We start from the raw sequence: 144,179 nt of genomic DNA on the forward strand, positions 1-144,179 counted from the left end.
TTTGAACCCCCATTCCACACTTCACTTTTGCCTCCCCCCCTTTCTTCATCCACATCTCATCCCAACCCATAGCTCTCATCTCTTAATATTTTCACTCCCATCTCTCAACTCTGCAACCAGCCCCCTGCCACACAGCTCTTTCACCCCTGCACCAAGACATCCCCTACCATCCACAGCTCTCACCTCTGCACACCCCCTCCCTGTCCACAGCTTGTACATCTGCACCCAGTCCTGTTTTAGCGCATCACACTTGTTTTTTTCCTGTTATTTTTATTTTAAGAGCCACCTTTTGATACTTCATTCATGTCACTGCACAGGCGCACCATGCGCCCTCTCCTGGACGTACTAGGCATTATAGTAAATAAGGAAATACACTGCACTGGCAGCGTATTTCTTTAGTAAATGACAAACTGGCTTTTACTCCTGGCTTTGCTCCATGAGTCATGGAGCAAAGGCTTGGTAAATCAGCCCCCATGTGTTGCACTGCTGTACAGTGGCATGTGGTGTAATCCAGTGCAGTGCAAAAAAATGCACACATGTTGCATTTTTCTGCACTCTGATGCCCCGTACACACCATCACTTTATGTGATGAAAAAAAATGACGTTTTTAAAAACGTCACTTTAATTGACCGTGTGTGGGGGAAAACGTCGTTTTATGTCTTGTAAAAAACGACAGAAAAAAATTGAAGCATGCTTCAATTTTATGTGTCGTTTTTCAAAAGTGCACTTTTTACTTCACAGAAATTGACCGTGTGTAGCAAAAAACGTCGTTTTCTAAGACGTTTTTTCATCCACGCATGCCCAGAAGCAAGCTTCAATGGTAAAACGTGGTGGAACGTAACCTCACTTTGCAAGATCATTGTGAGAAAACGATGGTGTGTATGCAACTTCGTCTTAGAAAATTGAAGTTTCAAAAACGTCATTTTTTACTTCACAGAAAGTGTCGTTTTTTTTCATCACATAAAGTGATGGTGTGTACGGGGCATAATGCACTGCACATCACTCCTAGCATCACTCTAGCAATGACTTGAGTTTATCCAGCACTGAAAATTGCAGGTCACTGCACATAGTGTGAACAAGCCCTGAATCTGACCCTAAGAAAATGCAGACCAGAAAAATTATTTCAACACTGCTCTTTTATTTGAAAACCTGTCCTGATCATCAAGCCCCCCCAAAAAGGCAGGTGCTGGCTTCCTAAACCTCACTTTCTTCCTTCCCTCCATTGAAGATTCTTTTAAACCTTGATAATCCAAGCTTACAAATTCTAAAGTTCTCAGCAGAGCTCTAACAGTAGCGTACCCTGAGGTCAGTCAATTCCTCTCTGTATAATCTCATGCCCTCTAAAGTCTATGAACAGTGTAAGACAGCAGAATTTTGCTGCAAGCGATGAAATTCAGATTAAGATAAACAGGTAAACTTTCTGATTTTCACTAAAGACAGTGGTATTGGGGTAATAATACTAATTCAATGATTGATTTGACACGTTGCTTGGAGTTGCTTTTCAATGACCATTGTGCAGGAAGATACAGTTTTACGGCATACTGAACTGTAATAAATCAAAAACTCTTTCTCAGATTTCCTCAACTGGCTGCTTTCCCAAATTCTCCAGCATTAAAGTAGGTAAAGCTCAGCCCCATACCTAGCTATGGATAGTTTAATAAGCTTCTGGTCCCCTGCTTCCAATTACAGTAGACAACCTACAAAATTGTTCAGTAGCAGCAAAGGGGTGAGTAGCTATTACACACTGGTAGTTTCATGCTTTGGTTATTGGTAGGATCTGAAGGCAATCAAGAAATCTGTTGAGTTATTTCCCAAGTAAGGCTTCTTGCACAGAGCCGTACAGGGGCCATATCATGTGCAGATCCTGTGTATTCATTCTCCTGAGGCTTTCAGCAGCCATGTACAACTGCCCATTGAGATGGATTAGAAGATGTGGCTGTATGGGGTTATGCCCTGGGGCGGCAGTGAGGAGGTGTTGTATTGCCCCCCCCCCACCACCTGTTTTAACCTCTTAATTACCAGACAATCACACCACGACCATGCACGTTGTGTGCAGTTGCAGTGCGGTTGCCGCACAGCCCCATTCACTTAAATGCACAACAAAGGGCTTTTAAGAAGTTAGGTTAACTAGCAAGCCCCCGAGGTCAATAGTGGGTAGAGTAGCATACAGAGGTTAGTAGTAGATAGGGCAGTATACAGAAATCGGTAAGATGTATTGCAGTGTACAGCGGTCAGTGTAGTAGGGTTGTCCCGATACCTTTTCTTTAGGACCGAGTACAAGTACCGATACTTTTATTCATGTACTCGCCGATACCGAATACCGATACTTTTTTAAAATGTCATGTGACAGTTTTCAAACCACAATACAGACTAAGGATATTTTCTTTAGAATTATGAAGAACTCTAACTCAAGACATTATAAAAGAATAAAAATGAGTAAAAATTAATAAAAATGTTTTATTTGCTTGTCACGCAGTAGTAAAAAACTCAAAGAATTTTCATAGAACATGTTGATAAATACAAAAAAAGTATTCGGCCAGGCATCGGGAGCATTTGCGCGAGTACAAGTACTCCCGCAAATACTCGGTATCGGTCCCGATACCACAGTACAGAGGGGGTCAGGAGGGCCTGCTACAGGAGGGTCAGAAGAGCCCAGTGCAGGCGTGTCTGGAGGGCATGGTACAGAGGGTCCAAATGGCACAGAACATGTGGGGTCAGAAGGGCACTGTACTGTGAGATTAGGAGGGCTGGGGGTCTGGAGGCCATAGAACTGCAGGGTCAGGAGGGCACAGTATTGGGTGGGTTAGGAGGGCAATGTATTTTAGGGGGGTCAGGTGGGCACGGTACAGGGGGTTAAGAGGGCACAACCTTGGGGGTCAGGAGGGCATACTACAAGTGGTTCTGAAGGGCATGTATTGGGGGGTCAGGAGGGCACAATACAGGGGATGTTGGGCACATTATAGAACTGGGGGTCAGTAGGGCTAGGGATCTGGGGGGCACAGTATTGTTAGTTAGGAAGGCACAGCATGGGGGGATCAGGAGGCCATGGTACTGGGGGTCAGGAGGGTCTATAAGTGATTTCCTGATGCAGAGAAGCGCAGGGAAGCTGATGTGGCAAATCTACCTGTTCTAATGCACTGATCCCCACCATCCCTCCTCTCTCGTCACATGGTGTCACCCATGAATGACCTGGAGAGGAAGGGCTGGAGGGGATTAGCACACTACACACAGGAGGACAAGAGTCTAAACATGCCTGAGTGCTGTCAAAGCTAACAGAGAACCTTAGGTGGCAGAACAATTCCCTGCCTGCAGCCACACATGCAAGAGGCGTACTGCAGGGCAGGGAATGCCTCCGCTACCTTTTACTGCTTCCCACCTTGAGAACTCAGGCGATAAGACACCTAAACCCATCGCTTCTGTGCTCTGCTATGCTGTTTGGAGAGGGAAGGGAGAAGCACTTAAGGGTCTGCAGAGCAGGGGCTTGAGAGCAATCTACCTGTCACCTCCCAGTGGTAAAAAGGTAGATCGTGATCGACAGGTTGCCGACTTCCAATATACTCTATATTGTACATTACATACCTGTTACCAAAGTGTTCATTCTCTCAACAGTCGCTGGTTGCTCAGAAGTCCTTGACTGGTTTAATGAAGTTCTTCTTTCAGGTAGGCTCAGACATGGTGTTAGCTCTCTGTCTATTGTACACAAAATCATATGTAATGCAAGAGTTTCATATTTTTTTTTTAATTAGTGTGCTGAGGTTTATAAATGTCTGTAGACTCTTGCTTGTGGCACAGCAATCAAAGCATGTTGTATGGGTACAAGTAGGGCGGGGCCACCATCAGGGGGGTACAGGCAGTACACCTGTAAGGGGCCCGGAGGTCCCCAGGGGCCCGGATCGCAACCCCCCTTTTTTTTATTTATGTTTTATAAAAAGAAAAATATATATATATATATTTTTTATTATTATTAAAGGGCCCAGAGGTCCCCAGGGCCCCGGATGACAATCCCCCTTTTTTTTTATAAAAAAATATATATATATATTTTTTTATGTCCCCAGGGCCCCATGTGGCAACCCCCATTTTTTTTTTTTTTTTATAAATGTTTATTTTTTATTTTATTTTTTATTAAAGGGCCCAGAGGTCCCCAGGGGCCCTGGATGGCAACCCCCCTTTTTTTATTAAAAAAATACATTTTTTTTATAAAAAGAAATTATAAAAAATAATATTTTTTTTTATATATGTTTTTATTTCTTTTTTTTTCTTTTTATTTCTTTTTTCTTTTTTTTATATATATGTTTTTTTTTTTTTATTAAAGGGCCCAGAGGTCCCCAGGGGCCCGGAGGTCCCCAGGGCCCCGGATGGCAACCCCTCTTTTTTTTTTATGAATTTTTTTTATATATATATTTTTTATTTATTTTTTATTAAAGGGGCCCAGAGGTTTATTTTTATTTATTTTTTTATTAAAGGGCCCAGAGGTCCCCATGTTCCCGGATGGCAACCACCCTTTTTTTGTAATTTACTTTTCTAAAAAAAATTTTTATATATATATATATATATATATATATATATAGATGCGCGTGCCTGGTGGAAGCGATGTGTCAGGGCTGGGCTCAGCCCTTCCTTCTCTGTGCTGGCAGCTCAGCTGTTAGCTAATTGCCAGCTTCCATCTCTCCACAGTGATCCACCTGTTGATGATCCGCTCGTCAGCTCTGCCTGCTTAACCACTTAAGCCCTGGACCTTTAGGCAGCTAAATGCCCAGGCCAGGTTTTGCGATTCGGCACTGTGTCGCTTTAACAGACAATTGCGCAGTCGTGCGATGTGGCTCCCATACACAATTGACGTCCTTTTTTCCCCACAAATAGAGCTTTCTTTTGGTGGTATTTGATCACCTCTGCGGTTTTTATTTTTTGCGCTATAAACAAAAATAGAGCGACAATTTTGAAAAAATATTTTTTTACTATAATAAATATCCCCCAAAAACATATATAAAAATGTTTTTTTTCCTCAGTTTAGGCCGATACGTATTCTTCTACCTATTTTTGGTAAAAAAAATCACAATAAGCGTTTATCGATTGGTTTGCACAAAATGTATAGCGTTTACAAAATAGTTGTATTATATATTTATTTTTTACTACTAATGGCGTCGATCAGCGATTTTTTTTGTGACTGCGACATTATGGCGGACACTTCGGACAATTTTGACACATTTTTGGGACCATTGTCATTTTCACAGCAAAAAATGCATTTAAATTGCATTGTTTATTGTGAAAATGACAATTGCAGTTTGGGAGTTAACCACAGGGGGCGCTGAAGGAGTTATGTTTCACCTAGTGTGTGTTTACAACTGTAGGGGGGTGTGGCTGTAGGTCTGACGTCATCGATCGAGTCTCCCTATAAAAGGGATCACTCGATCGATGCAGCCGCCACAGTGAAGCACGGGGAAGCCGTGTTTACATACGGCTCTCCCCGTTCTTCAGCTCCGGGGAGCGATCGCGAGGGGGCGGCTAGAAACGAATAGCCGCGCCCTGGTCCCGGATCGCTCTCCGCGGGTTACCGACCACCGCATATACCGGGGGGGTCCCGATCGGACCCCCGACCCGCGGAAAGGCGGGGACGTACATGTACGCCCATATGCCTGTGCCATTCTGTGGACGTACATGCAGCGGGCGTTAACCGGTTAAGGACTTCCAGTTCATTTGCTCTTTGCCTGTGTTAACATCACAAGAGACTTTCTCCTGCGTTCCAGTTGAAGACCTGCTTGACTGACGTCCCCTCTGGCTACAGATCCTGCTTGCTGTACTACTACCTTTATCTCTGGCTCTTGGACTTTGGCTTGGCCGACTACCCGATCTGGTTACTGAACTCTGGCTATGTTTTGACTATGCTTACTCTGTTAACCTTTTTATTATTATTATTATTATTAAACAAGTGTGATTTAACTGTACTTCTGTCTCGATCTGATTCATGGTTTCTGACACGATGTCCACAGGGCACCCGCGATTGCCCAGTAACTGAGCAGGACCGTGGATCTGTGTGTGTAAACACATAGATCCACGTCCTGTCAGAGGAGAAGAGACCGATGGTGTGTTCCTTGTACAGAGGAACACCAATCGGTCTCCTCCCCTTGTGAGTCCCCTACAGTTAGAATCACTCCCTAGGTAACATATTTAACCCCTTGATCGCCCCCTAGTGTTAACCCCTTCCCTGCCAGTCACATTTACTGTATACAGTAATCAATGCATTTTTATAGCACGGATCGCTGTATAAATGTGAATGGTCCCAAAGATGTGTCAAAAGTGTCCAATATGTCATTGTTATTCATTTAGATATTTGTCACACAATATGACTATGTATTGATTGTATTGTGATTGTATTCATTTGGGTACAGTGTTGCATGACCACGCAATTGTTGAAAAATGGCTTGGGCAGGAAGGGGTGAAAGAGCCCTGTTATGAGGTGGTTAAAATGTTACTAAACCCACAACAGTAAAATCAGTCTGTATATGCTGTAAAGCATGCTTGTTATACTCACTTTGGAACCTAAGGGGTTAATTCTCTGCATTGTGTAAAAAGATTGTTTGATCCTGTATGCACAGATCCTCCCCTTCTTTCATTGCCCTCAAAACATGTCCAGATAAAACAGAGTAAATGGAGTCAGGCTGCACATGCTTGGTATGTATTGCTAGAGAGTTTTTTTTCTTGGGAGGGTGCATGTGATCAGCAAAGGGCCAATCAGCACTGTCCAGACAGAGGGCCAGGGGTTCGGCATTCTGATAGGAGTTTTCATACTGCACTAACTGTCCTTCTACAATCTTTAACCAGGCACTGATAGAAGTCATAAGGCTGCTATATACTGCTGATGAGAAAAGGTATTTAACAGTTTATATTTACTAAAATTATTGCATTTCCATGTTCTGTGCAATGTGGGAGACCAGACAGAGCAGGAATAAGCAATTAGCGGACCTCCAGCTGTTGCAGAACTACAAGTCCCATGAGGCCTAGCAAGACTCTGACAGCGACAAGCATGACACCCAAAGGCAGAGGCATGATGGGACTTTTGCAAAAGCTGGAGATATGCTAATTGCAAATCCCTGAGAAAGAATAAATGCAGGGTCATGGGTTTAGTAACACTTTAATACTGAAGTGCTATAATAATATATTTTCTGGAATTTTAGGTGTGGTCATTTCTATAGATGACTCTATAGATGACTGGTACTATTTATACAGTCCATGCAAAAAAGTGCTTTGTGCTTCATATAATATTAATATTTTTATAGTATAATATCGTTTGGTAAAAAGTTTATTTTAGATAAAAAGTCGGGTACTCACAATTGATAAGTAACAATCAAGCGTTTTGTATTAGATATCTCGAGAGTGTTTGCGTCTGGATGCTATCCCGCTCCAGATGACGTCACCAGACGAAACCGGTCGAGCGGGATAGCATCCAGACGCAAACACTCTCGAGATATCTAATACAAAACGCTTGATTGTTACTTATCAATTGTGAGTACCCGACTTTTTATCTAAAATAAACGATATTATACTATGTGAGCACTCTCTCTCCTTTGAGCTACACATCAAACTGAAGGGGTCCAAACAAGTGGATATTTGCCAGAGAGCGACACAGGGCTAACACTGTGAAGGTCTCTTACCCCTTGTGGGTGCCTGGATCTGGTGAGTGAGGGACCCACCAGAGCATGTGAAGAGGGAGCACTGAGTGAACACTGTCATCTGCATAATATTATATGAAGCACGAAGCACTTTTTTGCATGGACTGTATATATAGTACCAGTTGATATTCACAGCACAGAGCACTTTAATTTATTTATTTTTGTATTTGTACGGACTTTTTACAATGCTTACTTTGTGCACTATGGTCACTTTGTTTATGGTCTAGTAATGGTTTGATTTACATACCATAATAAGTCATATGAGCACTGAACTATAGGTTCATACTGGTTTAAACACCACATATTTACATATATTCCTTATTTTCAAATATTTTTATTTATTGGTTTATACATAAAATAAGAGGCGCCAACACCTACTACTTCACCCCCATTCACTCTTTACATTCCATTTCGGTGGAATCTTACGTAGGGGCAGCCACTTAAAGCGGGAGTTCACCCATTTAAAAAAAAAAAAAAATCTCCCCTTAGCTTCCTGCTCGTTCGGTCTAGGGGAATCGGCTATTTATATTAAAATATGTGCAGTACTTACCCGTTTTCGAGCTGCATCTTCTTCCGTCGCTTCCGGGTATGGGTCTTCGGGAGCGGGCGTTCCTTCTTGATTGACATTCTTCCGAGAGGCTTCCGACGGTCGCATCCATCGCGTCACTCGTAGCCGAAAGAAGCCGAACGTCGGTGCGGCTCTATACTGCGCCTGCGCACCGACATTCGGCTTCTTTCGGAAAATCGTGACGCGATGGATGCGACCGTCGGAAGCCTCTCGGAAACCTGTCAATCAAGAAGGAACGCCCATTCCCGAAGCCCATACCCGGAAGCGACGGAGAGGATGCGTCTCGTAAACGGGTAAGTACTGCACATATTTTAATATAAATAGCCGATTCCCCTAGTAATAACGAGCAGGAATCTAAGGGGGAAAAGTGCCCTCTAAGGGTGAACCCCCGCTTTAATAATTAATTTTCTTTCATTAGTATCACTGTAGCACTTGAAAATATTAGGTCCGTGGCGCGGGTTCTACTTACCCCCCTCTTTTACATCTAAAACTACTATCCAACCTTTTCTTCAGCTTTAGGAATTAATCAGTATTAATGGTGCAACTGATATACTGTATATTAAAGAGCAACACATAGATGTATTGCTATCATTAATCCCTAAAGCGACACTAGCAAACGCAGTAGATGAAAGAAACGAAATGTATTCATCTAGATGTGATATACACATTCAATATTCTAGTGGAAAACAGTTACCAAGTAAGGCAAAAGGCAGAGGAATTGTTTTACAATGTGTTCATTTTGAAATAGTAAATTGATACTTTTGAGGAACTGCGCTAGATTGGTGTTATAGGTTTACCCTCAGGCTGAGATTACTGAGAACAGATTTGCAGGAATCATCATACAATATGTTCCACTTTACAATAGTTTCCTCTCTGCATCTATGAATCAGTGCTCTCACAATGCATTTTATGGGGTTTGTAAAAATGTATATGAACCGGAGAGAAGCGATTGGATGCAATTAGCTCTGATGTGTTTGCATCTAATGCTTTTAGACACATCATCATTTTTCACATGGAATGTGAGAAGCTTTTTACAGCCACCAGTGTGCTTCTGTAAATCAAAATAAAGTTAACAATCATTTAAATGATCTGTATAATGGAGGTTGCTTGCCTGCGATTCTGACATGTAAAAACGAGCAACCACCTGGAAATTGTGCTGAAGCTACGCTCCCACTCGCTGCGTAATTATTCATCAAGACAGGACTACAGGTAATAACTTCCAAAGGTTCAGACTTGAAAAAGGAAGATATTATGGAGCTTGACAGAGAACTGAACAGATGATGCATGGAGGTGAGGGGCCAGGACTTGGGGTTACCTGTGGCTAAGGATAACAAGCCATAGAAGGTCATGCAACTATTACTATATTCATCCAATTACCTAGAAAACCACAGAAACAAAATCGATGCATACTAGCTTGTTATGTCTTTGTCAAACGGGGTTTGTTTTTTATTTTATTTTTATGTTCGGGTTTACAACCCCTTTAACCACTTGCTTACTGGGCACATATACCCCCCTCCTGCCCAGGTGAAATTTCAACTTCCGGCACTGCTTTGCTTTAACAAACAAGATTGGCGTCCTTTTTTTCCCACAAACAGAGCAATCTTTTGGTGGCATTTGATCACCTCTGCGGTTTTTATTTTTTGCGCTATAAACATAAATAGAGCGACAATTTTGAAAAAATTACAATATTTTTTACTTTTTGCTATAATAAATATCCCCCAAAAATATATAAAAAAAACATTATTTGTCCTCAGTTTAGGCCGATACGTATTCTTCTACCTATTTTAGGTAAAAAAAATCGCAATAAGCGTTTATCGGTTGGTTTACGCAAAATTTATAGCGTTTACAAAATAGGGGATAGTTTTATTGCATTTTTATATATTTTCTTTTTTTACTACTAATGGCGGCGATCAGCGATTTTTTTCATGACTGCGACATTATGGCGGACACTTCGGACAATTTTGACACATTTTTGAGACCATTGTCATTTTCACAGCAAAAAATGCATTTAAAATGCATTGTTTACTGTGAAAATGACAATTGCAGTTTGGGAGTTAACCACAAGGGGGCGCTGATGGGGTTATGTGTGACCTCATGTGTGTTTACATTTGTAGGGGGGTGTGGCTGTAGGTGTGATGTCATCGATTGTGTCCCCCTATAAAAGGGATCACACAGGCGATGCCGCCGCCACAGTGAAGAACGGGGAAGCTGTGTTTACACACAGCTGTGATCGGCGATCGGGACCGCTGGTCCCGCGGTCCCGGTCACGGAGCTTCGGACCGCCCGCGACCCACGGCTGGGTACTAGCACAGGACGTACCTGTACGTGCATGTGCCCAGCCGTGCTATTCTGCCGACGTAAATGTGAAGGAGGCGGTCCTTAAGTGGTTAAGCTAGTGCATTGTTGGATCACTTACCTATTCCTTTGATTTCCCTTCTAAATGTTTTTTTTCTTTGTATGAATTTCTCTCTTAGGCCGCGTACACACGATCAGTCCATCCGATGAGAACGGTCCTAAGGACCGTTGTCATCGGTTAACCAATGAAGCTGACTGATGGTCTGATGTGCCTATAACCGAATAAATAATAAATAAATAAATAACCGATCGTGTCAGAGCGCGTTCAATGCTTCCAAGCATGCGTCGACTTGATTCTGAGCATGCGCGGGTTTTTAACCAATGCTTTTGCATTCTAACGATCTAGTGTGGCGTTTGTATCTCATTTGGGGTATATGACCTGATGTCACGGTTGGAGTAAAATAAATCTGATGTCTTCCCCGGTGGCATACCTCCCAACCGTCCCGGATTCTGCGGGAATTTCCCGCAAATTGAAATATGTCCCGCGATCATAGCTAAATTCCCGCAGCCCAGTGCCAGAACAAGCGATATCCTAAGTTCTCCCACGAGGTGCGGCAGTGTTCCGCATTTGGGCTGCGCGGTTCCCTGACACATACCAGTTGCAGCCACCCTAACTGATCACTGGTTGCTAGGGCCGCCCCACTTGGCGTCTAACAACCAGTGACGTCACACACACACACACACAGAGACTCCCAGAGTGAGGCCGGGTCTAGAGCGAGGCCGTGTCATCAGCGTTACCCTGGCTCCACCCACCTTTTCCACTTCTCCGGCTCCGGATGATGACAGCGGCATCTGCACTCTGGCCACCTCTCTCCTCTCCTCTCACCTCTCTTGGAGGCGGTACACTGCAGCATGGACTGGACAGAGCACAGCAGCAGGTCAGTATCACCCCCCCCTCAAAAACTACAATTCAGCTCCTCCCCCGCTCAAAAATTCAACCCCCCCGCCTCAACAACTTCAATTGCCCCCCCCCCCCCGCTCAACAACTTTGAGTTTCTGTTGAGTGGACCTCTTTTCCAAACATACAAGCCTATGTTGACCCACCCTTAATAGGTGGCGGTTGACAGTGCTCAACGCTCTTTGGAAAGGGCACATCATATTTTTTTTGGTGGTGGTCGACTGGTCGCACAAGGTGGAGGAAGTTGGTGACACGACATTCAAACTTTCACTATTGTATCACGTTTGTGACTCTTGGACTCACTTGTTTATATCATTTGTTTACTGTTTATTTCATCTAGTTGCCAGAATGTGTATTTTCCTGGCTGAGATATTTCTGGGCACAAGATGGAGCTGATCACAGGAAATAAACATATCACACAAATTACAGGGAATATTTGTGAGAATGGCTGTGAGAATGCTTAAAACATTCACACAGCAAAGTGTTTATTAATAGGCTCCTTAGTGTATCCATGACATATAGAAAATACCTGACTAGGGCTGGCAGGCTCCACCTCTAAATATGACTTCTAGGTGTACAGATCCTTAAAGTGATATGAAAGCAATGAAGCCCTGTACACACGGGCCAGAATCTCGTCAGGAAAAAAACGTAATTTTTCCTGACGAGATTCTTGGCAAAAATCTCTTGCCGCCCGAGTGTACAGACACTCCATTCAAAAGAACCGCGGTTCTTTTGAATGGCAAGAATGCACTGACGTCATCGCGTACGACGAGCATGCGCTCGTCACATTCAATGCCATCGCCGCCATCTTGCTGCACCCTACCTATGCCTAGGAAGCTACCACGCATGCGTTGAAGTCATTTTGAGCATGCGCGGGTTTCCACGGCGACAGGTAAGTATACACACTCTCGGGTTTCTAGGCAGGAAAACACTGCCGAGAATCACAACGAGAAAATAAAGAGCAGGTTCTCTATTTTTCTCGTCGAGATTTTAGGCAGTTTTCTTGACGAGAAACCTGAAAGCCTCGTACACACTCACGGTTTACTCTGCAAGAAAGCTCTGCCAGCAGTTTTCTTGCTGGTTCTTGCCGAGTAAACCGAGCACGTGTACGAGGCTTTATTGTTTTAATCTGTATCCAGACTAAAGTTCTTCTTCACGGGTTGTTTGAGGGAAATGGATATGCATTTTTTATGGCTCCTTTTATTGTCTTTTTGATTGTTATTGTATCTTCATGGTTCCCTCCTTCCCATGTGAATATGTGGTTTTCTTCAGTGTTTGATGGCCTTTAGAGTGGGACCACCCTGTTCTCTATCTCTGTATTAAGATTAAAACCTATAGGAATATCAGGGACAATTGTCACTACATATCCTGCTGCCTGTTGCAGTATTTGAGACTGCTTCACAACGACCATGAATATTATGGGATTTTGTGGGACTAAATGAGAAAAAAGGTCACTGTTCCGTTTGTTCCCATCTGGGGAAGAATGGTGGAGGCTTAGATGAAGAGAAGAAGCAAAGATTTCAGTGTAGGAAATTAAAGATTGATTCCTTCATTAAGAATGTAAAAATTGTTTTTAGAGATGCACATTAAAGCGGGGGTTCACCCTAAAATACAACTTTCTACCATGCCATTCAGCATACTAGCGTGAGCTACAGTATGCCTTTATTTTTATTTTTTTGCGCTGTACTCACAGTTTAATCGATTAGTTTTGTTTCAGACTCCCCGCGGGCAGTAGGCGTTCCTATGAAGAGGGGAACATGATTGACGGCCGGCTATGGCGCGTCACGCTTCCCGAAAATAGCCGGAGTAGGACTCGGCTCTTCACGGTGCTATACGGCGCCTGCGCACAGACTAGGAGCTGACTGCGCAGGCGCCGTGAAGAGCCAAGTCCTATTTCGGGTATTTTCGGGAAGCGTGACGCGCCATAGCCGGCCGTCAATAATGTTCCCCACTTCATAGGAACGCCTACTCCCCGCGGGGAGTCTGAAACTTAACTAACGGATTAAACTGTGAGTACAGCTAAAAATAAATAAATAAAGGCATACTGTAGCTCACGCTAGTATGCTGGATGGCATGGTAGACAAAAAATATATTTTTTTTTAGGGTGAACCCCCGCTTTAAGGAGGATGATGCATGATTAAGCATGGAAGAGGATCAAGTGACAAGGGTTTACTTTTAGGACAAGTGACTGTGATAATTACAGCCCTTGTGGTCCACTGTTAACATCCTGTCTCATTTTTAGAGTGTTATGCTGCGTACACACGACCGTTTTTCGGGTTCTAAAATATTACGTTTTTTTTAATGTCATTAAAAACGATCGTGTGTGGGCTCCAGAGCATTTTTCACGATCTAAAAAATGGGCATTAAAAATTTCGAACATGCTCTATTTTTTCACGACGTTTTTAACATTGTCGTTTTTAAGGTTGTAAAAAATGGTCGTGTGTAGGCTTTAACGACGTGAAAAAAACGTGCATGCTCAGAAGCAAGTTATGAGACGGGAGCGCTCGTTCTGGTAAAACTAGCGTTCGTAATGGAGTAAGCACATTCATCACGCTGTAACAGACTGAAAAGCGCGAATCGTCTTTTACTAACACGGAATCAGCTAAAGCAGCCCAAAGGGTGGCGCCATCCGCATTGGAACTTCCCCTTTATAGTGCCGTTGTACGTGTTGTACGTCACCGCGCTTTGCTAGAGCATTTTTTTTCACGATTGTGTGTTGGCAAGGCCGTTTTAATGATCGGGTTGAAAAAAACGTTGTTTTTTCTGGACCCTTGTTTTTTACAACCCGAAAAACGGTCGCGGGTACGCAGCATAACAGTCCATTTACTACAGCATAACATATGCAGTATCATTACCATAGTATTGAGCCACAGGATTTGCAAATTAATGAACTTATTATTTATATGCAAATCACAAAAGCTAATTGATGTGCTTGTGTGTCTGAGCGTGGCAGGGGGTGGGGCAGTACCACCTTAGGGGGGTACCAGTCTGGTGCTGGAGAAGATGTAGTGAAAAAGTTCATAAGAGTATACAGGCCAGGTGTATAGAAGTGTTACAGGTGAGCTGTATTCAAGTGAACTATGGATTAGGAGTTCAAGTGTGTAGGTGATCTGTAGAGAGTGTGCAGGTAAGATGGCTGCAGGTGTGCTGTAGGGGGGATGCAAGCAAGCTGGGTGCATGTGAACTGTGGACAAGGAGTTCAAGAGTGCAGGTGAGCTGTGAGCAAGGGGTTCAGGAGTGCAGCTGAGCTGTGGACAAGGAGTACAGAAGTGCAGGTGAGCTGTGAACAAGGGGTTAAGGGCTGCAGGTGAGCTGTAGATATGGTGTTCAGGGCTGCATGTGAGCTGTGGACAAAGAGGTTCAGGAGTGCAGGTAAACTGTGGACAAAGGTACAGCAGTGCAGGTGAGCTGTGGACAAGGGCTACAGAAGTGCGGGTAAGCTATGAATAAGAGCTACAGGAATGCGGGTGAGCTGTGGACAAGGGCTACAGGAGTGCAGGTGAGCTTTAGACAAAGGGTACAGGAGTGCAGGCAGGGGTCAAGTCCTGGAGAAAAAAAAAATTATACGCTCATATGCATAATTACTAAACCGCAAGATCTTTCTAAATCCTGTGATAACTCGCGGCAGACCTCCGCAATGTCTCCTGGGAACAATGACAAAAGCTCCCAGGAGACATTGCGGCATTGAGGAAGTGACGGAATACCCGCACACTACCTGATGAATCCATATAAAGGAAGCGGTCAGTAACATAAAGGATTACTAATGCCGCGTACACACCATCCCTTTATGTGATGGAAAAAAACAACATTTTCTGTGAAGTAAAAAAAACGACGTTGCCTACACACCATCGTTTTTTCACAATGCTCTAGCAAAGCGAGGTTACGTTCAGCACTTTTTTCCATTGAAGCTCGCTTCATAACTAGCTTCTGGGCATGCGCGGGTTTAAAAACGTCGTTTTTTGCTACACACGGTCAATTTTTGTGAAACAAAAAACGACGTTTTGAAAAACGACACATAAAATTGAAGTATGCTTCAATTTTTTTTAATGTTTTTTCACAAGACATAAAACGATGTTTTCCCCCACACACGGTCATTTAAATTGACGTTTTTAAAAATGTTGTTTTTTTTCATCACATAAAGTGATGGTGTGTACGCGGCATTAGGTTCGCCTGCCCCTGACAGTGACTCGAGCTGGGCATCGCCGCTTAGTGAAGGATCGGCTCGGGCAGCTCGACTGCTGGAGGCTGCTCTAGTCCTGCAAAGGGAACTGAGTTCCTGCTGTGAAAAAAGTGCAGGAACTCCGTTCCCACGCGTTCCCGCAGGACTTGAGCCCTGAGTGCAGGTGAAATGTGAACAAGGAGTACAGGAGTGCAGATGAGCTGTGAACAAGGGGTACAGTAGTGCAGATGAGCTGTGAACAAGGGGTACAGTAGTGCAGCTCAGCTGTGGACAAGGGGTACAGTAGTGCAGGTAAGCTGTGGACAAGGGGTACAGTAGTGCAGGTAAGCTGTGGACAAGGGGTACAGGAAGGCAGGTGAGCTGTGGACAAGGGGTACAAGAGTGCAAGTGAGCTGTGTATAAGGGGTACAGGAGTGCAGGTGAGCTGTAGACAGGAGGTTCAGGAGTGCAGGTGACCTGTGGACAAGGGGTACAGGAGTGCGGGTGAGCTGTGGATAAGAGCTGCAGGAGTACGGGTGAGCTGTAGACAAGAGGTACAGGATTGTGGGTGAGCTGTGGACAAGGGGTACAGGAGTTCAGGTGAGCTGTAGACAACGGGTACAGGAGTGCAGGTGAGCTGTGGATAAGGGGTACAGGAGTGCAAGTAAGCTGTGGAAAAGTGGAACAGGGGTGCAGGTAAGCTGTGGACAAGGAGTGCAGCTGAGCTGTGGACAAGGGGTACAGGAGTGCAGCTGAGCTATGGACAAGGGGTACAGGAGTGCAGGTGAGCTGTAGACAAGGGGTACAGGAGTGCAGGTGAGCTGTAGACAAGGGGTACAAAAATGCAGGGAGTACAGGTGAGGTGTGGACAAGGAGTGCAGGTGGACTGTGGTTCACGGTAAGGATGAGCTCCAGCGTGTTCGCATAGAACACGTGCAGAGCCCGCCAGGAAGTCTGCACGGCGCTGTGCTAATCACAGCCAGGGAGACATTTCCCGATGCTCGGCTGCAGAGATCGGGAAATGTCTCCCTGGCTGTGATTAGCGCAGCGCCGTGCAGACTTCCTGGCGGGCTCTGCACGTGTTCTATGCGAACACGCTGGAGCTCATCCTTAGTCCAGGGATGCAGGTGCAGGCATTGTAATCCTGGACAGGAACTTGAAATAAAATAACAAGGTTTATTTAATAATAAAACAAATGATAATAGCTAGAAAATATATACAGACTGTCTGTGTTTACACAGTATTGCTGGAAAGACTTGGTGACGGTCCAGATGCACTTATAAATGTGAGTGAGCATTACTACCAATGTTTATTTATACATTTATACTTTTATAATAAAAAGCTCAATATATTGCGCAATGATCGGTTCTTTGCTTTTTATGAGAGCTTGAGAAAATACTAATAAGGAAATCCATGAGATGAATATTGGCATATCGGTTGAACAAACGGCAGATTGGTTTCTAGGTGTGGAGTGATTAACCCTAAGATAAATTAAAGGGGTTTATACAACCTAGATCTGGTGAGTGCCCAGGGCCATCTTAATAGCATCATAGGCCCCTGGGCAAAGTAATGCTCTGGGGCCCCTACAATGATGACAGTGCATGTAAACAGACATTAAGTAGGTAGGAGGCAGACTGCCTCCCCTTGGCATCTATCACTCTCAGTGCCATCATTGGGGCCCCAAATTTCAGGGCAGCGTGGGCTCAAGGACCAACTGCTTTGGGGAAAGTGCAGGGCCCCCCCATACAGCTGGGTCCCCTGGGCAGTGCCCATGTGTGCCCTCTGATTAAGACAGCCCTGTGAGTGCCCACTTCAGAAGTTGGTGGTGGTAGCCATACCTCCCAACTGTCCCTGATTTCGAGGGACTGAACCTGATTTGGAGCAATGTACTGTCCCTCATTCTCCTCATTTGTCCCTCATTTTGGTCTGATCTATATAGATGTATATAAAATGTACTTTTTATCTATCAAAAAGTGTTACCCAGTGCTAAACCTTTCATCTGATTTCTAAATTGCTGCATTTGTAAATTCTAAAAGCCAATATAAAGAAATAGTAGTGGTAAAAAAAAGCACTTGTGGGTTTAACCAATCTTATTTTTTTGTACAATTCTCCTTTAAGGGGGCGTGGCAAGGGGTGTGTCCTATGCCTACGTGTCCTTCATTCTCATCTCAGAAAGTTGGGAGGTATGGTGGTAGCACAAATTGCTGGAATAGCAGCAACTTTTTTTTTGAGTCACACACAGTGGCGTCACTAGGGTTGGTGTCACCCGGTGCGGTAAAACATGGTGTCACCCCCCCTCTGTGTAGGCTGCCCAGCACCAAGCAGGCAGCACACGGGGCGCACCCCAAACCAGCCCCTGTAAATGATAGTATAGGGCAGTATAGTGGCAGGTTAGGGTAGTATAGAGTGGTATAGTGGCAGGTTGGTGTAGTGGGGTGGTATAGGACAGGTTAAGGTGGTATAGGGCATGTTGGGGTGATATAGGGTAGTTTGGGGTGGTATAGGGCAAGTTAGGGTTGCATAGGGCAGGTTGGGGTGGTATAGGGCAAGTTAGGGTGGTACAGGGCAGGTTGGGGTGGTATAGTGCAAGTTAGGGGGGCATAGGGCAAGTTGGGATGGCATGGAAAAGCTTGGGCTGGTACAGGGCAAGTTAGGGTGGCATTGGGCAGGTTGGGGTGGTATAGGGCAAGTTATGGTGGCATAGGGCAGATTGGGGTGGTACAGGGCAAGTTAGGGTGGCACAGGGCAAGTTGGCATGGGAAATGGGAAAGTGGCATGGGAAAGTTTGGGGTGGTACAGGGCAGGCTGGGGTGGTACAGGGCAGACTGTGGTGGCACAGGGCAGGCTGGGGTGGTACAGGGCTGTTTGGGGTGGTACAGGGCAGGCTGGGGTGGTACAGGGCAGGCTGGGGTGGCTGGCACAGAGCAGGCTGGGGTGTTACAGGGCAGGCTGGGATTGCACAGGGCAGGCTGGGCATGTCAGCTAAAAAAAAAAAAAAACGGAATGGTGTCACCCCTCTAGCGGGTGTCACCTGGTGCGGACTGCACCCCCCTAGCAACGCCTCTGCTCACACATATGAGGACTGTACCAAATACCTTTGAAGAGGTTCACCGGGACTTTGTTATGAGCACATTCTAATGATTTACACGTGTTAGCACTTATGGGACTTTGTTATGAGTACATCCTACTGATTTTTATATGATCGTTTTATATATTCTTTTATAATTTTTTTTTTATTTTTTCCTTTAGTATATACTTTTTACTGCATTTTTTTTTTAGGTGAGTTACTCCCTAGGGTACATGTTAATGCGCATAGGGAGACTGTTGTTTGTTTAAAGTTTGGTTCACAATAAATATTATTATTTACACAGTAGCACTACACTAATAATATATTGCAGGGCTGGCGCAGTTACCATCCCCCCCCCCCTCTTTTCACTTTTTGAACACCCCCTAGCATTGGCGGTGCACACTGTACTGCATCAGAACCATAATAATCAATAACTAATTAGAGGGATAAAGGTTTTTATTTGCGCCAGTGACACACTATTTTTTTTATGTACGGGGCATCATTATACGTGGTCAGTCAGTGTTAGGCAGGAGCTTACAATGGCACTGCTCTCTTCTCGAGTACGGTGAAGAAAAAAAATCTGTTCGTTCTTTACAAGCCAAACCACAAGGGGCGCTGCACTGCTGAAGATCATGCGCTAGGCTTTGTTGTTTCCCAGGGAAAGGTATCGTTGTCCTTTCAGTGGCGGCGGTCCAAGGGAGAGGGATTGTTGGCCTGCTAGTCATGTGATGCGAGGAGTTTCCGGTGTGGTGTGGAGAGAGCCGGAAGTAGTAGGTGAGTGTGATGTTTATGTGCAATGTGTGTTATGTGATGTAGGCGCTCAATGGTAGTATGCCGGTCGCCTGCCTGGCTGGGTAATGGTGTGCTCTGTACTCAGTGGGTAACAGCAGGGAGTTCCAGGCTTTGTCCAGGAGGTTGCTCCTGAGGAAGTGCATTATACCCCTCATCTTCACTCTGTGTCAGCCATAGGCGCCCCCCTTATTGTGTACATACAAGGAATACGAGTATGTTCACCAGTCACACATGGCTGTGTGCCCATCGTACAGGCACCGCAGAGTTGACAATCTATGGTGTACAGCACTATCTGGGCTCATCTACCAAACATGGCTTCCAGGAACACTTCTTGTCTCCCTTCGTTGGATTCAACTGTGATAACTTCTCCAGAGCCTGTTCCTTTCTTTGTGTATACAGAATAGGGCCACTTATCCATATTCATTACAGCTGTGATAATACCATCAGCACTACCCATAACAGTCCTGAGAAGCGGCTCCATCCATATGGACACAATTTACAAGATTAAAGCGTTTGTTATTCACAAAAACACAGATTCTGTTCCTTTAAAGCATGTTATACAGCACAGCCATTGTGCTGTGTTGTTTGGCACCCTGTAACACCTGGCTGATCCTACCTGGCTATATCCTCCCCTCTGCAAACAGACCACGATAATCATGGCTGCTGAGCTCCTGACATTGTGGTCTGATTGTGTGCCTTCATCACCCGCAGCCTGCTCTTCTGTGTCTTTCTCCTCTGTCCTCCCCATCTTTGCATGTGACAGTGCCGCCCCATCCCCCTCCTGCCGCAGGAATATACAATATATCTACATACTATATGTGCTGTCTCCTCATACAGTGCCCCACTGTCTGTGTTTCATAAAAAAAAGTATCTCCCGGCGATCACGCAATGTCTCCTCTCCTCCTGACTACAGCGGGTAAACCTCAGCCCGCCTGCTGCTTCTGCAAGACGGGCAGAGAGGAAACACAGCTGATTACACGAGCACCGGGAGCCGCCGTGAAATACGGTTAAGGAGGATTTTTTTAATGAAACACAGAGACAGTGGGGCACTGTATTAGGAGACAGAACAGATTATGTATGTCATGGACCTTGAGATATTAAAGTGTTTCTACTTGACATATGTTACACAGGAGAGGGACATTCAATGCAAGGCTTTTGAAATGCTAAGTGGAACCAGCTTGCGAAATACCTTTTATTGAGAGGAAGGATCTCGTCACAATGTAAACTACTGAAAGTGGTTTAACAGCCACTTTAAATTGGTATTAAACCCAAAACCAAAAATATATTTCCGCGTACCAGTCAGATTTTTTTTTTTTTAATGCTTTTTACACTCTGTTTTCACCTGGTAATCTGACCAGTAACACACCTCCTGTATTAGAGTGCCTACACTCTGGATGAATGTGCACAGGGGGGGCAGCAGCATTGGCAGTCTGGGGGGGGGTAAATGTATTAGCAGAGTTAAATGCACTAACAAATTGAAGCCAAACTCCAGCTCACACTTTTTAAGCAGTTACAGTACATGTTTTGTTCCATTTGAGATAAAAGTTTCACATGAATAAAAGCTGATCATTGTAAGCACACCTGTCGGTGTTAAGTTGGCCATTGATGGATCCGAATGTACCTCCTTCTATGGCCGTTCCTGCAAGAGAGAAGTCAATAGTCAATTTAATGAACAGCTTCTCTTTAAAAAAAAAAAGGCATAATGTGCTAGTACGCATCACATACTAGCCCAGTCACCGCTGAGGGGGCTGTCCTACTCCGTGAGTGGCCAGAGCTGCAATGATGTCACTCCCACTCATGCGTGCAAGAGCCCTCTGTTCCGGCAAGAAGCTCTGAAGTTCCGGCATGATACGCCTGACCTTCAGAGCACATGCACCACTGACCTTAGCAGCTGCAATCCGATTCCCATCCAAATTGATAGGCTGGCACTGAGATATGTGAACTGAAATGGGGTGTCATTAACGTTGTATTGACGCTCCCAGCAGTTTGCATATGGCAGTGTGAACTGCCTTGTGAGTCAGGTGCGATGCTGGAGCCCGCAGTGTATTTGCAGCGTTCCCGCATCGCACCTATGTGAACTGAGCCTGACAAGTTAATTTACAGTGCTGTATTTACAAATATACTATTATTGTTATTTATTTTTTAGAGCCGTTGTGTCTCTATCGCTGTCGCCATGGCTGAATACTCTAATGTAAAATCCACCAAGCTGGTGCTGAAGGGAATGAAGGATAAGAAGTAAGACATTGTGCCAATTCAATTTGTAATTGCTTAAAGCGGAGTTCCGGCCACAATTGCACTTTTTAAATATAAATATCCCTGTAATACACAAGCTTAAAGTAGAGTTACACCCATAACTATAACATTACATCAGTAGTTTTAAAAAAATGTCATTAGTCCTTTATGAAAATTTTTTTTTTTTTTTAGATGCCTTCAAAGTGTTGTTGCTTGGCAGAATAGTTAATCTTCCCACTTCCTGCACCCAGGTGCTTAATGCTTCCTAACCTACACCGCACAGACTCCTGGGAATGTAGTGGGTGTAACTTTCCAGGAGTCTGTGCACTCCCCAGTCTCAAAGAATCATGTGACTTGGACAGCACAGGTGCTGAAACCTGATCTGACACTGCTTGTACAGCACTGAGCATGTGTGAGATCTGCAAGGCTGAAATCCAGGAAGTCATACAGTCTGGCTTCATGATGCCCACACTTAAGATGGCCCCAGTCAATTTCTATTTTATAAAGTGTCTAAATGCTGTAACAACCTAACAAAACAAACCTTAGTTTACAGACTAACTTTACTAGAATACATTAAGCTTGTGTATTACAGGGGTATTTATATTTAAAAAGTGAAATTGTGGCCGGAACTCCGCTTTAATGTATTTAGACACTTTATAAAATAGAAATTGACTGGGGCCATCTTAAGTGTGGGCATCATGAAGCCAGACTGTATGACTTCCTGGATTTCAGCCTTGCAGATCTCGCACATGCTCAGTGCTGCACAAGCAGTGTCAGATCAGGTTTCAGCACCTGTGCTGTCCAAGTCACATGATTCTTTGAGACTGGGGAGTGCACAGACTCCTGGAAAGTTACACCCACTACATTCCCAGGAGTCTGTGCGGTGAAGCTTAAGCACCTAGGTGCAGGAAGTGGGAAGATTAACTATTCTGCCTAGCAACAACACTTTGAAGGCATCTACAAAAATTTTTTTTTCGTAAAGGACCAATGACATTTTTTTAAAACTACTGATGTAATGTTATATTTATGGGTGGAACTCCACTTTAATATCTATCCAGATTCTATAGAGATGTAATGTAAACCACTACACCGCATCATGATTATTTATTTTAGTTGATACAAATTGTTTAGAATGGTTTCCTTAGGAAGTTGGATAAAAATATTAGACCATCTGCTTTGCTGTTCCACCCTTCTTTTCTCTTCCCTCTTTTCTGAAGAAACAATGACTGAAGATGATTTGTTCCCTCATGCTCCCACTGGGGCAGAGATCTTATCTCTATCTCCAGATCATATTTATGGTACTCTCAAGGGCTGTATTTTCTGTGTTATACTGGAACACCAAATTAGTTTATTTTAAGCCTAGTACACACAATCCGAAAATTGTATAAAAAATCGATCATTCATAGCTTTTGAGAGCAGATCAGGACAAGTCATGCAAAATTATCCGATGGGACAAGCACAAACATTTTTCTTGTACGATTTACATTTAATCAGTGCAGTGTTAATCGAAAAATACATTATAACACATTACATAACTTCCAAAGAATTTTTGTAACTTTAGTAACCTCATCATTTTCGATATAAGAAAAGGATGCAAAAAAAAAAAAGACGATCATTCATCCAATAGGAATTTCCGCAGGTTATTTCTCCTATTAAAGCTCTATTATAATTGTACAAAATCATGATGTACTGAACAAATAAATGAACGTTTCTATGCTGCATTTGACCAGCTGACATTGGCAGAAAACTGGTGGAGAAGTGATTTAGAAATCAGTTATTTACTGTATATTTTTCATGTAATGTCAGTTTTTCCTTGAGGAAAAAGAAATGTTGGTGGCCAAGTCACTAAAGGTATAACCTATAAGGAATGTTTACAACTTTATTTTTTCTTAAATGTTGAATAGGTAAGGGGAGAATTAAAACCTCTGTCTTTTTTTTTTTTTGCTGCCTGAGTCCTGTTGTAGAGATTTCCCTGTACTTTCTGTCTTGGAGATTTAACAGGAAGTCGGAGGAAGTCTCGAAGTGAAGGGAATCCCATAGGGATGCACTGGTATCGGTATCGGCGCCGATACTAGCCATTTTCGCTTGTATCGTTAGACGTGAATATGCTCCGATTACGGAAACTGATACCGGAAATGACGTCGATTGGAAAATGACCGCCTCGTCCTCCCCTCCAGACAGTGCCACCTCCTCCTCCCAGTGGCATCGCAAGGTGCAGGCCTGCCCAGCCTAACAGCCCACAAGCTCTGTCTCCTCGCTGCACACCTCCTTCCTCCAGCTCTGACTTCCATCCACACAGAGCACCTGATTCGGGCTCTCTCTCTGCAGTCTCAGTCTCTCACTCCCTGTACCATGTCTGCAGTCTCAGTCTCTCACTCCCTGTACCATGTCTGCAGTCTCAGTCTCTCCCTGTACCATGTCTGCAGTCTCAGTCTCTCCCTGTACCATGTCTGCAGTCTCAGTCTCTCCCTGTACCATGTCTGCAGTCTGTCTCTCTCTCCCTGTACCATGTCTGCAGTCTGTCTCTCTCTCCCTGTACCATGTGAGCAGTCTCTGTCTCTCTCTCCCTGTACCATGTCTGCCGTCTCAGTCTCTCTCTCCCTGTACCATGTCTGCCGTCTCAGTCTCTCTCTCCCTGTACCATGTCTGCCGTCTCGGTCTCTCTCTCCCTGTACCATGTCTGCCGTCTCGGTCTCTCTCTCCCTGTACCATGTCTGCCGTCTCAGTCTCTCTCTCCCTGTACCATGCCTGCTGTCTTCCTGTACCATGCCTGCAGTCTCTGGCTGTCTCCCTGTACCATGCCTGCAGTAACTTCTGCCTGTTGCCTCCTCCTTCCCTCTACCAGCTGTCACCTCTGCCCCCATGTCTACCAATAACTCTCCTATCCCCATCCTCTTCCCCCCAGCAATCGCAGCCTTTTCCATCCCAATGCTCCCACCCCACAATCCCTATTTCACGCCACTCTCAACTACCTTGCCTTCATTTACCCCTCCACCACCCTGCCGTCACCCAACTCCCGAACAACCACCCCCTGCCACCTCCCAAACCACCCCTCTTCCTAGGCGATGGGTATCGGTATCGGCGAGTACCTGCAAAAAAGTATCGGTACTTGTACTCGGTGTTAAAAAAATGGCATCGGTGCATCTTCAGAATCCCTGTTCAGGCAGTCCCCGAGTTACAGACATCTGACTTGCATACTACTCATACTTACAAACAGAAGGAGACAACAGGGCTGGAGTTGCACTTGTACCCGTTCCAGCTGGCATACAAATTCATCTTCTGAACAAACCTACAGACTCTATCTTGTTTGTAACCTGGGGACTGCCTGTATTGGTTATCACCAGAACAGGTTTCTCCATTGTAAGATATACCTTCACCTTTTTGTTCTTGTAACATTTCTAATGTTCTTGATTTATAATTTTGGCTAGCCAACACGTGCTTGGATAACTCATAGATTCCTCCATCGATGCTAAACAGCACATGGGTGGAGCAATCCTTCCTGCTGGCTATTGTATTTAAAGAGGATGTCCGCTGAACAAAAAAAATATTAAAAGTCAGCAGCTACAAATACTGCAGCTGCTGACTTTTAATATCGGCACACTTACCTGTCTTGGAGTCCAGCGCCGTCCGCAGCAGAGGACGAGCAATCGCTTGTCACTCTGCTGCCCCCCCCCCCCCCCCCCCCGGCCATCCTCAGTGAGGGAACCAGGAAGTGAAGCACTCCGGCTTCACTGCCTGGTTTCCTAGGGCGCATGCGCAAGTTAAGCTGCGCCTGCTGATTGGCTCCAGCTGTGCTCTGGGAGCCGAGTGTTCCCAGAGCACAACAGGGGGAGGACGGGAGGTGACGTCCTGCCCGCAGTCTGCCCGTAGACTGTGGCCGGAAGTGGGTGCAAATACCTGTCTTTAGACAGGTATCTGCACCCTCCTCCCCCCTGAAAGGTGTCAAATGTGACACCGGAGGGGGGGAGGCTTCCGATCAGCGGGAGTTCCACTTTCGGTTGGCGCTCCGCTTTAATGTAGTCCTCTGTTCAGACAACAATTTGCTACCCAGCTCCTTGGATTTTTTCATTTGAAGTTTATCAATCCAGTTGGTGCTGACAGAGGCTGGATCTTCCTAGCTAGGACACTGTCAGACAGCAATAAAAACCTATGAATTAAGTGGAAAGGGATGTAGAGTGTAATAACATATGGGGAATAATTTACTAAAACTGGAGAGTTCGAAATCTGGCGCAGCTCTGTATGGAAATCAATCAGCATCTACTTTTTTTTCTTCAAAGTTTAACTGAACAAGCTGAAGTTAAAAGCTGATTGGCTATCATGCACAGCTGTGCTAGATTTTGCACTCTCCAGTTTTAGTAAGGCCCCTTTCACAGGGGGCAGCGAAGGTGCGGTGGCGGTATAGCGCCGCTAAAAATTGCGGCGATATACCGTCGGAATTGCCGCGGGAATCGGCCGCTAGCGGTGCGGTATTAGTCCCGCTAGCGGCCGAAAAAGGGTTGATACTGCCTGCGGTTTCCCATTGTTTTAGATGGGAAGGAGCGGTATACACACCGCTCCTCTCACCGCTCCAAAGATGCTGCTAGCAGGAGATTTTTTTTTCTCCTGCCAGCGCATCGCCTCAGTGTAAAAGCCCTCGGGCTTTCACATTGAGAAGGCTGGGCAGAAGTTTTTCAGGCGGTATTTAGGCGCTATTTTTAGCGCTGTACCGCCTGAAAAACTCCTCAGTGTGAAAGGGGCCTTAATCATCCCCATGGACTCTACAATTATAGACTATTCAAATATTTGAGTTAACGGGGAAAATATATGGGGATTTGTGCTTGTGCCTCTTCTCTTAAATAATGTTTTTGCTATAGTGTAGTGCTTTTACATATTTTGGTATAACAATAAATATTTTCTATTTTTTTACTTTTGAATGTGATGGCTTAAAATTTTCATCTCCAGTGACCCTAATGTAACAATAAGAACCTGACATGAGTTCTAACCCTTCCCTACTCCAGCCTGTCTTTTATTTTTATTTTTTTGCTCCTACTAAAAATGTGTCCCCTTTCTTCTCAACTATAGGACAACTATAGGCAAGAAGTAAGGAGATGTATAAGGATGTGAGAATAAAGCTTCGTACACACGATCCGATTGTTGGCAGGGGATTGTCTGTTGACAGACTCTTGTTCTAAAATCTGACCGTTGGTACGACAATTGTTGTCCAACTTTCGGTGTTGGATGGCAGGCTACAGGCTGTTGTCTGATTTGTGTATCGTCAGTACACAAGCCCGTCACACGAAAGTCGAAAGTACAAACACGCATGCTTGAAATCAATGCTCACCAAACACAAAATTAGCAGAGGTGGCTCAAGAGCTGAAATTCCTCGTAGTACATCACTATGTTCTTGTTTGTTGGCCAACAATTGTGTACCGTTTGTATGCAAGACAAGATCCAGGCACACGCCCTGAAGACAAAAAACTGACGCTCGGTTGCCAACAATCAGATGGTGTGTCTTTAGTCTCATTAAATTCATGTAAAACGTCAACCTAGAAAATGTCACTGAAACCAGGTGTCCCAATTGTAAGATTTCCTCCCACCACTTCTTCCCGTGTCAACAGTATTATTTTAGATATCACATCAGTTTCTGTTCCAGTGCTCAGCAGAAATTCTCTGGATCAATTGAGAGGGAGCATCTTCCCAGCAACAAGAAGCTGACAGGGACTTCAATATGAATATTCTTTAAACAAAGCTTTTCTTTCTAGTAAGAAGAAGCACAAAAATAAGAAAAGAAAGCTAGATGAATCAGAAGAGAATAAACTGGACATTGTCGGTAAGTCTGTCGGGTTACTACTTTTTTTTCTCCGCAAGATGTATTGTACCTGTATATAGAAATACACCTAGTGAATGCTAACCTCCTCTGCTAACACGCATAAGTTCTGTTTTGGGGGGGTTGTATACAAATACTGTAGGGGGTCCACTACCCAACATGATATCATGAAAGATGGTGGTCAGGAACCACATGAGTAGTGGTAAGCCAGTTGTAATTATAAATAACGTGTTTTTTTTTTTTTAAACAAAATATGTACACCTTACCCTTTTATGGCTAGTGGAGCATTCGTTAACTGGACATTAACTCTATGAATAATTTGCCTGCCCTCATAATAATTTGTACATTGTTTTCTAAAGAAAGAAAAACAAAAGCTTTTACTGACACACTTTTTTTTTTTTTTATTAAATCCTTTAATAAATATTGTATCTGATAATTTCAGTATTAAACAATGACACCTACAGCCTTAATAGTTTTAGTGTGTGAATTATTCTGTAGTCTGCATATGATTACAATGATTGGCTATCATGTTGATCATGACCAGGAGCTGCACTGATTGGTTTCATATTGTTAGCGGACCTTTTGGCTGTCAGTAACAGGACGGTCTGACAGCTAGGAGCGCATATCTGTCAAACGAGGAATGTAGATCAGTCTACAAATTTGAGAAGCATAGCAAATCCTATTTTGGACCATACACTTGTTGCTGCTTGTGTACTAACCTCTGCAAAGCCCAATTTGTGTCTAGCTAATTGTTAGTCTGCATTGCAAACTGCAGAAAAACTGAATGTAGACGCAATGTTTACACTGGCTTGGGCATGTGGTTACAGTTACCAAAGTATACAGAAAGAAAAGGCTTAGAAGATTGTGTTTGCAGAGTGGCTTGCTCTTCCTAAATATATTGAAAGAGCTCATGTAGTTTAAACATACACTTATCCTTTAAGTTCTCTATTAAAATAACTAATCTCTGTATTTCAGGAAATTGGTGGACAGTCAAATGTTTTGGTGACATTTCAGGGATGGTAGCCATTGAAATGGACAAAGGAGCTTATATCCATGCCCTTGACAATGGTTTATTTACTATAGGCGCTCCACATACAGGTAAGCAATAACTCCTTTAATGTTGGAATTTTTTATTTTATTTGCTCACGTGTTAAAATGCACAATTTGCACCAGAAGAAATACCCCTAAAAAACATATCTTTCATGAAAGCAGAGACCCTATAGAATAAAATAATGAAAGGTGCTTCCTTATGTCATACAATAAATGTACTACTGTTTATCCAATCTATATTTTCAACAAAAAATACAATCAGATTGTTTTAGTGCATACAGACAAAATATAATATAACTTTTTGGTAAAATATAAAAGAAAAGGTTGCATTGAGTAAATATATATCATATGTGTCCAGACTCAAAATTACCCACACCTGTAAAAATGACAAAATGATGGTAGCCAAAGTTGTCCATAGGGGACACTTTAAAGGCTTATACAGTTTATCGATTCAGAATTAACAGTAAATGATGGTCCTGGAATTATTTCTCTTGCTCTGACGTGCACAGCGATACCTAATGTGTGGTGCAATCTTTGTTTCGGTACGTGTGAATATTTGGCACATGCAATTGGGGGGGGGGGGTACTTTTTCAAACTTCTTTGCTATCACAAGGGGGCTGATAAGGTGCCCGGTTCTCTCTAAAGTGGTACTAAACACACACACACACACTGTTTAATTTACATGATCCATTCTGTATGTGAATTGTGGCACTGTAATTGTTAATAAAATAAATAGTACCTAATTGAGAGATAGCTGTCACATGACCCAGCCTGTCTGTAGAGAATAAGTGGCAGGAGAAGTTTCTAGTTGTCTGCTACTGGTCACATGTTAAAAAAAAATGTAAGTAAAAGTTACACCTGAAACAGTGAAAGGATTAAAGTCACTTATTAATTCGCTTCTAGGACATATTTGCATCATAGCATTGCTATACACATCTATTCACATGAAACATTTATATACATTAAAGTACAACTAAAAGCTTTGGTATCACAGTCTCTGAACAAGTCCCAAAACCAGCTGAAATGTGATCCACAAGCCTCATAAAGTAAACAGAAAACGTCCTTTACCTTCCCAGATAGTGGCAGCGCTTCAGCAACAGAGGCAGCACTGTCAGTCCAAAAGGTGTGGGCAGGACTAGGTGTGGCCATGTACTGATTGTCAAGCTACAGGCTTATGGATCAGCAGTGACAATGCAGATAGCCAAGTGCAGTGGCAACTTCAGGAGCAGTGCATCTACTCACAGGAAGCTGCATTAGGTGGACTTCATTGGCAGGATCAACAGATATTGTGCTACATAGCAGTGAAAAAAGGAGACGGCTCATGCCTGCCAGTTTTCAGGACTGCTTGCATGATTTCAGTTGATTTATGAGGCGGTACAGGGCACATTTTGCTGCGGTTTTATCTGCAGTCACTACCAAAGATCAAGTAATTGCATGAGGATAAGGCAAGAATATGAACCATGCTTCGAAGGGCTGACAGGAAATCCCTGTCACCACATAGCCTTTTCAACTTGACCTGGCAAAACAGTACTTGTGTATGCATGATCTACAACCTAGGTAAAAAATAGCATTCAGTATTTTTATTCTAATGATAAGCATGGATTCATGAATTAAAGGTGAATTCAAATACATCTTAATTACCACTCTTTAGTTGAATATAGTAAAAAAAATCCATAAGTACTTCACAAAAGTATCGGTCCGCTATCATATTTATATTAGAATTCAATGTAATGATATGCAAAATGCATTGACTGCAACAACCAATCAGATTTTACCTTTAAACAGTTTAGAGCAGTGAGAATAATGGTGGGCTGATTGCTTGCCATTTGTCACAGTATCACCTTTGGTAACATATTACGTGTTGCACACGTATTTGGAGTGCAACATGTCACATGTTATCATAGAGCACATGCATGTTCCACTCCAATCCCCATGCAGTGACAGTGTACAGGGAATCTTCTCCCCATACCCGCTGTCACAATTTAAAGAGTGTGGCTATGTAGGGCTCAGCCCACATGGTAGCCTCATTCATTTCCACCAATCTGTGAATGAATGAACTACAACTACAGTCTTCTACTGCAGCAGAGACAGCTTGTAATTCTAAATGAACTGCGTGGGCGCTAGTGAGATATTTCATTGATCATCGTGCTCGTCGATAATTGTTTGCCTGTATGTGAGGTACAGGCAGACAGCTATACTGAGAATTTTTTTAGGAGGCTGGTGTTGCACCTGCAATCTGCTGTATATGGGTGAAAGCTGCACGCTCCAGGAAAAAATATAATGCACATTTTTTCCCCTCAAAAAATATGTGCATTCATTATTTATTTTTTATTTTTTTAAGGTGATCTAAGCCTTTAACATTGAAACGGAAGTGCGTTTATGAAATTGTGTGTGTAATCCCTCTCTATTATAAGAAATCATTGTCTGTCTTTGTAGACCACATTGATCATCACTTGAGTTAACAAGGATTAACTTTTTTTTTGCCTTTCTAGATGATTCTGGTCCAGCTCCACCAGAACAATTTACAGCAATAAAATTGTCAGATAACAGGTAATGAGCTGGTTATTGTACATAAATTGGAGGTGGGTGTTTGTTATGAATATGCAATATAGCATTTAGCCTGATCTTATACAATTTTTAAGGAGAACTATGTAATCCATGAGAAGATCATCTCCCCCCAGCTCGCTGTCACAATCTAAAAAAAACAGTATTCTGTAACTGTGAGAGAATTACAAACTTTGCAGTTGTCAGCTTTTAGTTCTCAACAAACTACCATGGTGCTGTTTTGCACTCTAAGTAGTTCATTGAGCTTCCTGTCATTGTGTAACTGCCTGCCCATATCGGAGGTACAGGCAGACTGCTACACAGACAGTCTTCAGGACCGTGGCATTACACCCATGATTTGCTGGTTGTGTGTGCGAAACTTTACTGACTCACAACAAAAAAAAAAAAATGCATATTTTTTTTTTACCTGCAAAAAGATGTGCATTTTTTTTTTTGTAAAGGTGGACTTATTCTTTAACTTGTTACATGCTTGTTTAGTGACTCAGAACTAAATCCAGAGACAGCCAGGTAATAGCAACTACCTGTATTGCTTGGTAAAAAAATGTTATTTAAAGTAAATCATTGTTTTTGTTTTCTACAGCATGTACCGTATATACTCGAGTATAAGCCGAGTTTTTCAGCACATTTTTTGTGCTGAAAATGCCCTCCTCGGCTTATACTCGAGTCACCTTTCTCCCGGACCCGGTACCGGCTGGCCATAGGTCTCCTGGACCCCAAACTTGGCACACTTGTAGTCCCACTGTTCCTCTACAAGTGTTTGTTGTCCGGGGGACCTACGGCCAACCGGTACCGGGTCCCCAAAGTCCGGGACATCAGGCGCAAAAAGGTGAGCACCGATTTTTCAAAGCCAGGCACCTCTTCCATAGACTCCAATGTTAAACGGTGGGGACCCGGTACCAGCCGGTCGTAGGACCCCTGGAACTCGGCGCACATGTAGACCCATTTCTCCTTTTACAAGTGTGCAAAGGTTGTTGTCTGGGGGTGACCTATGGCTGGGGAGCAGGGCACCCCTTCCATAGACTCCCTTGTTAAACGTCAATCGAGGCATGGGCACAGTGAGGCATGGACACAGTGAGGCATGGACACAGTGAGGCATGCACATGGACACAGTGAGGCATGCACATGGACACCCTAGCCTTTTACTCGAGTCAATACGTTTTCCCATTTTTTTTGTGGTAAATTTAGGTGCCTTGGCTTATATTCGGGTCAGCTTATACTCGAGTATATACGGTATATGGTGGTTTTGTAATATCGCACTGCATGAAGGCACTACAAGTGGGCCTGTACTTTGCTCATGCCGGGTAACAGCAGATTTACTATAATGCTAGTTTTAACAACCGCAAATATTTTACTTCATTTGTGCACAGTCTGTCAGTGAAGAAAAGAAGCGTTGTGTCACTACTTAAAACTTACAGGGCTGACAATGTATTTCCAAACCACATGTGGCATTGTTAGGTGCCTAAGCAGCCAGTCATTAAAGTCCACATCCTCCTACATACATCTAGGAACCATTAATTTTTCTTCTCTCTGGGCAGCTTAACAGAAGGTAAGTATGTTGTGTTAGTGGGGACACCAATAACCTGTTACTTTTCCATGCATGGGCAAAGAACAGGCCCTCTTTAAGTGGCTTCATGCAATCTGGTGTTACAAGGAGACCATATACTTGCTGTACTCACAATACAAATTTGTGTTATTTTGTGCACAAATGTTGTCAGCCCTGCAACAATATCATTCTAAACTTGGTCTTAATTTCTTATGCATTTTATTGAGTCTTGTCTCTTAAAGGATTGCGCTCAAGTCTGGTTATGGAAAGTACCTTGGCATTAATTCAGATGGACTGGTTATGGGCCGTGCAGATGCTATTGGTGCTAGAGAACAGTGGGAGCCTGTATTTCAAGAAGTAAGTACACTATTATTAACTGATGTCCATCAGTAGTGTACAGGTGTTTTGTCTATGTGCTTCAAAGTACAGTAAAACTTTGGGTGATGAGTAACTTGGTCTGTGACTGTTTTTCAAGATGAGCAATTTTATAAACTTTGTAGAAGCATGTGGTCACACTGGGTAGATTTAAAGTAGTGCAATTAAGCCCGACTTCAACCACTACTTCAGTGAGATTTGTAACCATTTGATGTGACTTCAGTAATAGGGGCAGTCCATGTCACAGGGAGGAATAGTGATATTATGAACAAAAGTTTAACTAGCAAAGGGTTAATATTTAACTTTTTTCAAGCTCAAGTAAGAGAGGCGCCTCTAAGTGTAGCAATATGTTTACATTTAATGAAGGTACAACATTTAGAAACTCACATGTTTTATTATTAAAACAGGCACCTCTAAGTAGGCAAGCATCCAAGGGAAAGCTGTCCACCTAGACCGTCCTCCGCACCACCAGCTCTCGCCGCTGCCAGTCTGCAATTGTGACCGGGAAGACTACCCTGCAGTTGAGCGATCTGAAAGCGAGGCTTGAAGCGATCGTGGAGCACAGCGTGGAACGAATGACGTTGATGGCAGTGGCAATGCGGAGGACAGTATGTGGACAGCTTTACCCTGTATGTCTGCATATTTAGATGTGGAAAACAAAAAGTGTAGCGCTAAAATATGTGTGAATTAATTATGTAAATATAACAATGTAAATGGTCATAAAAAATAACACCAAGTGATCATAGTTCATAAGTGGTGATAAAGTACATAAATGAAATCATGAGTAAGGGGTAAGTCTCAATAAAGATTCCAAATCCAAAAAGTCAGAGCAAACGTGACTAGTGTGGAAAATGAATTGAAAATTGATAGCAGATCCACCACCAAAGTGAAGATGGGAGGCTTACCGGAAAGCGTGGACTCCTCTAAGCATATACTTAATGAGTCATATAAGCTTATAAGGTGACGGTATCCAGATTCCAAACCGTTAAGGTAGCAGACAAAGGTGGAATTCTAAAGGGATCCACTCCTTAGACAGTGGGTGGTAGACTATGGACGATGATGCCAATAGTAGCCAATGAAGACCGTGGGCACTTTCAGGAAATCCGGAGGCTCAGAGTGTAACAGGTAGGAAAGGAAAAACGAATGCGTACATAGTGTAATACCGTTATAAAATACTTTACTTGACATCAAGAGATAAAACATTACACTCACATTTCAGTAGTCATGAAAAAGCATGTAGCGATATAGCAGTAGAGTCGGCATGTATACTGACGCGTTTCGATCAATCGATCGTCATCTGGGGCGCTGACTTACTGCTAAAATAGGTCCAAATATATAGATGTACCCCCCTACCTCAATCATGGCTCCAGCTTGGAGGCAAGCATCCAAGGGAAAGCTGTCCACCTAGACCGTCCTCCGCACCACCAGCTCTTGCCGCTGGCAGTCTGCAATTGTGACCGGGAAGACTACCCTGCAGTAGAGCGATCTGAAAGCGAGGCTTGAAGCACAGCGTGGAACGAATGACGTTGATGGCAGTGGCAATGCGGAGGACAGTATGTAGACAGCTTTACCCTGTATGTCTGCATATTTAGATGTGCCTGTTGTAATAAGCAAGCATGTGAGTTGCTAAATGTTGTACCTTCATTTAGTCCCGGTTCACACCAGTGCGCCGTGCGATATCGCATGTGATTCGCACTGCAGTGCAAATCACATGCAATGTCTGTGCGACGCGATTTCAGCCATACAGATAGTATGGCTGAATTTGGACCAAACTCGCATAGGACCTTTTTTTTTTTTTTGTGTCTGCACCAAAATTTGATCGCATGTGTGTTCACACCTATGCCATTCGATTCCTGTCTGAATTGACAGTTTGCACTGAGATATGGGAACTGAAATGGAGGTGTTATTAACTTTGTATTTACACTCCCAGCAGTTCGAATGGTGCAGTGTGAACTGCCTTGCGAGTCAGGTGCGATGCAGGACCCCGCAGTGGATTCGCATGGGTTCCAGCATCGCACCAGTGTGAACTGAGCCTAAATGTAACCATATTGCTACATTTAGAGGCACCTCTCTTCTCTTTTATACTCAGTAGCTCCTGCTGGATTCTGCTTTATGCATTTCCTTTTGACGCTTATTTTTTATGGGAAGTTTCCATTATCTGTTATGGGAAAATTTGCTTTGTTATACGAGTGCTTTGGATTACATGTCTAGGTGAGCTACCGTTGTCACTTTGTTTTTTCTGTACATTTTATATGGAAATATGTTCATGGGTAGATAATACATAATTTCTATTTCCTGTGCCCTCAAGTATATATACGCCATAGTATATTTACCATTGCAATGGTGGCAATGGAGGAGCTCTGGTCTGGGAAAAAAAGAATTAAAAGTCAGCAGTAAAATACTGTAGCTGCTGCCTTTTAATATAAGGACCCTTATCTTTCCAGCGATGCCGGCACCCTGAGCTTATTCTTCAGTCGGTTTTGGGTGCAGGTTCCAGCATCTTCACTATCATCCCAGAAGGCAGCGGGGAGGGGCTGGAAATACTTGGAGATCGCTGCAGCAATCTTACCAGGAAGTGGGAGTGGGCACCTGTTAAAACCAGGTACCTGCCCCCCCCCCCCCCCCAAAAAAAGTGCCAAATGTGGCAGTGGTTTGGGGGAGATTCCCCTTTTGGGTGGAGTTCCGCTTTAAGTTCCCAAAGTGCAAGGTATGGGGTCCTGACTAAGATGGAGACATTGATAGAATTGATCTTTTTTGAATCTTAGGTTTTTCATTCTGACTAGACCATTTTGAATCAGAATTGAAAGAATTGTTGTTTTCCTCAATTGAAATTCAAGATGTGTTTGCCATGTAAACATTTCTTTGTAGTGAAAAATGGTTACTATATAGAAACCATTGTTAATCCAACTTCCACTGTAGATATGTTTGCGTATTAGGTGAATAATGAAATAATGAAAAATCACTATTGGGTATAAAGCATATTACTTTAGTACTGAATGTAATATAACAATATGCAATTATTTTCAGGGGAGAATGGCTTTGCTGGCATCAAATAGCTGCTTTGTTGGCTGTAATGAAGAAGGGGACTTGATAGCACAAACCAAGACTGCTGGTGAGGAAGAAATGATTAAGGTATGTTTTATCCCATTTTTATATTCCTTCATAGAAGCAGCATCTAAAAATATAAATTGTTATATTACATCTGTGTGAATGGTTCTTATACAGGATACCCGTTGGAAAAAATTCAAAACTTTTAAGCGCACCTACAAAAGCGACAACAGGGGGGTGTAGACAGTTCATGCGTGACTTTATTAGCATTAGTCTTTAGAGACCTATATGCAGTGTTTTCATGGTTGTCTCGCCTTGTATTGTGTTCACTGTTCACCATTAGTCACTCTACAGTTATGTTTTCCAAAGTCCTGTTAGTTGCTACTTTTTTGTACAGATCACCTTTTCCTTCTTAGTTCAGACATTCTCTGCTCATTATAGATCCGATCCTGTGCGGACAGAGAATCAGGAAACAAAGATGATATTCCTGATGAAGACAGAGGCAATGTAAAACAGTGTGAGCTCAATTATGTGTAAGTAGAAATATCCAGCTTATTTGTAACTCCCATTTCATGACTATTGTCTGTGATTTCTATTGGAACTACTTTAGTATTTCTAGAGTAACATGTATAAACTGTGTGCATTCTCGAGGGAATGTGTAGTCTTTTACTATGTTTCTCCTGCATGTGAATGGGATCTGTGTAAAGTGAACATGTGACCAGGCTTACAGACATTTTAAGTATTTGCAAATTAATCTCAAGCAGTAAATGGGCTTTACAACAAACCATCATTGACCTCTGTAGGTGCAGGCACTGTGGAGTAATTCATCCTTAAAGGATCACTAAAGGAAAAAAAGTTTTTTGCTGAAATGACTGTTTACAGGGTATAGAGACATAATAGTTAACTGATTCCTTTTAAAAACGATTAAAAATAGATAAAAAGCAATCATATAATGTGCCTCCTAGATGCAAAAACGAAAGTGAAACTAGTTTAGTCTTTGCATGTTATTTCAAGCCTCTGTGCTGGACAGTGCCATAGAGAGTCATGGCTAGGAAAACGAAACTAAAGTCTCCCATGACTTTTTTCATAAGGAGCCAGACAACCAGGAAGTGTCCACAACAGAGCAGAATTACAGCAACATCAGAGCAAAAACGAACAATGAGGACATGAAACCAGGACTGCAGTAAGGTAAAGGAAGCTATTTAGCTAAAAAAAAAAAATCCTTTAGTGACCCTTTAAATGTTGCCACATAAGTCATTCAGGTTTTTCTCTCAGAAGATCACCTCACACCACTCCTAGAGCTCGTACTTTGTGCTTTACATTCAAGTTTAAGATGCTTGAAGGCTGCATGAGTAATGTTTGGGGAGGAGGAGCGGAGAAGCTAATCTAGCTAGAAAAACAACTTCAGGTTTTTGCTGTTAAATGTTAGGATGAATTACTCCAAAATGCCTGCAGCTACAGAGGTCAATGATAACTTGTTTTAAGCTCATTGCTTAAAACATATAAACATCCATGGATGGATGTTTATTACCTGAGCGTCTTAGGAGGAGGAATGCTGCCTATGACCCCAAGAACACCATCCCCACTGTCAAACATGGAGGTGGAAACATTATGCTTTGTTTTTTCCTGCTAAGGGGACAGGACAACTTCACCGCATCAAAGGGACAGGGGACGGGGCCATGTACCTTCAAATCTTGGGTGAGAATCTTTCTCTCAGCCAGGGCATTGAAAATGGGTCCTGGATGGGTATTTACAGACCTTAATCCCATAGAAAATATGTGGAGGGAGCTGAACGTCGGCCTCAAAATTTTTATGACTTGAAGAGGATCTGCAGAAAGGATTGGGACAAAATCCCTCCAGAGATATGTGCAAACCTTGGTGGCCAACTAAAAAAAACATCTGACCTCTGATTGCCAACAAAGGTATCTCCACCAAGTACTAAGTCATGTTTTGCAAAGGGGACAATACTTTTTTCACTCATTAAAATGCAAATCAATTTATAACTTTTTTTAAATGCGTTTTTCTGGATATTTTTGTTGTTATTCTGTGTCTCTCTGTTAAAATAAACCTACCATTAAAATTATAGACTGGTCATTATTTGTCAGTGGGCAAACATACAAAATCAGCAGGGGAATACTTTTTTTCCCTCACTGTACCTCAAAGTGAAACTTTAATTTATAAAATGGGCGAACAGGCAGGATTTTTAATGCAAAAAAAGACATTTGTCTCTTCTGCATTAATATACATAGCGGGGGGGTAAAGGGAGTACGTTGGCTTATAAATTAAGGGTCACCCGATTAAAAAAATTATGGAGTAATATCCTGGCATGACCAAGGAAATGATACCCCCAAGGCCTATACTCCGGGATCTCAAAATAATTTTCAAAGTAAAACGTGTAATTTTCTTGCCACTATACAAAAGATAGTTTCAATCTTCAAAGCAAAGAAATTTGCTTGGATTTTCCACCAAGTAACAACTGTCTGTAGCAGCTCCTTATTTTAAAGAAATATTGTGGTTTTAATTAAACTAGTGTTCCTCTTTAACCAGTTAAGGACCGCGCACGACTAAATACGTCGGCAGAATGACACGGCTGGGCATTTTCACAGTAATCGGTGCATTTTTATAGCACTGGTCACTGTAAAAATTACAATGGTCCCAAAATAGTGTCCGATGTGTCCGCCATAATGTCACAGTCACAATAAAAATCGGTGATTGCCGCCATTACTAGTAAAAAAAGAAATTAATAAAAATGCCATAAAACTATCCCCTATTTTGTAGATGCTATAACTTTTGCGCAAACCAATCAAACGCTTGCGTTTTTTTGTTTTTTTTACCAAAAATATGTAGAAGAATACGTATGGGCCCCTAAACTGAGGGAAAAAAATGTTTTTTATATATATTTTTGGGGGATATTTATTATAGCAAAAAGTAAAAAATATTTTATTTTTTTCAAAATTGTCGCTCTATTTTTGTTTATAGCGCAAAAAATAAAAACCGCAGAGGTGATCAATTATCACCAAAAGAAAGCTCTATTTGTGGGGAAAAAAGGACGTCAATTTTGTTTGGTAGCCACATCGTACGACCGCGCGATTGTCAGTTAAAGCGGCGCAGTGCCGAATCGCAAAAAGGGGCCTGGTCTTTTTAGCTGCATAATGGTCCGGGGCTTAAGTGGTTAAAGTAGATTCAACCCTAATTGCTTGACATTTAGGTTTAGCCTTTTTTTTTAAACATAATAATCCCTAAACATTCGATAAACATATCTCGGCCGCTGCACACCTCACCTGGGCAGAGTGGTTAGCAGGTAAAAGCAGCCTTGGCTTGATTCATCCAGGCCACATCCCCAACCTGTTTTGCCCCACCCCCGGAGCTTAATTATGGAGATTTCATTATTTAATCCCTGAGGGGGGCAGGGCGAAACATGTTGGGGACGTGGCCTGGATGGAGACTGCCTTTATCTGCTAACCAGTCAGGCCAGGTGAGGTGTGCAGTGGCCAGGATATGTTCACCAAATGTTTAGTGATTATCTTGTTTAAAAAAAAAATAAAGGTTAAAACTAAATGTCAAGCAATTAGGGGAGCACAGAGAAATATGTTGGGGGCATGGCCTGGATGAATCGAGCTTAGACTGCTTTTACCTGCTAACCACTCAGGCCGAGCGATGCCAGGATATCTCTTCCTATTTCTGCAGTGTGCTTTGGGTCTGAATGGACCGCTCCTCAGCCTGCACCCTCATTAGTCACCGTTATCCATTGGACCTTTATAGTCTGAGGGGGTCCCGTAAGCATTTATTGTGGGTCAAACTAAACATTTGGAATTCTATTTAGAAAAAAAAAAAAGCATGAAAAATTTGCCCTTTTTATTAACTGGTGAAGAATATGTACCTAAGCTGTAGTTAGAAAAATCTTTCTTCATACATGGTCTGTATTGCACCACTCTTGTTAAATAAATGCTTATGTTGAGTACATTGACAACCCCTTCAGATGCCTTTTTAGCAAATGATTACATTGTGCTGGCAGATAAGCTGTTTACATTTCTTTGAGTAATGTCACACACTGTGCTTGTCACTTATCTACTCTGAGTAATGTGTGACTAGCACGGTACGACTATGCACATTACACCGGCATATTACAGTTGATTACTTTTTCTATCATAAAGAAGATGCCATTTTCAAATTATTTGCAGGCTTATGTGACATTAAGCTTGAAATATTATGCATTTATTTCCTCCTAGAAATGCTGTTTTTATATGACATCACCTTTTTAAATGTATTCAATGCAATCAGCATTGTACGTACAGAAAAGTAATCAATCACAAGGGTTCATGCACCAAATGTTCTCTAAAGAGACCTTTACTTGTCCTCAAGCCTTGAGGATCATCTGTATTAGCGGAAATTTAAATGATTACAACACCCAATGTGTGAAGTTTTATTTACCGAGATTGTCCTGTGCAGTATTATCAACCTCATGTTGTAATCACAATTGTTAATATTATCATGCTATTCATTGTTTCAGCAAGAAATTTCAAAGTTTCCAGGATCGTAAACTAAAAGTGAGCAAAGAGGATCACCGGGAGCTTAAGAAAGCTAGGAAAGATGGAAGCTTTCACGAGACACTTCTGGACAGGTGAATTATTATTTCCAGTGCTTGATGCAATGTGTTTGTCCCAGCCTAAGAGGCAAACTCAGTTGGGCAGAATCTAATAGCTGAGAGCAGCTATATCATTACAAAATAGTATTTCTCTTATCGTCCATGGACGGACACAGCTCCTTAAATCTTGACAAATGGGTTATGTTCCCTGTTTACAGGAGAGGACTAGGCAGAAACATGTTAAATGGTTAAATACATGTTACATTAACAGAGTTGAATAGCCCCGCCCAGGGTCGGTCCCTGCAGACATAACCCTCCTCACTGCAGCATGCAGCCTCAGTTTTGTTCTGCCTAGCAAAGGAGAAGGACGTATGGCTCCCTTTGGGCCCAGTGCCCTGAGGAAAAGATTTTTTTTATTTTTTTGTCTTTTTGACTTCTATCAACTGTCGGCTGAGAGACAGGCTGGATATTATAGATCCTTGTAGTCTTCTCAGTTCGGCCAGCGAGCGTGAGCACACCTTTGCAAAGAGGCTGGGTCTGCCACGACATGCCCCATGACTCCTGGGGTGGCCAGTGAGCTTTGCTCCAAGGTCCGCACATGACTGGGCTGTGGTGTTGTCTCACTCACAGTGGACCGGACAGACGGCTACCTCCATTGCGGTTGTACGCATGTCTGGTATGCGTCAGTGAGTCGTCTCGTGGACGGGTGAGTACAGTCCCTCCCTCTTAGTGGGGTGGTAAGGCTGAGCATTCCTGGGGTTTCGGTATCCTCCCTTCCCTGCTCCCTTTTTTTCCCTCTGCTGTTTTACAATTGCTGTCGGGGTGGGGGGGCACCTGGTTGAGGGGACTGTGCGCCTGGCCTATGTTTTTTTTACTGCTGGGGTCCGCTTTTCTGTAAGTTTTGGGGTGCTGGGCAGCCTTTCTAGGCTTTCCCCTTTTTGAAATTCTGTGTTTTGCCGCCGTTCTGGCAGCGCTTGCGCCATTTTTTTGTGGATTTTCGGTTTCTATAGGAAATCCCATTGGCGGCCAATTTGTTGTAGCTGCGCTGTGATACAGCATATTTTGGCCGCGCCAGGCTCCATATGCTGTGCTCCGCGGCCATCTTGCCTGAGTCCTCGGCCTCTAGTGTTGATTCCTACGGCGCGCAGTGCCGTTTTCCTCACACAGCACCTTACAGCTTCCTCACGGTTTTCTCCTCACATACACACACAGAGGTGTGCGGGACACAGGCAGCGGCGGTGAGCAGTCTCCCCCCCACCCGGATCAACGCAGCAGGAGTGGGTTTTTTTTTCTGTTCAGTCTAAACTGGGCCCTGGGAGTTTTTTACTTAAATAATGGAGTCAGTGTAGCTCAGTTTATCTGTAAGGACAGGTGCTGCATGCACCTACATGTTGTCAGTATCTGGGTCTTTCCCCAACATGCTGGTGATGGCAGCAGGTTTTTAGCACCTGGGATTCCCACAGAGGCTTTATTATTGGTCCTGGACACTTTTTTGTGCCAGGGTGGGGGCCGACTGCGGACGGGCGGGGGTTAAAAAGAGTGCCCCCCCCGTTATCCCCTGGGGAATGCTCTGTAATAGAGCCGTGGACCAGATACCTGGGTCGGTGCAGGATAAGGCATTATGGGTGCGTTTCTCACTGCTGTACAGGACTCTCTTCAGCTGGTTAGTGCAGCTGGATTTCCGCCGAGGACTCTGTCTTTTTTGGTTCACAATTCAGACCGCTCTGTGTAGGTTTTTTCCTTCTGTGCCCTTCCTTCATAATTTCTTGGATGCGGAATGAGAAAAGCTGCTGAGGGCTTTTGTAGTCCCTGACCGCCGGGCAGTTCAGTGCCCCTGTTGAGAGCCATTTCAAGAGGTGGGCTTCTTCTCCGGTGGTGGACCCTCCAGGTGTCATGTATAGGTGACCATTCTCCCTATTGCGGGGAACCCTGCTTGTATGGATCTGACTGATAGCAGATCCAAAGTATTGACCCTTTCCATGTTTCCATGCTGGGGTCTGACTGGCGGCCTATTGTGGCCGCTACTCTGGGGTCTCAGTCACTCACGGAGTGAGCATTTTGCACCAGACAGCAGAGGAGCGTGACTCTCCCCCAAAGTTATTAGGCTAGCGGACCAGCTGGTCCAGGGCCTCATATAGGTCTGTTTCAGAATGGTTTGGTTTTATGCACACTGACACCAATCTGCCTGGAGCTTGCATTGTCGCTCCCTGTATCTGCGTGGGTTTCCTCCGGGTACTCCGGTTTCCTCCAAGGGTGTGTGCATACACCTACATAATATTCATACACACTATGTGTGTGTATTATTTATGGGAAACCATCCCAGGCCATCAAAGGCCCAGCTAGGGGTTTAATCCGTCCCTGGGTGTGTAAGCGATCACGCCGGCACCCAAATCCTGCCAATGTATGTAACCTTCCCTCACTGTCTCTAGGTGGGGGGGGCATCTTGCAGGTTCACAATTCGGTAAAACCTTCCTGCTCTCCGACCAGTGGGTCTGCAAGGTGGTCTCTTTGGAGTACTAGATCCACAGAACAAAGTTCTTTCCTCGTGTCTTCCTTGCTAAGACTTGCTAAGCTGCGGGGTAATTTTACTTTTCCTGCAGGACGAGAGGTTTGGGGGTTTTCTAGGGGCCTCAGGCCCTGAATACCTTTGTGAACTTCAGGTAGTTCCGCATGGAATCCTTTCGTTTGGTTGCTGCGCTCCGTTCGGGGGACGTCCTGGCGTCCTCGGACATCAGGGACGCATACATGCATGTCCCGTTTTGCGCATGTCACAGTGTTCTTTCTGTGCTTTATGGTGAGAGAGGGTCTCTGTCAGCACCATCGGTTTCCAGCTAGGAGCTTGCACTTATCCTAACTTTGTTGGGACAGCGAGGCTTTACCTCGTTGGCTACTTGGACGACTTTTTTCTGAGAGCATCTTCTGTCTCAGACCTAGCGGATGTGTTATTCCCATTCGGACCCTCCGAAGATTCGGGTGGGTGTTAAACACCAGAAGGTGTGGCTCAGTGGCAGCAAGCCCACCTTCCATGTATGCGACCCAGGGTTCAAATCCTGGGCATGCTAGGTTCCGACTCAGTGTTGGAGTATCTAGGGTTGACCCAGACTCCTCAGTGGCGAAGGTCCTTCTTCCCCTGGAGAAATTGCAGACTCTTCAGTCTGCGGTGAAGGTATTGGCATCACGCAATCGGTCTTCTCTCCGGGCACCTGCTGGTCCAGGGCCTGTGGGTAGCCTCCTTCGAGGCGGTACTCTATGCCCAGTTCCACACTTGGGTTTTCCAGGGGAAATACTGTCCAGGTGTTAAAAATCGATTGTCTCTGAAATCATCAGATTCCGGTGTGCCACCTTGTCAGAGTCTTTCTGAGTTGGTGACAGGGATCCCCGACTCTTCGGTCCGGGAAGTTTTTTCTTCCTTCCAGTGGTCGGTATTTACGACGGATGCCAGCCTCAAGGGTTGTGGGCCTGGGGGGTCCCGTTGGGTCTGAGTCGCTGGACTTGTGTGGATCTGCGGCCACACCTCCCTGTATGTGCCCGCTCTCGTCTGGCCTCAGTAGTTACCCAGGGTCGGGCCTGGCTAGGGCCTGGATGGGTGACCGTCTGGGTCCACCAGGTGCTGTGGACCCTGTCTACCGGTCTTTGTCCTATTCTAGGCAATCAGGCTATGTTTCTCCTCGTGGTCGAGGAGGTTACAAGGTTGTTCGATCTGGTTTTAGCTGGACAACGCCACGGCAGTGACTTCGGTCTACCTTCAGGTATACCAGCGGGTGGGCTACTGGAGTCGCCAGATGCTGGACCAGGGTGTCTGGTCTTTGTGCTGGGCTCCCTTGCAGGTGACCCTCGCAGGGCATGGATCACCTGGCCGCTCGTCTCCACCGCTAGGGTGTCAAAGCTAGTGGCCAGGTATAGTGATCTGGTACAGACGCGTCAGTGGCGCTGGTGGCCCTGTGGGGTCTGTATCGGCAATTTTTGCCGTTCCGCCATTGTAGTGCTTCCTCGGCTGCTCCACGGAGTGGAGGCTTAGGAGATCCCGATGCTTCTAATCGCTCCAGCTTGGCCTCAGCATTCTTGGTTCGTCTACCCTGGCGTTTGCCAGGGCGGGAGGTACCTCTGTCTCAAAGGTCCCATGCTTTCATCCTGTTGTACAGTCACTGACTTGCTCAACATGGCTATTGGAAGCCGGACTTTAGAAGACCGGGGTCTGTCAGACTCGGTCATCTCAACAATGCTGAGGGCATGGTAGTCTTCTTCCGGAGGATCTACTGTCACACCTGGCAGGCCTACATCTCTTGTTTTTTGGGTTCGATTATGTAAGACTTCATCAAGGTGAAGGCATTATCGAATTACTTCTAAGAAATGGATAACTTGTAGGAAAAAATAAAAAAAAGAGAGAGAGAAAAAAAAACATAAAGCAAAACACCACAGATGATGCAAAACTGTAAATGGAGACGAAGGCAAGCATTAAACTATGATCTGGTCTCTAGTGCTCGGTTAAAGTTGAAGTGGTAGGGGGGAAAAAAAATGACCTTTCCTTTTCAAGCTGCAGCCGCTGTAATATTCTGAGAATACATTGCTATGTGGCTACATGGAGTTGTTCTATACACAGAGTGTGTACTGACCACTCCCCAGAAACATAATTTTCTGCTTGTGTGATTGGCTCGCCAATTTTCCCAGAAGTCTGCCTAAGGTACAAGTCAGATATCAGGCATCCCCTGCAACAAAAATGTCATAAGAGAGATACTTTCAATAGGAGGCTTAAGAGATGCAGGCCCAGCAGATTATGAAACCACTCCCATTAGACCCAATTAGTACAGAGGCACAGACAAACACTTGGAATTTGTCATTGCCAGTAAAGGATTCTCAATAAAAAATTAACATTTTGTTTATGATTATATTTATTTGTCCAATTACATTTGAGCCCCTGAAAATGGGGGGACTGTGTATAAAAATGGTTGTCATTTCAAAAAATTATACTGTACTCGATATTTATTTTAACCCCCTTAAATTAAAGCTAAAAGTCTGCACTTCAAATTAATTTGGATTGTTTCGCTTTAATTTTATTGTGGTGGCATACAGAGCCAAAAGTATGAAAATTGTGCCCGTGTCCAAATATATATGAACCTAACTGTATATTACAGTATGTGCTTTAATACTGAACTCCTGACCGATTGAATTTTAACTGATAGTCCCGGTATAGTAGAGCTCAGAATGAAAGAACCCGAAGCAGCACAAGTGGCCAATTAGTTATGCCACAGTGTAAGGAGCATTCTCCTTTTATTGTCCAGTCACAGGTTGGGGGAGAGACAAGGTCTGTAAGCGTTAAATAGCTGTGGCAATGAAAAATGTGGTCTTTTGCCCAACTGAATAGTACTGTGCTGGCAGAGCTGTGCAAATATCAGCACTGGGTTGACAAAAATGCAAATTCTTTGTCAGGAAAATACACTCATATTTATGTATTTCATACATAGGAAATTTTCCAGCAGGGCAGTTGTACAGAAGTTGAACAGTAGATCGAACAATAGATCGACTTCTGTACAACCACATGTACATGGCAGTTCCTGCTGAACTTTAATCCATCTATGGGCAGTCAGGGCATTATTGCATCGTACAATATTTCAGTCTAATACTGTAAAACATACAAGAGTGGAGCGCATATGGATGACCTCTGTGTTCTTTCATTATGCAGTCACAGGCTGGGTCGTTTCCTGGCCAAACTGCATTTTAGTCAGCAAAAATCACACAACTGGTTATTCTGTCTGAACTGCTGCTGTTTGACCAAAATTGGCCTCAGTCATCTACTGTCAGGGAAAATGGCAGCTTGTGAGAACATGCTGATGGTTTATTATTCACAGTTGCAGTATTGCATGAACATAAGCAAATGTTTCTCATGCACACAGTATATCACAAAAGTGAGTACACCCCTCACATTTTTGTAAATATTTTATTGTATCTTTTTATATTATATTTTATTATATCTTTCATGTGACAACACTGAAGAAATGACACTTTGCTACAATGTAAAGTAGTGAGTGTACAGCTTGTATAACAGTGTAAATTAGCTGTACCCTTAAAATAACTCAACACACAGCCATTAATGTCTAAACCGCTGGCAACAAAAGTGAGTACACCCCTAAGTGAAAATGTCCATATTAATATGCCCAAATTACACTTTACATTGTAGTAAAGTGTAATATCTTCAGTGATGCCACATGAAAACCATATAATAAAATATTTACAAAAATGTGAGGGGTGTTCTCACTTTTGTGAGATACTGTGTTTGTTTTTTTTTTAAGTTGGACATATACATGGGTCATATTATTAAACCACAATAAAACAGCTACAAAACTTTTTTTTTTTTTTTTTTTTGGCAATTTTACAGGAGATCGAAGCTAAAAGCGGACAGATACTGCAAGTGAAAACCATCACAAGATTTTTGTTCCATTTTTTTTCCTTTTTTTATATATAAGTGTTTTTATCTATCGTGTTAACTGCATTGAAATATTTTATTAAAATTTTGCAACATGGATAAAGTGTTTGTGAGCACAAATCATTTGGGTGTTGAGTCTGTATCTGCTGTGCATTCTTCCTAACATTGTTATTTAAAAAAAAAATCAAAAGGTAATTTAATCCTCTTATCAAAACTGTAGAGCTGTCCACCAGCATCCCGTACTGTTTTTTAGAGCCGACGGTTGGCTAACTAGCCGCTGGATTGCTTTTACCAGCAGTGAGAGGGAAGGCCTACCCCCAGACAAAGACCGGAACCGCTCTGTTCACCTCTTATGATTTAGGGACCCGGAAGCGATGAGCTTACATCACTTCTGGTTTCTTTGGATGTAAAAGGCGGCATTTTAAACAATAAAATATATTTGCTTACACCGATCTTGGTGTGATCAAATACTTTTAAGAGCAGAGGAGGAATATCTCCATAAAGAGTACCTGTCACGTGCCTATTGCTGTCACAAGGGATGTTTACATTCATTTCAAGAGAAATAAAAGTGATTAACCACTTCATTACTGGGCACTTAAACCCCCTTCCTGCCCAGACCAATTTTCAGCTTTCAGCACCGACGCATTTTGAATGACAATTGCGTGGTCATACAACAATGTACCCAACTTATATTTTTATCATTGTTTTCCCACAAATAGTCCTTTCTTTTGGTGGTATCTGATCATCTCTGCGATTTTTATTTTTTGCGCTATAAACAAAAAAAGACATAAAAAATTGAAAAAAAAACACAATTTTTTACTTTTTGTTATAATAATATCCCAATTTATTTATTTTTTAAATCGCAAAATGGGCGTATATTGATTGGTTTGCACAAAAGTTATAGTGCCTACAAAATAGGGGATAGATTTATGATTTTTTTTTTTTTTTACTAGTAATGGCGGCGATCTGTGATTTTTATTTTTTTTGTTTTTGTCAGGCCTGCGATATTGCGCCAGACATATCGGACACCTTTGACACTATTTTGGGACCATTCACATTTATACAGCGATCAGTGCTATAAATATGCACTGATTACTGTGTAAATGTGACTGGCAGGGAAGGTGTTAACACTAGGGGGTGAGGAAGGGGTTAAATGTATTCCCTGGGTGTGATTCTTACTGTGTGTGGAGGGGACTGACTGGGGGAGGTGACCAATGCTGTGTCCCTATGTACAAGGGACACCGCATCAGTCTCCTCTCTCCCTGACAGGACATGGAGCTCTGTGTTCACACACAGAGCTCCACGTCACTGCCGATCGCGGGCACCTGGCGGACATCGCGGCCGCCAGGCACGCGCATAGGCATCTGAGCGATGCGCAGGGCACAGTTTTTCCCTGCGGTGCGCGCGGGGAATGCAAATAAAAGGACGTCCAGAGACGTCCACCCGGCAGTTGAGAGCCGCGCTGTGGATGTCTTTCGTCTACAGCACGGGTCTCAAGTGGTTAAAAATTACAGTGTAAAAATAAATAATTGAAAAAATGTAAGCGTGACATGTTTTTTATATTTTGAAAAAAAAAATAAGGTTATTTATTGTGGGGTTTTTTTGCATTAAAATTCTAAAATACTGTGTGACATAAAAAAATTGCAACACCCACCAATTTATTCTCTAGAGCCTCTGCTTTAAAAAAAATATATAATGTTGGAGGGCTATAAGAAATTTTCTAGCAAAAAATACTGATTGTTACATGTAAACAAAAGGTGCCAGAAAAGGCCTGTGGGTCAAGTGGTTAATTCATTAGAGAAAACTGATTTGACCCCTTTGAACAAAATTTTACAGGTATATGGCCAGCTTGTATTGCACAAGTCGTGATTTTCCTTTTCTGACTTTCATTTCAAGTGCAGCTTTTAATCTGACTGGTGACTGTGGGGCACCATAGTACTCTTCACGTAGGTATGGCAATTTTTACATCATTGCAATGATTCAGCTTGGAGTAATGTAGGTATGTACAGTGATCTGACCATAAAATTACAACCACTCACCCAGGCTACAAATGCAATGTCTTTCTAGTCAGGGGGGCTCATCTGCACACCTGTAACATGGGGATAAGTGGCCGTGTCCATACCATTGCTGCGGCCGCATTGCAAGAGTTAACTGCTCCTTTCTGCATAGGTGAACGGAAAAGAAAATGCAGTTTTACATCCTGATCTTCCACTACCACAGGTTCCTCAATGCTGCTATACCTGACATAAACAAGCAGTTAACCCTTGCAATGCAAGAACAGTGTGCAAGGGATGAATTTTCAGTTTTCTTGGACCTTGTGTTTAAAAAATACTTTGCACAGTGCACAGCAAAAAAATATAGGCATGATATAATGGCTACTGCCATTAAAACCTGCACATTTGCAAATAAACTAAAAAAGTAAATTAGGTACACTTTGGCATGGGTGAGAACAGTGCAAACAGGACAGAAAAAAATGACATCAATGTATTAAACGTTGTAATATTGCCACGGCAGCTCTCCCCCGGGGGACAGAAAGTAGTTGTAACTTCTTCCTCTCATTCAACGATTGTTCTGTACTTCGTATAGGTTTCCCGGAAACATTCTTCATGTCATGGAGAAGAGTCATCAGAATTGTGCCCCTCCCCTTTTTACAATAATATTATCCACTTGTTAGCTAGTACTCCAAAGGTGCACTCCATGAATTGCCAATTCCTGGTTAAATTATAATGGAAAACCTTATTTTTTTATTATATTTTTTTTAATCTAGGTATCTTTTGCAAAAGGTTGAGGCCTTTCGTTTTTCAACATCTATCATGGGATAGATGTTGAAAAATTAAAGGCCTCATCAGAACCTTTTACATATGGAAAGGACTCACCATGTTTTCCTTCCATTCATTTCTTGCCCATTGGTGATTCGAATTACCTGGGAATCAGCAGATCTTCCATACATACCAACATTGATAGCAACAAAGTTATAGCTACTATCACAAATGGCCATTAACACAATTTATTTTTTTAATTGTAAAACTTTGGGCTAATGTTTAGTGGCAAATGGATCTGATTGTGCTTGCCATCCAAAGCACAGATACAATGGGAAAAACGACTGTGCCTCTCAAATTGCTTACCATTCATGAGTTGGCTGCGGCATCACAATGCCTTTCAGTTCGTCCAATATAACCTCACATGTTTCACACACCATAAAGTGAATAGTGGATTTTCCCAATTGGCAATGAAAGTTTAAAGGGCATAGAATGCTCTAGCTGCCAACTACCTAGACAAAAACATTCATTACAGAGGAGATGGAGGAACATCTCCTCTGTGGCCAACCATTTAGAGTGGTCCCGGGCTCTCTGGTGGAATGGGGGGAGCCCAGGAACATCGGCTGGTGGCAATGGTGGGGGCCTTCTGAGCCCTGTAAAAATGATTGGGTAGCTGTAGAGCTTGCTCTGATCACTTCTACATGAAAACCAATGCCCGGCCCAGAAAAATAACACCAGGATCATGGCTGCAGTTGCAACTATGATCCTGGTATATATAGGTATGCTGGACAGGAAGCCTGTACTCAAAACATGATGGACTACATTTACAGGGAACATTTTGTACTTTTTTTTTTTTTCTTTTGAATTCCTTCCCCCCCCCCCCCCCAAAATCAAAAAATCTAAGGTCCTTACTTTACATGCATGGACAGGAGTCCATTATTTGTTACTACTGTGCTGCTTACGGTTCTCCTTGCTGGAGGTTCTGACGTAAGGAAGCAAAACCTTGTCTCTGCTAAAATGGCTGCCTTCATACAGAGACAGTGCAGAAACAAGTCATGGTAAGTGAGTAATGGAGAACTATCAACTGCAGGGAATTCTGGTGAACCAGTCTTTTGCCATCTGCCTTGTTTTGGGGCACGACTTCATGTTTTCTTTAAAATGCCAACAATGATATTTGTGAGGTTATATGATGTGTGTATTAAAAAAAATGCCATTTGATGTATTTAAAGCGGGGGTTCACCCTTAGAGGGCACTTTTCCCCCTTAGATTCCTGCTCGTTATTACTAGGGGAATCGGCTATTTATTTTAAAATATGTGCAGTACTTACCCGTTTACGAGACGCATCCTCTCCGTCGCTTCCGGGTATGGGCTTCGGGAATGGGCGTTCCTTCTTGATTGACAGGTTTCCGAGAGGCTTCCGACGGTCGCATCCATCGCGTCACGATTTTCCGAAAGAAGCCGAACGTCGGTGCGCAGGCGCAGTATAGAGCCGCACCGACGTTTGGCTACGAGTGACGCGATGGATGCGACCGTCGGAAGCCTTTTGGAAGAATGTCAATCAAGAAGGAACGCCCGCTCCCGAAGACCCATACCCGGAAGCGACGGAAGAAGATGCAGCTCGAAAACGGGTAAGTACTGCACATATTTTAATATAAATAGCCGATTCCCCTAGACCGAACGAGCAGGAAGCTAAGGGGAGATTTTTTTTTTTTTTTTAAATGGGTGAACTCCCGCTTTAATTTATAGCATAAAATACAAATTCCAGAGAAATAAAGGTGTTTAATATTAAAATATTTTGTGGGGGGAAAAAAACAAATGTGCACCAATGTGATAATAATGTCATTGTACGTTCTGATGGGAAAATTATGATCAATGTACACATATATTATAACATACAGGGTAGTGAATGGACCCCAGGGCAGGGCACGGAGCACATCAGGGAACAGGGCGCATCAGGACTTGGGGCACAGGGCACATCGTTCACCAGCCAGCATGCAAAGTAGCGCAGAAAGCGTGCGTTCTCTCTCAAGTTACACTGCGGCGGCCCCTCCTCTCTTCTCGTCCATCCCAGATGATATCACAGGCAAATAGGGATGGAGGGGAGGAGGTCGGGGAGCAGCCGCAGCGTGACTTGAGAGAGAACACACGCTTCCTGTGCTACTCTGCATGCTGGCTAATCTCGATCTACCCGTCAGGCGCCAGCTGTCGACGATTGACGGGTAGATCACCACGGACCTCCGACCGGCCCACTGAGAATCTCCCGGTAGTCCCAAAGGTCAGTCCATCCCTGATAAAATGCCACCAAAAGAAAGCTCTATTTCTGTGGGGAGAAAAATGATGTACATTTCATTTGCATACAGTGTTGCATGACCACGTAATTGTTAGTAGCGCAGTGCTGAAGAGAAAAAAAAATGGCCTGGTCATGAAGGGGGTACACGCTTCTGGATGTCAAGTGGTTAAAGGGGATGGCGAGTAAAAAATAGTCAAAGTAAAATAACCTAGTAATAGTAAAAATTAATATTCACCACCTAAGACCCCTTTCACACTGAGGGCGTATTGCAGGCGCTATAGCATTAAAAATAGCGCCTGCAATCCGCCCTCAAACAGCTGCTCCAGTGTGAAAGCGTTGTGCTAGCAGGATGGTAAAAAAAAGTCCTGCTAGTCGCTTCTTTGGAGCGGTGTATTTACCGCTCCTCCACCACTGCTGCCATTGAAATCAATGGGACAGCGCAGCTATACCGTTTCAGCAGCACAGCGCGGCTATACCTCCCGCAATGCGCTGCTTCAGCAGCACATTGTGGGCGGTTTTAACCCTTTCTCGGCCACTAGCGGGGGTTAAAAGCGCCCCGCTAGCGGCTGAAATGCGCGGTAAATCCACCCATATCGTCGGCTGTAAAAATGGCGGCGTTTTACAGCCGACGCTATGGGCGACTCAGTGTGAAAGGGGTCTAATGTCCAACACAAGAAATTAGACACCCTGTCCCACACAGATAGTCCTCCTCAGCACTAGATGGTGCTCCTGTTTCAGGTGTAATGACAGCCAACATCATTCAGCACAATTCCAGTACTGCTGCTCCAAAGGACACACAATTGTCACACAGGCGCCTGACTGTTATACTATCCATACTCTCAGCACAACTGCAGTCCAGTACTCAGAAACCCCTTGCCAGTAAATAAGCCCAGTACCCAAAATGCATCAACTTGCTACTTTTGTATCGAGTAAAATAAAACTCTTTACCAGATCTATTGTACTGTTGTGGTGTTTTAATCCTTTCGATACTCTACAGAATTTGCATGATATATACAGGCACTCCTTAAAGCTGAGTGCAGCCATAAGCAAGTATACGTGTCATGTGTATTCTATCTTAAAGTGGAGCTCCAGACTCCTGCAGAGAAAATTCTGCAGGCAGCCTGCAGTGGGTGGGGCCTACTGGGCAGTGAATTATGGGCCGTGACGCGCCAATCGAAGCTCATCCCTACCCCACACCATTACACCACCAGCCTAAACTGTTGATACAAGGCAGGATGGCTTCATGCTTTTATGTTTACCCCCAAATCTGACTCTACGCCTAGGTTCACACTGCGCGATTTTACCGCGATTTCGCGGCTGCGATTTTGGCCGCAATTTAATGTAAATCGTGGCCCGAAATCGCAAAAAGTAGTACAGGAACTACGTTTTGAAATCGCAGATGCTGCGTCGCACTGATTAGGACAGTGCCATTGCCGACAATTGCCGCCGATTTGAGATGCGATTTGACATGTCAAATCGCATCTCAAATCGTTCCAAATCGTACCCAGTGTGAACCAGGGCTACAATCTGAATCAAGACTCATCAGACCAGGCAATGGTTTTCCAATCTTCTATTGTCCAATTTTGGTGAGCCTGTGCGATTTGTAGCATCAGTTTCATGTTCTTAGCTGACAGGAGTTGCACCTAGTGTTGACTTCTGCTGCCGTAGCCCATTTGCTTCAAGGTTCGATGTGATGTGCATTCAGAGATGGTATTCTGCATACCTTGGTTGAAACAAGTGGCTATATGAGTTACTGTAGCCCTTCTATCATCTCAAACCAGTCTGCCCATTCTACTGTGACCTCTGACATTAACAAGGCATTTTCCTCCACACAACTGCCGCTCACTGGATATTTTCTCTTTTTTGGACCATTCTCTGTAAACCAGAGAGATGGTTGTGTGTGAAAATCCCAGTAGATCAGCAGTTTTTGAAATACTCAGACCAGTCTTTCTGGCACCAACAACCATGCCATGTTCAAAGTCACATAAAGCGGACCTTCAGCCATTTTTTCATCTTTCCATCTATTAAATCTTCTGCTCTTGTTGTTTTAACTTTGGATAATAAAACATGTTTTTTTCAGTAAATACCTTATACAGCCCACTTCCTGTTTCTTGTCTGGTCATTAGCCTAGGCTTATGACATCATGCACAGCGCGCTCTCTCTCTCTCTCTCTCTAACTCTCATGAGAGTTTGCCAGAAAGGGAGGTGGGATGAGTCATAAGAGGGTCAATGAGAGCTGCAGAGCTGGAGGTCTGTGTCTGTGTAAATCAAGTGAACAGGCAGAAGCTTCAGTTGCCCACAGTTAAAATGGTTGCAGCCAGACTCAGTGGAGGGAGATTTCTGCAGCATATTTGGCAAGAATAGAATCAAAGTATATATAAACTAATATGCAACGTGGTTGGAGGGAAGCTTCAGAATGGCAAAGATGTTTTTATTACAAATTATGTGAACAGACTGCAGTTCCTCTTTAACCACCTAAGGACCAGAAGGATTTCCCCCTTAATGACCAGGCCATTTTTTGCAATACGGCACTGCGTTGTTTGTGCAATGCAGTACCCAAACACAATTGGTGTCCTTTTTTCCCCACAAATAGAGATTTCCTTTGGTGGTATTTGATCACCTCTGCGGTTTTTATATTTTGCACTATAAACAAAGAGCGACAATTTTGAAAAAAAGTAAAAAAAATTTTTTTTTACTTATTGCTATAATACATATCCAAAAAAAAAAAAATGTATTCATCAGTGTACACCGATATATATTCTTCTACATATTTTTGGAAAAAAAAATAGCAATAGGCCTATATTGATTGGTTTGTGCAAAAGTTATCGCGTCTACAAACTTCGGGATAGATTTAACCACTTAAGGACCCCTTCACGCCGATATACGTCAGCAGAATGGCACGGCTGGGCACATCCACGTACCTGTACGTGGCCCTTTAAGCCCAGCCGTGGGGTCGCACGCGCCCCGGTCCGAAGCTCCGTGCCCGCGGCACCTGCGGACCTGATCACCGCTGGTGTCCTGCGATCAGTTCTCCGGAGCTGAAGAACGGGCAGAGGTGTGTGTAAACACACCTTCCCTGTTTTTCGTTGTGGCAATGTCATTGATCGTGTGTTCCCTGATATAGGGAAAGACGATCAATGACGTCACACGTCCAGCCCCACCCCCCTACAGTTAGAAACACATATGAGGTCACACATAACCCCTTCAGCACCCCCTAGTAATTAACTCCCAAACTGCAACTGTCATTTTCACATTAAAAAATGCATTTCTATAGCATTTTTTGCTGTGAAAATGACAATAGTCCCAAAAATGTGTCAAAATTGTCCGATGTGTCCACCATAATGTCGCAGTCACGAAAAAAATCGCTGATCGCCGCCATTAGTAGTAAAAAAAAAATATTAATAAAAATGCAATAAAACTATCCCCTATTTTGTAAACACTATACATTTTGCGCAAACCAATCGATAAACGCTTATTGCGATTTTTTTTACCAAAAATAGGTAGAAGAATACGTATCGGCCTAAACTGAGGAAAAAAAAAAGTTTTTTTATATATTTTTTGGGGATATTTATTATAGCAAAAAGTAAAAAATATAGATTTTTTTTAAATTGTCGCTCTATTTTTGTTTATAGCGCAAAAAATAAAAACTGCAGAGGTGATCAAATACCACCAAAAGAAAGCTCTATTTGTGGGGAAAAAAGGACGTCAATTTTGTTTGGGAGCCACGTCGCACGACCGCGCAATTGTCAGTTAAAGTGACTCAGTGCCGAATCGCAAAAAATGGCCAGGTCCTTTCCCTGCATAAAAGTCCGGGTCTTAAGTGGTTAAGGACTTTTTTTATTGTTTCTACTGGTTATGTCGGCAATCTGCCATTTTTAGCAGCACTGTGACATTGCGGCAGACAAATCTGACCCTTTTTGGGGACCAGTGACATTATTACATTGATCAGTGCTATAAAAATACACTGATCAATGTAAAAATGACACTTGCAAAGAAGGAGTTAACACTAGGGGGTGATCAAGGGGTTAAATGTAGGGGGGGTGGGCTCACTGGGACATGGCAGAGATCACTGGGAACAGAAGATCTGTCATCTGTCAGAATGGGGATCCGCTTTGTTTACACTGGCAGATGCCGTTCTACCTCTGTACTAGGTGATCGCAGGTCACCGATGGACATTGAGTCCGGCCGACCCGTGTGCACGCTCCCGCAGCTTGCAGTAGGCGCCCTCGCCCACAACTGCGCCTGCCCATGTACAATGGCGGCGATTCACACAGGAGAGCCAACCTGACGCAGGTCCTGCAATGGGCGAACGTTACCTGGTTACATCCCCTTTCTTCCCCATTCTGATGCTTGGTCTGTGCTTCAGCAAGTCTTCTTCACCGCGTCTAGATGCCCAAATGCATTGAGTTGCTGCCATGTGATTGGCTGATTAGCAATTTGCGTTACCGAACAGGTGTACCTAATAAAGTGACTGATGGGTGTGTGTGAATGAATATTTTGTGTTTGTCTGTATTATCCCCGTACTAAACCATAGTGTGTGAGTACTTCTTGTAGCAGGGGTAGGTGTTCCCCTGGCTGGTGTGGTAGGTGACACACACACACAGTGACTTCCTCCTCTAATGCTCTTCAGCCCACATTGTCTTCCTGTTTGCATTAACATCGTGACCACCGTCCTGTGACCGGGAGATCCCATTGTGGAGGAGGGGGGAGGCGAGGAGTACTGAGCACTGTACATAGCGGGGGCCGCCCTGTGGCTCCCCCGGTGGAGTGGTACGCTCCTGGAGCTGTCATGTGACAAGTGTCAGTTTGGATCGGGAAGAGAAGATGTGGGGATCGGTGTTGTTGTGTGCGGTCCTGGCGGTGTGCGGACCGGGGCTGGCTCAGGATGTCCCTCCGGTGAGTGCCAGCTGATTTATGGGGGGGGGGGGGTACAACAAGTCCCAGAAGTGAGACCCCCCCCCCCCCCCATCATACACAGATCTCCCTTCTGATCCCCATGTCTGTGCTCAGTAATGGGGTGCAGTGTACTCTTCACTCACACTTCAGGCAAAACTTTTTAGTTTTAGATGAAGGATTAGAGCACATCTGCTTTTATTGCTGACCCCCCCCCCCCCCCCCATATCACACTAACCCCTGGTCACACCAGTGCAGCGTTGAACTGGCGCTACTTCAGTGCCATTTCAAAGCTGCAGATATGTGTGATTTCACTGTGGCTTCTGACTTCATTCAACATATGTCAATGTAAGGGCCAGTGGCGGCTGGTGCTCAAAATTTTTGGGGGGCGCAAACCATCAAAAAAAAATCAAACGCAGCCACTGTGCCCATCAAACGCAGCCACTGTGCCCATCAAACGCAGCCTCACTGTACCCATCAAACGCAGCCAGTTTTCCCCATCAAACACCGCCAGTTTACCCCCCCCCCCCCGGCACTTAACTTTCTCAGGTCAGCCATCCTCCTCCACGCTCCCTCGATGTCGCTTCAGCCAATTAGGTGACCGGTAACCAGATCCGGTGAACCTAATTGGCTAAGACGCGTGTTGGTGTTAACCAGGGAACGCACACCCTGTGCGCCCTCTGGTTAACAATTTGGAAGCCGATTAGAGCCCACAGGCTGTAATCGGGAAGCCTATCAGAGCTGCTGGCTCTGATAGACACTTCCAAAACACACCCACTGCTGTTATTTAGATGGCCGGCGCTCAACAGCGGGCCGGACACCTGAATAGTGGGCGGTAGCGGCGACAATACTTAGATTCATGCAATGCAATGCATGAATCTATGTATTGTTGAGTGACGGGTGCAGGAGAGAGGGGGCAGCGCTCCAGGACCCACTATGGAAGCACCAACACTGGTAAGGCCCCTTTCACACATGCGGACAGTGGGGGTTATTTACAAAAGGAAAATCCACTTTGCCCTACAAGTGCACTTGAAAGTGCAGTCGCTGTAGATCTGAGGGGAAGCTCTGAAATTAGGGAAGGCTCTGCTGATTTTATCATCCAATTATATGCAAGCAAAAATGCTGTTTTTTATTTTCCTTGCATGTCCCCCTCAGATCTACAGCGACTGCACTTGAAAGTGCACTTGCAGGGCGGCGGCGGGAGGAGGGGGGATGTCCCCTCCCGCTGCCTATAAGAACGATCAAGCGGCAGAACTGCCTGCCTGCCTGTCTCTCCAGTGTGAAAGCCCCGAGGGCTTTTACACTGGAGCGGTGCGCTAGCAGGACGGTAAAAAAGTCCTGCTAGCCACATTTTTGGAGCGGTGAAGGAGCGTTTTGTATACCGCTCATCCACCACTCTTGTTCATTGAAATAAGTGGGACACCGCAGCTATACCGCCGGCAATGTGCCTCTGCAGAGGCACATTGCGAGCGGTTTTAACCCTTCCTCGGCTGCTAGCGGGGGGTAAAAACTCCCCCGCTAGCGGCCGAATAGCACCGTGAAATTAGCGGTAAAGCGCCGCTAAAAATAGCGGCGCTTTACCGACACCGCAACTCCCGCCCCAGTGTGAAAGGGGCCTTAATGTGCACCACATTTTAGTAAAGAAGAGTTAGAACCACTGTCAGATTTTTAAAGCGGACCTTTCTGGAAAAGTGGAATATCTGCTTCCTTGCATATACAGCAGGGTTCTGTTTTTGGCAAAGTGTGTGTTTTGTGTTTTTGTTTTTGTTTTTTTGTTTTTACCAGGACAATAATGACATTGTACTTGCTTTTGTTTTTAGTACACAGAGACCTGCAGAAGTGGAACTTACCCCCCCTCAGGACCTACGTAAGTTACATAGTATTTTTAGGAAGTTTGGGCCAGATTCACCAAGGGGATACGACGGCGTTTCTCCTGATACGCCGTCGTATCTCTGTCTCTATCTATGCGACCGATTCATAGAATCAGTTACGCATAGATATCCTTAAGATCCGACGGGTGTAATTGTTTTACACTGTCGGATCTTAGGATGCAGTACCGCGGCCGCCGCTGGGTGGAGTTTGCGTCGTAAACCAGCGTCGGGTATGCAAATTAGGAGTTACGGCGATCCACAACGGATTTTCGCGTTCGCTACGTCGCCGCTAGTCTAGTTTCCCGTCACAAATTTAGTCGTCGTTTTGGGTGCCCTAACTTTAGTCAGCAATCGTATTGCTGTCTAAAGTATGGCCGTCGTTCCCGTGTCGAAATTGAAAATTTAACGTCGTTTGCGTAACACGTCCGGGAATACGGAAGTACGCTACGTGCGTCGCCGTTCGAAAAATGACGTCACGGCGTGCAAAGCACGACGGGAATTGCGAAACGGAGCATGCGCAGTAGGTCCGGCGCGGGAGCGCGCCTAATTTAAATGGCACACGCCCATTTGAATTGGCCCGCCTTGCGCCGGAGGCTGCCGGCGTAGTTTTAATCGCAAGTGCTTTGTGAATCAGGCACTTGCGATGAAAACTTGCGGCGGTGTAACGTATCTACGATACGTTACGCCGCCCCGATTCTACGTGAATCTGGCCCCATGTTCTTTTAGTTCACACTTTGTGTTTGTTTGTATTGGTAACATTGTTGTCAGTCACTGATGACCTTGTTACACCTGCTTTGTAGGGGAACATTCACAAGGGAAGTAGCTAAGTATTAAAGAGCTCAGCGAAGCTGGCCCCCCTACAATCAGCACAAATAAAAACTCAAGTGTGTTTCTTTAGTGCTACGTTTGTGCTGTTTTGTGCCGCAAAAATTTACGTTTGTGCTGCTTTTATTTTGAAGATATTAGCAATTGTTTTTTCCAGACTATGACATCACACAGCCCCCCTACAACCCCAAATGACACAAAACTGGTCTCGTTGGTTAGTGCTACGTTTGTGCTGTTTTGTGCTGCTAATATTTCCGTTCTATCTTTTATAGTTTTTGCGTTATTAATGACTTATTAAAGGTCACCAAAGGTCACACAGCCCCCCTACAACGCCCAAATGACACGAAACTGGTCTCGTTGGTTAGTGCTACGTTTGTGCTGTTTTGTGCTGCTATTATTTCCGTTCTATCTTTTATCGTTTTTGCGTTATTAATGATTTCTTAAAGGTCACCAAAGGTCACACAGCCCCCCTACAACCTCAAAATGACACAAAACTGGTCTCGTTGGTTAGTGCTACGTTTGTGCTGTTTTGTGCTGCAAAAAAATTATTTGTGCTGTTATGGTTTTAAAGTTATAACAGTTTATTTATTTTTTTCAAACCCCACTCACTTTGCCCACCTTACAATCAGCACAAATAAAAACTCAAGTGTGTTTCTTTAGTGCTATGTTTGTGCTGTTTTGTGCTGTTTAAAGTTCCTTTCTATCTTTTATCGTTTTTGCGTTATTAATGATTTATTAAAGGTCACCAAAGGTCACACAGCCCCCCTACAACCCCAAATGACACAAAACTGGTCTCGTTGGTTAGTGCTACGTTTGTGCTGCTATTATTTCCGTTCTATCCTTTATCGTTTTTGCGTTATTAATGATTTATTAAAGGTCACCAAAGGTCACACAGCCCCCCTACAACGCCCAAATGACACAAAACTGGTCTCGTTGGTTAGTGCTACGTTTGTGCTGTTTTGTGCTGCTATTATTTCCGTTTTATCTTTTATCGTTTTTGCGTTATTAATGATTTATTAAAGGTCACCAAAGGTCACACAGCCCCCCTACAACCCCAAAATGACACAAAACTGGTCTCGTTGGTTAGTGCTACGTTTGTGCTGTTTTGTGCTGCAATTTTTTTTATTTGTGCTGTTATGGTTTTAAAGTTATAACAGTTTATTTATTTTTTCAAACCCCACTCACTTTGCCCACCTTACAATCAGCACAAATAAAAACTCAAGTGTGTTTCTTTAGTGCTATGTTTGTGCTGTTTTGTGCTGTTTAAATTTCCTTTCTATCTTTTATCGTTTTTGCGTTTATTAATAATTTATTAAAGGTCACCAAAGGTCAAACAGCCCCCCTACAATGCCAAAATGACACAAAACTGGTCTCGTTGGTTAGTGCTACGTTTGTGCTGTTTTGTGCTGCTAATATTCATGTTCTATCTTTTATCGTTTTGTGTTATTAATGATTTATTAAAGGTCACCAAAGGTCACACAGCCCCCCTACAACGCCCAAATGACGCAAAACTGGTCTTGTTGGTTAGTGCTACATTTGTGCTGGTTTGTGCTGCTAACAATTTTATTTGTGCTGTTATGGTTTTTAAGTTATAACAGTTTATTTGTTTTTTCAAACCCCACTCACTTTGTCCACCCGTACAATCAGCACAAATAACAACTCAAGTGTGTTTCTTTAGTGCTGCGTTTGTGCTGTTTAAATTTTCTTTCTATCTTTTATCGTTAAGGTCACCAAAGGTCACTCAACCACCCACAACACCCAAATGACACAAAACTGGTCTTGTTGGTTAGTGCTACGTTTGTGCTGTTTTGTGCTGCTAAAATTTATGTTCTATCTTTTATTGTTTTTGTGTTATTAATGATTTATTAAAGGTCACCAAAGGTCACTCAGCCCCCCTACCACCCCGAAAGGACACAAAACTGGTCTCGTTGGTTAGTGCTACGTTTGTGCTGGTCTGTGCTGCTAAAATTTTTAGTTATGGTTTTTAAGTTATAACAGTTTTTTTGTTCTTTTCAAACCCCACTCACTTTGCCCCCCCCCCCCCCTGTACAATCTGCACAAATAAAAACTCAAATGTTTTAGTGCTATGTTTGTGCTGCTAATATTTTTATTTGTGCTGTTATGGTTTTTAAAATATAGCAGCTTGTTTTTATTTGATAACAACCCATTCACTTTGCACCCCATGTTATTAAATCTTAAAAACAAACAAACAAACAAAATGGAGTTTGACTGCTACCTGCCCTGACCATGGCTTGTCTCTGGATTCTGCCTTCTGTTCTTGCCTGATCTAACTCCCGTTGCTGATTTGGCTTCTGACCTGACTATCCTGTTGTCTGCCGTCTATGCCTGATCTGTCCGACCATTATGGACCATTATGCATCCTGCTCATCAAGCCTGCTACAGCTCTTCAGTCCAGCAAGGTCTCACCTGTCTCCTGCTTCCAGCTGCTTACCCACAGTATGCTGCCAGCCAAGCTCAGTGCCAGCTTATATGCCACCAGCCGGTTCTGCTGCCACCACGCAGTCTACTGGACTTATCACAGGCACCCATACCTTGCTGTGCTCCAATTGCTGCTGTCTAACCAGGAGATCACTAACCAGGTATGGGACAGGAGGGCAGGGTGGTGTCATTGTCTGGGAAAAAACTAATTGCTTATATCTTAAAAATAAAAGCAGCACAAATTTGTATTTTTATGGCACTAAAAAGCACAAACGTAGCACTAACAAATAGTATGTTTGTTTTTAAGATTTAATAACATGGGGTGCAAAGTGAGTGGGTTGTTATGAAATAAAAACAAGCTGTTATATCTTAAAAACCATAGCAGCACAAATAAAAATATTAGCAGCACAAACATAGCACTAAAACATTTGAGTTTTTATTTGTGCAGATTGTACGGGGGGGGGGGAAAGTGAGTGGGGTTTGAAAAGAACCAAAAAACTGTTATAACTTAAAAACCATAACAGCACAAATAAATTTTTTAGCAGCACAAACCAGCACAAGTGTAGCACTAACCAACAAGACCAGTTTTGCGTCATTTGGGCGTTGTAGGGGGGCTGTGTGACCTTTGGTGACCTTTAATAAATCATTAATAACGCAAAACGATAAAAGATAGAAAGGAAATTTAAACAGCACAAAACAGCACAAACATAGCACTAAAGAAACACACTTGAGTTTTTATTTGTGCTGATTGTAAGGTGGGCAAAGTGAGTGGGGTTTGAAAAAAATACATAAACTGTTATAACTTTAAAACCATAACAGCACAAATAAAAAAAATTGCAGCACAGAACAGCACAAATGTAGCACTAACCAACGAGACCAGTTTTGTGTCATTTTGGGGTTGTAGGGGGGCTGTGTGACCTTTGGTGACCTTTAATAAATCATTAATAACGCAAAAAAGATAAAACGGAAATAATAGCAGCACAAAACAGCACAAACGTAGCACTAACCAACGAGACCAGTTTTGTGTCATTTGGGGTTGTAGGGGGGCTGTGTGACCTTTGGTGACCTTTAATAAATCATTAATAACGCAAAAAAGATAAAAGATAGAACGGAAATAATAGCAGCACAAAACAGCACAAACGTAGCACTAACCAACGAGACCAGTTTTGTGTCATTTGGGCGTTGTAGGGGGGCTGTGTGACCTTTGGTGACCTTTAATAAGTCATTAATAACGCAAAAACGATAAAAGATAGAAAGGAAATTTAAACAGCACAAAACAGCACAAACATAGCACTAAAGAAACACACTTGAGTTTTTATTTGTGCTGATTGTAAGGTGGGCAAAGTGAGTGGGGTTTGAAAAAAATAAATAAACTGTTATAACTTTAAAACCATAACAGCACAAATAATTTTTTTTGCAGCACAAAACAGCACAAACGTAGCACTAACCAACGAGACCAGTTTCGTGTCATTTTGGGGTTGTAGGGGGGCTGTGTGACCTTTGGTGACCTTTAATAAATCATTAATAACGCAAAAACGATAAAAGATAGAACAGAAATAATAGCAGCACAAAACAGCACAAACGTAGCACTAACCAACGAGACCAGTTTTGTGTCATTTTGAGGTTGTAGGGGGGCTGTGTGACCTTTGGTGACCTTTAATAAATCATTAATAACGCAAAAACGATAAAAGATAGAACGGAAATATTAGCAGCACAAAACAGCACAAACGTAGCACTAACCAACGAGACCAGTTTTGTGTCATTTGGGGTTGTAGGGGGGCTGTGTGATGTCATAGTCTGGAAAAAACAATTGCTAATATCTTCAAAATAAAAGCAGCACAAACGTAAATTTTTGCGGCACAAAACAGCACAAACGTAGCACTAAAGAAACACACTTGAGTTTTTATTTGTGCTGATTGTAGGGGGGCCAGCTTCGCTGAGCTGTATTAAAGAGGTATTTGAGATCACGATGGGCCATGATGGGCCATGAGTTACTATCCTGTTTGAAGGGATAATGGTATCAAACTGTCTATTTGCCCTGAATGCATCCAGTTGAATTCAAGCCTTAATTCTATTTCTGAATCTAGTTATTGTAATGAAGTGGCACAGAAAGTTTTAGGCTGGGTACACATGTTAGTTTTTTTTCATCCAACACTGCAGGCTGAATGGGAAAAAAAGACAACAATCTGAGAGGTCACCATACTAGCTAAGCGATTTTATTGCTGCAATCTCCTCAGGGGTCAAGTCCTGGGGAAAAAAGTGTGGGAACTCCCACCCAAGATCCACTCCCCCACCAAAAAAAAAAGATACGCTCATATGCATAATTACTAAACCGCATGTTTTTTTGTTCGATCCACTGTACCTTAGTAATCCTTTTGTTACTGGCCGCTTCCTGTATATGGATTCATCGGGTAGTGTGCGGGTATTCTGTCACTTCCACGATGCCGCAATGTCTCCTGGGAGCTTTTGTCATTGTTCCCAGGAGACATTGCGGAGGTCTGCCTTTAAGCAAGTTCTTTCTAAATCCTGCGATAACTGGCGGCAGACCTCCGCAATGTCTCCTGGGAACAATGACAAAAGCTCCCAGGAGACATTGCGGCATAGAGGAAGAGAAGGAATACCCGCACACTACCCGATGAATCCATATACAGGAAGCGGCCAGTAACATAAAGGATTACTAAGGTTCGCCTGCCCCTGACAGTGACTTGAGCTGGGCATCGCCGCTTAGTGAAAGATTGGCTTGGGCGGCCGCTCTGGACTGCTCTAGTCCTGCAAAGGGAACTGCGTTGCTGCTGTGAAAAAAGTGCAGGGACTCCATTCCCGCGCGTTGCTGCAGGACTTGAGCCCTGAATCTCCTCTGCTGTGCTATTGTGTTCTGGCAGAGGGACTGACCCCAGCTGCCAGAACACACTGATCAGTGCTTACAGGCATTGGCTGCAAGTGCTGATTAGCTGCTAGTCAGATGCTGGTTTTCCAGCATCCCGGTCCAACCGAAGCCGGGGGTGAGATGGCCCCTTCCTGTTCCAGCATGACTGCATACCAGCGCACAAAGCAAGGTCCATAAAGATATGGATGAGCGAATTTGGGTTGGAGAAACTTGAGTGGCTGGCACAGAGTCCTGACCTCAACCCGACAGAACACCTTTGGGATGAATTAGAGAGGAGACTGCGAGCCAGGCCTTCTCGTCCAACATCAGTGCTTGACCTCACAAATGCGCTTCTGGAGGAATGGTCAAACATTCCCATAGACACATTTCTAAGCGTCGTGGACAGTCTTCCCAGAAGAGTTGAAGCTGTTATAGCTGTAAAGGGTGGGCCAACTCAATATTGAACCCTTCAGACTAAGACTGGGATATCATTAAAGGCTTGTGTGTAAAGACATCCTAATACTTATATAAATACCTGTAATCATAAATGGTAAATCCTTTGAAAAAAAATAATATATTATTTATTATTATAAAGGAGATGATAAGGATTTGAGCAATAGAGAACCTTGGATTTCAGGACTTCAGGGGGTGTTCAGTAAAGGAAGCCATATATTGCAATTTGTCCGGTTCGAATTTTTGGATCTATGTATGGATAGGCTGATTTGTAGATAAGTCAATCTACTGATCGACATCTGTACGAGCAGCATGTTGGTTTTTCCTGGATGATCAATGCCGCCGGCTATAGCCAGCAGCACTAATCAGTGTATTCTGACAGCAGGGTCTCTCCGTCATCCGAATACAATAACTCCGCAGGGAGTATTCCTCCATCCACATAATTAAGATATATATTATTATTTTTTTTGGTATGGTTTCTGATCATGCGTAGTCTTTCGTATCCAATTTTTCTTGTACGAAAACGGTATACATTAAAGCGGAGGTTCACCCCTACAATATACTTTTTCCCCTTAGATTCCTGCTCGTTCGGTCTAGGGGAATCGGCTAGTTGTTTTAAAATATGAGCTGTACTTGCAGTTTACGAGATGCATCCTCTTCGTCGCTTCCGGGTATGGGCTGCGGGACTGGGCATTCCTATTTTGATTGACAGTCTTCCGAGAGGCTTCCGACGGTCGCATCCATCGCGTCACGATTTTACGAAAGAAGCCGAACGTCGGTGCGCAGGCGCAGTATAGAGCCGCACCAACGTTCGGCTTCTTTCGGCTACTAGTGACGCGATGGATGCGACCGTCGGAAGCCTCTCGGAAGACTGTCAATCAAGAAGGAACACCCGCTCCCGAAGACCCATACCCGGAAGCGACGGAAGAAGATGCATCTCGAAAACGGTAAGTACTGCTCATATTTTACAACAACTAGCCGATTCCCCTAGACAAAACGAGCATCCATCTAAGGGGATTGTTTGAAAAAATAGATTAATGGGTGAACTCGCGCTTTAAATGAAAACTGTTAGTTCTGTTTATGTGCAAGAAATCTTTTGGCGTTTGTCAGAATTTTTTTTTAGGAAAGTGTGAATCGGATGTCAAAAGTTGTGTACACACTATACAAAAATTGAACGATTGTGCCTCATATGGAATTTTTCTATGTGGGCTTTAAAGCTTGTTAAAATACATTTTACCCAACATATACAGATATAAGTAATAATTGTTGTGTTTTAGTTACTAAAGACCATTCCTAACACTGTATCTTGATGTATTACTTGCAGGTTTAAAGGAAATGTCCAATGGTATACCGTAAATCTGGACCAGCCCCCCTATGAAAGATGGCAGAAGCTGATTAGTGATAAGAAGGCCCCAGTAAGTGAATAAAGTACTGGCCCGCTAATTTTTCCATAATGGACCCCTTTCATTCGGGATTTCCAATCCGGTCCGCCTGTCATTTTTTCAGGTGGACCTGATCAGAGCCTCCATTCAATCCTATGGAGCGACTGATGTCAGCAGTGACATGTCCGCTGACACCCATCAATATCCGATCCTGTTCGTGAAATCCAGATGGACGGAGATCCTATTTTCCATCCATCTGGAGGATCGGACCGGATAAAAAAACCTGTCTGTTTTCATCCAATCTCCCCATAGAGGAGAGCGAGGCTCTGACAGGTCCGTCTCAGCACAGTGAGAGGAGATGGACCTGTCATCTGCCTGCTCAGTGGTGAGCACAGCAGAGTCCATTGGGAGGACCACCCGTGTGAAAGAGCTTTTGCTCTAAATCAAGATGCTCAGCTGGGTATGTATGTAAAGTGTCACATGACCTCTGCATTTGACTGATTGCAAACGACACGTGACTACATACTTCTCTAGAACAAATATACAGTGTCATTGCACAATGTTCAGAGATTTTATAGAAGAGCCTGTCAGGCCTCTGGTATAGGAGACAAGGACATCTCAGTCAAAGGGCATCCAAGTGACATCATTCCACATCTTAAACAGAAACAGCACACATTTTGAGTTATAATTGGACTTAAAGCGGAGGTTCACCCTAATAACATGTATATCTGACCAACTTCCTTATATTCGTAACAAGTACAGTCCGCAATTTTTTTTTTTTTTTTATGCTTTACGTACCTTGTAATCCATCTTTTCAATCTACTTCTCCCCGCGGGAGTAGGCGTTTCTATGCCTAGGGGGATTGTCCTCTGGGAGGTCGCCCAGATGATTGACGTCTGTTCCCCCCGGCGGAAAAGGCCCCCGTATTGCGTAGGCGCGCATGAGTTGCAGGGTTTCCGAAAGAAGCCAAACATGCAGAGCGCAGGCGCCGTATAGAGCCGACTCACATCTCTGCATGTTCAGCTTCTTTCGGAAACCCCATAACTCGTGCGCGCCTACGCAATACGGGGGGTGGGGCCTTTTCCGCCGGGGGAACAGACGTCAATCATCTGGGCGACCTCTCAGAGGACAACCCCCCTAGGCATAGAAACGCCTACTCGCGCGGGGAGAAGTAGATTGAAAAGATGGATTACAAGGTACGTAAAGCATAAAATAATAATAATTGCGGACAGTACTTGTTACGAATATAAGGAAGTTGGTCAGATATACATGTTATTAGGGTGAACCTCCGCTTTAAAGCAGAATTAAACCCATCCATAAAACAGTTGCCGGAAATGTAACACTCCCATTGGTTGTTCTCTCAACTAAAATGTCAAACCATCCAATGGCTGATGTCATAACTGATCCCACGTGCAGCATCATGACTGTTGTAGATTAAACAGAGGCAAAGGTGGCAGCTTCATTGCAAGTGAAGGGAAAAGTCTGGATGGCCGCACTCCAAAAAGATTTTATTGTAAAAACAGGCTCTAATCTAGGATTAAGCACTAAGTTATAGTGTAAAATGCGTCAGCTTGTATCCTATCTGCTATGACATGTATTTTGTGATCCTGTTTTTACAATAAAAGCAACATCTTTTTGGAGTGCAGCCATCCCGACTTTTCCCCCTCATTTTGCATTGTGATGATCATTGCCAGCACCTGTGGCTTCAGATCCAGTGAGGGCTCATTACTTGTCTTCTACTTGAGCGGTGACTCCCTTTCTCTGCGTGGCAGCTTCATTGGCTGAAAGCTATAGGAGGGTTTACTTCCACTTTAAACCTTTTAGGCTCTGTTTGCACTACTGCGAGTTGCTGTGCATGACAAGTCCAAACCCATGCGTTTCAATGGTCCCCGTTCTATTTGGTGCGACTCAAGTCGCAGCGACTCCAAAAAAAGGTTCTTGCACTACTTTGTTCCGACTTCGGTGCAACTTGTTCTCACCGGTCGCATTGTAAATCGCATGACTTTGGGGTTGCAATAGTGGAAGCAGAGCCTTAAAGTCATTCTTTTATTTGAGTTCTGCATTTTTACTAACTTCCTCTTTCCCTTGTTTGTTCTTTGAGTGGGAACTTTAGCTTGGCCACTACATGAAGAGACGGTTAGCTACTAGAATGACTTTGCTTAACCGCCAGGAAACTGCTCAGATAATATTGCTGAAATAATGTATTAATCACACATGGAGTATTGGTATTGTTTTATGTCATAACAGCAAGAGTAGTAGGGAGTCATGAAGAAAAGGAATTTCAAGGTAACAAGTCATGATTAAAGTTACAAAGTGTTTTATACAATACAACAAAGAACAATTGTAGTTTTATATGGTTCTAGCACCCATACAGAACAGTATTCATTCATCTTGTAAATAATAGGACCACTATTTCTGTGGATAGAGTCCCCGGGTGTATTTCTGTGTATGTCTGCTTGCAACCATGTAATGTACTTATTAAAGTGGTTGTAAACCCACTATTTGGAATTTTACCTACAGGTAAGCCTATAATAAGGCTTACCTGTAGGTAAGGAGAATATCTCCTAAACCTGCACGGTTTAGGAGATATTCCCCCCGCAATGCGGGCGGCGCATGCGCAGGGGGGAATCCACGGCTGAAGGACCGGCATCCGCCGGACCCTGACGATTTTAAATCTCACGCGCGGGAGTGACGTCATCGCCGCTCCAGCGAATCACAGCGCTGGAGCGGCGATACCCGGAAGACACGCCGGAGCAAGATGACATCCTGCTCGGCGTGGACCAGGTAAGTGGTACACACCTCGTTCCGAGGTAAGTATTTCATAATAGGCTAGTATGCGGTGCATACTAGCCTATTATGCCTTTTGCATTGCAGGTTTGGGGGAAAAAAAAAAAAGTTTATGCGGTTTACAACCGCTTTAAGAGAGAGATTTACTTTGAGATAAGGGACCATAAATAAAAAAAAAGCTCCCTGGACCTTGCACCAAGATCATACTGTAAGTAAAGAATTTGTCTCATGTAGGGGATGGATGGAAGGGATTCGGGGAAGAAATGGAATACATTTTCAATTAATTGATCAGCTCATAGATTTGCATTTTGTAAACAAACATTTGTATCCCAGCTGTACTGCAAATGTTACTTGAACCTCAACATAATATAATGTGCAGGAGGAACTGAACAGATTGCCTTTACCACTTCAGCCCCGGACCAGAGCACTTTTTGCGATCCGGCGCTGCGTCGCTTTAACTGACAGTTTCGCAATCGTGCAACGTGGCTCCCAAACAAAATCTATGTCCTTCTTTTTTTTTTTCACAAATAGAGCTTTCTTTTGGTGGTATTTGATCACCTCTGCGTTTTTTTTTTGCGCTATAAACAAAAATTGAGCAACAATTTTGAAGAAAAAAACACAATATTTTTTAACTTTTTGCTATAATAAATATCCCCCCAAAAAATATATAAAAAAAATTTTTTCCTCAGTTTAGGCCGATACGTATTCTTCTACATATTTTTGGTAAGAAAAATCACAATAAGCATTTATTGATTGGTTTGCGCAAAAGTTATAGCGTTTACAAAATAGGGGGTAGTTTTATGGCATTTTTATTAATATTCTTTTTTTTACTAGTAATGGTGGCAATCACTTTTTTTTATTATTGTGACTGCGACATTATGGTGGACACTTTTTTGGTGCTATTTTGGGGTTATTCACATTTATACAGCGATCAGTGCTATAAAATTGCACTGATTACTATGTAAATGTGACTGGCAGTGAAGGGGTTAACCTGTAGGGGTGATGAAGGGGTAATGTGTGACCTAGGGATGTGTTCTGTGTGGAGGCGGGGCTACATGTGACACAACACTGATCACCGCTCCTGATCACAGGGAGCTGTGATCAGTGTCCTGTCACTAGGCAGGAAAATGCTTGTTTACATTAGCATTTCCCCGTTCTTCCTCTCCGTGAGACGATCGCGGGACCTGCGGTCAGACTCGCAGAGCTCGCGGCGGGCGTGCGCACGCCTGCAACCCCCGGGCCTTAAAGGCGACGTATATATACGTCGATCTGCCCAGCCATGCCATTCTGCCGGTTTGTATACAGGGAGTGCAGAATTATTAGGCAAGTTGTATTTTTGAGGATTCATTTTATTATTGAACAACAACCATGTTCTCAATGAACCCAAAAAACTCATTAATATCAAAGCTGAATATTTTTGGAAGTAGTTTTTAGTTTGTTTTTAGTTTTAGCTATTTTAGGGGGATATCTGTGTGTGCAGGTGACTATTACTGTGCATAATTATTAGGCAACTTAACAAAAAAAAATATATACCCATTTCAATTATTTATTTTTACCAGTGAAACCAATATAACATCTCAACATTCACAAATATATACATTTCTGACATTCAAAAACAAAAACAAATCAGTGACCAATATAGCCACCTTTCTTTGCAAGGACACTCAAAAGCCTGCCATCCATGGATTCTGTCAGTGTTTTGATCTGTTCACCATCAACATTGCATGCAGCAGCAACCACAGCCTCCCAGACACTGTTCAGAGAGGTGTACTGTTTCCCCTCCTTGTAAATCTCACATTTGATGATGGACCACAGGTTCTCAATGGGGTTCAGATCAGGTGAACAAGGAGGCCATGTCATTAGTTTTTCTTCTTTTATACCCTTTCTTGCCAGCCACGCTGTGGAGCACTTGGACGTGTGTGATGGAGCATTGTCCTGCATGAAAATCATGTTTTTCTTGAAGGATGCAGACTTCTTCCTGTACCACTGCTTAAAGAAGGTGTCTTCCAGAAACTGGCAGTAGGACTGGGAGTTGAGCTTGACTCCATCCTGAACCCGAAAAGGCCCCACAAGCTCATCTTTGATGATACCAGCCCAAACCAGTACTCCACCTCCACCTTGCTGGCGTCTGAGTCGGACTGGAGCTCTCTGCCCTTTACCAATCCAGCCACGGGCCCATCCATCTGGCCCATCAAGACTCACTCTCATTTCATCAGTCCATAAAACCTTAGAAAAATCAGTCTTGAGATATTTCTTGGCCCAGTCTTGACGTTTCAGCTTGTGTGTCTTGTTCAGTGGTCGTCGTCTTTCAGCCTTTCTTACCTTGGCCATGTCTCTGAGTATTGCACACCTTGTGCTTTTGGGCACTCCAGTGATGTTGCAGCTCTGAAATATGGCCAAACTGGTGGCAAGTGGCATCTTGGCAGCTGCACGCTTGACTTTTCTCAGTTCATGGGCAGTTATTCTGCGTCTTGGTTTTTCCACACGCTTCTTGCGACCCTGTTGACTATTTTGAATGAAACGCTTGATTGTTCGATGATCACGCTTCAGAAGCTTTGAAATTTTAAGAGTGCTGCATCCCTCTGCAAGATATCTCACTATTTTTGACTTTTCTGAGCCTGTCAAGTCCTTCTTTTGACCCATTTTGCCAAAGGAAAGGAAGTTGACTAATAATTATGCACACCTGATATAGGGTGTTGATGTCATTAGACCACACCCCTTCTCATTACAGAGATGCACATCACCTAATATGCTTAATTGGTAGTAGGCTTTCGAGCCTATACAGCTTGGAGTAAGACAACATGCATAAAGAGGATGATGTGGTCAAAATACTCATTTGCCTAATAATTCTGCACTCCCTGTATAGTCGTGCAGCGGTCGGCAAGGGGTTAATATGGAACTATCAAGAGAGATCTGCCCCCAGGACATTACTAATCTTCATTCAGTGGTGGCATGATAAAGGGAATCCAGCAAGACCCCAATTGTTGTAACTTTTTATATAGTGACTTTAAAATAAAACTCTATTGAACAAAGTATATTAGTGTGCTGGTGACAGAGCTCGTAAAGTAGTGAGTGTACAGCTTGTATAACAGTGTAAATATGCTGTCCCCTCAAAATAACTCACACAGCCATTAATGTCTAAACCGCTGTCAACAAAAGTAAGTACACCCCTAAGTGAAAGTGTCAATATTTTGTGTGGCCACCATTATTTTTCAGCATTGCCTTAACCCTCCTGGGCATGGAGTTCACCAGAGCTTCACAGGTTGCAACTGGAGTCTTCTTCCATGATGACATCACCAATGTCCAATAGGGTTTAGGTCTGGAGACATACTTGGCCAGTCTATCACCTCTACCCTCAGCTTCTTTAGCAAGGCAGTGGTCATCTTGGCAGTGTGTTTGGGGTCGTTATCATGTTGGAATACTGCCCTGTGGCCCAGTCTCCGAAGGGAGGAGATCATGCTCTGCTTCAGTGTGTCACAGTACATGTTGGCATTCATGTTTCCCTCAATGAACTGTAGCTCCCCAGTGTTGGCAGCACTCATGCAGCCCCAGACCATGACACTCCCAACACCATGCTTGACTGTAGGCAAAACGCACTTGTCTTTGTACTTCTCACCTGGTTGCCGCCACACACGCTTGACACCATCTGAACCTAATAAGTTTATCTTGGTCTCAGACCACAGGTCATGGTTCCAGTAATCCAGTTTTAAGCAAACTGTTTGTGGGCCTTTTTGTGCATCACTCTTAGAAGAGGCTTCCTTCTGGGATGACAGCCATGCAGACCAATTTGATGCCGTGTGCGGCGTATGGTCTGAGCACTGACAGGCTGAACCGCCCCCCCATTCAACCTCTGCAGCAATGCAGGCAGCACTCATACATCCTTTTCCCAAAGAAAACCTCTGGATATGACGCTGAGCATGTGCATTCAACTTCTTTGGTCGACCATGGTGAGGCCTGTTCTGAGTGAAACATGTCCTGTTAAACTGCTGTATTGTCTTGGCCACCGTGCTGCAGCTCAGTTTCAGGGTCCTGGCATTCTTATAGCCTGGGTCATCTTTATGTAGAGCAACAATTCTTTTTTTTTTTTTTTTCAGATCCTCAGAGAGTTATTTGCCATGAGGTGCCATGTTGAACATCCAGTGACCAATATGAGAGAGTGAGAGCAATAACACCAAATTTAACACACCTACTCCCCATTCACACCTTGTAAAACGAATGAGTCGCATGACACAGGGGAGGGAAAATGGTTAATTGGGCCAAGTTTGGACATTTTCACTTTTGATGCCAGCGGTTTAGACATTAATGGCTGTGTGTTGAGTTATTTTGAGGGGACAGCAAATTTACACTGTTATACAAGCTGTACACTCACTACTTTACATTGTAGCAAAGTGTAATTTCTTCAGTGTTGTCACATGAAAATATATAAAATATTTACAAAAATTTGAGGGGTGTACTCACTTTTGTGAGACACTTTGGGGGTTATTTACGAAAGGCAACTCCACTTTGCACTACAAGTGCAAAGTGCACTTGAAATTGCACTGAAAGTGCACTTGGAAGTGCAGTCGCTGTAAATCTGAGGGGTAGATCTGAAATGAGGGGAAGCTCTGCCGATGTTATCATCCAATCATGTGCAAGCTAAAATGCTGTTTTTTTATTTTCCTTGCATGTCCTCCTCGGACCTCCAATGACTGCACTTCCAAGTGCACTTTGCACTTGTAGTTTGCACTTGTAGTGCAAAGTGGATTTGCCTTTCGTAAATAACCCCCTTTGTATGTGTATTATAATTCTGTGTTGTGTTTTTTTTTTTTTTTTTTTTTTTAACACTCAACTATCTTGTAAGGGCTTTTAACCCTTTCTGCACTTTGTTAAATTTTGCATACTACACTTAGAGACGCCTTTCTTCAGCATTGCTTCTCTAACCAAAGTGCTGTCAGAAGTGCCATCTCGTCACTATCCTCCCTCCGACCAGCTATCCAACTCCATCAGAGTTCCCTTATCTCCTCTCTGATCAACTTTTATCAAGTGGGGAAAGTCGCACACTGACTAGAATTTGGCCAATCCCTGTTAAACCGTTTGGATCTTGATCTGTGTATGCCAACTTTTAAACTGATGTGTTCAAATTTAGAAATGCCTTTTGTTATTGTCGTCATTGTAGTAAACCTGAAACGTTACCTTGATCACATCCTTGTCTATTTTTATCTTTGTCTGCAGCTAAAAGAACTAGTTCAGCATATCAAGGACCTGGCAAAATCCATTTCTCCAAAACTTATAGATATAGTGGATAACACATTGGTAAGTGGCTGTGACGTAAATTATTGATGTAATACATATGGCCTCCTGAATAGTCTGTTTACATTAAAATTGTTATGCTGAGACTCTCATACCAGTTGACATTGCCATAGCTAGATACAAACAGTCGGCGCTTCATTCGAAAAAGGATACAATCCTGCTGCAAACACTTATGCCGCGTACACACGACCGTTTTCATGGCGAGAAAAATGCAGTTTATTTAAATTGGTCATTAAAAACTATTGCGTGTGTGCTCCAGAGCATTTTTTTCGTCGTGAAAAATGGGCATTAAAATTTAGAACATGCTCTTGTTTTTCACGTCGTGGAAAACGGTTGTGTAGGCTTTAACGACAGGAAAAAAACGCTCATGCTCAGAAGCAAGTTATGACACAGGATAACTTGTTCTGGTAAAACTAGCGTTCGTAATGGAGATGGCACATTTGTCACGCTGTAACAGACTGAAAAGCACGAAGACTGAAAAACGCGAATCGTCTCTCACCAACTTTTTACTAACACGAAATCCACAAAAGCCGCCCAAAGGGCGGCAACATCCAAATGGAACTTCCACCTTTTTATAGTGCCATTGTACGTCACCGCGCTTTGCTCGAACATTTTTTTTTCACGATCGTGTGTATGCAAGGCAGGCTTGACAAGAATCGCGTAGCGAAAAACGTTGTTTTTCCCATGACATGAAAAATGGTCGTGTGTACGCGACTTTAGGCCTTATTCACACAGGCGTACCCATCCATACACCCGTGCAAAGAGCTGCTTATCTTAGTGTATATCTGTGCAGGTCCAATACACAGATAAGGACCTGTGTCTGTCTGAATTCTGAGCTGTGCATCAGACTTGCATAGACATGCCTTTGGAGATCAGTGCAGCCAACCAGCTGTCATTGATTTGAACACCTGGGTGAAGATATAGGATTACAAATGGGTATGCCCATGTGAATGAGGCTTTCAAATAAAAAGTGTCCTTGCAGATGATAATTCGCTGTTTGTGTAATGCACAGGGGGATATTTACTGAAACTGCAGAATGCTAAATCTGATGCAGCTCTGCATAGAAACCAATCCACTTCCAGGTTTTATTGTCAAAGCTTAATGTAAGAAGCTGATTGGCTATCATGCACAGCTGCGACAGATTCTGAGTGCTCCAGTTTCGGTAAATCTCCCCCCACAGCGCCCAAGGCTTTGCAGTGTCCTTCTCATTGGAAATCTGAAATAAGAATTATCTACATTGCTCACATATAGCTTTAATGGAAAATGACAGATCAAACGTTTTCGAATAAAAAGGAATGTTTTGCATGAATCAGGCTGTGTGGCTGTGAAAAACGTTTTTAATGAAATATACTTTGATAAATTGCCGTATTTGCTGAGGCACCTAATTTTACAACAAAAAACTGGGAAAGCTTATTGACTCAAGTATAAGCCTAGGTTGGAAAAGGAGGTCAACAATGCCCATTTGCAGCCTCACTGTGCCCATTTGCAGCCCCATGTACCTTGTTGCAGGTGTTCTGTCAAAAGTTCCAACTTCTCCCGCTGTGTTAACTGTAGTCGGCGGCCATTGCCGGGTGTACTGAGCCTACATGAGTGTGTCCTTCGTTTTTACCCACATTAATCCCCCCCCATCACACACCAAGAAAGACGTTCTCGTGGACGTGCTCGCGCATGCACAGTACACCCAACAACAGCCATCGACTGCAGTTAACACAGCGGGAGACTCGAGTATAAGCCGAGGGGGGGCTTTTTCGGCATAAAAATTTGCTGAAAAAGTCAGCTTATACTTGAGTATATACGGTAAGTGCTTGTAATTCAGAGCAGTAAACCACAAGGGTATTTTTTATCAACACTACATTGCAAAAAGAAACTTAAGGAGCAGTGTGTGTGTGTGTGTGTGTGTGTGTACTACACTAATATTAAATAATAATAGTTATATAGAACCCTGTGCTGAGCAGCAACTCGACCATGTGATCGACACATAGTACATACAAATATAGTAAAAAAAATCAGAGCTGCGCTTAAACAATTATAGAACCTTTTGTGAATTCAGTGACAGAAATAAAGTTCACAGTGAGTAGGTAGAGTTGGTAAGAAATCTTCTTTTAAAAGTTAATTCAAAGGAATCCAATACCAGCAGCAATATAAACCTCTGTTGTGTGAATCCTCCACTCGGGTGGATCCAGAGTCTAGTCTCGGGAGGGGCACTGCCAGAAAATATGTTTTTTATTTTTTGCTGTCAATTTATCGGGGCAATGGCTGGTGTTGGCGCTTCAATAATCACACGGCACCATGGCTGTTATGGTGTCAGGATGATTGAAGTGTGTTATTTTGTATTGTTGCAGTGTTCTATAAAATGGAAAAAAAAATACACTTGCATACATGTGTAGATAAAACGCCAGAAATATACAGTATCTTGCCGGCAAACGGCACTGAACGCACAACTGTGTGTGTGTGTGTGTGTGTATATATATATATATATATATATATATATATATATATATATATATATATATATATATATATATATATATATATATATATATATATATATATATATATATATATATATATATATATATATATATATATATATATATATATATATATATATATATATATATATATATATATATATATATAATTTTTTTTTTTTTTCTTTAGTTATAAGTGGACTTGCCCTTTAAATAAACCTATGTGAGCTATAGTAAGAAATTGTTAATGCTTTAACAGATAAACGTGTTTGTGTTGCAGCCTTTGCTTATTGGAAATCTTCCATATCCATTTGGTGAAGAAATAAAAGGTGTTGCAGATGCAGCTGGCGTACCACTAGGTATACTTTTACCATGCTAGGTTTTAATCTCTGTTTTCATCACTAGTCCTATTATCACCACTAGAAAAAATGTGGACAAAAGCAGAGTTTATTTAATAATAATAATAATATTATTATTCAGGATTTATATAGCACCAGCAGTTTGCACCGCGCTTTACAATTTAAAAGTGAAAGTACAGTTACAATATAATAAAATACAAAAGGGTTAAGAGGACCCTGCTCATAAGATCCCTTTCACACTGAGCTGCCCATAGCGCCGGCGGTAAGACTCCGCTATTTTTACCGCCGACGCTATGGGTGGATTTGCGGCGCATTTTGGGCGCTAGCGGGTGGTTTTACCCCCGCTAGCGGCCAACAACAGGTTAAAACTGCCCGCAATGCGCTGCTGCAGACCCAGGGTCACCAGTCGGAACTTCAAGGACGCCTTAAGGTACTCCAGCAGATGGAGCACCCTCTTTTAGCTGTAATGAATCACGATCTTCTTCTTATGCAGTCAGTCTGGACAAGGCAGTATCTTCCTCAAACAATATCTGCAGATTTCTCCTATTCCAGCAGAAAATGGGAAGTTCTGTCGGATGATGAGCAGTGCCAGGAGATGTCACAGGGTATCCATTTCATCTCCTGGCACTGCTCATTTAACTATCCAATCATTTTACTTTTTGTGCACCTTTTATTTTCACATGAGGATTGGCGCTACATGCTGCTAATGTAAGACAACATTTCTGTTGAAGCCTTTCTTCTGTAGTCCTGCAGGGGTTATAAACTGTGTTTCAGGTTAATGAATGCAGCCGGGAATCGTGGCACCTTTCATGTTTAATCCACCTAACCGCTGTGCATGATTTTAGGACGGTAGATATCCCATGCAGTTGGTCCAACTTTCAGCTGCACATGAGATTTTGGCTGTCCTTTTTCCAGGACAGGTTAGGTTATGAAAGAAATCGAGTTGCCATATATGGTAGATGAATAAAATTGGGGTGTGGGGGTAGTGGCGCTGTCTGTTCAGTAGCCACTGGCTAAAGAAGAAGAAGAAAAAAAAAAAAAAAGGCACACGGCAATATATATGCAGTAATGCACACTAGTTCCACCAGAAATGGCGTCCACCAGCCTGGAATTATGATATAATGCTAGGCACAGCTGAGTATATCTAAACCAAAATATGAAGCAGCATCTAAACCAAAGTAATGTAACTATATAGTGAGTACCTAGAGTGGAAAACTATTGCTAGTTAGACCAAACATACTATGTGGATAAAAATAGGCGCATATGTGTGAAATAGATACAAATAAAAATAAATTGAACTAGAACTCCGCTAGCAAAATATAAATATATGTGAACCTAAAGTGAGATAAAGTCCTGTGATGACCGTAGCATAATAGTTGAATATAAATATAGTATGCGCACAATTGTGCAAAAAACATCAGCATATATCACCAAAAATTATTGAATCCTGTGATAACCAGAGTTGGATATATGTACCCAACTGTGTTGGATAATGAAAAGTGTAACACAAACACCAAAAAGTGAAACCAAAAAGTCCTAAGGTCAATCCAAAAATATGTGTAAAAAATGTCACAAAAATCAGCAGTAAAGTACTAATGAATCCTCAAACAGTTAATTGAAATTCAAATTCAACTTGAGTGCAGTAATCAGCTTGAACCAGTGCTTCTTGCTGTGCTGGGTGATCACTATGCAGTTTGTGTAAGCGCGATGGTCCCGGTGCTCCCCCACTTGGGTCCCCACTCACCAGAAGCCCTCACCCCTGCAGGGGTAGGGTGCAAAACACGCTGCGATGTCTCTCGATCCCAATCCTTCCTTCCCTGAGCTCTCTGGGAATGACTTCCACCAGGTGGCAAAGATCTTCCTAATCGTCCAGACTCCTCCAGAAAAAAAGACAGGCTCCCATAGCGTGATATGTAAAAACCAGGGTAAGCTTTATTGCACTGCCAATAAGAGCTTGGCGTGCTAAATAAAATATGGAGCGTGTACAAACAGTGTATAGTATTGCCCATAAACTAATCAGGACAAGGATAATTACAAATAAAATTGAATAAAAAATAAAAAAGTTGAAAAAATAGTAAATAAAAGATGAGCTGCCTGCGATAATCGCAGATGTGCAGACACGGCACTATCAGTCCGGTATGTATGTGGTAGCAGCTGCCGGAGGCCGTGCGTTCCACTGAGCTAGTTAGCTGTTCCACCCGGAAGTGCGTGTAACCGCTTTACGCGCGTTTCGTAAGGTAACTTCTTCTGAAGCGATTATCGCAGGCAGCTCATCTTTATTTACTATTTTTTCAACTTTTTTATTTTTTATTCAATTTTATTTGTAATTATCCTTGTCCTGATTAGTTTATGGGCAATACTATACACTGTTTGTACACGCTCCATATTTTATTTAGCACGCCAAGCTCTTATTGGCAGTGCAATAAAGCTTACCCTGGTTTTTACATATCACGCTATGGGAGCCTGTCTTTTTTTCTGGAGGAGTCTGGACGATTAGGAAGATCTTTGCCACCTGGTGGAAGTCATTCCCAGAGAGCTCAGGGAAGGAAGGATTGGGATCGAGAGACATCGCAGCGTGTTTTGCACCCTACCCCTGCAGGGGTGAGGGCTTCTGGTGAGTGGGGACCCAAGTGGGGGAGCACCGGGACCACTGCGCTTACACAAACTGCATAGTGTGATCACCCAGCACAGCAAGAAGCACTGGTTCAAGCTGATTACTGCACTCAAGTTGAATTTGAATTTCAATTAACTGTTTGAGGATTCATTAGTACTTTACTGCTGATTTTTGTGACATTTTTTACACATATTTTTGGATTGACCTTATGACTTTTTGGTTTCACTTTTTGGTGTTTGTGTTACACTTTTCATTATCCAACACAGTTGGGTACATATATCCAACTCTGGTTATCACAGGATTCAATACTTTTTGGTGATATATGCTGATGTTTTTTGCACAATTGTGCGCATACTATATTTATATTCAACTATTATGCTACGGTCATCACAGGACTTTATCTCACTTTAGGTTCACATATATTTATATTTTGCTAGCGGAGTTCTAGTTCAATTTATTTTTATTTGTATCTATTTCACGCATATGCGCCTATTTTTATCCACATAGTATGTTTGGTCTAACTAGCAATAGTTTTCCACTCTAGGTACTCACTATATAGTTACATTACTTTGGTTTAGATGCTGCTTCATATTTTGGTTTAGATATACTCAGCTGTGCCTAGCATTATATCATAATTCCAGGCTGGTGGACGCCATTTCTGGTGGAACTAGTGTGCATTACTGCATATATATTGCCGTGTGCCTTTTTTTTTTTTTTCCTTTAGCCAGTGGCTACTGAACAGACAGCGCCACTACCCCCACACCCCAATTTTATTCCTTTTTATTTGTATCCTCTTGGGGATACAAAAGAGGGGGGGGGCCGCAGTCTTATAATTTACATTATTTACATTTCCCACCTCTTATCCTAAGCGCGGGTATTCCATTTATTTTATATATGGTAGATGGGTACTTTTTTTTTATGAACAGTTTTGGGGCTTGCAGGTATATTATGTTTTTATCCAGAAAATGCACATAGTTTGAAACTAGTTTGTCAGTACCTATTGGGTAGGGAAGTTGCTACAAGTTTTTGCAACATTTTTGTGTGATGCCTCGTACACAGGATCAGTTTTCCCGACGGGAAAACTGCCAGAAGAGCTTTTGGCTGGGAATCCCGGCCGTGTGTATGCTCCTCGCAGTTTTTCCAACTGGAAAACTGCCCAAAAACCACCAGACAAAAAAAGAGAACCAGTTCTCCTTCTTTTTTTTTTTTTTTTTTTTTTTTTGCCGGGAAAATCGGCGGACTTTTGCCCGGCATTTTTTTGGGCAGTTTTCCTATTGGAAAAACTGTGATGGAGCATACACACGGCCGTGATTCCCGGCTAAAGCTCTATCGCAATTTTCCTGTCGAGAAAAACGGCCGCATATAGGGGAAAGACTGAACCGAGCAGGATTTCCAACGGGAACTTTTCCTGTCGGAAATCCCGCACGTGTGTACGGGGCTTAAGAGTGGTACAACCCATTCAAGAACCATTGGGGCTCACCACACAAAAGCCTTGAAATGTAGGGCAGAGGCAAGGCTTATATCTTGTATATTGGCCTTAAACTTCAAAGTATAACCCTGTTCTGTTTACGTTTCTTTCCAGGGGAAATTATGTTGTTCAACATCTTTTATGAAGTCTTTTCTGTTTGTACATCAGTAGTGGCACAAGATACCTCAGGTAACATTCTATGTTTGCTCATTCTAGTTTAGTATAGGTTGTTAAATTTATTTTTAGCATCTAAAGTGTCTCTGTTCATATACAGGCAAGTTAATTCATGCAAGAAACCTGGATTTTGGATTATTTCTGGGGTGAGTAAGCACATTTATATCAGCTTGCGCTTGGATACACATATATCTCAGATACCTATACTAGATACTTGTAAAATAATGATTACATGTTGATGAGCCCACCAAGATCTAACTTCTCCGTTAGACACATTTCATGAAAGAGAAGCATCTATTGGCCAATAATCAAAGCAGTTGATTTTCCTAGGAAGTGATCTGGCTGTACACACAGTATATGTGTATACACTGATCAGCAATAACTTTATGACCCCTGACAGGTAAAGTGAATACCATTTATTGTCTTGTTACAATGGCATCTGAAAGTAAATTAAACACATTAGGCAGCAAGTGAACGTGTCCCTTAAGTTGATGTGTTGAAAGCACAAATTATTGGGTGTTAGGATTTGAAGGACATTGTCAGACCCTACGCTGGTGCAGTGGGTCCTGAGTTCCTCCTGGTACATGGCAATGCCCAGCCTCATGTGGCGAGAGCATACAGCCAGTTCCTGGAGGATGAAGGAATTGATACCATTGAATGGCCCCCACGCTCACCTGACCTAAATCCAAAAGAACACCTCTGGGACATTATGTTTCGGTCCATCCGTCGTCTCATTAGGAGCATGCCCTGATTTTGTCAGGCATGAATACAAGCACTTTGGGGCCATACAAACTACTGAGGACCATTTTGAGTTATTGCAATGAAATTTCAGCAAAATGGACTAGCTTGCTGCATGATTTTTTTCACTTTGATTTTCGGGGGTGTCTTTGAATTCAGCCCTCTGTAGGTGGATAATTTTCATTTCCATCAAATGATGTGCCATCCTTTCATTCCTAACACATTAGCCAGTCCATATCAGTATAGATATCCAGCATGAGATTTTTGCCCGTTGAGATCTGATATGTTTTCAAAGTGTTCCTTTAATTTTTTTGAGCAGTGTATATAATATACATTTACTTTTTCCTGCCCAGCCTAGCGAGAGCTCTCCCATCCTAGGTGGATGCCCTCCCAGGATCGTGCTTTGCGTGCGCCATGGGGGCCACGCTGTGGCATGATCTGTCACCAGCTGTGTCTACCGGAGACGCCAGACGACAAATCATTGTACCAGGCTGCTGCCAGTACCAATCACCAATCACAGCAGATCACATGACAGTTGTACACAATGAATGGCTTTCATTCATAGCCATTCATTGTGTACTGTTGATCTCTGTGGTTGGTCACGGGGCCAAACACAGCTCCTCTGTACCATGTGATGGTACCAATAACTGCTTCACAATAGTACACACTGGATGCCATTCATAAAAAAATTATTGCTTTATAACATTTATCATCACTGTTCTAAGAAGTCATGGTGGGGGGGGGGACTTTCCCCCACACACATACTGTTACCAGTTTGTGTCCCTGATAACCGCCACACCAGTCATATGGTGACACTGTACTACTCTGGTAACAGTATGTAAACAAATTTTGATTTAACTTCTTAAATTTCCATAAAATTGGGGGGGGGGGGGGTATTACAACTTAAAAAAAAACCACCATGCCTCTTGCTTGAATACCTTGGACTGTCTACTCTCCAAAAAAGGGAAGTATATATGTTGACACAATGGCTTGGCTGGGCATATGGGTGTACAGGTACGTCCCTCTTTAAGATGCGACATTGTGGGCGCGCGGCGCCTGCTCCGTGAGTCCGACTGCGTGTCCCGCGGACTCGATGTCCGCGGGGATACCCGCGATCGTTTCACAGAGAGGTAGAATGGGGAAATGCTGATGTAAACAAGCATTTTCTTATTCTTCCTAGTGACAGGACACTGATCGCAGCTCCCTGTGATTGGGAGCGGTGATCAGTGTCATGTCACACTTGGCCACGCCCCCCCACAGTTAGAGAACATCCCTAGGACACACCTAACTCCTTCAGCGCCCCCTCCTGGTTAACCCGTTCACTGTCAGTGTAATTTTTACAATAATTGTGCATTTTTATAGCACTGATCGCTGTATCAATGACAATGGTCCCAAAATGGCGTCAAGTGTCTGATGTGTCCGCCATAATGTCGCAGTCACGATAAAAATCGCTGATCGCCGCCATTACTAGTAAAAAAATAAATAATAAAAATGACATAAAACTATCCGCTATTTTTTTAGACGCTATAACTTTTGCGCAAACCAATCGATAAACGCTTATTGCAAATGTTTTTTTTTTTTTTCAAAAGTGTTGTTCTATTTTTGTTTATAGCGCAAAAAATAAAAACTGCAGAGGTGATCAAATACCACCAAAAAGCTCTGTTTATGGGGGGGAAAAAGGACGTCAATTATGCACAACCGCGCTAATGTCAGTTAAAGCGACGCAGTGCCGAATCACAAAAAGTGCTCTGGTTTTTGGGTAGCCAAATGGTCCGGGGCTGAAGTGGTTAATTTAAAATATGATACAAATTTCATTTTGTACAGTGTTGTATGACTGAGTAACTTATTTTAAAGTGTGACAACACTGAAATCAGAAAATGAACGTGGGCAAGGAGGAAAAACTTTTTTTTTTTTTTTTATTAGATGGGATGTGAAGAACAATTCATGGTTGGTCGCTGAGCTCCTTAAACCAATGGTTGTCAATGTGAATTTCCAAAGGAATAATAAAACCGTTTTCCTGTCTACAAGTTTTGCTGGATACATCGGAATTTTAACTGGAATGAAACCGGTAAGCTTTAATCCTATGGAGGTGTTTACTATTGGCTTAGTCTTGTCACATGTTGAAGAGGAAATTTAACTCCTTAACGTTGCCGCCTCCCAGCCCTTTAAGAGGTTCTAAATGGCGGGAAGCAGAGGCAGGCATGCCGATCACGTGACCGCTGTGATTGGCTGTCACAGCCGTCACGTGATTGTAAAGCTCCCGATCTCAAGTATGCATTGGTAGCTTTCTGGTACCCGCTGGTCTCTGTGCTGGGAGCGTACTTTTGACACATAAAGATGTTTACATAGGGCCACATATATGTGGCCTCTTGTATCAGAAAAGTGTCTGTAATAACATATGAGACTTTTGAGGCACAACATTTTAGTATCATTTTCCAACATCTAGGAAAATATATACAAGTGTATATATGGTCATTTTAAACCACTGCAGTGATTTTATAGCAAGACTTCCCGCTCAATGCGTTTCATGGACATTGTCCTCTTCATCAGGAGCTAGCAGACCTAAATTGTGTCATTCTATTTAGATGGCAGCAATTCATTTTAAATGGTCATACAAATATAGTGCATTTTCATACATCATGCCATAATCCCCCCCCATGGACTGCAATAATGTGTATCCAGAATTCCTCAGAGTTCAACCATAAGTGGCACAGGGGTCCCATGATGGGGATCTTCCCCCCCCCCACCCCCCCTTCTCCTTTATTTTATATTCAAGGTCAATTATGTGTGTTCCCCTCTCAAGGGTTAAATTGCACATACCTTAATTCCAATATTGTCTTAAATTTAAAACTTGATATTTATCTTTTTATATGTTGCAGTCAAAAGAAATGATTTAGACATTTAGGTAATTTTCTGTTATCGTGGTAACACGGGTGGTCCATTATCCATGTGATTAATAAACTTCTCGCATATGTTTTGGTTCCTCACATTCAGTCTATACAATAACCATGATTTAATTACATTTTTGTTCCTCACATTTACTTAATGAAAGTAGTAATGATGTTGTTATAATGATAGTAGTAATAATATTGGCTATAATGATGGTACTGTTACTGGTTAACAGTAACATTTGATGTGGCCTCTTGGTTAAATGCCCACCCACCGAAAGGCCGCGTATATACGTACAGCCGGCGGGAAGAGGTTAAAAGTAGTTAAAGTAATCTTGAGGTTTGCCTATGCACAGCAAAACTACACATTTTATTTTAAGTGGATGTAAACCTGAATTAATTTTTTTACCCAGTACAGTAGAGGATGTCAAGTCATCTGTGCCCAGTCTTGCCACAAAGAGTTAATCCAGCTCTGAGCAATCCATTTGTCTTTTTGTAGTAAGATTTAAAAAAAAAAAGACACACAGATTAGTTTGTGTTGCCACATCCCCGCCCCATGGTCGAAATCGACGGTTATGTTGGGTCCATTTATGGCACGATTGTCAAACGATCTTTCTAAAAACGGCCAGTTTCGGACGATTATTCTGTGCGTGTATGGTCAGCATTAGTCCCGTCCACTGCTTTCTAGATTGACAGTGCTGCTGAATACCACTGTGAGCTGCAATGTCTGGGAGAGGGTGTGATTGAGACACAAGTGAAGGAGAATTTGGCCCAATCGGGGGAGGTAAAGGAAGTTTTTGTTTATATTATGGGGCTTGTACATCACTTAGTTTCTATAATTGGTACTTGTTTAGGCTGTCGTATAAGAGAATTTAGGTGTAATGGAAATTTTTTTTTTTTTTTTTTATAAGAAGTGGAGAATGCAGGCAGGATGGAAAGGTACATTTCTGAATGTTTCTGCTTTTCTTACAGGGTATCCTTACTCTTACTATGAATGAACGTTTCAATTTAGATGGAGGATACCTAGGTAAGATAATTGCTACATAAACTTGTTTTATTTTTTACCTGGCAAATCTGCACAATCTGTGTTTTACACACTTCTGCCACAGTGCTGGGTCATCTACTTGTTATTTTGGCAAGGGTTATGGTTTGCTAAATTGTCCATTGAGCAAGCTGATGGTGTATAGTTGCCTTCTGTACCCCCGCCGACGGCTGCCACTGTGCCAGGGACCGCTGCAACCTATCGTGTCTGGTAAACCGAGAAGGGGAGGGTACATCTGAACTCCTGCTGTGATATTTGAAACCAGAAGTGACAAGAATTTTGACACAGGGTTGTTTGGGACGGGAGCTGTTCTCCCATTGATCGCCCGGGGGGAAGAGAGCATGGAGGAAGAGGAGAGCCATGGGATAGCACGCTGTTACTGGCACTTACATTATAATTGTCTCCGCTCGACACAGCCCCCATGCCTGTGATAGAACGCATCGCAGCATTGGACCGGAGTTCTATCTATCACAGGCATGGGGTCAGGAGGAGGTGGGGCTGTGTCGAGCAGAGCGGAGACAATTATAATGTAATGGCGTACTAATCTGTGGCTCTCCTCTTCCTCCAGCCATGCATTCCTCTGCTTAGGCGAGGCTGCAATGGTGGGCACCGATGAGGCTGCATTGATAAAGTTGTTGTTAAAATGTTTTATGCAAAAATAAATATTAAGTGTCATTTCATGAGATAATTTATGGGGACGGGACATGGTAGGGATTGAGTGGGGCACTGGTGGCGAGTAACCTTTTTGAGGCCTGGCTAGTAGCTCAGGACTTGAAATTTTGAGCCCTGGCCTTTATGATGGCAATAAAGTTTGATTTAAAAAAGAAAAAAACATTTTTTAAAGATCATGTAAAAAAATAAAAAAATTGAAGGTGCCCCTGTGTTTAAATGCAAACGCATATGTAGGTCCCACACGCATATGTAAATGGTGATTGCACCACACCGCTAATGTCTGAGTGAGAGCAATAATTCTAGTACCAGACCCCTGTTCAACTCGGTTAAACTGGTAACCCCACTAATAGCTTTTAAAGCGACTCTTATGGAGATTTTTAGGTACCATCATTTGTTGCCATTCCCCAGGTGTGCGCAATTCTAAAGCATGATACATTGGGTGTCTACTCAGCATAACATCATCTTTTTTATATTTTGGATATTATATCCCACTTTTAAGTAAACAATGGAACCAGAGCATGTTTAAAAAATGTACTTAGAGTGAAGCAATACCTTTTTTCACCTCTCAATGCTTGTACAGCATTGCCAAATCAAATGTTAAAAGCAAATAATCTTGACTGATTTCTGAACAACATTCAAATGTACTAAGAATTTTCTTAGAATATTTGTTTCAAATTCTACAAGTGTATACCCAGCTTTGCACTCATTCCCTGTGTATGTATAGGAATCCTGGAGTGGATACTTGGAAAAAGACAAGGGGTGTGGATGGGCTTTCTAACCAGAAGTGTGCTGGAAAATGCAACCAGGTAAGGACAATTTCTGCTTCTTTAAGTTCTAAATCTCCTTATTACCTGGATCTGCCTGCTCTTTGTACTACTGCTGGACCTCTACATGAAATCTTGTTAATTATTTAATTAATATATTTTATTAAACATAACAAATAAACTTTTTAACTATCCTTCAAGCTATTTATTTTTTATATATACAGTCTGGTCTTTAGACTTCCATCAGTGTTTCCTTTCTCTGATCCCTCACTGAACCCTGGTATATTTTGTTTATACATTTCTTTATGTTAGGCCAGTATAATTGCCAACCTTTTCGGATTTTCTATTTATATGGATTAGCTTTATTTAATCTGTATTTACAATATTTGGGTGAGAGTGCAATCAAAAGATATTCTGTAATTAGAATTTTTTTAACCAAAATAAATAACGCCTAAACATATTGTAACAAAATGTTGTTATATTTTATTTACCCCAACAGTTATGAGGACGCTAAAGAAGTTCTATCGAAAACAGAGATGCTGGCCCCAGCATATTTCATCCTGGGAGGTAACAAGCCAGGCCAGGCCTGTGTGATCACACGCAGCAGGAAGTTGTCCATCAATTTCTGGGAGTGAGTACTCACTCAGTTTTTATTAAATTTTTTTTTTTTTTTTTTATGTTGGAACTGAAAATCATGCTAAAGCCCAAAAAAATAATTATAAATAAATATATATATATATATTTTTTTTTTTACCTTGATGTATAGAATGTTTAGGTATCAGTATCACCCCCCCAACCCCCTTTTTACTTACCCAAGCCCTCATTCAATCCAGCGCTGTGCACTTCTAAATGAATGACTTTGTATAGCGCTACACATGCGAACTGAATCGCTTCTAGGCGCTTCTGCAGCTCTTCTCGGTCTTGCAGATGCTGGGTCCTGTCTGTGTCTACAGACGCAGACAGCGAGACTCGAAGAGCGAGCTTGCATGAGTTCCCCCATAGAAAGGGACGGAGCGCTGGTGGGAAACCCAAGAAGAGGAGGTTCTGGGCTGCTCTGTGCAAAAACATTACACAGAGCCAGTAAGTATAAACCTGCTCACTGTACAAGTTTGTCAATGCCGAATCTGAATGAACTCTCGCGCATGCACGTGAGAGACCTCATCCCCACCAAGACAGTGGCCAGTGACCGACTCCTGGAACCCAGCCGCCCAATGATGTTAGCGGCTGGGTGGGGAGCTGCATCACTGGAGCCAAGGTGAGTATAGTTTCGCTTTAGCTTTTACTCTTTGTGGCAAATAGATTTTTCATTTTAATCTGCCTGTAACCCTGTGCATGTAACATTTAATCTATTGTGTAACGTGTCTTTTTATTGAGGGGGAGTATGAAAACAATTCTCTCCAGTTCGTTTACATTCATTACAAGGATTTTACTACTTCCCTGTATATGTAGTTTTGCTGCTGTTTCTCTTGAAACCGATACAGAATTAAATTTTTAAATATCTTTACCAACTTCCTAAGTGCTTAAGGGGAAGGCTGCCTCTCATATTGTCACACGATCAGTCCTAATGTTGCAATAGTAGTAGAATGCTGTGCTATATTAGATAATCTCTAATCCAGATCCATAGGTGTAGTTATTAAAGGGTTTGTAAAGGAATTTTTTTAATTTTTTTTTATTTTAATAGCTTCCTTTACCTTAATGCAGTTCTGTTTTCATGTCCTCATTGTTCGTTTTTGCTCTCAAGTGGCTGTAATTCTTCTCTGATCTCCACACTTCCTGGTTGTCTGTTTCCTGATAACCACAGTGCTGGGAGCTTTCTCTCTGTGGTCACTAATCAAGGAGGTGTGATTACTGTGTGTCTAAAACCCCTCAGCACCAATCAGTTTCGTTTTCCAAACCATCACTGCCCTGTATTGGCTCTGTGGCTCTGTACAGCACAGAGGCAGGAAACAACATGCAAAAACGAAACTAGAAACTACAGGTGCATTTTTTATGATTGATTTTTATCTATTTTTAATCGTTTTTAAAAGGAATCAGTTAACTATTATTTCTCTATACCCTGTAAACAGTCCTTTCAGCAAAAAAATTTTTTTTATTTACAACTCCTTTAATTTATGTGGCTATATTTCAGACTGGATACTCAGAAGGGTGAATGGTATGTCCTGGAAACAAACTATGACCATTGGAAGCCTCCTCTATTCGTTGATAACAGAAGAGATCCGGCCATGAAATGCATGAACCAAACAGGACAAAAGGTAACTTGAAGCATTTCCTAACTTCACAAACGTTGTAGCGTATTACTGTAGTCTTAAAAATTATAGCTATATTAGTTTTTCTTTAAAGCTTTTTTTTTTCCCCTTTATTTTAACCTGGTGAACTGTCATTAACGCATCTCCTGTCCAAGAATGACAATGCTTACTCACTGGACTGTATTATTGAAGAGCAGTGTTGTCTACTTAGGACAGGTAGAGTGTAAGGCCCCTTTCACACTGGGGCGGGAGGTGCGGTGGCGATATTGCGTCGCTAAAAATAGCGGCACTATACCGTCGGAATTGCCACGGGATTCAACCGCTAGCGGTGCGGTATTAACCCCTGCTAGCGGCCGATAAAGGGTTAATACCGGGCGGTATTGCTGCGGTTTCCCATTGCTTTAAATGGGAAGGAGCGGTATACACGCCGCTCCTCTCACCGCTCCAAAGATGCTGCTGGCAGGAGATTTTTTTTCTCTCCCGCCAGCGCATAGCCTCAGTGTGAAAGCCCTTGGGCTTTCACATTGAGTATGCAGTGCAGGAGTTTTTCAGTCGGTATAGCAGCGCTATTTTTAGCGCTGTACCGCCTGAAAAACTCCTCCGTGTGAAAGGGGTCTTAGTCTGTTTCAGAGTGGACAGTTCAGTTTGTGGTTGCTGGAGCCACAGATAAGGTTTAAAGGAAGAATCTAAAGCCCCATACACACTATCAGTTTTCCTGCAGGTTTTTCACTTCAGGTTTACCAAAACCATGTAGTATAAGGGCCTGCCTCATTGCATACGAATTGAAACTCTTAAGGTTTGACCTCATTAGATGGTTTTGGTAAACCTGAAGAGAAAAACCTGCAAGAAAACTGATAGTGTGTATGGGGCTTTAGATTCTTCCTTTAAATCTTATCAGTTTTACCATCTAATATGAGGTCAAACCTTAAGAGTTTCAATTCGTATGCAATCAGGCAGGTCCTTGTACTACATGGTTTTGGTAAGCCTGAAGTGAAAAACCTGCAGGAAAACTGATAGTGTGTATGGGGCTTTACACCTTAAAATCTTTCAAAGGTCACATAGGAGAGTGCTATGCTAGGCTCAAGCACTTAAACCCCGCCCCCCGCAAAAAATGTAATGTTAAGCTCCAGCCCCCACATGCACATGCCCAAATCTGTGAGACCAGTATAAAGCAAAAGGTCTGAGTCCTCCTAGATATAAAATCATATAATCTGTATACAATCAATTTTTTTTGTTTTGAACATGTGCTGCCACCTGTAGACCTGTAATATCGGGGTCCTCCCTGAGTCAAGCAGCTAGCGGTTCTACTGCAACATTGTACAGGAGGGGGGAAAGGGGACAGCTCAGTCTGATCCTCCTGGGGAGTGGAAAAAACCTCAGATGTCCACCCACACATTCTGTCCATGAGTATAGGCTTAGATGTTGAAATAATTTAGTACATTGGGGGCCAAACCCAAGGCTACCAGTTTTCTCTGCTTTCCTCCTGTTAAGCTATCCCCCCACACACTTAGAAATTGCAACCTAGGAGAACACTTAACCCTTTGATTGCCCCTGATGTTAACCCCTACCCTGCCAGTGTAAATTTAGTGCACTGCACTGGTGTCACTGGTCCCCAAAAAGTGTCAGTTGGTGTCCGATTTTGTCCGCAGCAAATTTGCATTCCCGCTAAAAATCTCTGATCACCGCCATTACTAATTAAAAGGAAAAATGCCAAAAAATATCCCTTAGTTTGTAGACACGATAACGTTTACGCAAACTAATCAATTATAAAAAAAAAAACTGTAGTGTGTGTGTGTGTGTGTGTGTGTGTGTGTGTGTGTGTGTGTGTGTGTGTGTGTGTGTGTGTGTATATATATATATATATATATATATATATATATATATATATATATATATATATATATATATATATATATAATTTTCACACATACATACATACATACATACATACATACTTTTTTGCTATAAAACCTATCCAAAAAAAAAAATGTATGTGTGATATATTGTGTTATTTATATATAATATATTTTTTTATTTTTGTTTTTGTTTATAGAGGTGATCATATACCACCAAAAGAAAACTATTTGTGGGGGGGAAAAAATATAAATTTTATTTGGGTACATTGTTGCACGGAAGCGCACTTGTTAGTTAAAGCAACGCAGTGCCATATTGCAGAAAATGGCCTGGTGATAAAAGGGCTGAAGTGGTTAAACATTTTGATAGAGCAGATTTGTATTTTAATTGCTGTAACTTTTTTTTCTGCTCATCTTTGCAGGGCATTTCATTTACAACAATCTATGATGTGCTTTCTACTAAGCCTGTTCTTAACAAGGTAAACTTTACACCAATGTATCTGGATATATGCACTTAAAAACGTACAAATCCACCTAAACTGTGTAATCCCTCTTGGGTGAAGGTTGGTGGGGGTTAGTCAGCTTTTTCTGTAACGTCCTTTAATGTTCAGTGAACCCGGAGGCATTATATTGTGGTCCCCATCACTGCAACCTGTGTGCAGTATACAGCCAGTGGCGGTGCGTCCATTAAGGGTGCTGCCCCCTCTGTCACACCATCCCCTATATGACTAATGGACAGATTTTTGCATTGCTTGAATCTATCCATGGCCGCTGCCACCCCCTATTCAGGCATCCGTCCCCTTTTTTTTTTTTTAAGCACCCGATTTTAGAGCCATATGCTCTATAGGCTTCAAAAAAGGGTGGACTCGGAGCGCAGAGCATTGCGCTCGGAAGCCACCCAGGTGTGTTGGAAAAGCAAATTAATATTTGCTTTTCTAACACTGAACCGCTAATCGGGAAGCACAGGTTTATTACCCGTCACCTGATTGACCTGAAGGCAGAGGCGATCCTATTTGGAACAGAAGAATAGATGCAGGGAAGCATGGAGGACCTGCTGCTCATCCCACATAGCTTGCCGTCATCAACAGCGGGTGGGGGTCACAGTGGCTGCATATTATGGGGCACAGTGAGGCTGCAATGCAAGTTTTTTTTAAGTTTGCCTGCACCCCTCCAAAAATTTTGAGCACCAGCCGCTACAGAGTATAGAACAATGGCTGTCACTTCCAGATCTCTTCATGTGCCCAGGAAGCTCAGCTCATTTTATGCAAACTGACCTCAGATGGATAGTCTTGGACCACCCCCCTCATGCTATGTATGCTCTGTTAGTCCACGAGAATACCCATCCTATTGATGGACCAACAGAAAAGTGCATGACGGGAGGGCCAAGCAGTGACTTTCTTATCTGAATTCAGAATTTGCATAAATTCGATTTTGGAGCTCCCAGGGCACTTAGAAATTAAATATTTTACCTCCAAAATCTCTTTAATAACAATTTAGGTGTTTAACGCGAAAATCTTTATCCTTGCAATGGGTTCTCCTCATCACTTCAAGGATTAACAGCTTTTATGATCAATAGGAGGTTATACCTACCTTATTCCTCACTCTGCCAGCAACCAGTGCGCTCCTGCACTGCTTGTTGCTCCTGCGTTGTGGACAGGAGCTCAGAGTCTTCCAGCAGGATTGCAGCAGACCAGTCAGGCAGAAAAGGGCAGAGGGTTCAGCGGATGAGTAGCAAGAACAGGAGGCCTGCAGCAACAAAGAATAAGGTAAGTATATAATGAGCAAAAAAAGATTGCCCTTGCAATGGTTCTCCCTTTCCATTGCAAGAGTTAACTGCTTGTTTTGCCTTTGGGATGACGAATAAGGTTATATATTTACCTTGGATATGTGTGAACACCGCTCTAGGTTAGTCTCCCATCTCCACCTGGAAGAAAAAACAGGTGCTGGCCCCGTCCAACACGGATGCCAATGAGCAAAAAATAATTCTGGTTGGCCGCATGTTCAGTAAAATCACCTTTATTTCAGCAAGTCCAAAAACACAAATGGAGGGGAACAACATCTAACGCTTTTTAAGCTCCCTTGGCGCTTCATCATACCTTACATACAAATGTCCACTACAAAGCGAGATTTGTGTGTGTGTGTGTGTGTGTATGTATGTATGTATGTATATGTATATGTATAAATATAAATTATAATTTTTTTCATGTATTTACCAAAACATATTAAAGCTATAGTTGTGCAGGTTTAATTTGAGGGTATGTGCATCCAAATCGGAAGAAGGGTTTAGGAAATGCAGCTCTAAGAATAGCCATACCCCCTTTTTCGAGGGACCAAAAGTAATTGGACAATTGAATCCAAAGCTGTTTTATTGACAGGTGTTGGCTACTCTGTTTTTTCAACAATTAAGCAGGTAAAAGGTCTGGAGTTTATTCTTCTAAAGGCCCATACACACGATACGAAAATCGGATAGAAAATTTTGTACGACGAGCTGTCTGCTCGTCGTACAAAATGCTTTTGACAGACGATTTACGCTTTTTCCTCAGACAAAAGCTGGATGTGCAGACTCTAATTTTTTTTGTCGGATGTGCATTCAGTGTCCGATTTTCTTTTCATTTCATTAGTACAGTTTTCGTACGAAAGAATACATAAGAGCAAGACTACACATGCTCAGAAACAAAAGAATACATACAAAACTATTCAACACAGTACGTCACTTCTGACGTATTCTGTCGTACGAAAGTTTTTGTATTGCGAGTAACCTTTTCACTTTCGGCATGAGACTAGCTTGCCACAAAAAAACGGATGTTCGGTCGTCCGAAAATCTAAGTGTGTGTATGAGGCTATAGTGTGGTATTTTCATTTGGAATCTTTTGCTGTGAACCTTCATCATGCGTTCAAAGAAGCTGCCCATGCACGTGAAACAGGCCATTGTAAGGCTTCAAAAATTAAACCAATCCATCAGAGAGATAAAAGCAACATTAGGAGTGGCCAAATCAACAGTTTGGTACATTCTGAGGAAAGAAGAACGAACTGGTGAGCTCAGCAACATAAAAAGACCTGGATGTCCATGGAAGACAACAGTGGTGGATGATCACATGATCTTCTCTATGGTAAAAAATAAAACTATTCACAATGTAACGGCACCCCAAATGGGACAGGAGTTAAGGCCGTTTAGGATATTCCCTTTCCGAAAACAAGGCAGCTACTGACGCACCACAATCAGGCGAACAAGACCCATAAGTATAATACGAGACACAGCTCTGTATGAAGTTCCAAACAGGGAATAAATTTAATGAGAAAATACAGGCTCTTGTATACAATTTAGGATACCACAGGAGATATGGCTCGGATCCACCCACAACATCACTCAATGGTTTCCTAGCGAGCCCCCCCCAATACACATCATCCTCAATACATCTCTTAGCAGACACCCTGACTCCAGGGCCTGACCTAATTTACATGAGCTAATTAACTACATCTGATGACTCAGACACCTGATCTTTAGGCTGTCTGTTATCTTACAATACACAATATCATCCATACACCTTCACACAATTGCAGGGTCAATTAGCCCTTTCCACAAAGCGAAGATCTTTAGAAGTTAGTCTGGATTCAATTTACATTACACAGGCAGCCAGGTAGCTGGAGGTGATGACATTAACATCTTTCAATTAACCTGTTGAGTTCAGAATCAACAAACCGTAATTAGTTCTTTAAAGATATCCTGGAATATATTGTGGATAATCATTACTGCCCCATCTCAGGTAGTCCAAGATATATTCTGAATGTCCATTATTTTCTGGCTCATGCTTTCCAAGAGCTTCTGGGTTCCACGGGCCCTCCTGTTATCCACAACATCCAGACACTCTCCAGGAGGTGGGCGTATCATTGTCAAAGTAGACAATCAAGAGAAGACTTCACAAAAGCAAATGCAGAGGGATCACCACAAGGTGCAAAGCATTCTTTGGACGGATGAAACCAACATTAATCTTAAAAAATTTAATTGGGTTCCATTTTTATTTTCTATTCAGCCTGTTTTTTATAGAATTCTTGTGATGTTTTATATCAGTTTATATATGTTCGTTTCTGCATTTGCACCCCCAAACACTGGTGGTCATCTGCCAATTGACAGCCATAAACCAATTGTTGCACACAAATTTTGATATATTAATATAATATGACATTTAAATATGAGCTCTGACTAAGCACTAAGGGAGTGTGAAAGGTGTTAGATGGTGATGCTGTTCCCCTCTATTTTGTGTTTTTGGACTTTTTTTTTTTTTTTTTGGACTTGCTAAAATTAAGGTTTTTTTTTTTTTTTTTAATGGACGTGCAACCAACCAGAATTTTTTTTTGCTTATTGGAATCCATGATAGACAGGGTCAGCACCAGGTGTGTTTAGTGCAGGCGAAGTTGGGAGACTAACCTAGAGCTGTGTTCACACATACAAGGTAAGTATATAACCTTATTTGTCATCACCTAGGCAAAACAAGCAGTTGACTCTAGCAGTGGTTCTCCCTTTCCATTTCAAGAGTAAAAATAAATGTCCCTTAAGTTCAGCTTTAGGCAGTATAAGAGTACTTGTACTTTTTTCATTGATTGTATGCCACAAAATATCAAACAGATCACATGTTTTTTCAGTATTTCTCTACTGATGCTCCAGTTATCAATGTTTCTGGAATGCTTGTTTTTAAATTTATCACATTTTACAATATGCAAGAAGATGAATAATAAGAAAGTAAAGTTAAAGCGTAGTTCCACCCAAAAGTGGAACTTCGCTTAATCCACTCCTTGCCCCCTTACATTACACATTTGGCATGTCATTTTTTTGGGGGGGGGAGTGGGGGCTTCAGGAGGAGTGGAACTTCCTGTCCCACTTCCTCCTTCTGCCCTGGGACCGCCTAGGCGATACGTCATATTGCCTACAGCGGCCCCTCCCTGTGGGCGATCAACTGGGACACGTGACAGGTCCCAGGCGATCGCCTGACCAATCACAGTGCGCAGCGCCGCTCGCGCATGCGTAGTGAGTGCCCGGCCGTGAAGCCGAAAGCTGTCACGGCCCGGTGCCCACACTAAGAATAAAGACACCGGACGGAGGGGGGGGGGGGGAGAGGAGCGGAGCTCTGGCCGGTGTGTCGCTGGACCGTGGAGCAGGTGAGTGCATGTTTATTAAAAGCCAGCAGCTACACTTTTTGTAGCTGCTGACTTTTAATAAACATTAAAAAAGCCTGGAACTCCCCTTTAAGAATAAAGTAGGTGGTGAACCTGCAGTGCATTATATAAGGCTTCTTGGGATGTAAACTGGCAGCTGTGCGAAATCCTAACCTGTACAAACAAATGGCAACCGTACAAACTAAACCCCTGTTTTTAATGCAAACTGTTAGGATCATTTGGTTGGTTTCAGGCTGGCTGGGAATTTTCTTTGGTTGTGAATCCTAAGCATGCATGCAGTGTACACTTGGAAGATAAAAATAATAAAGCACCTGGGTGATATATTTAGTAGTACAGTCCACATAGCTTTCTTTTTCAAGGGTTCATGGGTTAGGCTAATAAAAGCCGCCCAAATGTCCAGAATAATCAATGTATTTTTGAAGTGAGTGTGAGTGAGTAAGTAACTTGTATAGCGCAGCAAATGTGAACTTAATCGCCTCAAGGCGCTTGGAATCCAGCGTCGTACCGGTCTTTCAGAAGAGGTGGGTCTTTAGTTTTTTCCTAAATGCCTGATGGTTTTCCTCCAAGCGGATGGTGGTGGGTAAAGCATTCCAGAGCCGTGGTCCTTGGACCGAGAATCTACGTTCTCCCTTCGATTTGTAGCGGGATTTAGGCATTTTGTTAGAAAGTAAAATCAGGCATCTAATTGGCTGGATTGGCTGCCACAAGCCCACTGTTGTGTGCTGCTGCTGCTGCTATGATTATATAATCTGTTCTATGATTCTGTGTCTTGATGTGTTTTTGTTTTCTTTCCTGCAGCTTACCACATACACAGCCATGATGTCAATTTCTGAGAACAAGTTTGAGGCCTACCTTAGGGACTGTCCAGACCCCTGCATGCCTTGGTGATAAGGCAAATGCTGGAACTCTGCAGCCATAGAAAATTGAAGCTTCCATGGCTTGAAAACTCTTTACTCTCTTCCCAAAGAGACTGCAATAACAAGCCATTGTGTACTCTTCTCATGCGACTCTAGCAGATTGCACTCCTTTAAAAATGTATTTATATTAATAGTGAGATTTATCTTTTTTAAGTCTTGGAAGCCATTTTAACCAATCATATGTCCAAACCAGCGTCTTACAATCTAAATCCAAATGAGCATATGTTATCCGTTTCCTTTCTACAAGCTTAGACATGTTCTGCATATGGTGGCATGCTATGAGCAAAGTTACACGCAGAGCAGACAGCTGTCCTATCACTAAAATGAAGCCAAAAAGATTACTAATATATTTCATCACATGCCAGCGTGTGGTGTGTGTTGGTGTTTTTTTTTTTTTTTTTTTTATGGGATTAGTTCCACGTTAATGCTTGCATTAATACTGAGCAAATATTACAGAACAATTTAACAAAACGGGAATATAATTTCTAAATGGTTTACTGTACTGTGACAAAGGCAGGGAGATGTAAATAAATTGCTAATGTTTGTTTTTGTAGAAAATTGATATAATTGTATGTTCGGTACACACACACTGTACAAGTAACACGTTGCTGTCAGAATGTATACCAGGCTCTCCTAATCCGTTTAATATTTTTGCATAATATGCTTCTCAGTTTTGTGTGCACTAAACAAAACGGTGTATTGCAGACTTTTTATCACTCAAATACATTAGCATTGTGATTTACTAAAGACTACTGCAATGCATTGCACTAACCTTAACCCGTGGGAACCTTCAGTCACCATAAACACCAAGGGGCTTGATTCAAGTAGCCCGCCGTAAGTTTGTGCGGGCGTAGCGTATGTTATTTACGCTACGCTGCCGCAACTTGCACGGGCAAGTGCAGTATTCACAAAGCACTTGCTCCGTAAGTTGTGGCGGTGTAGCGTAAATGGGTCCGGCGTAAGCGCGCCTAATTCAAATTAGTATGAGGGGGGCGTGTTTTATGTAAATGGATGCTGACCCAACGTGATTGACGTTTTTCCCGAACGGCGCATGCGCTGTCCGTGCAATTTCCCAGTGTGCATTGCTCCAAAGTACGCCGCAAGGACGTCATTGGTTTCGACGTGAATGTAAATTACGTCCAGCCCTATTCGCGAACGACTTACGCAAACGACGTAAAAAATTAAAAATTCAACGCGGTAACGTCCATACTTAACATTGCGTACGCCTCATTATAGCAGGAGCAACCTTACGCCGAAAAAGCCTAACGTAAATGACGTAAAAAAATAGCGCCGGGCGTATGTAAATTTGTGAATCGGCGTATCTAGGTCATTTGCATATTCTACGCCGAAAACGACGGAAGCGCCACCTAGCGGCCAGTGTAAATATGTACCCTAAGATACGACGGTGTAAGAGACTTACGCCAGTCGGATCTTAGGCTAATGTCGGCGTATCTTGCTTTCTGAATACAGAAAAAAGATACGCCGGTGCAGCTTTGAATTTTACGTGGCGTATCTATAGATACGCCGGCATAAATCAATGCTGAATCTAGCCCCAGGTTTAAAGAGTACCTGTAGTATGCGGGAAAAGTGGACATTGATTGCCTTGTGGGATTTTCCAGTAATTGTTTTTAGAGGTCTTTGGAAGAAAGATGAACTCTAAATGTCATACTAGTTTTAGCTTTTACTGATAAGTTTTTGCTTTCTTCTTTTTGGTACAAGGTGTTATTGTGAAATAGTTTACTTGACGTGATTGTAGCCGTATTAGTGCAATTGTGACAGAAAAAATTGAGTACTGTCCGTGAAACTTTTTTTTTTTATTTGCACTAATGTACAATTTTTCAGGACAAGCTTTCGGGGTGTTTCCCCTTTAAGGTCCAAGCAGTACTGATCAATACGGTACAATTCAGTACTGCTTGGACCTTGAAGAAGGGGAAACCCCCCTGAAAGCTTGTCCTGAAAAATTGTATGTTGGTGCAAATAAAAAAAGTATCACGGACAGTACTCAATATTTTCTGAAATAGTTTACAATTACATTGATATGTTGATTTTTTGAATGACTGTTAGATCTAAATCGGACGTTTACTGGATTTGATTAAGATTGAAATAATTACTTTATTACTTTAAAATTAAAGCACAGTGTGTACGAGGGATGAGCCAATTGATTTAGTAAAGCCTTAATATATTAATGATGATTTTTTTTTCCAACTAGAATATCACAAATTAATGATTCCCATTAATATTTTCATGTAGATCGGTTTTGGTGAATCAAGCCTGATTTAAAAACAATTTGCTTATTCTTCAAGTCTACCTCCTTTTTTATAGCATTATGTTAAGCAAGGCCTTTAAGTGGAGTTTAATAAAAAGGCATCCTAACCTGTGTGGGCCTTGCAATATATTTTGTTTTGCACTGATAAACCAAATCTTTTTTTATGCAATGCAATTTAACCATACTGTATAAAAATCTATTTAAGAAAAAAAATAAAAATACTAGTTCTTCTATCACTTGGTGTTGTGTCTTTATTAAAGAGGAGTCGCTCTTGGTGCTTTTCATCTATTTAAAATTAATTATCTTTTAGCAAGCATTGCGGGGTATAATCAAGTCAGAATAACCTATTACTTACTTTATTTCCAATGTTTTAAAAATGTTGTCTTCCGGGCTAAGACGCCGTCATCTTGAGTCTGTGAAGAATATCATTTCTGCCCTTTCCTGTTTCTCGCCATAATATCGTGCATGCGCGATCTGACATTGCTGGATCGCCACTTATACCCAGCATATTGCATTGTCTGTGTGCTTATATATACACGTTCTGGATATGTGCGTGCCCGTCAGTCCTGCTTGATGTCTCCTAATCGCGATCTCTGGAAACAAGGAGGTTTACTCCCCATGTGACGTCACGTGGGGAGTTCCAGGATGCAGGGGAAAACTCTGTAGTCTCGCTGAGAGAGGAAATCATCACATTCACAGCACCCTGTCAATGGACGGATCACCCACGGAGTGTGCCGTAAATGTGGGGAAGGGAAGCGCATTCGCCAGTGACGTCAGAAAAGCTAAAAGGACGGATTGTAGCACGAGGTAAGGAGACATTTGCCAGCAGCAATCATTAGTGTTTTTTTCTGAGGATCACAAAACAGTAAAGTTGTGTGGGAGGGTTTACAACCACTTTAAAGGGGAGTTCCAGCCAATATTTATGTTTATTAAAAGTCAGCAGCTACAAAAAGTGTAGCTGCTGGCTTTTAATAAACAGACACTTACCTGCTCCAGTGACGCGCTGGACGGGGCTCCGCTCCTCTCCCCCCCTCTCCGGCCGGCTTCTTCATTGTCACTGTGGGCACCCGGCCGTGACGGCTTTCGGCTTCACGGCCGGGCACCCACTGCACATGCGCGAGCAGCACGGCCCGGCGCTGTGCTGTTTGATTGGACAGGCGATCGCCTAGGACCTGTCACGTGTCCTAGGCGATCGCCTACAGGGAGGGGCTGCCAAAAGGCGATTAAGCTTAATCGCCTTTGCAGCCCCTTGGCGGAAGGAGGAAGTGGAACAGGAAGTCCCCTTCTCCTGAAGCCCCCACTCCCCCCCCAAAAAAATTACATGCCAAATGTGGCATGTAAGGGGGTGAGGAGTGGGATAAGCGGAAGTTCCATTTTTTGGTGGAACTCCGCTTTAAAGTACTAGAAGGTTCTAGAAGTAGGACTCAAACGGGTATCCCCTTTTTCCCTTGCCTGCATTACTCTAATTTAATAGACAAGACCTTGCTGTATTTTAGTGATATCACTTTTATCTTAATAAACTTTTTTGCGGAGCTCTTTTCCACGCTTGCAGTGCATGGCAAATCAGCTTTAAATTTAAATGGTTTATCTCCTTCAGCAATAAAAAATATATGCATTAAATAACATTGCAATCACATAAAATATGTACCTGAATCAAAGGATTGTTTGAGTGGTCTTTCTTCACCTCCCCCCCTTTTTTATATATATATATATATATATATATATATATATATATATATATATATATATATATATATATATATATATATATATATATAAAATGATGGCCATTGCTATTCAATCCACTTCATATGTGATGACGCAATCCCAGGAAGGTGTGTGTGTGTTTTTTTTTTTTTTGACACCCATTATACCAGGGGTGTCCAAACTTTTTTCAAAGATGGCCAGATTTGATGAAGTGAACAGGCATGAGGGCCGACCATTTTGCCTGACATTCTTTGAACCATTAAAATTCGGTCTAAGTGTGTTCCTCCGAGCACTAATACACTGCTGTGTGTTGTGAAGAGATGAGCTCGGGCGTATTATTTGGATATACCGTATTTATTGGTGTATAACACACACCTTCACTTTAAGAGCGAAGTTTCAGGAAAAACATAAATAATAAAAAACTGTGAAGCAAAATAAGGGTCAGTGCCCATCTGCAGTCACACAAGTGCCAATCTGCAGACCCACCATTGCCATGAATGTAGCCTCACCATTTCCAGGAATGCACCCGCCATTGCCAGGAATGCAGCACTATTGCCAAGAATGCACTCGCCATTGCCAGGAATGCACTCATGAGTGCCAAAAAATTATTACAGGTGAATCTCCTGTTTACACAGCGGCCTCCTCATAGAAAGTCCCGCCTCCTTTGACAGAACAGTCGTCCAATGGCAGCGCGGGACTTCCTATTACAGAGGCTGTCCGTAAACAGGAAATACTCCTGTGTGTGTACGGCGGCGGCGCTCATCCTGCCTCCTGCCTGTCCCGTTCCAAGGCATTTACATCTTTTGTGGCCCCGGCGCTGGGAGATTGTCGGGGGCCACAAAAGATGTATATGTCTAAATAACCCTGTGGGCCGCGATTGGCCTGCGGGCCGGACTTTGGACATGCCTGCTCTATACAATGCTGCTTGACTGAGCGGCACTCACATGGCATTATGGAAGTGATACTCAGTCCAGGAGATAGATTCTAATAATAATCTGAAAAAGAAGAATGCATGGTGTTCTAGCTTAAGACTACATCAATGTCTGTACATATAGGGATTTTAAGGAGAAAACCATCTGGGGGTGGCAAAAGGTGGAGTTCCAATCTGAAATTACATATGTTACAGAGGCTTCATCATCACTCGTACAGTCCTTCTCTATGCTTTGACTGCACCTTTCCCTTCTAACGGACAGTAATACCTCTTGGAGCTATGAGACATACCCCCGTGGGAACATAAAGCCACCGAGAAGTGATGTTCCATAAACCTGGACAAGCTAATTTGGCAATTTACAATCCTGGTGATGCAACAGTCTCCTGCATTGCGTGATAGGGCAGCAAGATTTTTTTATCCCTATGCACAGTCAATGTAGGAATGGAAAAAAAAAATCATTAAGTCTTATAAAGACAGAGCTATAGAATTAATAAAGCTATTTTTAATTCTTTTGTAAAGAACGTCCCGTGTACATGGAGCCCAAGGGAGCACTTTTATCATTTCTATATTTATGGGTGGAGCACAATGAACTTTTGTTAGTGATGAAGGGTTGCTGCAATATGGGTGATATTAGTGAGGGAAATAGTAAATATAGGCAGCAGTATACAATATGTTGAAAAAGAGGCAATAGGAGTGGAGGAAATTTGTAATATAAAACATATGTATTTGAGTAAGGATTTGAGGGGAAGGGAGAAGCAATATAAACCAACAAGATTATTACAAGGAATAATAGAAAAGTTAAAGCGGAGTTCCAGTCCCCCAAACTTTCTTTTTTTAAAGATTGCTCTGTAATTGTGAAAACCTGTAATTGAACATTTCTAACATGTCATAATTTTTGCGCTTTTACTTTCTTGAAAAATTGTTTTTATTACTCACAGATCTCAGAAGCAGGCAGGTTCCATTTTAGCTGTGGGCATCTGAAGCCCTCCTGTGTTAATTTTCTGGATTCCTGTGCATGTGCAGTAAGGCCTCAGCGATGCCGTCCTGACTGACAGGTTGCTATAGCAATGTCAGCGTCGGTGGAAGTTCCTGCCCCATTGCTATAGCAACATATAATTTAGAGGAGAGGAAGGTAATAGAAGTCTGATCAGGCAGGGAATCAGCCTAAATGCAGTGGCATCGCTAGAGGGGTGCGGTCCACACCCGGGTGACACCATCCTGAGGGTGGCAAAAACCATGGCTTCCCTTTTGGTAGTCTTTTATTTTCAGCAGAAACACCTCCCGAGGCCGTGCCTGGCTGGTGTTTTCCTTCTTACTGACTACCCACTGCTGAGTTTGTGCCTGTCACTATATCTAATCCCCCGGGCAGGCAGCGTGGCTGCTGCTGCACACTAAGCTGCCTCCTGGGTGTACTGTGTACCAGTGGCATTGCTATGGGGGTCGCACCAAGGTGACACCCACCAGAGGGGTAACACCATCAAGGAAGATGGCAGTGGTAGCAGGTGCTGTCAAGCCCCCATCCACCCCCCCCCCATCAGTGAAGTGTTGACAGGGCCAGTGGGCTGCAGCTCTGCTGAACTCGGGCAGCGACGGTGTGATGGGGGAAGCGAGCTGCAGGCTCTCAGAATGTTTCCCCTGCTCGCCCCCCTCCTTCCTTTCTCCTGTCAGAGCAGAGGAGAGAGAGTGTCTCCCTCGCCCACTCTCATAATTTCCTGTCTGCAAAGAACGGGCGATTTTCGCAAGGACTTATGGGATACATGATGCCGCTATCCCAGGAACCCTTGCAAGTCACCTAGTGACGTAATTGTCTAGGCGGGGATGCAGAAGTTAAGAAGAAATAAAATAAATAAAGGTATTTCTAAGCAAAAAAAAATAAAAATTACATTGTGAAAAGGATGAGCTAAGGGGATGCAATACAGTACAGAGAAAATTCTGAGAATGGGTGGAACTCCGCTTTTAATATTCGTCTAAAATTATACTTTTTTTTTTTATCATAAAGGCATTTCTATGCACCAGTCAGTAACTTTGTCTAGGCTGAGATCATATAATTTGCATACTGCAGGCAGAAGGAATCCTCTCATCAATCTTCTCTCCCCCAGCGATTATACTGCATCATTGTAACTTTGTAGCAAATCACAAGGTGAAAAGCAGTTCTAGTTCTGAACACTATTAATAAGGTCTTTTCAGTGAATATCCCGACTAGGGATGAGCCGAACACCCCCGGTTCGGTTCGCACCAGAACCTTTGAACATACCGAACGTTCGCGCGAACCTTTAGAACCCCATTGAAGTCTATGGGACTTGAACGTTCGAATTCAAAAGTGCTAATTTTAAAGGCTAATATGCAAGTTATTTTCGTAAAACGGCTTTGAGAACCCAGGTCTTGCCACAGGGAACATGTATCAATGGAAAAAAAAAGTTTTAAAAACTGTCGTTTTTTCTGGAGCAGTGATTTCGAGTCGAACGTGAGGCAGTCATGAGGATTCAACCACCAAGAAAGAGAGGCTTTCCCAAGTAAGACCTATCGGTGTTCAGGGCCGGATTAACAATGGGGCTGATGGAGCTGCAGCTCCAGGCCCCTTTCTCAAGATAGGCCCATTTGCCCAAAAAAAAAAAAAAATTTTTTTTTTTTTTTTTTTTTTTTTTTTTAAGAATTTTTTTTTTTCCAAGATCGAATTTGGGGGGTTGTAGCTCGATGACCAGAGGTCACAGAAACCCCACATTTGGGGGTAGGCATGGGATAAGCTACCCCACAACTGGTTAAAATATGGGACGGCTATCATTTATGGTTCCGGAGATACGGGCCTGCTTGCACAGCCTGTCAGAAGCTACATTCAGAGGGGCCAATATAAATACAAGCTGACACACTACAGCAGACTGATAGGATCACAGTGCTTATAATAATTATTTGTATATTACTCATGGTAATTAACCCCTTGCCACCCAGGCCAATTCTGACACTTCTCTACTACATGTAAAAATCATCATTTGTTTTTTGCTAGAAAATTACTCTATGGTGGTCTTTGCACTTTTTATGTTGCAGGGTACAGAGCTGCACGATTCTGGCTAAAATATAAATTGCAATTTTTTTGCTTAGAAGATAGATCACGATTCTCTCACGATTGTTGCGGCGTAACATCATCTTTCACATTAAAACAAAACAAAAAAAAAAAAAATGGGCTAACTTCACTGTTTTGTTTTTATTATTCATTGAAGTGGGAAAATGCAGTGTGACAGAACATATTGCAGCAATAGCCATTGTATTCCCTAGAGTCTCTGCTAAAATATATATAATGTTTGGCAGTTCCAAGTAATTTTCTAGCAAATAATATTGCTTTCTAACTTAAGAAACAAGTGTTGGACTTTAAGTGGTTAAATTTAGTTACAATGTTAGTTAGTTACAATGTTTCATTTTGTTTACAAACTTCGCAGACTGCCCAGATTTTTTCTTTACACACAGAAGTGTATCCCTTTGATCTAAGAAGGAAGTGTCAGTTACAATGTTACCTGTTAAAAACTTGGCAGACTGCCCAGATATTTTCTTTTGACAGCTGAAAGTCTCTCCACTTGTTATATGAAAGAATCAGCAAACTCTGCATTGAAGATCGTCAGGGAGGATGAATCGAGATCACGATTTTTTTAACGATTAATTGTGCAGCTCTAGCACGGTATTTGTGCAGCAATTTTTCAAACATGTTTTTTTGGAAAAAAATGTTTCATTCATTAAAAAAACAGTTAGTTAGTTAAGTTAGCACAATTTTTCTTGGTATCCTAAGCGATGCTTTACATTTTTTTAGGTTACATGTTTAGAGTTACAGAGGAGGTCTAGTACTAGAATTATTGTTCTCACTCTAACGATCGTGGCGTATGTAACCTGTGTGTATCTGGCTCTGATACTACCAGTGCCTACCCAGCCACTGACTAGTATCTCTCCCCAGCCTGTCCCCACACACCCTCTCACCTGCTGACCTGTGGATGGGGGAATCACTCCTGCAGTGTTATTGTGTTCTGCCAGTGCGTACAATGATCAGTGTTGCTAACTTTAGCTGGCAGCACTGATTGTTTTAAGAAAAAAAAAACAGGCTGGTTGTACTCAAGTTGATTAATAGATTGACTTGTGTAAAACCAGCTAGCCCATACATAGATTGACTATGGCTGGTCTCTGCATAATTGGCGTAATTTCAATCCATGTTTGACCCGCTTAACCACTACTCAGTCCCTAAATATCCTTCCACTCCTGTACATAGTGCTCACTGTCATACTCTCCACACTCCTCTCCTATACATAGTGCCCACTGTCATACCCTACACACTCCTCTCCTGTACATAGTGCCCACTGTCATACCCTACACACTCCTCTCCTATACATAGCGCCCACTGTCATACCCTTCACACTCCTCTCCTTTACATAGTGCCTGCTGTCATACTCTCCACACTTCTATCCTATACATAGTACCCACTGTCATACCCTACACACTCCTCTCCTGTACATAGTGCCCACTGTCATACCCTCCACACTCCTCTCCTATACATAGCGCCCACTGTCATACCCTTCACACTCCTCTCCTGTACAAAGTGCCTGCTGTCATACACTTCTCTCCTGTACTTAGTGCCCACTGTCGCACCCTCCACACTCCTCTCCTGTACATACTGCTCACTGTCATACCCTCCACACTCCTCTCCTATACATAGTGCCCACTGTCATACCCTCCACACTCCTCTCCTATACATAGAGCCCACTATCATACCATCTACATTCCTCTCCTGTACATACTGCCCACTGTCATACCCTCCACACTCCTCTCCTGTACATACTGCCCCATCATACCCTCCACACTTCTCTCTGGTACGTACTACCCTCTGTCATACCCCCTCACTCTTCCTGTACATACTGCCCATTGTCATACCCTTCACACTCCTCTCCTGTACATAGTGCTTTTTTCCGTACCCTTTGTACTCCTCTCCTGTACATAGTGCCCACTGTTAGACCCTCCACATTCCTCTCCCTCACCTGCACATACTTCCCACTTATATACCGTCCATACTCCTCCCCTATGTCGCTTACCCACAAAAACAGTTCTTTAAAATTATACTGAATATCCTCAATGTTACCAGCTCTAGAATGGACACACTTTTGTTAGTTCAACTAAAGGAAATATCAGTTCTCATATTTGTTCTGCCCCATTATTAGTACTCCTTTAATTTTGTGATTACTACTATGATGTATAGAGGAACATCGGGGATCTCAGCTACTCTAAATATAGCACTTATATAAAAAAAGTGGCCCTGAAAATATTTTTTAAATGTTGGCAACTGTGCACTTAAGCACTGCCCAAGGGCCACCGTCCACCGGGTCAGTAGGGGGCCCCATGAGAGGCTCCTGGGATCCTGTGATAATAAAGCGGTAGTAAACTTTCCTGACATTACTACTTTTTAGAGGCCCTGGGGTAGGTTATGCCACAACGTACAAGTATGCACAGCATATTAGCACATTAGTGTACACTTCAATTTTCAGACTGAGCCCTCCAGTGCTGCGATGAATCAGGCGGGGCCTGGACACTTCCATCTTCACCCGGTCTTCCTTCTGGGTTCTGTGCCTTTGGTCACTTGCCTTGGCTGGGCTGCGTTCATGTCATTCCCACGCATTTATTTTTTATTTATTACACCCCATTCACACCTCTGCGACAAAATGCCCGACGCCGGCCGCTCGTGCCACTGGATGGGAGAATTCCCTTTGCTGTCTATGAGATGGTTCCCATCTCATAGACGCCGTACACCTGCGGCACGAAAAAAAGTCCCGGACCCTTTTTTTCAGGCGGCAGTGGCGTTCGGCCATAGAAAGCAATAGGAAGGATTTGTAAAAAAAAAGTTACACTATTCGCGGCAAAATACGCCGCATACGCGGCGTTACTTGTCGCGGAGGTGTGAATGCAGCCTAAAAGGCCCCACCAAAATCCCCAGCACCAGGCCCATGATGTTCTTAATCTGGCCCTGTCGGTGTTGCTGGATTGCCTGTCAGTTCAACAGTTTTTTTGCTCCTACGCAGCAGCATTCGAGTTGGGACATTACGTAAAAATAAGTATCTATCGCAATATCTTCAGGCAGAAGGATGTCCAAGATTCCACCTCTTGGAGCTTCAGAAAGAGTACAGTCAGGGCTGGACTGGGAATAAAAACCAGCCCTGGAAAACATTTAATATCAGCCCCATAGCATTAACGTCATTATTTTCTTGTTCATGAAAAGGAAAACCATGCATTTTAAAGCACATTCGAAGAGTATATTATACATAGAGAAGACAGATATGACAGCACATAGGGCTTTATATTTCAATGTATTTTTATTAGAGAAAAAACAAGTTCCGAAGTAGACAGACACATTGGCTGAACTAAGTACATTTTTTTTGCTGGCCATCAACATAGCAATACAGAGATATAAAATGGCCATAACACACATCTTCCCACACAGGGCTTTATATATAAAAGGGAATCCCAGTTAAAAGTGTTCAATCATCAGGGGGGACCGTTTAAAAACGGAAGTTTTTTTGGGAGCAGTGATTTTAATGATGCTTAAAGTGAAAAAATGTTTTGAAAAATTCCTTTAAATATCGTACCTGCTGAGTGTTTATAGTTTGCCTGTGAACTGGCACGTGTTTAGAACTGTCCCTGCACAAAATGACATTACTATAAGGAAAAAGTCATTTAAAACTGCTTGCGTCTTTAATGTAATGTCTGGTCTCTGCAATATGGATGAAAATCATTGAGAAAAATAGCATGGGTTTCCCCGCCCCCCCTCCCCCCATGTCATTACAAGCCCCTTTGGCCCTATATACTTTGAACAGCAGTATACAGGCGGTGCAAACAAGACAGGGACTGTAGGTGTGTTGTTAAGTAGAATCTGTTTGTAATTTTGAACTGGTACTTTTTTAAAGTGTAGCTCCAGCCAAAAAATCTATTTTTAAACTTTTTGGAAAAGATAGAGAAGGATTATCACCCCTGTAACATTTGTTTTGCTGTCTGTGCGCATCTGTTCAGAAGATTTCACTTTCTTTCCCAATGACAAATGTTTTTTTGAAAATTTTGTTTTTTTAGTGATAAAGCATCAGTGGACAGGAGACACCTCTTACAGAAGAGAATTTCCCTTCCTAGGGGTAGATTTCCTCTCACTTCCTGTTGTCTCCTTCCGTTTGCAAGTAGGAGTCATTTGTAAGTTGGATGTTTGAAAGTAGGGGCCTGTCGTATATACTCTGCAGAAATTTGGGCCCTAGGTGTTGGTGTTGCCACAACACTGTAAGCCCTCACAGTTAGTCTTAGTGGGCGCAGGAATGGGCCCTGCTGTTAAATATTAGATCAAGAAAAATTGAGCCTTTGTTGGTGGTGGTGGTGCTGGTGCCAGAACACTGTAAGCCCTCACAGTTACTCTTGGTGGGCGCAGTGAAAATACTTGCTGATCAGCCACTGCCTGTGGTATTAATATGAGAACAGCAGCAATTGTATTCACGTAGCTTTAGGTGCACACCGTGCAGAGGACACAGTACACCAAGTGAAAATACGTGCAGATCTCCTGCCTGTGGTATTAATATGAGCAGATCCCTGCCTGTAGGAATTAATATGAGAACACCAGCAAATCTATTGACGTAGCTTTAGGTGCACACTGTGCAGAGGACACAGCACACCACGTGAAAATACTTGCAGAATGATCCCCTGCCTGTGGTATTAATATGAGAAGATCCCTGCCTGTAGGAATTAATATGAGAACACCAGCAAATCTATTGACGTAGCTTTAGGTGCACACTGTGCAGAGGACACAGACAGTACACCAAGTGAAAATACTGCAGCTAGCACAATCACCTGCCTGCCTGTCAGTATATTAGGAAGAGCGGATCTAGCTAAACTCAATACAGTGTATAAATATATATACAACACCTGGGATGCATATATATCCTCTACACACTGTGGCCCGGATTCACAAAGGAGTTACGACAGCGTATCTCCAGATAGTGCGGGCCATTGCAACTCGGCGCCTAATTCATAGAATCAGATACGCCTCACAGTTGCCTAGATACGGGTGGCGTAAGTCTCCTACGCCGTCGTATCTTAGGGTGCATATTTATGCTGGTCGCTAGGTGGCGCTTCCGTATATTTCCGTGTTGAATATGCTAATTAGCTAGATACGCCGATTCACGAGCGTAGGTGCGCCCGGCGTATCAAGATACGTTGTTTACGTAAGACATACGCCGGCGTAAAGTTACCCCTCATAAAGCAGGGGTAAGTCATGTTAGGTATGGACGTCGGAAACGTACGAACAGCGTCGTATTTTACGTAGTTTGCGTAAGTCGTCCGTGAATGGGGCTGTGTAGAGGTTACGTTCACGTCGACTAAGCATTGAGCGGGCGTAATTTACTTTGAAAATTCGACGTGATACTGAGCATGCGCGCGCATGGTCACAACACATTTACATACAACACGCCCGTGTCAGATACACTACGCCGCCGTAACTTAGAACGCAAGTTGTTTCTGAATACAGGACATGGCGCTCTAAGTTACGGCGGCGTAGTGTATCTGAGATACGCTACGCCCACCTAAAGATAGGCGTTTGTATGTGAATCTGGGCCTGTAACTCTAACTGACTAGCCTGCCTGCTCTATCTAACTCCAAAAAATGACACTCTCTCTCTCTGTCTGTCTCTGTAAACCACCGCAACACACTACACAAGGCCATCTTCCAGGCGGCATTATATATTGTGGGGCGTGTACTAAACCCCCTAAGCCATAATTGGCCAAAGCCACCCTGGCTTTGACCAATTACGGCTCTCCGTTTTTTGCGAGCTGTGATTGGCCAAGCATGCTTGGCCAATCACCAGCCAGCGATGCCGCAGTGAATTATGGGCCATGACACGCCACTCGAATTTGGCGCGAATGGCCCATAACATTCGTAATTCGAAGAACGATCGAACATCGAACGAAGCTCATCCCTACTCCACAGTTTACACACATCTGACTTCTCCCGTGACCCCCATCCTGGCAGCACTCCCACTTTTGACTCCTCTCCAGACTCCCCCTCAGAAACCTCAGACATGATATAAGACAAGAGATGGTCAGAAGTTACAGACATGACACAAGAGATGGTTATAGAATGCAGACATGATACAGGAGATGGTCAGAGACTGCGGACATGATACAAGAGATCACTGTGCCCATCAAATTCAGCCTCACTGTGCCCATCAAGGCACTCTCACTGTGCCCATCATTGCAGCCTCACTGTGCCCATCAATGAAGCCTCAATGTACCCATCATTGCAGCCTTACTGTTCCCATCATTGCAGCCTTACTGTGCCCATCATTGCAGCCTCACTGTGCCCATAAATTCAGCCTCACTGTGCCCATAAATTTAGCCTCACCGTGCCCATGTATGCAGCCACACCATGCCCATGTATGCATCGATGTGCCCATGTATTCACCATCGCCGTGTCCATGTATGTAGCCTTGCAGTGTCCATGTATGCAGCCTCACTGTGCCATGTATGCAGCCTCACTTTGCCCATGTATGTAGCCTCACTGCCCATTTATGGAGCCTCACTGTGCCTATAAATTCAGCCTCACTGTGCACATCATTACAACCTCACTGTGCCCATGTATGCAGCCACACCATGCCCATGTATGCATCAATGTGCCCATGTATTCACCATCGCCGTGTCCATGTATGTAGCCTTGCAGTGCCCATGTATGCAGCATCGCAGTGCCCATGTATGCAGCCTCACTGTGCCATGTATGCAGCCTCATTTTGCCCATGAATGCAGTCTCAATGTCCCCATGTATGCAGCCTCACTGTGCACATCATTGCAGACTCACCGTTCCCATGAATGCAGCCTCACTGTGCCCATGTATGCAGCCTTGCTGTGCCCATGTATGCAGCCTCACTGTGCCATGTATGCAGCCTCACTTTGCCCATGAATGCAGTCTCACTGTGCCCATGTATGCAGCCTCACTGTGCACATCATTGCAGACTCACCGTTCCCATGAATGCAGCATCGCTGTGCCCATGTATGCAGCATCGCCGTGCCCACGTATTTAGTTTTGCAATGCCCATGTATGCAGCATCACAGTGCCCATGTATGCCCATGTTACAGTCTAAAATAGATGTAACACTGATTGAATCAGTGTTCCGCCTATCACATGAGACATCGGCCTAGGAGGCGGGACCTTGTTACAGCGCCACGTCGCCACCAAACACAAACCCAGCTCCATCACACAAAGCGGAGATGCACGCTGTGTGTGACACACGGAGGAGAGAGAGGGAGGGAGGGAGGTGAGCACAGCCACAGATCAAAGCAGCCCCAGGGCAGGCGGCCTACCGGGAAATTTCCAGGTATACCGGTAGGCCAGTCCGGCCCTAAATACAGTTGCATCCTGACAATAATCTTGTACCAAAGGTAGCAACAGCCCTTCATTTAACCACCTCAATATAGGGCACTTTCACCCCCTTCCTGCCCAGGGCACTTTACAGAGATTAGGGTCGCGCCATGTAGTAAGGAACATGGCTCGGCCACGATCGCCGTGCTGCACGCCCTAGGGGGCACACAAGAGTGGCCATTCTGGGGCGACGTCATATGACAGTGGGCAGGCGGCAAGTGGTCGACAGACATCTGGGAATTACCTAACTTTCCAGAAGATCACACAGAAAAGACACACAAATTGGATGTTTTCAGAATTTTAAAATATCTGTCCACAAACTGCTGCTTTCAGACCATCTAATAAGCCTTTTTTATCGTTCCAGCTAGAAATGTTCAAATTTTTAAATGAGGCTACTGCCTGAACTCTAGCAGGCTTGGTTGTGCATATAGGGTGAGGGGTTGTGACCCTCTCTCAGAGGTGGCTGCGCACTCTACCAGAGCGGTTGCAGCCTCATGGGCAGCCCATTCGAGAGCATCTATGGAATCCATCTGTAGAGAGGTATCATGGTCGTTCCAGCATACCTTTTCAATCATTACAGAGTAGACCCAGGTGCCTTATCAACAGTGGACTTTGGAGGAGAAACTAGTCTTCCTTCCCATCCTAATTAAAAAATAGATTTTGCAAGCAGAACCTACCCTGGCAGCTAATTATTTATCACTAGTATGCTGTCATGTTGGTGTCAGAAAAACAGAAAATTGTACCAAATACTTACCATCATTTTATTTTCCTGACACCAAACTAGGGGTGCACCGATATATCGGTGCCGAAACATATCGGCCGAAAACAGCTGTTTTGGGCACATGCCGAAACAGCTTTAAAATTGACGATATGACTAGTGGCTGCAGAGCGGTAAAACACACTGAAATTGTCTTCGCTTTGCTCGCACACAGCCCCGCCTGCTCCTTACCACGCTGTGTTAAACAGAATGCTGTTCTAATGCTAAGATGTTTTCTGTCTATCGCAGCGTGGGGTTAGGAGGAGGGGGGCTGTGTAGCAGAGCGAAGACAGTTTTATCCTACGGGCGGCGGTGAGTTTCTTTTCTAACCGGCGGGTCTCTGTTGCTGGAATTCCTGGACTGCAGGCCAGCGTGTAGAGGGGGAGAGAAATAGAGCACAGCCCGGCATCCAGGAGCCGTCCATCTGCCTATCTGGAGACCATCCCCCGAGTCGGGGCCGCGCTGTATTAAGTAATGTTGGCTCAGGCTGCGGGCTGCTCCAGCTCCTGCACGGGGCTCTCTGCACTCCGCACACACATCCGTACCAAGGCTGAGAGAGACAGCCTATACACAGCAGCACTGTGCCCAGTCCTAGTGCCATCCCTGTGTACTGCTAGAAGGATGGTGGTGGCACCAGGACAGACCTGCTGGATGCTCCTCTTACTGCTGTTACAGGAGATGTATGCTCTCTGCACTTAGTGAATGGGCAGCAGGTTGTGCTCATTGTCTCCTCACCACACTCATACAACATGTTTTTGGAGGTGACAGGGTTAAAAAAGAGAACCTGTCACCTCCAATTGCTATCACAATTGCTAAATTGTTAAAATAAGTAATTAAAAAGTAAATAAGAAAAATATTAAAAAGAAAATTATACAAAAATAAAAAAAATATACAAAAATAAAAAAAGTAAAACAAGCTACAAAAAAAAAAAAGTGATAAAGTAATAAAAAAAAAAGAAACAAGAGGCGGCAATTCGGGGCACAGTGAGACGGTAATGGGGGGCACAGTGAGGCGGCAATTGGGGGCACAGTGAGAGTATGTTTTAACATACAATTATTTAAAAAAAATATGTAATTTTCGGTTTCGGTTTCGGCCTGACATTTTTTTTTATTTCGGTTTCGTTTCGGTTCTGAAATTTCCATTTCGGTGCACCACTACACCAAACCATGGCAGCATACAGGCCCACCCTGTACGTTTCGGTATGTGGCTTGTTACAAAGAAATGGGGGAGGGCAGCTAACTACTCCTTTTTTTATGCTATTCACTGGTCCTGAGTGAATGGTCAAGAGGTGGAGCTCTCTCATTGTATGCTTCCATGGTTTGGTGTCGGGAAAGGACAATTATGGTAAGTATAAAGTGGTTGTTAAAGCGGAGTTCCGGCCATAATTTCACTTTTTAAATATAAATACCCCTGTAATACACAAGCTTAATGTATTCTAGTAAAGTTAGTCTGTAAACTAAGGTCCGTTTTGTTAGGTTGTTACAGCATTTAGACACTTTATAAAATAGAAATTGACTGGGGCCATCTTAAGTGTGGGCATCATGAAGCCAGACTGTATGACTTCCTGGATTTCAGCCTTGCACATGCTCAGTGCTGCACAAGCAGTGTCAGATCAGGTTTCAGCACCTGTGCTGTCCAAGTCACATGATTCTTTGAGACTGGGGAGTGCACAGACTCCTGGAAAGTTACACCCACTACATTCCCAGGAGTCTGTGCGGTGTAGGTTAGGAAGCATTAAGCACCTAGGTGCAGGAAGTGGGAAGATTAACTATTCTGCCTAGCAACAACACTTTGAAGGCATCTAAAAAAAAAAAAAAATTTGTAAAGGACTAATGACATTTTTTTAAAACTACTGATGTAATGTTATATTTATGGGTGGGACTCCACTTTAAGCAACTCTAACCTGTATACAACACTGCCTCCTATTGTAGTATCCCCCTCTGTGTGTGATTTATAAAAATCACACAAATACCTAATTTCACTGCAGAGATTGCAATCACATGACTGCCAAGCTTTCTCCTTTTCTCCTCTGAGAGATGCAGTGGGCGGGGCTGAGATTCCTCTGCTGATCTCTGTCTTGAGGGAAGGAGGAGAAGAGGAGAGACCTGACTGGTCATGTGATCGCAATCTTGGCTCTTAAATTAGGTACCGTATTTATCGGCATATAACATGTACAGGCGTATAACACGCACCCTAACTTTGAGAGGGAAGTTTCAGGAAAAAAAACTTTCCACGGCCCCCTGCGTATAACACGCAGGCACAGTTTACCCTCTATTTTCAGGGTAAAAAAGTGAGTGCTATATGCCAATAAATACAGTATTTACAAATCATTCACAGAGGGGGACACTGCAATAGGAGGCAGTGCTGATGGTGTATACAGGTTAGTGTTATGATGGTAGCAGGAGGGGGAGCTCACACACAGACAGTGAGGGGGGAGGCAGGAGGGCACAGGAGCAGAGAGGAGAGCAGATAGCAGGCTGCTGCGGACCACGATGTCTGGTTTCAGCAGCCATAATACACCATGGTCAGTTTACAGAGGGGTGGGGAGAAACTGGCAGTATTAGCCAGGTTTTTTTAGGTGTTACAGGGGGTCAAATGACACAGGACAAGCACTGTGTTATATAACATGCTTTAAAGGAGCAGGATCCTTTTTTTTGGGTGGGTTGACAAACGCTTTAATACAGAGAGGGTTATAACCAATGTCATTTTTTTTGGGTCATCTGGGTCCCATTGCGGAGATTTCCCTTCAATTCCTTCCCCATAGCCAAACAGGAAGTGAGAAGAAATACATCAAAATTAGGGAATCTCAACGTGTCACCAGGGTCATCTGAATTATCCCCATTGGAAGATTTCCCCGCTATTTGTGTTCTGATGTTAACCCAAAAATGTTCTTTTACTTTTACAGGACAAATAGAAAGGGTGGATCTCCCTAACAGCGGCACAGACAGAATTAAAAACTGACAGATATTCTAATCCCTCCCCTTTCTATGCAAAACTAAAAAAAAAAAAAAATTGCCTTTAGTTGTACTAAAAGTGAAAACAATGATTTTGATTTTTTAACCCAGCAACCAATAGGAGTTTACTATGTTTTTTAAGGTTCCTGTATCTTATTCTGCATATAATGAACACACAAATGTATGAACTCCAATTAAAAAAGTGAACCAGCCCCTGAATACAACAGTTTGTACATGTATGTGTATATTGTGTTGAAGATATATTTGGAATGAATGTTGTAACCTGGTAGTTTTGCTTCACACAAAAAAGGCTGCAGCTGATCAAAAGGTTTTAATGATCTTCCTTGTGTGGTCTCATTAATCACGTAAACCTGTGCGATGAAGCTGAACACATTCATGTTCCCATTGCTCTTGCATCGGTCAGCAGTGTTAGAGGTAAGCTTTTTACTGATTTATATGCTCTCTACCCAGAAAGGCACACTCCAAACTTCAATCTATTACCCAGGCTACATAAATTACACACAAGAGATATAGTAATGTGCAAACTTCAGTACCAACTATCACAATCCATCCTGACATCTGACATTGATCACTACCCAGATCCTGGTCATAATCAGCCGCTATTTTGCTCACTTTGGCTGAATTGAGAAGCTATGGTCTTTTACATTGCATTATTCCAAGCCTACATACTGCACCTGACTAGTAGTCATACTGCCATCCACAATATGATAGGTGTGGCATGGTGACAGGTGTGGCGTTCCCTACAGGTATGAATGTTCTTAGCTTTTAATACTGGGCAGTTATGTATTCTGATGGCTGCATTATTACATAAATTAGGATTGTCTCCTATTCCCTTTAAACCAGAATGAATGACACCAGCTCTGTGGCACATTGATGCAGATAAGATACTGAATTATATTAAACACCACCTAGAGCAGCTACATAATAAGTGTAATTCATATGTGTTAGGTTTTAAGGGATAAGATGGCAACCGTAATTACATTTGTAATAGAACTCTACATTCTGCAGATTAGAGAGTATGGCCACATATGTTCATTCCAGTAATTTCGCTGCGGATGAGCTCCGGCGTGTTCGAACACTCCATGTGCAGAGCCCGCCAAGAAGTCGGCGCTGCGCTAATCACAGGCAGGGAGACATTGTCCCAAATGTGCGGCTGCAGAGTTTCGGGAAATGTCTCACTGCCTGTGATTAACGCAACGCTGTGCCGACTTCCTGGCGGGCTCTGCACATTGACCTTACGAACACGCCGGAGCTCATCCTTAGTCCAGACCATTAACAGGTAAAAGAGTCTATGGGCACTTAGATTAGAGTGACCAGACATCCCCGGTTTCAGGGGACAGTCCCCAGATTGAGGACACTGTCCCCGGACCAAGTCTGTCCCCTGATTGGATTTGAACAGGGGTTGGGGCAATTTCAAAGACATTCAGTGCAGAATAAAAAAAAATCTGAATTACACACCTCCACTCCGCCGCTCCTACTAGCTTAGGGAGGGGGGGGGGTATTTTTTTACATTATCTGTGCCCCTTTCTGATGATCATGTGCTGGTCGAAGCGGAGGGAATATTTCTTCAGTTTCGGGTGCATGTTCATTCAGCTCCACTGGCATGTTCTTCTGCCTTGGCTCAGGTCCCGGCCACCCGCCTGCCTGTTTTTCTCCTTGCCTTTCCTGGCGGAGTGATCTTCCTCCGCACCCCATCCAGTAGTAGCCGGACTTGACAGGCTGTGATGTGGGCGGTGGCGGGCAGAGAGTCGCCTATTGCCGCCATTACTAGTAATAAAATCCGTTGTGGATGAAAACGGGACATACATTGGTCCCTATGTGATTGCGGGTGTCAGCGAATGACTATCCGCTGACACCCGTAATCACCCGCCTCCGCAATGATCCGATTTTTCGGACGGAAGAAAATCCTATTTTTGTGTGAAAGGGCCCATTAAGAGGTTGTAAAGGTTCGTTTTTTATTTTCCAAATAGGTTACTTTAACCACTTACGGACCCCCCACTGTATATATACGTCCTCTTTTTAAACATGGATATCTCAGTAACGGCAGCAGCTGCTGCCACAACTGAGATATCCATGTTTTCAGCTGGCGGCCGTGTAAACGATAACGGCGGTCTCCGCGGCGGATTCGCCGCGAGATCGCCGTTATCGGTGGCGGGAGAGGGGCCCCCCCCCCTCCCGCCGCTTTTCCGTGCCCTCCGCCGCTTACCGGAGCCGTCGGTAGCGGCGAAGGAGATCCGATGCTGCCGCCTGGAGAGTGAGGACTTGAGTGAGGGCAAGATGGCCCCCACCCGTCCTCATAGCTCTGCTGGGCGGAAGTGACGTCAAAACGTCAGTCCCGCCCAGCCTCTTAAAGAGACAATTTTTTTTCTGTCATTTTTTTAAATGACAAATTTTCCTTTTTTTTTTTTTTTTTTTTTTTTTGCATTTAAGCCTAAATATGAGATCTGAGGTCTTTTTGACCCCAGATCTCATATTTAAGAGGACCTGTCATGCTTTTTTCTATTACAAGGGATGTTTACATTCCTTGTAATAGGAATAAAAGTGATCATTTTTTTTTTTATATTTTAGTGTAAAAAATAATAAAATCAATAAAATTAAATAAGAAAACAAAAAAAAAATTTTTTTAAAGCGCCCCGTCCTGACGAGCTCGCGCGCAGAAGCGAACGCATACGCGAGTAGCGCCCGCATATGAAAACGGTGTTCAAATCACACAAGTGAGGTATCGCCGCGATCGTTAGAGCGAGAGCAATAATTATAGCCCTAGAGCTACTCTGTAGCTCAAAAAATGCAACTTATAGAATTTTTTAAACGTCGCCTATCTAGATTTTTAAGGGTAAAAGTTTGACGCCATGCCACGAGCGGGCGCAATTTTAAAGCGTGACATGTTGGGTATCATTTTACTCAGCGTAACATTATCTTTCACAATATATAAAAAAATTGGGCCAAATTTATTGTTGTCTTATTTTTTAATTCAAAAAAGTTAATTTTTTCCAAAAAAAGTGCGCTTGTAAGACTGCTGCGCAAATACGGTGTGACAAAAAGTATTGCAATGACCGCCATTTTATTCTCTAGGGTGTTAGAAAAAAAAATATATAATGTTTGGGGGTTTTAAGTAATTTTCTAGCAGAAAAAAATGTTTTAGTCTTGCAAACACCAAATCTGAAAAACACCTGAGGTCTTTAAGTGGTTAAAGGAACACTAAAGGTTAGTTTTTTATTAGATCAATTGATTGCTGTAAGCTAGAGCACCTAAATATCACTTACCTCGTTTTTCCTTTTGACCTCCAAAATACAGTAATCCAGGTTTGAAAATGCCATTTCCTGTCTCTCCTCTTCTTGCTTTCCACCAGCATCTGAGCCGTTTTGCATGGTGGAAAGCAGAATGTGCTCACCCCCTCCCTATGACTACAGCCCTGCATGAAGATGCTCTTTTATCCCTCACAGGCATGGAGGCTAAGCCTAATGGGAACTGTAGTTCCCATTAGGCCGTGAGGTAGCAAGAATGAATGCGCACCGCAAACCAGGAAGTCAGTGAGAATAATGATTCAGGAGTGCTGGAGGTGAATAAAACCGCTCGATTTCAACAGGTATCAAATTAGTTATAATGCAAAACATTACTTTTTACTTTATCAGCTACTGTCAGACTTTAATTTAAGAGCAAAATATTTTTGTCTTTACAACCCCTTTAAGTTAGTGCATTGTTGGTTCACTTACCCTTTCATTCGATTTCCCTTCTAAATGTTTTTTTCTTTGTTTGAATTTCTCACTTCCTGTTTCTCCTCAGTAAGGTGTTCAGTAAGCTGTTCTAAATGACTTTCCACCGCTCAGATGATGGTGGAAAGCTTACTGAGGAGAAGCAGGAAGTGAGAAATTCAAACAAAGAAAAAAAAAACATTTAGAAGGAAAAGGTAAGTGAACCAACAATGCACTAGATTAAAGGAACCTATTTAGAAAATAAAAGACGAACCTTTACAACCCCTTTAACTTAGATAAAGTCTATTGTGTAAGGGGTTTTCCATCCTTCATAAAAATGATCCAAGTGGATAACAACTTCTAGATACAAACTATATGAACACTAACAGACATCCAAGTGTGTCATTAGTTGAGGGAGAGATAATTGTAAGGATACAGGCAGATATACGTTAAAGTGAACAATACTACATAGAATAACAGAAACTATTGAAGCCAGAGGATCAGTATGACAGCAGGGCAACTAGCATGTTCAGAAGTCAGAAATGGCAGTCTGTGTATTTTTTTTGAGTACAAGGTTCCTTTAAGGTCTGGGAATCATTTTATTGGGGGTTTTTAACATGTGAAGACAAAAATAACAGAGCTACCACTGCTGACTTGTTTTTATAGCTACAGACTCAGGAGCTACAAGTTGCATAAAAAAAAAAGAATCTACCTGGTGCAACAAGCATAGTGATTCATTGCATGCAACCAAGTGTGATAATCTACCAAGGGTCTCCAAACTTTGGCCCTCCTGCTGTTCAGGAACTACAATTCCCATCATGCCTAGTCATGTCTGTGAATGTCAGAGTTTTGCAATGCCTCCTGGGATGTGTAGTTCTGCAACAGCTGGAGGGCCGCAGTTTGGAGATCCCTGAACCATGAAGTGTTGGCTCTAGGGATGAGCTCTGGCGTGTTCACACTCTCCACGTGCAGAGCCCGCCAGGAAGTCGGCACGGCGCTGCGCTAATCACAGGCAGTGTCCTGATGCTCGGCTGCAGAGATCGGGAAATGTTTCCCTGCCTGTGATTAGCGCAGCGCCGCGACGACTTTCTGGCGGGCTCTGCACGTGGAGTGTGCGAACACGCCCGAGTTCATCCCTAGTTGGCTCACAGTTCACAAAGAATGAATCAGAACCAAGTTGTATAGAATGAATGGATAACCGTTAAGTGCATAGTACACAATGCCACCAATCAAACTTTACAGGGTATGCAGGGGCAGTATTGCTGTCCTAGGCCATGGCTTATGAAGAAGTGCAACCTTGGCTGGAATATCCAGCAAAATGGTCAATAATTAATTTAGTGTAATTGAGACCTAACTCTGCATGCTCAGGAGACCAGGATGATATAGAACTGGTATAAGCTTGGATATCTAGGAAATACAACGGCCCGGATTCAGATAGAGATACGACGGTGTATCTCCTGACACGCCGTCATATCTCTGAGTTCCGTCGGTCGGATCTATGCGCCTGATTCATAGAATCAGTTCCGCATAGATCTCCCTAAGATCCCACAGGTGTAAGTGACTTACACCGTCGGATCTTAGGCTGCAATTCCAGGCCGGCCGCTAGGTGGCGTTTCGTTTTTTACACGCGACGAATATGCAAATGCGGATTTCCGCTGATTTAGAAACGAACGCCCGCCCGTCGATTTTTTTTTTTTACGTCGCTTGCGTTCGGCTTTTTCCAGCGTATAGTTACCCCTGCTATGTGAGGGGTATCCTATGTTAAGTATGGCCGTCGTTCCCGCGCCGAGTTTTGAATTTTTACGTCGTTTGCGTAAGTCGGTTTAGAAAAGAGCTGGACGCAAGTTACGCTCACACCGAAACCAATGACGTCCTAGCGACGTCATTTGAAGCAATGCACGCTGGGAAAATTTGCGACGCATGCGCTGTTAGATCGCCTGATTTAAATTGTAGACGCCCCCTAGCCGCGGAATTTGAATTCCGCCGGGGGATTTACGAAACACCGCCGCAAGTTTTGAGGTAAGTGCTTTCTGAATTAAGCACTTGCCTCAAAAACTTCAGCCGGCGGATCGTAAATCAGATAGGTTACGCGGATCTAAAGATCCGCTAACCTATCTGAATCCGGCCCAACATTTCTGGTATTTATTACCTGTATATACTCCTTCTGATACAATTGGAAAAGCTCAGATTGAAAATGGATAACTTAGAGCAATGTAGGAGTATCAGTAGTATGGAAAGTTTAGGTCTGTGGGGATACTTTGGTGACCATCTGTAGGAGTATACTGTAAGTAGTATGGAAAGTTTAGGTCTGTACAATACTTTGGTGTCCGTCTGTTTGTGCTGTTCGGCTTTCAAGTGCAAGTTTATTGGTCTCCAGTATGGGTTTTGGATTTGAGTTAGATGCCCATTATTTAAATATTAAAATGGTGCATATCTCTAAAAAGGGAGTAGGAAACTTTTCTGATGAAGCCTGTAAGTCAGTGCCTCATGCTTCAGTTCATGGGACAATAATGACCAGTGGATGAGTACAGGAGAGGACTCTGTTTCCTGCCCCTTCCCTCATTCAGTCAGCAACGGGGAGACCTGCTGTGTCTCTGTGTGGAGAGAACAGCCGAGCTGCGGGATCTTCTTTCCCCCCCCATATCATGCTGCTGTAGACAGGAGTGGGGAGTGGCGCCCTCTCCTTCCTATTGGGCAGGGGGAAAAAACAATCAAAAAGGAGCATGGGACATGTAATCCCGAGGACTGGCTTATTGCAATCCTAAGAGCAGGTGATGGTAGTAAGTGACACGTGGCATCTGGCAGCAGGTGACGGTAGTAAGTGACACGTGGCATCTGGTAGCAGGTGACGGTAGTAAGTGACACGTGGCATCTGGCAGCAGGTGACGGTAGTAAGTGACACGTGGCATCTGACAGCAGGTGACCGTAGTAAGTGACACGTGGCATTTGGCAGCAGGTGACGGTAGTGATACGTGGCATTTGGCAGCAGATGACGGTAGTGACACGTGGCATTTGGCAGCAGGTGACGGTAGTAAGTGACACGTGGCATCTGTCAGCAGGTGACGGTGGTGACACGTGGCATCTGTCAGCAGGTGACGGTGGTGACATGTGGCATCTGTCAGCAGGTGACGGTAGTAAGTGACACGTGGCATCTGTCAGCAGGTGACGGTGGTGACACGTGGCATCTGTCAGCAGGTGACGGTGTGAAGTGACACGTAGAAGCAGGTGACGGTAAGTGACTTGTGGCATCAGGTGATGGTGTGAAGTGACACGTAGAAGCAGGTGACAGTGGTAAGTGGCACGTGGCATCCGTCAGCAGGTGACGGTGGTAAGTGGCACGTGGCATCCGTCAGCAGGTGACGGTGGTAAGTGGCACGTGGCATCTGTCAGCAGGTGACGGTGGTAAGTGACACGTGGCATCTGGCAGCAGGTGACGTTGGTAAGTGACACGTGGCAGCAGGTGACGGTGGCAAGTGACATGCTGCATCTGGCAGCAGGTGACGGGGGGCGCAGTTTGCCATCTTCACCCTGGGCACCGAAAGACCTTGTCCTGAATCTAAGTATATGGGGTGAAAACAAGATATTCTGATGAATCTTTTACATATGGAAAGCCCTACCTGATTCTTGTGAAAGTTACAGAGATTAGAGACCATTTGTGCTATGCACTTTAAAGCTTGACCTACATGATGGTGACAGTAAAGGAGACACTATTGAAGAGGTTTTTATCTTAATTTGTGTAAATGTCTTTGTGTCTGCAGTCACATGGGTAGCCATGTATCTCGCACTGACGTATTGCAGACTGAGCTGAATGATGCAAAGTGCTGAAATCTTTAATGCTCCTGAGCTTCTTACACCTGTTTGCAAGCATGGCTTTTGACAAAAGAAATCCTCAGGGAATTCATTGATATGATTCACTGCCAATGATTTAAACTGAACACTCAAATCACTGCATATATTTTGATATTGCTTGTTCTCTCTGGCTGCAATAGCTTTTGTAATTCTTGTACATGTTATTTATTCCCTTTTTATTGGGTTTATTCAGCTTTCTTGCTCTAGTACAAAACCTCAGTCATACTGCATGGTATAGTTTTTGGTGTTTTTCACCTACAGAAAATACATGCCTTGGTCTGTTCACAATGGGGGATCAAGACACCATGACAGAAGTGCCTGCTGCCCTGAAAAGACTTGCCAAATACCTGGTCCGAGGGTTCTATGGTCTTGAGTACTCCCTGACCCTGGATGTGCTCATCAGATACCCATGTGTCAAGGAAGAGGACATTGGCCTGCTCCTCAAGTTTGAAAAGAAGCAACTTCGAACCATCCTGCAAACTCTGAGGTCTGATAAAATCATCAAGCTTCACATGCGTGTCCAGACTGGACCAAATGGCAAGAGTTGCAAATACAATTATTACTACATCAACTACAAGGTGCTTGTAGATGTTATTAAATATAAACTTGATCACATTCGCCGCAAGATCGAGTCAGATGAGAGGGAGTCCACCAACAGAGCTTCATTTAAGTGCCCTGGATGTTCCAGCACCTACTCCGACCTGGAAGTCAACCAGCTATTTGACCCATTTACAGGTATGTGTTGTGAGCCCACCCTGAAGTTTGGTTGTGTAAAAACAAAAAATGTGTGTTTTTAAAAAGCTGTCAGGTGATTTAGAAATGGCTAGGGGCCAATAGAGCTAAAACGTAGCTTGATTTGTATACAAGGATATATAGGGCCAGAAACACAAAGAGTTACGTCGGCGTATCTATTGATACGCCGCGTAAGTTCCATCGATGCGCCGTCGTATCTTTGTTTTGTATCCACAAAACAAGATACGACTGAATGTGGTCTAGATCCGACTGACATACGTCTTAGTACGCCGTCGGATCTTAGGTGCATATTTACGCTGGCCGCTAGGTGGCGCTTCCGTTGATTTCCGCGTTGAGTATGCAAATTAACTATATACGCCGATCCTCAAACGTACGTTCGCCCGGCGCATCTTTTACGTCGTTTACGTAAGGCTTTTTCCGGCGTAAAGTTACCCCTGGCTCTATGAGGCGTACGCAATGTTAAGTATGGACATCGGGACAGCGTCAAATTTTCCGTTGTTTGCGTAAATCGTTCGCGAATAGGGCTTTGCGTATTTTACTTTAACGTTGAAAGCATTGACTATTTGCAACGTGATTTCGCGCATGCGCACTGGCATACGTCCACGGGCGGCGCATGCGCCGTTCGAAAAAAGCGCCAATTACGTGGGGGTCATACTAGATTAGCATACAACACGCCCACTCCAAGCCTACTTTGCGCCGGCAGATTTACGTTACGCCGGCGCACATATGGGAGCAAGTTCTTTGTGGATACCCTACGAGCCACTCAGATTTACGGCGGCGTAGCGCATATGAGATGCGCTACGCATCGTTTAAGCAACTCATTTAAGCAACTCGCTAAAGCAGACTCCTTCATTTTTACAGTTGTGATGGAGTATATAGGCAAAGTGATTATAGACAAAAGTCAGTATGACAGCCAGACAACTTGCCCTTGCAGAATGAGTGGTCATCACTGCCAATCTTCATGTTTCTCTCAGTCTATCTTGGCACCATCACTGATGCTTGTAGAATAGAACAATTGCAATTTGAGAATACAGTAGGTGCTTTTTGATACAGCTACCCAATATTTTGAAGGCGATCTCTGAGAGAAACGTGTTGCTTAAACGAGAGGCCTCATATATCGAACCAATCGCCCCTGTCAAGGTCCGGAATGTCTACTAGCCATTTATTTCAGAGAGTCGACATCTCGAGGGTAACAAAGCATAGGCGACTGTAGAGGACCGACATATAATTTCTGAACAGTCACACCGCACATTCTCCTCAAGAGATGACCTAGTGAGGCACACCGAAGAATCAGGAAAATGGCTGCTGAAGGGATGGGGGTGGCCAATATATGAAGTAATAGGACCGTGTATCTCGAGCGCATAGTAGGTAAAGCAATTATATTACCTTGGTCCACATATGTGATAATGCTCTTATATGGAATTTCCTCCAGGCATGAGGATCTGGGATAGAGTAAAAATGTGGTAGATTTGGATTGATCCATAGGGGAGTATGTAGGGAAAACTGCGAGGAACTACCCTGTTTCGAAGCTCAAGCCCACTCTCCAAGCTTTGAGGGTGGTAAGCATAGAGGGTGACATATGGTATGGGGCCTTACCCCCACGATAGAGCAACACCACATCTTTAGTGGGAGGATTAATACCCCGTCATTGGTGTCAGTGGAAGAAATGGTATCCCATCATAGGTGTCAGTGGGAGGAATAGTGCCCCATCACTGTTGTCAGTGGGGGGGGAATAGTGGCCCATCAATGGTTTCAGTGAGTGGAAGGGTGCCCATCATAGGTATTAGTGGGAATAATTGTCTTATTGTTGGTTTAAAGGGGTTGTAAAGGGTCGTCTTTTATTTTCTAAATAGGTTCCTTTAAGCTAGTGCATTGTTGGTTCACTTACCCTTTCCTTCGATTTCCCTTCTAAATGTTTTTTTTCTTTGTTTGAATCTCTCACTTCCTGTTTCTCCTCAGTAAGCTTTCCACCATCATCCGAGCGGTGGAAAGTCATTTAGAACAGCTTACTGAACACCTTACTAAGGAGAAACAGGAAGTGAGAAATTCAGACAAAGAAAACAAAGAAAAAAAACATTTAGAAGGGAAATCGAAGGGAAAAGTAAGTGAGTGAGTGAGAAACCTGTAAAGCGCAACACATGCGAACTGAATCGCCTCTGGGCGCTGTATCCATTTCATGGGTAAGGAACCCCTTGACCTCAGAAGAGATGGGTTTTAATCTTTCTCCTGAAGGCCAAGTGGTCCGACTCCAGTCGGATGGTGGTTGGTAGTGCATTCCACAGCCGAGGTCCCTGGACTGCAAATCTTCGATCTCCTTTGGACTTGTATCTGGCTTTGGGTATCTGGAGGAGGTTTTGATTGGTGGATCGCAGAATGCGATTGGGGTTATGGGCTTTTATTTTTTTGCATAGATATTGGGGGGCGTTGCCTTGAATACACTTATGCGTTAGGCAGAGTGCCTTGAAAGTGATTCTGTCTTTTACTGGCAACCAATGAAGGGCTCTTGGCAAAGGTGAGATTGATTCCCATGTTTTTTTACCGGTCACTAGTCGAGCGGCCATATTTTGAACGACTTGTAGACGAGTGATTTGGTATTTGGGGAGTCCTAGATAGAAGGAATTTGCGTAGTCAAGTCTGGAAGTGAACCAACAATGCACTAGCATTTATTTTCTAAATAGAAAATAAAAAACGAACCTTTACAACCCCTTTAAGTGCCAAAAATCATGCACCCATTGTTGGTGTCAGTAGGAGGAATAGTGTCCCAAGGGCCAGATACAGGCAAGCAAAGGGACGTATTCGGCCCCAAGGCTGCAGTTTGGAAACCATTGCTTTAAGTCGCTGATCTGGAACAAAGAAAAGGCAGACAATGTAAGAGAAACCTCAGAAGTCTATCTAAACATAATGTTGGTTCTTGGCATCATATACATGCGCCAAAGGGTCAGCATGACGGTCAACTAGCACTTGCAGAATAAGAGATCTTCATGTTTCTCTCAGTAACGATTTTCTTTAAAATGTCTGTAAACCCTAACATTGAACATGATTTATCTGCTCCCTTTGGTCTGTTATAGATACCATTGAAAGTATTTTGTTATATCTGTTTAATGAGTGAAAAAACTACCTGTTGATCATGTCACAAATTTAAAGCCACCCTGTGTTATCTCAAGAAGCCTAATTAGCATGCTCAGTTCCTATCTTGAGCTGCAAACAAATTGGTCCATAGGGGACAGTGGTGGAGGTTCAGTACTTTAGCAAAATGCCACTGGGCAGGGTTGACACCATTTAGTATACAAACAAGTTCTGTTTTGTTACCCCATAATACAAAGTTAGGATCACAGTGCATTTCTGACAGGTGAACAGATATTATTCTGTACTTGCAGGGTCTTTCAAGACTAATTGAACACCCCAACCCGTAACCCTTTGTTCGTCTCACTCCCTCGTACCTTAAATGACGACACAGACAACTTCTTAACCTTGAATGGACGTGGGGGTCGGCCACAGCTTTATTTTGTTAAACATAACGTAACTTGTTAACCTTTATTAACCTTCACATGGTTGATTACTAGGGGGGGAAGCACCAGCCAGCCGCCGGCCTAAGCCGACGGGCATAAAAGCCTTCCACCCCTCCTTTCCATAATTACTCTCCTGTACCGCCAGCTGTGACTTAAATAGACAATATAACCACTCGCACATAAATGCAAATAAATAACACAGGGCCTGCAAGGCCAACGACATATCCCCGTAAACATGAAATTACAGCAAAACAGTCCAACGTGTCCGTCCGCTTATCTCATAATTTTTTTTTTATCATTATTATTTATTTATTATTTTTTTTTTTTTTTTTGAAGAACAAACGTAAGTAAAATTGCAGACAATTCCAGACAGTAAGGGGCGGGAGGGCGGGGAGCTGCTCTGCTGGCGCTGCACGGTAAGAGGAAGTGGGGAGGGGGGAGCATCCCTGCTTTGTAGCCTCTGTCCCCTCCAAGTACTCCCCCCTCCCCTACTCCTACACCATTGGTTCTCGCTGCCCTATGGTAAGCCTCCATCCCCCTTGAGAGAAAGGGGGGGGGGGGGGAGTGAGGCTCGATTAACCCCTTCCTGGCTGTCCTGCATGTCACTCAGTCCGTGGCACCTAGCCCTAATTGGGCCGGTGCCAACCAGACTAATTGAACACCCCAACCCGTAACCCTTTGTTCGTCTCACTCCCTCGTACCTTAAATGACGACACAGACAACTTCTTAACCTTGAATGGACGTGGGGGTCGGCCACAGCTTTATTTTGTTAAACATAACGTAACTTGTTAACCTTTATTAACCTTCACATGGTTGATTACTAGGGGGGGAAGCACCAGCCAGCCGCCGGCCTAAGCCGACGGGCATAAAAGCCTTCCACCCCTCCTTTCCATAATTACTCTCCTGTACCGCCACAGGAGGAGCTCAGCCCCTCAAACTGAGCTCCGACCCCCACCCAGAATATAAAGGGCCTGCTCAATGCCATCCTGCAGGCCAGATAAAAATATATCCAGCCCGATGTCGTTAAGGTGAACACCGTCTTGGCTCATAAGCCGTCTGTTGTCCCCTTCCAACTGTCTATGTCGGACAACTACCCCAGACCTGGCCCTGACATAACGGGACATGCGGGAATTTATGGTCCTACGGGCCCTCTCTATGCCAGCAGCATCCCTGTCCTCCTGCCAAGTGACCCGAGGGACGATCTCAGACCAAACAATCAAAAGTTCTGAAAAAAGGAAAACCATTCTCTCCAGATCCATGGGCATGAGCACAATTATTTCCGGAACCCGTAGGGTACGTATGTCGTTCCCACCGGCATGAATCACCAGCACCACCGGCGTCCGAGACGCACCGGCAATCTGAAAAGCCTCCATAAGGATCCGGGACCAAGGGAGACCCCCAATACCTCGCCAATGCACCTCCACCGGAAATCCCAGAGATCTACCACCCGGCCGGCAAATGGCCCTCTGCGCGGCACGATGAATGTAAGAGTGCCCAACAATGTGCACAACTGGAGCGCGAGGACCTAAGAAGGAGAAAACATTAAAGTAACAATTCAGGGCGAACATAACCCGCATAGCACCCCGACTTCCACCGACCAATCCTCTGAATTTCACCCACCGAGAGCCCGGCCCTCGCTGCTTCCGTAGCCGCACCGATTCTAAATGAATGCGTGCCAAAATCAGCAGCCGAAACCCCCGCAGCCGCTAGACAGCTCTTAAACACCGAACTAAACTGGTACCGCGTAAGGGGGGCCCCAGAAGCATGTACTAGAAATTTTTCCCCAACTGGACTCACCTTCAGGAACTCTGTCACCATGGCAACCGGACAAAGGGTACCTCCCACCGCCCCCAGGCGCAGCCAGCAACCCTCGCTCAACTGATCTGTCTTGGACTTTCTAATCCGGACTTGAACCACCCCGTTGGCCAGTAAAACATCCTCCCTGAAAAGACCCCCCGACCCCTTGGCAGAGGCCGGCACCAGCTCACTTACCCTTAATGCGCCGAAAAACGCCAGGCAAAAAGCCACGGAAAAAAGAAGCCCCTCGTATGGAGAAGAGCAAACCCCCCCCGTGACCCCGACCAAGGAGTCTAACAAAGTAAAAGAAATCGGACGCCTGCTGTCCTTCTTGGTATGCACCTTACGCCAACCCTTTAAAGCCTGCAAAATGCCAAAATGTTTTGTGCAATCCTGCCAGCCATGCAACTTCAGGTGAAAACCAACACCTCCCAGACGGCGTTGCGCCACCGCAGCGGAACAGCCGGAATGCTCTAAGCCCAATAGGTAGTCAAACGTGACTTGAAAGCGGACACTCCCGCTGGAAGCTATGTTCCTACTACCCGCCACTCCCAACCAGGCCTCCCACGCCTTACCATGATTGGCCCAGGTGACCGGAGACACAGAGGAGGCGATGAGCGGCAATAGATTTACAACGCCAGGGTCCAAAGGAACTGCGGGCAGGGCAGGCCCTCCTGAGCCGCCCCCGGGCACAGCGTGCGAAACTCCTGGAAACGGAAACGAGACAATAAATCAGCGATCACATTGTCGACACCAGGAACGTGACGAGATCTAAACCATATATTAAACTCCAGGCACCTGAGAACCAGGTGACGGAGTAGGGCAAGGACCGGAAGGGAGGAGGAGGACAAACCATTAATGCAATGGACCACACTGCTATTATCAGTCCAAAAACAAATCTTCCTGTCCCTGAGCTTGTCTCCCCAAAGTTCGACCGCCACCACAATGGGAAAAAGCTCAAGGAGAGTCAGGTTGCGACATAACCCCTTATCCTGCCACTCTTGTGGCCAAGTTTCCGCGCTCCAATCGTTCCCGAGAATTGCCCCGTAACCCACCGATCCAGCTGCATCGGTGAAAAGGGACAACTCCTGACTGCCCACCTCGTCCGACAAAAAACACGTGCGACCGTTTTAGCGGCGCAAGAATTCACGCCAGACTAAAAGGTCCGCCTTTAGGCACGAAGTTAGTCGTATCCGATGTTCCGGCCTCTTGGCCCCCTTGGTAGCCAGCGATAGCCGCCGTGAAAAAACCCGACCCATCGGCATAATGCGACAGGCGAAAACCAAGAGACCCAAGAGCGACTGCAACTGACGCAGAGTGACCTTCCGAACTTCGCAAAAACCGTCAATCAAGCCCAATAGTTTCTCGAGCTTGCCCGCCGGTAACCGAAAAACCATCTCAAGGGAATCAATTTCAATGCCCAGGAAGGACAGACTGGTAGTCGGACCCTCCGTCTTTTCAGCGGAAAGCGGAACACCAAACCTGCTCATCAGGGCACAAAAGGAATCCAACAAGTGTTGACAGTGAAAAGACCCACCCGAGGCCACGATCAGAAAATCATCCAAATAATGAATGATAGATCGACAGCCAGTGTCACACCGGACCACCCATTCTAAAAAGGAACTGAACATTTCAAAATAGTGGCACGATATGGAGCACCCCATCGGCAAACAGGTATCGTAGTAAAACAGGCCATCCACACAGCAACCCAGAAGATGGTAGCAATCCGGGTGCACCGGCAACAACCTGAAGGCGGATTCGATATCCGTCTTAGCCATAAGGGCACCCCGACCGGCCCGTCGGACCAACATTACCGCCCTGTCAAAAGACACATAGGAAACCGATGCCTCCTCCTTAGAGATACCGTCGTTGACCGATGAGCCCTTCGGATAAGACAGATGGTGAATCAGGCGAAACTTACCACTGTCCTTTTTGGGGACAACCCCCAAAGGGGAAATCCTCAAATTGGAAAACGGGGGGATGAAGAACGGACCCTCAATGCGACCCAAATTAACTTCTTTACTAACCTTGTCCCGTAGGGCATCCGGATAGAGTGCAGCCGATTGCAAATTGTGAGCCAGTTGAGGAGAAGCTGAAGGAACAAAGGGGATAAGAAAACCATACAAGAAACCTATGCGCAACTGCTCCGCCGCTGACCTATTGGGGTAACGCTCTAGCCAGGGCAACATCTCGTCCACGCTCACCGGCGTCTTTCCCTTCAGCAGGCCCTGCGGCCCTCTGAACCGGTTTTGCGCCGCGGGGGCAGCGGACTGCCCCATGGGCGCCACCGCAAGAAGAGCATTCATGCTTAAACTTGCATAACCCAAAGAACTTGCAGTGGCCCTCGTTGAAGAGCCAGCAAGTTCCCGGTCTTTTTGCGGCCGCTGCGCTCTGTTGACCTGTTGAGGAAGCAGCGGCCCCCCCGAGAAAGGGAGTCTGCCTTTGCGCCATCATGAGTCGCAGCCAGACATCCGTCGCTTTACAGCCCCATCCCACCTCGGGCTGCAACGCTAAACGCCGTCGGAACTCCTCATCATATCTCCACCAAGCGCTGCCGCCATGAGATTTATACGCGTTGTAGACCGAATCCAGATAGATGAAGAGCTCCGAACAGCGTTCAGGGTGTTTTTCTCCCATTATACCACCTAGTACCGCAAAAGCCTGAAGCCAGTTACCTATCGTTCTAGCAACGCGGGGCCTACGCTCGACTGACCTGTCCGTAAAAAACTTGCGCTCCTTGTCAATAGTGTGCTGGTCCGCCGACACCAGGGACCAGATATCCACGTACTTGTTATCCCATATTTTTAGCTTAATGTCATCGCTAACATGCGAGCCCAACGGGCTAATCCCGCAGAAAAAGGACTCCTTATGCACACTGGCTCTTGGCGGAGACGGAGCCCGCTTGTTCGGAAGAGGCGAGACCGCCCCCTGGGAACCGGACTCCAGCTGCGCCAACAGTGCCTTCAGGGCCGGTACCAAAACCTGCGACCCACCCCCAGCACCCCAGGCCCCTGCGTAATCAAACTCACCAACCACGGCAGAAGACGAAGGAGGAGGCACCTCTGGAGAGACCACAGATGACATCGCGGAGGCGGACGCCGGAGCAGGCGGAAGCATCGCAGCTACTGGAGAGGGAGCCACTGGAACGGGCACAGCCAAGGGAGCAACAGAGGATGCGGGCGCGCCGGACATTATGCCCACGCGAGAAGGCTGCCTAGAGCGCCTCGAGGACCCCTGCCTGGATCTATGACGGCCCTCCGAGCCGTTGGGGCTCCTGGATCGGCTGGCAGAGGAGGATGGCGACCCCCAGCGGGAGGACATAGAGCGCCTGGAACTACTATGGCGCCTGGGGGACCTATGGCGACGGCTACGGCCGTATCTGTAGTACCTCCCCGAACTACGGGAGGAGGATCTGGAGTAGGACCTCATCTCCCGTCTGCGGGAGCGGTTGCGCCTGTGACTAGCGGTGCGGGGGCAGACATCAGCGGGAATGATTTGGGGGGCAGAGGAAGGGTTAATTAAATTCTCCCCTGCATCCACAAATATGGATGCAAGGGGATCGCTGTGAGCAGCCTGGCCAGGGGGGGGCACAACATCCACACCACCAGAAGGCATGGGGGCAGCAGCAGCATCTCTTACATCACTTAGATCTCTTACTAGGCCAGCCTCCTCACTAGCTGAGGAGCTGGATCCACTCGGGGCATTGGTATTGCCCATGGCCTCAGAGAATAGGGAGGGAGAGACCCAGGGAGTTAATGCAGGTCGGCAGGGGAGTGAAGAAGCGCCTCGTGGAGCTTCAACAGAGGAAGGGGGCGGGGCTACGGCGCCAACGCGCGCTCGGGCGGTGGCCCCGCCCCTTCTTCCCCCCCTCACAGCCACAGCTGCTGTGGAGCCTCCCCGACGCCGTGAAACCCTGGGGGGACTAGGACTAAGCCTAACGGGCGGACGGATGGCCCTGCGAGGGGCCAGCCGACCCCTTACCTGATCGGCGATAGCGGAGCACGGCGAGGGGGGCGGTCCCGGCACCCCCAAATCGGCAGCAACACGGGCTAGGAAGCTGCCATCGGACCGCGCCCTCTCCCGGATCAGAGCCATCAAATCCTCAGCCATGATCAGCTTGGAGCTGCTCTGCTGGCGCTGCACGGTAAGAGGAAGTGGGGAGGGGGGAGCATCCCTGCTTTGTAGCCTCTGTCCCCTCCAAGTACTCCCCCCTCCCCTACTCCTACACCATTGGTTCTCGCTGCCCTATGGTAAGCCTCCATCCCCCTTGAGAGAAAGGGGGGGGGGGGGGAGTGAGGCTCGATTAACCCCTTCCTGGCTGTCCTGCATGTCACTCAGTCCGTGGCACCTAGCCCTAATTGGGCCGGTGCCAACCAGGAATAGTGCATGAGAACTGCTCATCAAATATACTGCATATGTTTTTTTGGCCTTTTTCTTAATTCTCCACATAAATTAGATGCTACTTACTTTTTAGTGTCCTTTTCCCACAAAATTCACTTTTAACATCACTTTTAATGTAACTGTGTAAAACAGGTAACAAAATTAAAAGCTGGAAGTGCAGCATGATTTATTTCACATTACAAGGCAGTTATTCTGTATTTATCATAAATGTTTATATAAATCTGCAGATATTCGAGGATTTTCCTATTGGAAATCAGATGCAAATGCATTGAGCATTCTACTAGAAGTAGAACTAAAGCCAAATAAGAGTAAGGAAGGGTTACAACCCCAGTCAATTTTCTTTTTACCATCCATGTCCTATTGGGGAAATTTCTCTGCACTAATTTTCCCATACCCATTAGAACTAGCGCCTATATTGGAAGATATTATATATATATATATATATATTATTTTTATTTTATTTTTTCTGCCACGCAAAAGTTTTATAACAGGGCTAATAAATGCTGCAACTGCAAGCCATTTGCAGTGGCTCTATTAAGTTTTACAGGCGGTGCCGCCTATACAAACAGCTTACGATAAAGAAGGTAGTGCGAAACGCATCAGTTTCTGCACGATGTAGCTTTGAAATTTTTTATTTTAAATAATAAACATCCAACAAAACGTCAAGATTTCAGCAAGGAATCCCTGTGTGTGTTTGCTTATGATGGGACCCAACAAGGTCTGAGGTACAACCCAAAGTACTGGAGCAGGACAAACAGCCCCATCTCCATTGAGCAGGACATATTTTTTTTTTTTTTTTTTTTTACAAGGCTCTATCCAAATAATAGAAAAGCGTATAAGTATGGAACTTTACAGGTGCCTTTAGATATATACAATTTATACCACAGTTAAAATATACATTTAAATGTATGCTCCTCGAAAATATTGATCCAATAAAATGCACAACAGTATAGCCTTGAATAATCCTATTGGTAAACCTACATGAAATATTTGTTTTACAGTTGGCCATTGTTCTTCCCTCCCATATACCACATGTTCATCTAGTTATCATTTATAAACAAGGGGGCAGATTCATCAAGAGATACAACGGCGGATCTCCTGATCCGCCGTCGTATCTGTGAGAGCTGACGGTCGGATCTGTGAGATCCCACGGTCGGATCTGTGAGATCCCACGGTCGGAGCTATGCGACTGATTCATAAGAATCAGTTCCGCATAGATCTCCCTTAGATCCGACTGGTGTAAGTGACATACACCAGTCGAATCTTAGGCTGTAATCTCCCGCCGATCACTAGGTGTCGTCGCTTTTTTTTAAACCTTGCATATGCAAATGAGGAGAACGTCCGTACGCCTGCCCGTCGCTCTTTTTCAACGTCGTTTGCGTTCGGCTTTTTCCAGCGGATAGCTACCCCTGCTAATATGAGGGGTAGCTAATGTTAAGTATGGCCGACGTTCCCGCGCCAAGTTTTAAATTTGTTACGTCGTTTGCGTAAGTCTGTCGGGAATACGGATAGCCGTAAGTTACCTAGCCGCCGAAAACAATGACGTCCTAGCGACGTCATTTGGAGCATGCGCACTGGGCTTTTTCGCCGGTGGCGCATGCACAGTTAAATCGGCGCGGGAACACGCCTGATTTAAATTGTACACTCCCCCTAGCCGCGGAATTTGCATTCCGCCGGGGGGAGTTAGGATCCGACGGTGCAATTTGCGAGGTAAGTGCTTTATGAATCATGCACTAGCCTCGCTAAATTGCACCGGCGGATCGTAAAACAGGTAGATCTGGCGGATCTAAAGATCCGCTGATGTTTGGCCCACGGTGTTTCCCAAAGTATTGCATGATAATGTGATCAGGGGGATGTTTTTTCCACTACGTGTTTTGTGGGTTTAAATTAACCCACGTCTTTAGGTTCTGTGAAGCATTTAAAAATCCCATCTACACCCTAGAGAATAATATGGCGGTCATTGCAATACTTTTTGTCATACCATATTTGCGCAGCGGTCTTACAAGCACACTTTTTTTGGAAAAAAATAACTTTTTTTAATTAAAAAATAAGACAGCAGTAAAGTTAGCCCAATTGTTTTATATATTGTGAAAGATAATGTTAGAGTAAAATGATACCCAACATGTCACACTTCAAAATTGCGCCCGCTCGTGGAATGGCGTCAAATTTTTACCCTTAAAAATCTCCATAGGCGACGTTTAAAAAATTCTATAGGTTGCATCTTTTAAGCTACAGAGGAGGTCTAGGGCTAGAATTATTGCTCTCGCTCGAACGATCACGGTGATACCTCACTTGTGTGGTTTGAACACCGTTTTCATATGCGGACGCTACTCACGTATGCGTTCACTTCTGCGCGCGAGCTCGTCGGGACGGGGCGCTTTAAAAAAAAAGTTTTTTTGTTTTCTTTATTTTATTAATTTTTACACTGAAAAAAAATAAAATAAAAATGGATCACTTTTATTCCTAAAAAAAAACTTCAGATCTCATATTTAGACTTCAATGCAAAAAAAAATGTTCTCATTTTGAAAAAATGACAACTAGAAAATATTGTGACGTTTTGACGTAACTTCCGCTATGCTATGAGGACGGGTGGGGGCAATCTTGCCCTCACTCGTATCCCAGCCGAGCAGGGGACAGGACCCCATCGCCTCCGCCGCTACCAATGGCTCCGGTAAGCGGCGGAGGGTGCAGGAGAGCGACGGGAGGGGGGACCGCTCACAGTAAAGATGGATATCTCGGTTGTGGCAGCAGCTGCTGCCGTTACCGAGATATCCATCTTTAAAAACAGGACGTATAAAGTTGTGAGCAGGTCTTTAAGTGGTTAAGAGCCCAGCCGTGGGTCGCGTGCGCGCCGCCACCAGCGCATTCGTGACCCGGTCCGAAGCTCTGCGCCGGTGTCCTGCGATCGGTCACAGGAGCTGAAGAACGGGGAGAGGCGAGTGTAAACGCACCTTTCCCTTTCTTCTCTGTGGCAGTGTCACTGATCGTCTATTCCCTGTTATAGGGAACGACGATCAGTGATGTCACATGTCCAGCCACGCCCACCTACAGTAAGAATCACTCCCTTAGGGCACACTTAACCCCTTATCGCCCCTAGTGGTTAACCCCATTCACTGCCAGTGTCATTTTCACAGTAATGGTGCATTTTTATAGCACTTTTCGCTGTGAAAATGACAATGGTCCCAAAAATCTGTCAAGTGTCCAATGTGTCCGCCATAATGTCGCAGTCACGAAAAAGATCGCTGCCATTAGTAGTAGAAAAAAAATATATTAATAAAAATGCCATAAAACTATCCCCTATTTTGTAAAGGCTATAAATTTTGCGCAAACCAATCGATAAACGCTTATTGCGATTATTTTTCATTTTATTTTTTTACCAAAAATAGGTAGAAGAATACGTATCGGCCTAAACTGAGGAAAAAAATTTTTTTATATCTTTTTTGGGGATATTTATTATAGCAAAAAGTGAAAAATATTGCATTTTTTTTTCAAAATTGTCGCACTATTTTTGTTTATAGCACAAAAAATAAAAACTGATCAAATACCACCAAAAGAAAGCTCTATTTGTGGGAAAAAAAGGACGCCAATTTTGTTTGGGAGCCACGTCGCACGACCGCGCAATTGTCAGTTAAAGCGACGCAGTGCCGAATCGCAAAAAGGGGCCAGGTCCTTAACCTGCATATTGGTCCGGGTCTTAAGTGGTTAATTCCAAGTGAGTTGTGCTCTATCCCTCAAAGGGAAGTGATTTTTCTATTCTATATGTAGCGCTTACCCCCGAAGGAGCGGCTAATTGTTTTGGGCCTGCACTCTGCTTTATTACCCCCCCCAGTATTCTGGGTCTCACTCCCCTGGTCACAGCTGTGGTGCAAACTGACACAATAGTTTATGAGCGACAAAGGAACCGTTTAGACACAAGTTAAACTTAAATAATCATTGACTTTACTAAACAGTTGTTGTAATACACAATCGGAACATAAGTGGTGCACATACAGTATTGCGAAAGGCTGTGCGCAACAATTTCTTTACACCCCCCCTACGGCCGCAGGTATTTTGGTGTCTCCAAGTGGGACTAGCGCGCAGGCCTTACTTCAAGCTGCGCGCCTTCCCACTTCCAGTACACAACCACACAGTATGCGCCACGCAAACCCAACAGAATAAAACACAACCGTAACGGGTAATCACTCAGTAACTTCCCTATGACAGTATCTGTCTAACAGTAACAGCGCTGCAAGGCCTTGCCAATAAAATGTAGTAGTATTAGTCCTTGATCTTCTTTCTTCGCTAGCAATGTGAACTCAATTTGTAATCCACAGGTATTTTAATAGTAGTTTGATGCAAACAGGGACTGCGGATTAAACGTGGAGGGTGACTGCGCACTCTTTCCTGGTTAATACACAATATTCAATGGCCGGCCATCAAGCAGTTGATTAAGGCTTTCAGGTCCTGGCACATGTGGCTTAGGGAAACACACTGGCAGCGTGGAACTAACGGTCCCAGCAGCACTCCCCGGCAGTCTAAGTGTGTGTGTGTGTAAACAGTACAAAGCTTTGGGCCCGAGCCCTCTCACCACACGAGGCCCAGATGACTGGATGCTCTCACCACACACGGCCTCCACCTGGTCTCTGCACTCGTCTGGTTGTCCAGTTCCCACTTTCAGAGACGATCGGGAACCCTCCAACACTTGCCTGGATACCGATGGCTTGCTTCCGCACGAGGTAGGCCAGAACTCCACCAAACACACTGTGAAAGGGTTCCTCCAGGATGTGGGTCCCGAGGCCGAGAGAGCTAAAAATGGCCACACAAGGTCTTTTATATCTTCCCAGCATGCCTTGCAGCCCTGAGTGTTCCTGGGTAATTATTCATATCCCTTCTGGATGTTCTGAAAAAAACAAACCTTGAACACGCCGTTCCATTTCTTCGCCAGTAGATGGCATCAGACGCTTATTTACATTATAAGACTATCAATTCTACCACTTCAGATCTGAGCATTCTTAATAGCAAAAATTGCCCCCGCTACATACTCCCCCCACTTTGAATCTTTGGTCCCCAAAGACATTTTTAACTCTACTGCACATTTTTGCCTCTATGCGGCTGCTCAATACAGACAGAGGAGCCTCCCACCACTTTTCATAAGATGGGAGGCTGTTCTGTGCACTCTCAGGTGACACCGCAGTGTCTGGTACAGATGTGTCCAGGGGTGAGTTGGGGTTCTCTCCTTCTAGGTTTACAGTAAGGAGACCAGGCATATCAGGAATTCTTTTGGGGGCAAGCCAGGCCTGTTCAGAACATTCGCCCAGAATATCATACGTCAGTTTCTTAGGCGCATGAACTTCCCTCTTGACTCTTTGTCTTTTAGGAGTAGGCGCTGTCTCTTCTTCTGCCTCACACTCTTGCACCTCAGTGTCAGCGGGTGAGTGATCCTCAGAATGCCCACTTTGCGGCACAAATTCCGGGGCCTCAGGTCTCAAAGTCACAGTGTCTGTCTCCTGCTCATGAGGTAAGCAATTAGTATCAGTTTCCGGCATCTCAGGCGACCACAACCAGCTTATCTCCATCCCATCCTCTTTCTCACTACCTTCTGTGGCCAGGGATCCTGACTGAGACCTAGTTACAGGTCGAGGCTCAGCCATAGGCGATAGTTCCCGTCGTGGAGTTTTCCTGACTGCTTCTGTTAAGGGCAGAAGGTGATTCCGATGCCATACCTTCAGTGGTCCAGTACTCCCTTCTGGTCTGATTTCGTATACCGGTAATCCCGGGAGGCGCCTGCATATGATGAATGGCTGTGACTTCCAGCGATCAGCCAACTTGTGTTTTCCTGGTACACCCAGATTTCTCAATAGCACTCGGTCTCCAGGTTGCAGGTCTTGGATCCGCACTCTGAGGTCAAAGTTCCTCTTATTCCTGCGTCCCCTCGCATCTGAGGTGGCCCGAACTTTCTCATATGCGGCCTTCAAACTCTTCCGTAATCTGCCCACATATCCTCGATGAGAGGCCTCCGAAGTGTGGTCTAAAGAAGTACCAAACGCCAGATCCACCGGCAAACGAGCTTCCCGACCAAACATTAGGCGATAGGGTGAATATCCTGTGGCATCACTCACGGTGCTGTTATAAGCATGTACCATGGCTGCAATGTGTTTACTCCACTGTTGTTTCTGCTCCGAGGCCAGTGTTCCTAACATGTTGAGGAGAGTTCTATTGAATCTTTCGGGTTGTGGATCCCCTTGTGGGTGATAGGGGGTAGTCCTAGATTTTTTTATATCCAGCAAGTCCAGTAGCTGCCTAATGAGGGTGCTCTCAAAATCCCTTCCTTGATCTGAATGGATCCGCTGAGGCAGGCCGTAATGGATGAAGAATTTCTCCACCAAGATCTTTGCCACAGTAGGCGCTTGTTGATCCCTGGCTGGAAAGGCCTGAGCATATCTGGTGAAATGGTCCGTGACTACCAAAATATTTCCTTGCCCACTGAGATCGGATTCCACACACAAGAAGTCTATACATACTAGATCCATGGGTCCGTGGCTTTCCATATGGCCCATTGGGGCGGCTCTCTGAGGTAAAGACTTCCTTTGTATGCACCTGAGACAAGAGCGACAGTAATTCTCCACTTCAGATCGCATGTATGGCCAGTAAAACCTGTCTCTCACTAATTGAAGGGTCCTTTCCGATCCCAAGTGGCCATGGTGGTCATGCAGAGCAATCAGAACTCTTTCCCTATGTTTCTCCGGCAGGAACAACTGCCACTTCTCCTCCAGATCTTCAGAGGGGGCCCTCCTGTACACCACTCCTTGTTTCAGCTGTAACCGACTCCACTCCTTGCATAACAGGCGAGCTTCCTTCTTGGCGCTCTGTAGGAGTAGATCAGAATGTTGAGTCTCCAAGGCCTCCGACACAAGGCTACAGAGGGGATCTTCTTGCTGATCTCTTCGGAGGTCCTTCCTGGACAGTTTAGGCAAACCCTCATCCACCACTTGAGTGACATTACAGTAGCCCCTAGGCACTCCCACAGCGGACACTCCTACCTCCTCAGCCCTGGCTCCACCCTTCGCTGGTTGTTCTGCTCCTTCACAAAGAGCCCTCACACCTTCAGGGGTAAGTTGGGTCCAACCTTCCGGCGAGTTCCAATCGTAGTGGGGCCTTCTGGATAATGCATCAGCGTCCCGATTTCCGACCCCTGGACGGTATTTTAGACTGAAGGTGAATCCAGAGAGTGCAGCCAGCCACCTATGCCCTGTAGCATCTAATTTTGCTGTGGTGAGTAGGTAGGTGAGAGGATTGTTATCTGTCTTGATCACAAATTCTGCGCCATATAGGTAGTCTCTCAGTTTGTCCACTACTGCCCACTTCAAAGCCAGGAACTCAAGTTTGTGAGTTGGGTAATTCCTTTCAGCGGGTGTCAAACTTCGGCTCACATAGGCAATGGGTCGTAGGTGCCCGTCATACTCCTGGTAGAGTACTCCACCCAGTCCATCTCGACTGGCGTCCACATGCAGTTCATAAGGCCTGGCAGGGTCTGCGTAGGCCAAAACCGGGGCAGTAGTGAGGCTCCGCTTCAACTGTACAAAGGCCTCTTCACACTGAGTGGTCCATTGGTCTTCAATCGACTCTTTCTTCTTCCTGGGACCCTCCTTAGGCTTCCCAGGTCCATCAGGGTCCGACCCAGCCCCCTCTTGGTTCTTTAATAGTTCAGTGAGTGGGTGAGCTATCTTGGCGAACCCTTCAACAAATCTGCGATAGTAGGAGCAGAATCCCAGAAAAGACCTGAGTTCAGTCACATTTGTTGGCCGGGGCCATGAGGTGACAGCATCCAGCTTCTGCGGGTCCGTGGCCACTCCTTCCGCGGACACTATGTGACCCAGATAACTCACTGATGACTGGTAAAATTTGCACTTTTCCATCGAAAGCTTCAGGCCCTCCTCATGGAGTCTACTCAAGACTTTCTCCAGGCGCTCTTCGTGCTCTTCCAGTGTTCTGCCGAACACTATCACATCATCCAGGTATACCAGCACTTCAATTAAATTCATATCACCTACAGTCTTCTCCATCAGCCTCTGGAAGGTGGCCGGGGCCCCCGACAAGCCTTGTGGCATGCGGTTAAATTCAAAAAACCCCACCGGGGTAATGAAAGCTGTCTTCTCCCTATCTTCAGGATGCATGGGAATCTGGTAGTACCCACTCTTCAGGTCCAGCACACTGAACCACTTCGCCCCCGACAAGCTCTGTAAGGCATCTTCTATTCTGGGGGTGGTGTATTGGTCGGGAATGGTCCTCCGATTCAGTGTCCTGTAGTCAATGCACAGCCGTAACGACCCATTCTTCTTTCTCACTACCACTATCGGGGAGGCATAGGGGCTCCGAGACTCCCGGATGATGCCTGTTCTCTTCAGCTCAGCCAGTTGCTCTCGCAAATCTTCCAGGTCTCCCAGTGGAATCCGCCTGACCCTTTCCCGGAAAGGTTTGTCCTCTTCCAGCCGGATCTTGTGTTCAGCACTTTTGGCCAGCCCCACATCGAACTCGTTTTTTGAGAAAGCCATCCTCCATTTTAGTAGCTGGGTCTTTGCTCTCTCCATCCATTCGGGTGACAGGGGGGTGTTTTTTGGGAAGAATTCTCCCAGAGGGATCTCCTCTCCTTGTTCTTTCAGCATTTCATACGGAGGAACTGGGGTTGCTGGCTGCACTTCCCCTAACAACACTCTAGCCGGCATCTTCACTGGGGATGTTGTGGTGTTCCGGACGCTGACGGAGACTTTCCCTCTTTTTCTCTTCAGTAATTTAGTT

The 144,179-nt window shown here is 43.9% G+C and overlaps 3 protein-coding genes across 4 annotated transcripts in view; all 3 read left to right on the forward strand.

The window, feature by feature from the left end:
* The first annotated feature begins 19,384 nt into the window (after positions 1-19,384).
* On the forward strand, positions 19,385-47,242 carry FRG1 (FSHD region gene 1). 2 transcript variants are annotated; one of them, XM_040334471.1, is made up of 10 exons: positions 19,385-19,488; positions 21,653-21,741; positions 27,480-27,547; positions 28,520-28,642; positions 31,087-31,144; positions 32,945-33,059; positions 36,105-36,209; positions 36,567-36,658; positions 40,636-40,746; positions 47,084-47,242. In XM_040334471.1, exons 2-10 carry the CDS (start codon positions 21,680-21,682, stop codon positions 47,118-47,120), a joined length of 771 nt encoding a protein of 256 aa, XP_040190405.1. In that variant the 5' UTR covers positions 19,385-19,488; positions 21,653-21,679; the 3' UTR covers positions 47,121-47,242. The 2 variants fall into 2 exon arrangements, with proteins under 2 accessions (XP_040190405.1, XP_040190412.1); XM_040334478.1 differs by lacking the exon at positions 19,385-19,488 and adding an exon at positions 19,498-19,568.
* A 9,687-nt stretch (positions 47,243-56,929) lies between these two features.
* On the forward strand, positions 56,930-99,197 carry ASAH1 (N-acylsphingosine amidohydrolase 1). The gene is made up of 14 exons (XM_040334491.1): positions 56,930-57,076; positions 58,894-58,940; positions 66,852-66,942; positions 74,908-74,988; positions 77,737-77,815; positions 82,012-82,086; positions 82,172-82,217; positions 84,733-84,877; positions 86,670-86,724; positions 88,136-88,217; positions 88,675-88,806; positions 90,304-90,427; positions 92,697-92,753; positions 98,245-99,197. The coding sequence occupies exons 1-14, from the start codon at positions 57,005-57,007 to the stop codon at positions 98,332-98,334; spliced, it is 1,176 nt and encodes a 391-aa protein (XP_040190425.1). The 5' UTR covers positions 56,930-57,004; the 3' UTR covers positions 98,335-99,197.
* An 18,555-nt stretch (positions 99,198-117,752) lies between these two features.
* The window catches only part of LOC120921979 (general transcription factor IIE subunit 1-like), a 43,335-nt gene continuing 16,908 nt past the window's right edge, over positions 117,753-144,179 (forward strand). The window contains exons 1-2 of the mRNA XM_040334503.1: positions 117,753-117,817; positions 125,206-125,679. Of these exons, the coding sequence (XP_040190437.1) occupies positions 125,232-125,679 (448 nt within the window). The 5' untranslated portion in view covers positions 117,753-117,817; positions 125,206-125,231. The remainder of the gene's footprint in view (positions 117,818-125,205; positions 125,680-144,179) is intronic.

The sequence above is a fragment of the Rana temporaria genome, chromosome 1 (genome assembly GCF_905171775.1).
Source record: "Rana temporaria chromosome 1, aRanTem1.1, whole genome shotgun sequence".
Lineage (NCBI taxonomy): Eukaryota > Metazoa > Chordata > Amphibia > Anura > Ranidae > Rana > Rana temporaria.

Excerpts from the sequence above, each read along its gene's own strand:
- FRG1 (XM_040334471.1), top strand. The coding sequence starts at position 21,680 with ATGGCTGAATACTCTAATGTAAAATCCACCAAGCTGGTGCTGAAGGGA. Across the intron at positions 21,742-27,479 it reads AAGGGAATGAAGGATAAGAA|TAAGAAGAAGCACAAAAATA; the intron begins GTAAGACATTGT and ends TTTTCTTTCTAG. Across the intron at positions 28,643-31,086 it reads TATAGGCGCTCCACATACAG|ATGATTCTGGTCCAGCTCCA; the intron begins GTAAGCAATAAC and ends TTGCCTTTCTAG.
- ASAH1 (XM_040334491.1), top strand. The coding sequence starts at position 57,005 with ATGTGGGGATCGGTGTTGTTGTGTGCGGTCCTGGCGGTGTGCGGACCG. Across the intron at positions 88,807-90,303 it reads TTGTCCATCAATTTCTGGGA|ACTGGATACTCAGAAGGGTG; the intron begins GTGAGTACTCAC and ends GCTATATTTCAG. Across the intron at positions 90,428-92,696 it reads TGAACCAAACAGGACAAAAG|GGCATTTCATTTACAACAAT; the intron begins GTAACTTGAAGC and ends TCATCTTTGCAG.